This window comes from Panicum virgatum, chromosome 9N (genome assembly GCF_016808335.1).
Source record: "Panicum virgatum strain AP13 chromosome 9N, P.virgatum_v5, whole genome shotgun sequence".
In the NCBI taxonomy this organism is placed as follows: domain Eukaryota; kingdom Viridiplantae; phylum Streptophyta; class Magnoliopsida; order Poales; family Poaceae; genus Panicum; species Panicum virgatum.
In genome coordinates this window covers 2,417,444-2,556,644 of record NC_053153.1, presented here as the reverse complement: position 1 = coordinate 2,556,644, position 139,201 = coordinate 2,417,444, and the positions used below count along the sequence as shown (strand labels likewise).

General features: G+C 46.8%; 12 protein-coding genes, 2 long non-coding RNA genes and 1 other non-coding gene across 21 annotated transcripts in view; 8 read left to right on the top strand and 7 right to left on the bottom strand.

The window, feature by feature from the left end:
- The window catches only part of LOC120690746, a 5,800-nt gene extending 972 nt beyond the window's left edge, over window positions 1–4,828 (bottom strand). The window contains exons 1-5 of one of the 2 annotated variants that reach the window (XR_005681918.1): window positions 4,335–4,828; window positions 3,028–3,107; window positions 2,151–2,948; window positions 1,720–1,870; window positions 815–1,619 (exon numbers count right to left, since the gene is read on the bottom strand). Coding sequence is in view for 1 of the 2 variants with exons in the window: in XM_039973538.1 (XP_039829472.1) it covers window positions 964–1,619; window positions 1,720–1,870; window positions 2,151–2,948; window positions 3,028–3,107; window positions 4,335–4,494 (1,845 nt within the window). In the remaining variant the exon portion in view is untranslated. Of the gene's footprint in view, window positions 1–772; window positions 1,620–1,719; window positions 1,871–2,150; window positions 2,949–3,027; window positions 3,108–4,334 lie in introns of those variants that run through there. The other variant, XM_039973538.1, reaches the window with a different exon arrangement.
- Window positions 4,829–6,802: 1,974 nt separating this feature from the next.
- LOC120691659 (ras-related protein RABE1c-like) lies at window positions 6,803–9,905 on the top strand. Its single transcript, XM_039974798.1, has 9 exons — window positions 6,803–6,989; window positions 7,075–7,167; window positions 8,502–8,574; window positions 8,675–8,775; window positions 8,861–8,926; window positions 9,009–9,106; window positions 9,191–9,253; window positions 9,394–9,486; window positions 9,561–9,905. Exons 2-9 carry the CDS (start codon window positions 7,095–7,097, stop codon window positions 9,636–9,638), a joined length of 645 nt encoding a protein of 214 aa, XP_039830732.1. The 5' UTR covers window positions 6,803–6,989; window positions 7,075–7,094; the 3' UTR covers window positions 9,639–9,905.
- A 90-nt stretch (window positions 9,906–9,995) lies between these two features.
- LOC120691660 (zinc finger protein ZAT8-like) lies at window positions 9,996–10,757 on the bottom strand. The gene has a single exon (XM_039974800.1). The coding sequence runs from the start codon at window positions 10,739–10,741 to the stop codon at window positions 10,310–10,312; it is 432 nt and encodes a 143-aa protein (XP_039830734.1). The 5' UTR covers window positions 10,742–10,757; the 3' UTR covers window positions 9,996–10,309.
- Window positions 10,758–12,400: 1,643 nt separating this feature from the next.
- LOC120690740 (NEDD8-activating enzyme E1 regulatory subunit AXR1-like) lies at window positions 12,401–20,416 on the top strand. Of its 2 annotated transcripts, none has more exons than XM_039973528.1 (14): window positions 12,401–12,612; window positions 14,287–14,459; window positions 14,546–14,709; window positions 15,330–15,440; window positions 15,715–15,794; window positions 15,894–16,044; window positions 16,121–16,214; window positions 17,122–17,210; window positions 18,105–18,178; window positions 18,296–18,458; window positions 18,856–18,941; window positions 19,441–19,524; window positions 19,656–19,812; window positions 20,048–20,416. In XM_039973528.1, the coding sequence occupies exons 1-14, from the start codon at window positions 12,557–12,559 to the stop codon at window positions 20,129–20,131; spliced, it is 1,566 nt and encodes a 521-aa protein (XP_039829462.1). In that variant the 5' UTR covers window positions 12,401–12,556; the 3' UTR covers window positions 20,132–20,416. The 2 variants fall into 2 exon arrangements, with proteins under 2 accessions (XP_039829462.1, XP_039829461.1); XM_039973527.1 differs by having other exon boundaries at window positions 19,632–19,812.
- Window positions 20,417–25,721: 5,305 nt separating this feature from the next.
- On the top strand, window positions 25,722–31,423 carry LOC120693538 (zinc finger protein ZAT1-like). Its single transcript, XM_039976992.1, has 2 exons — window positions 25,722–26,365; window positions 30,635–31,423. The coding sequence occupies exons 1-2, from the start codon at window positions 25,808–25,810 to the stop codon at window positions 31,226–31,228; spliced, it is 1,152 nt and encodes a 383-aa protein (XP_039832926.1). The 5' UTR covers window positions 25,722–25,807; the 3' UTR covers window positions 31,229–31,423.
- Window positions 31,424–45,624: 14,201 nt separating this feature from the next.
- Window positions 45,625–46,551, top strand: LOC120692955 (actin-depolymerizing factor 3-like). The gene has a single exon (XM_039976345.1). It carries the CDS (start codon window positions 45,908–45,910, stop codon window positions 46,337–46,339), a length of 432 nt encoding a protein of 143 aa, XP_039832279.1. The 5' UTR covers window positions 45,625–45,907; the 3' UTR covers window positions 46,340–46,551.
- Window positions 46,552–47,265: 714 nt separating this feature from the next.
- LOC120690678 (actin-depolymerizing factor 3) lies at window positions 47,266–49,527 on the top strand. The gene is made up of 3 exons (XM_039973421.1): window positions 47,266–47,430; window positions 48,759–49,024; window positions 49,117–49,527. Exons 1-3 carry the CDS (start codon window positions 47,428–47,430, stop codon window positions 49,265–49,267), a joined length of 420 nt encoding a protein of 139 aa, XP_039829355.1. The 5' UTR covers window positions 47,266–47,427; the 3' UTR covers window positions 49,268–49,527.
- A 192-nt stretch (window positions 49,528–49,719) lies between these two features.
- Window positions 49,720–49,793, bottom strand: TRNAV-AAC. Its single transcript has one exon. It is a non-coding gene; the product is annotated as a tRNA-Val (tRNA).
- Window positions 49,794–50,251: 458 nt separating this feature from the next.
- Window positions 50,252–53,898, bottom strand: LOC120692487 (zinc finger protein GIS2-like). The gene is made up of 4 exons (XM_039975801.1): window positions 53,717–53,898; window positions 52,825–53,060; window positions 51,202–51,291; window positions 50,252–51,029 (listed from the first exon to the last, which is right to left on the bottom strand). Exons 2-4 carry the CDS (start codon window positions 52,998–53,000, stop codon window positions 50,519–50,521), a joined length of 777 nt encoding a protein of 258 aa, XP_039831735.1. The 5' UTR covers window positions 53,001–53,060; window positions 53,717–53,898; the 3' UTR covers window positions 50,252–50,518.
- A 748-nt stretch (window positions 53,899–54,646) lies between these two features.
- Window positions 54,647–67,171, bottom strand: LOC120692486 (SEC14-like protein 5). 2 transcript variants are annotated; one of them, XM_039975799.1, is made up of 7 exons: window positions 66,781–67,171; window positions 65,835–66,254; window positions 64,358–64,509; window positions 64,073–64,168; window positions 57,291–57,547; window positions 56,386–56,606; window positions 54,647–55,316 (listed from the first exon to the last, which is right to left on the bottom strand). In XM_039975799.1, the coding sequence occupies exons 2-7, from the start codon at window positions 66,168–66,170 to the stop codon at window positions 54,951–54,953; spliced, it is 1,428 nt and encodes a 475-aa protein (XP_039831733.1). In that variant the 5' UTR covers window positions 66,171–66,254; window positions 66,781–67,171; the 3' UTR covers window positions 54,647–54,950. The 2 variants fall into 2 exon arrangements, with proteins under 2 accessions (XP_039831733.1, XP_039831734.1); XM_039975800.1 differs by lacking the exon at window positions 66,781–67,171 and adding an exon at window positions 64,705–64,873 and having other exon boundaries at window positions 65,835–65,978.
- Window positions 67,172–69,386: 2,215 nt separating this feature from the next.
- LOC120689764 (heat shock cognate 70 kDa protein 2-like) lies at window positions 69,387–73,290 on the top strand. Its single transcript, XM_039972162.1, has 2 exons — window positions 69,387–69,726; window positions 71,210–73,290. Exons 1-2 carry the CDS (start codon window positions 69,510–69,512, stop codon window positions 72,937–72,939), a joined length of 1,947 nt encoding a protein of 648 aa, XP_039828096.1. The 5' UTR covers window positions 69,387–69,509; the 3' UTR covers window positions 72,940–73,290.
- A 25,082-nt stretch (window positions 73,291–98,372) lies between these two features.
- Window positions 98,373–100,890, top strand: LOC120692689 (dof zinc finger protein DOF2.4-like). The gene is made up of 2 exons (XM_039976065.1): window positions 98,373–98,989; window positions 99,248–100,890. The coding sequence occupies exons 1-2, from the start codon at window positions 98,927–98,929 to the stop codon at window positions 100,406–100,408; spliced, it is 1,224 nt and encodes a 407-aa protein (XP_039831999.1). The 5' UTR covers window positions 98,373–98,926; the 3' UTR covers window positions 100,409–100,890.
- A 13,621-nt stretch (window positions 100,891–114,511) lies between these two features.
- On the bottom strand, window positions 114,512–115,809 carry LOC120691054. 4 transcript variants are annotated; one of them, XM_039974014.1, is made up of 4 exons: window positions 115,626–115,809; window positions 115,414–115,456; window positions 115,253–115,316; window positions 114,512–114,742 (listed from the first exon to the last, which is right to left on the bottom strand). In XM_039974014.1, exons 1-4 carry the CDS (start codon window positions 115,746–115,748, stop codon window positions 114,577–114,579), a joined length of 396 nt encoding a protein of 131 aa, XP_039829948.1. In that variant the 5' UTR covers window positions 115,749–115,809; the 3' UTR covers window positions 114,512–114,576. The 4 variants fall into 4 exon arrangements, 2 of the variants coding, with proteins under 2 accessions (XP_039829948.1, XP_039829949.1); XR_005682084.1 differs by having other exon boundaries at window positions 114,517–114,742; window positions 115,572–115,809; XR_005682083.1 differs by having other exon boundaries at window positions 114,517–114,742; window positions 115,414–115,462.
- Window positions 115,810–132,092: 16,283 nt separating this feature from the next.
- Window positions 132,093–139,201, bottom strand: part of LOC120687687 — a 10,644-nt gene continuing 3,535 nt past the window's right edge. Inside the window, exon 3 of the long non-coding RNA XR_005680806.1 lies at window positions 132,093–132,499. This is a non-coding gene — a long non-coding RNA (uncharacterized LOC120687687). The remainder of the gene's footprint in view (window positions 132,500–139,201) is intronic.
- LOC120687688 overlaps window positions 137,878–139,201 on the top strand; it is a 1,361-nt gene continuing 37 nt past the window's right edge. The window contains exons 1-2 of the long non-coding RNA XR_005680807.1: window positions 137,878–138,254; window positions 139,103–139,201. The exon at window positions 139,103–139,201 is cut by the window's right edge and continues 37 nt beyond it. This is a non-coding gene — a long non-coding RNA (uncharacterized LOC120687688). The remainder of the gene's footprint in view (window positions 138,255–139,102) is intronic.

Genomic DNA, 139,201 nt, shown 5'->3' with positions numbered 1-139,201 from the left:
CACGAGGCAAGTTGGCGCCGCCCCCGTTACTATTCTGCCGACATCCATCGCCGGACCCATCTCCCGCTGGGGAAGGGGTCCGACGATGTCACGTGTCCTGCCAAGAGGGGCACTCAGCACGCACGGGCGCGACCCCGGACCTCCCCCTCGTGGGGCCCGGGACTTCTACGCGCTCCCGGACCTTCTAATGTGCACACCCGCACTCCGGCCAGGGGGTCCGGGACCGTCCCACGCCATTACTACCACTGGTACACTGCAGGACGGCCGCCGCCATCTCCACGGGACCAAGGACGAAAATCCAGGACGACAGCGACACGCGCCGCCTTCCCACAGTACACTTTCTACAGTGTTCGACCACTGTACCCCGCGATTCAAGGGAGAACGACGACTTCCGCGCCCTACACTCATGTACACCGCCTCTCCTTACAACTATAAAAGGAGAGGATGGGCTTCCTTTTGTAAGGGGGGGGGGACGGATCTCTCCAATCAAAGGGTGGAAGCAGGCTCCCTGAACTTCCCCTTTCAGAACTTTCAGCACGATTGAGTACTCATCTCAACTAACTCCACTTCTAGCAGAGACTTGGAGCTTTCCTCCCACTCTCGCCCCGCTTGTATCCCCTACTGCAAGCACCCCGGGTGCAAGATAATACAGTGCCCTCGCACACCCCCTCTGCTGGACGTACGGCCCCACGGCCGGAACCAGAATAAACTGTGCGTTATTGTGATTGCCTCTTGCACCATCATCTGAGACGAGGAAACACGCAGCATTTACTAGTTGGGATCCAGGCCCCCGGGTCGGGACACCGACACACTGCTTTAGCAAAGAACATTGATCGTAAGGACCAAAAACAATTGCAACTGACCCCTCAAAAAAAAACAATTGCAACTGACTACAAAAACTAACTCGAAGAAACAACGGACCTGTACTGCAACAGTGTGTAAGCCTACTATGGCTGTGGAAACCTAACTGGAAAGTAGCTCAAGAACCAGCTCGTCCAAAAGATCATCCTTTATCATTTTCTCAATATCCCTTCCAGCCCTGTCGATGCAATCTGCTAAATCTAGCCACTTCTGATCAAATCCTTTCTTCTCGGGCTTTGTCTCACTTGGTGCAAGTTCTTCCTGTCTCTGAGCTAAGACCTGCAAGACTTTTTCCAATAGACCCTCTGAACCCCATAGTGGAGCCAAGTTCCTTGCAGTATTCACCCAAGGTTGCATGTTCAAGCATGGCGCTAGCATTTGTGACAATACTGTGTTGACCATATCGAATAAAAGCCTCCTCTCTGATCTTGACCATTTAACAACTTTAGTGTACTTGTTTTCCAGCTTCTCAAACACATCATAGCCAGCAGGGCAGTCGAGTGACTGACACACCTTATAAAGTTGATCCTCCGCAGTTCCATGAATGCCAGAAGCAATCAGTATATCGAGCAAGTAAGAAAAATCCCTTTCCTCTTCATCTTCAAAATCTTCAAGAATATCTTCAACCAGCTGCACGGGAATGTCCTTGCTCGACTCCACTTCAGAGGATAAATAGTCACTAGTTCTGCCAATGCTACTCGCCTCTGCAGCAGTCTCTGATGGTGCAAATGTGCCAAGTTCAAGTCTCAGTTGGAGATCTAAATGAATAGACCAGAAAATTAACAATAATTAACACAAGATAGAAATATAATAAAGCTATAGCAGCCACATAAAACGTATGAAGGCATAAGCACTAACCATAGAGATCTGCAGGCTCTCGCCTGATGTTTTCAGAATCAGAGCAATCTTCAGATGGAGGTTCAAGAACAGATATTGGGCTAGCCTGACCTATTTCTTTGCGGTAGATGACAGATGTAGAGTCTAGGCGTGCAGCATGAGGGCAGTATACCTGTCAAAGGAATGAAGGATAGCATGAGATCAACCTTCCTATCATGCTGAGGGAAAGCAAGACTTAAGGATACACGTCAATCTTTTGTATTTTAGTACATTAATAATGATAATTAAATGTGGTTAGTTAGACTCAACTTTTTTTCGTTGAAAAAAAAAGAAAAGAAACCACGAAAATAAAAATATTGTTAGTGCTTCTTATTCTTCAAACTCAAGAAACCATAGAAGCATCGAAACTGCATATCACGAGTAAATCAGTAATGCTAGATCTCAGTATATACCTTTTTGAAGGTCATCTTCCATTGGTCATTAGCTACAACACCAAGAGATGATAAGTTGGAGCTATCACTAGTGTCACTTGAAGATGATACCTGCAAATCGTCAATGCTGTCACCCGAGGAAAAGCATACTATCTTCTCAGATTCACTGTATGCAGGGCTCCATAATTCTTCAGTTGCTTTTTGATTGAGTAGATCTGAACAGCACAGTTGCTTTTCTCGAACTAATGCATTATTTAACAAAACCTGTGAATGTTTTCCCAATGATGAATCAGGCTGGTCATGGAACTTCTCTGTATTAAGCAGGTCGTTTGTCCCTCTGGAATTCACAACTTTGTGTCTTCGATTCAAAGCACTGATATGTTTTTGGTTCTGATGATTACCACCATACCGTGGTTGACGTAGCAATGACATTTTCTCAGAAAGGGAACTGTTTGCTCTGGTTAAACCCATCTTAGTAGAAGCTGACCTTTCAGCACTTCTGACCAGTTGATAACTGAAATCACTCATATCACTGCAACTCTTTACAGTTGGAGGATTCTTCAAACTGCTGGTGGGATTGTTGAGGCAATATTTATGCCGTATGGGCATATTGCTAGATGTTTTACCCTCTCTTTGACATGGAATAGAAGTCTTCTGCGAATCAACAGGAACTGCACCTGCAGCATCAAAACCATCCAATTCTGCCATCACCAAAGGTTGCACGTGGCTTGTTTCTGTAACATTTATCTCTGACGGAAGACATCTTGTAGAACCTCCATAGGAGCTCTTGTGCTTGAATTCCCCAATGTCGGAAGAAAGCTGAATCAACACAATCTTGTGAGCACGGTGGTCCAAGTTAATTGCTGATAAAATGGTAGTGAGCATTCGAACAGCTTACATGATCTGTGAATCCACTGCTATATCTGAAATCTGCTTGTACACCATGAACACGCCGTTGCTTGTCCACATGAGCAAACCCTGAGCAAAGTCAGAAGGAGAACATGAACGGGTCAACTCTAAATCAGTCAGACTTTAACCTTAAAATTACTCCTACATGGCCCTGTTCGCTGTGCTGGTGCTGGAGGCTGCTGCTGGAGTGGTGTGAGAGAAAAACACTGCTGGCTGGTGGTTGCTGCTGGAGTGGTGTGAGAGGAAAACACTGTTGGCTGGTGCTGGAGCAGAACAGGGTAACATGTTACGTGACAGGCCACGTTGATTTAAATAATAAGCCCTGACAAGAATAAAGTGTTGCAGTTCGTTGTCCCTAAAGGAAAGAACTAAGAGCCCGTTTAGTTCCCAAAAATTTTCACCCAAAAATTTTCACCTCCCATTTGAACACATATATGAAGCACTAAATGTAATTAAATAACAAAACTAATTACACAATTTGGATGTACACGACGAGACGAATCTTTTGAGGCTAATTAGAGCATGATTAGCCATAAGTGCTACAGTAACCCGCATGTGCTAATGATGCGGTCAAAGACCTCAAAAGATTCGTCTTGCGGTTTCCAAGTGAGTTCTGAAATTAGTTTTTTAATTAGTGTTCGAAAAACCCTCCCAACATCTAGTCAAACACTGATGTGACACCCAAAATTTTTTGTTTTTGGGAACTAAACGCCCCCTAAGAAATAGATGAATCACATGGCACGACCAAAATTTCCGGTCAAATTGTGCTGTTTGATTTTTTTCCCTGTGAGTTTATGCTATGCTCTATTTGTGCTCCCCAGGCAAGGACAGAAGTTTCGGGAAAATGGAAAATATATGGTAAGATGTTCCGTTGGACGACTTTTAGCATGATGTTCACCCAATTTTTGTTTGGTCGGAGCAACGCAGAAGCAAGTAACCCAACGGTGCAAGCAAATTAGGCAACCTCCTCGCTTCCGCGCTTAGGACACGGTGGAAGGAGGACAACGGCGGAGGAAGCAAGGAAAGCAAGCACTACCTAGCATGCGAAATCAACAAGAAACGACGATCACATGCGACCCCCAACCGTTCGAAAGCAATTGCAGAAACAAGCCAAAACGCCGCAAAGATTCATATCGGGAGCAGCAGGCGCTCTTACCTTCAGCCACCAAGCACTACCTAGCATGCGAAATCAACAAGAAACGACGATCACATGCGACCCCCAACCGTTCGAAAGCAATTGCAGAAACAAGCCAAAACGCCGCAAAGATTCATATCGGGAGCAGCAGGCTCTCTTACCTTCCGCCACCCGCGGCAGCGCCGTGCTCGCCCCGGCCGCCGGCGCCGCGACCGTCCGCCTGACGACCCCGGCTCCCGCTCCAGTCCGGCACGACCGCCGCGCCCACCTCCGCCGGCCGCCCGCGTCGCTCGGCCCGCCCATCCACGCCCCGGCAGCCATCACCCGAGTCAACCCGACGACACAAGCCCCCCCTTGATCTAGCGCGCGGGGGGACGCGACGCCTATTTGAGGCGCCCGCCGCGAGGAGATAGGGGAGGGAAGGGAAGGGCTGGATTCCCGGGGAGCGTCGCGCCTCCTCGAGCGGGCGGGCCACGCGGGGAGGGCAAGGGGCAAGTCCGGCGGGGCGCGTTCGGTGGCGGCGCCCCCGCCCCCGCCATTTCAGGTAGGTGCCTGCCTAGTGGACTCGCCCCCCGTCCCGCGTGGAGCCTTTGCGCTTGGGCGCTCCCGTTCCCTTGCCTTCTTGGAATCTTCTGCCCCTCCCGCGCCTTGGCGGCAGTGATCGGAATTTTTTTTCCTTTTGAAAGAGTGATCGGAAATTTTTGTCTTGCTTGTTCCGGAGACTGTCTCGTCTAGTCGTCTTGGCTGTTTCGCAGCAGTGGGATGGTCTGGCTGGCGCCGCTGGCCTGAACAGCCGACCCGGCGGTGCTCTGTGGACCGGTACCCGCCGTGGTCACGCGCTGGCTTAATGACTCCCCCTGCGATGACGTGGCGTTTTCCGATTGAGCTCGTGATGCCGGGCACGGATCACTGGATCAGAGCGAGCGTGTGCGATTTGCAAACGTGGGGGGTAATCAATCAAATCGGACCAAAAAAATGCTGGATGGGCCCGGGGCTTGCTAGAGTGAAAGCAGCATGCGAATAAGAAAACCGTGCGGGTCCGTCGTGGAAGGCGGTTGGAAATGGGAAGTAGGAACCCGTTCCCGTCTCCACTCCACCCGTCGTCCTCCAGACCTCGCCGGCTGATTCCCGTAATACCACCGCGCGGTGGACGCCGTGATGTAATTCCCGCGTGTAAATAATTGATGATTGGGTCGAGCTGATCGGATGGGATCTTCTCCTCCGGCGCCATGATTCTAGCGGCCGGGGAGAGGTTACTGGCGCTGCCGCCTGCTGGTGTGACTGTTATCCCGCGTGGTTACGGTCGACGGATTTGTGTGGCCGGTGATGGCGAGGGAATGATTCGCTGGCCGGCAAGGCGGCAGCGCCCGGTTGCTGGTGGGTGGGCACTCGGCTGATTAGTGCGCAACCGCCCTGCCGCTGCCCTGTTGAGCGAGCCTCCTTCAGTCCTTCGATAATCAAACTGCCCTGTGGGACTGCCCTGGTTTTGGTTTGATCAGGGTACTAATTATAGTGGACTTGATACAGTGCTGTCAGTATGACTGGACTTCCTCGGTTTCGTGGTTGGCCCGTGCAATTATACAGGGCCCATGGATTCCAACCAAATCCTCTTCCATGCTCACAGCTCTAATGCTACTCAACTTTTTTTTTGTACGACACAGCCACAGGGATTGTCTATTCGCAACAAAAAAAAACTATGAAATTGCCAGCACGTATGAACATACGATACGATACGAGACTGGATCGTTGGTGGCCTGCACAGGGAGCGGGTTGGTATATACCGCACGTCATCCGATTTTCAAATCACGAATTCGAAATCATCATGCCCGCAGAGCGCGAGAAATTTCTTTGCATCCTCGGGAGATCATGACATATCTTTACTCTCAACTAACTAGTTTAGTGGACGAGGACAGTGATTGCGTAATAAGTGGGGTCTATTAGCTATAAGTATAAGCAGGTGGGCTAAATATGGAGGGTGATTGTGACTTCGCAACTACTCGCGCGCGGCGAGTTTCAAGTTCGAACGGATTTTGCCCGGAACCAGTGGACTTCGTTGACCGTCCGAATTTGTATGTGCAATATATCTACAAGGTGGTCACCGAAAAAAGTTTGGATCTACTTGGATTCCGTGGACGTTACCCGATAATTCAAGGGCGTTTGTTTTTTTAATTAAGCGACTAGCACCGTTAACGTACTTGCCGCAATGCATGAAGCCAATTTGCTTTAGCTAAGTTGAAACCTAATTACTCGGCTTGTTCACTGTGCAGCTCATAGAAAATGCCATAAAAGAATAGAGGCATGTCGCGCATTCATTAGCAAAACTACTTAAACTACATCATAATTTCAGTGGATTTCATAGCATATATCCTTCAGTTCTTTAAACAAGCATCCATGTAGTTCTACAAGTACAACAGTTCGGCAGGGATGGTCCCGCAACAAATGACTCAGCAAGGGATGAGTTCCTTAAAAAAAATAAAAAGAACCGGTGCGTGGGCTTAATTTCCTATGGCTATGAATGAGCCCAACTCAAATTAATAAACGGCCCATTGCACCTGTCAAGTAACTGGGCCGCAGTGGACCGGAACACGACCAACAATACGCCCGCAAAAAAGTCCACAGGCGGACCAATTCTACCACCCCACGCGAAGGCGTGCGTCCCCTTCCTCCTCCGATCGAGCCGGGACCGCCAGGCAACCTGGTGCTCCCCTTCTCCGTCACCGCGACGCCTCGGCCTCCCCGCTCCACCGCCTCCGCTTCTCGTGAGCCGACGCCACGCCTATAGATCGCGTGCCCAAGCGCGGACGCCACCTCGCTCGGTTCGTCTCGCCATTCCGCCCTTCCTGCTCGATTCGGTTGTTGGTTTGTTTGCGTTCCCGATCTGATCTGGTTGCGTGATGCTAGGTGCTGGGAGGTAGAGCGCGATGGCAGCGCCGCCGGCGAGGGCTCGAGCCGACTACGACTACCTCATCAAGCTGCTTCTCATCGGAGACAGCGGTTAGCTCGCCGAACCTCTCGCCCCCCTTCCTTTCTGTCGTCCCTCGATCTGCGCTAGATCTGGTTGCTTCAGGATCGTGTTTTTTGTTCCGTGTGATTCGGTGTTTCGATTGGGATCTGGTACCCAGATCAGCCTCTGCTGCAGATGGTTGCGCAAAATGTGAATGGGCCAATGAAGTTAACCACTGATCAGCACTCGGAGGTGTTACTTGTGTGACGTTCGTATTGTTCGAGTCACTGTGCCCCTGTTTGCATTGTGGGTGGAATTAGATTGATCGCTTCATTTATATTTTAGGAACAAGCTCTCAGCGTTTCGGGGTGTTGATTCCACAAGCACTAGCAAGGCTATAATTCTATTTTATTCTCAACAATTACACAATTAGTAGCATGTGCACACACAGTATGACTCTTAGCATCTTTCTGACTTTCTCTGCTTGTTCTGTCCAGTGGCCAGGATTAGCCCAAATGGCTTGGTAGTTAACATTGCCCTTTGCTTCCATGTCAAACTGACAATTTAATAGCCACACCAAACGTAGAACATTGAAAAAAAAAACAGCAATCCATGATTGAGGGCTCTGCTTGAGGTTATGGAATTGTTGGACTACAAATGCATAGTCTCGGGCGGTGTTTGGATCCAAGTGCTAATATCTAAAAGTGCTAAAGTTTAGCACTAGCTCATCCAAATAGGAGTGCTAATGGGGTGGGCTAAACTTTAGCCAAGACTCTAAAACTTTAGCAAGAATATAAGTGCTCATAGATGCTAAAGTTCACCACTCAACTTTAGCCCATCCAAACATGCCCTCAGTCACAAAACAGTTACCTAGACACGAACTTGGCAATACCTCAAGTTGCAAACTGAATACATATAAGATAATCGAAGTGTCTGTTTTGTTGTGCCTTATTTTACATTTCCAATATATGGGCAAGTTATTGTTCTCCTTGCAAGAAAAATATCCTGCTATTTACAGAAGTATGTAAGAAGGGTCATAAATTTAATTTTTTTTGTTCTTACCTGCATCTTTGGAACCTAAAACAACTAAGCAGTTTGCTTTATATGTATGGCCGGACCGCCTGACCAGTATTTATGCTGAGTGGCTGAGTGCTCTATGCTCCTTTGTGAACAATGGCATGAAGCTATATATAGCTTTGCATATCATTTGTCCCACTCTATGTACCAAAAGAAGCCCCAATCTCATGTTGACTGTTTATTCAGTATCCAATTTTAGAGTTATTATGAATTTCCTGCTGATATGTCTGTGAACAAAAGAGCTAGATTGTTTTAGATTGTTGCTTGCTACATGTATAAGGTTTCTAATTACAAAGTGTATATATAGGTGTTGGAAAAAGTTGTCTTCTCTTACGGTTTTCAGATGGCTCCTTCACCACTAGCTTCATCACTACTATTGGGTATGTAGAGTAAAATCACAAAATCCTCTGGTTGATGAATCATCATGTTACTAAAGCTTGTGTGAACTTATGAATTGTGCTCACTGGATTCACAAAACAGTATTGACTTCAAGATAAGGACCGTCGAGTTGGATGGCAAACGGATTAAGTTGCAGATCTGGGATACTGCAGGCCAAGAACGTTTCCGCACTATTACAACTGGTATGTTTGTTTACTTTGAGCAAAGCTAGTTTATTTCTAAAAATTATATGGCTGAAGATCGTATTTTGCAATTTTTTCTTTGTAGCCTATTACAGGGGAGCTATGGGCATTTTACTTGTGTATGACGTCACAGACGAGTCGTCTTTTAATAGTACTGACCCTTGTACTTGAGTGCTCTTTGATGTGTCCTTTTGGCTTCGAAGTCTGATACCATCACTGTTACTGACTTGCAGACATAAGAAATTGGATCAGAAACATTGAACAACATGCCTCGGATAATGTGAACAAAGTTCTGGTTGGCAATAAAGCTGATATGGATGAAAGCAAACGGGTATGCAGTCCTTTCTTGCTTGTACTCTTATTTGATCTCTTAAACTTTATGTTTTTGAATAACTCTTGAATTTATTTCTTTCAGGCTGTTCCCACTTCTAAGGGGCAAGCTCTTGCTGATGAATATGGGATAAAATTCTTTGAAACGGTTAGTGGAACTCAAAGCTTCTGTTATGACATTCCTTTATTGTAGCTTAACTGATAATTTATGTCGCTTTTCTCCAAGTACATGTGCCTTACATTTGATTTATTTCTGATGCATAATTTATTGTTTATTTTTTGCCGCAGAGTGCAAAGACAAACCTGAATGTCGAGCAGGTTTTCTTTTCTATTGCAAGGGATATCAAACAAAGACTCTCAGAGACTGATTCGAAGCCTGAGGTGCAACCCATTTCATAGATTGGACCTATTCACTTTCTTCTGCATAGCATCTTAGCCCTATTTCCTGTTTGCAGGATCGAACTATCAAGATCAAGGCCGAAGGGGAAGCTGATGCATCAGATGCACAGAAATCAGCTTGCTGCGGCTCCTGAACAGTTGTTACAGCAAGATTTGGTGTTTACTGCTCATGTAATTTTTATCATTTTATTCTTTGCCAGCAACTCTCCTTGTGTGTTTCTCAAGTCATCGCAATTGTTGGGATTTGGACAAACGGGTGTTTAAGTCAGAACATTTACTTGCTATATTGGTGGAAACTGTGGTCTTGATAACGATGAGTGCATGTAGAACTAGGTGGCTTGGTTTGATCTGGTGCAGGCTACGCTCGAGAGAGATAACATTGAATTGTGCTTTCCTTTTCAGTGTTCAGCGGTTACCTTCACTTGCAATACTGGATATGGTCCCTCTGAAACCTGTTAAATTTTACCGAATTCCTGTGGGAACCTGGAAAATTGCAGCCGAGGATTTTCTGGGTTAGAGTTAGCATCTTCAAAGCGGTATGCCTAACCTAGGGATATGGAGTTGCACTAAAACCCACATAAATCATATTGAAAAAGTGAAAATATATGTTTTGCTCCATTTTTTTACAATAGTTGCATGATTTTCTTACAATAATGTACACAAACCAATCTTTTTCCACAAGTCTTTACATGAATCGTTCATGTTGTATGATCTGTACTAAAATTCAAAGAACTCCGAATTACAAACCCATGCCAAAAACGACAGAAACACGAAACCCGAATGCTCGGTCATGAGGGGGCAATGTTCAGGTGATCAGGTCCAAGTCCAGGCCCAGCAGGCCTCTCGCTTGGCCGGTCTTCGTCTCGGCTTCGGCTAGCCCGCGGGAAGTGGCGGCGGTGGCGCTCTCCCTCTCCTCGGCCACGGCGCGGTGGCGCCTCATGTGTCCCCCCAGCGCCTGCCCGAGCGGGAACTCGACGCCGCACACCGCGCACCCGTGCGCGCGGGCCTTCGCCGGCGCGGCCTCGCTCGCCCGCGGGCGCTTGTGGCTCGCGCGGTGCCCGCCCAGCGCCTGGAACGACGGGAACCGACGGCTGCACGTCTTGCACTCGAACACGCGCGGCGAGGCCGATGGCTCGCCGCCGCCGCCGCCGCGCGCGAGCAGCAGCATGACCCCTTCGGCCACGCTGATGATGCCCAGCTCCGCCGGCTCTTCTTGTCCGAACGCCAGCCTCCTCATCGTGACCAAACGCTCGGTTGCTCCTGTTTGTATGTGTGATGTAAACTACAGTGATAGGCTTCTGAAGTATTTATAGGATCCGTGCTGGAGATGGCATTTCTATTTTTCTTTTTTAAAAAGGAGATGGCACTTTCTGTTCAGCTTTCTAAAGGGACGTTTGACTCAGTGCTAACAGTTGACTTGCTGCTTCTTCTTGATATTAAATACCAAACATGATTGAGTTGACATGTGAGATGAAGAACTGGGCATATATTGTTAGACTGTAAGATGAAGGAAATTTTAAATTAAGAGATAAAGAAATTTTCTGATGCAGCTCGCTTTCTTACCCATAGTGCGTAGAGCTGCTCTCAGCTGACTCCTTAACCCACGCGTGGGTTGATAGAGATTTTCAGTGTTGAGTAAGATTTGCATTTCGGCTAACATAGCTTTTGAAGTAAGTTATCCTCACTCTTTGTCTCATTCCTTGTCTGCAAGACACTACAATAATATAATGCCGTTAACTTTATCTAGATCACACTGCATTTCCTTGCATAATTGCTGGACAATAATTGGGTTTGTGCTGTCACTACTGCAGAACAGAGCATTTTTCTAAAAGAACAGAGCGTTAGCTTGTCTCATCCTGATTGGTCGGTCGAGGTAGATGGTAAAATATTATATGTCCTGAACTCCTGATCTTTGACTCGCTAAACCCCCATCCCAATTATTTGCACAATTTAATCTGACTCTGGACGGATCTTATTAACAACAGTGGAAACCAGTATCAACAAGGCATACGCAACCACCCCGTTTCTCCAGATTGAAAAAAGAGAGAGAGCCAAGTGCAATACAGCAAGCTCGTAGCCCTTTTAGTCCATGGTCCCTGGACTAAAGTTTCCATACTAATACAACTTTAGTCCCTAATACTGTTTGAATAGAGGGACTAAAGATCATTATACCAGTTGTACAAAGACCATGTTGCCTCTACTTAATGCATATAATTAGCAGTTGAACCCCTATTTAGAAGGGTTGGGGAGGGGTAAGAGGTGGAAAAGTTGCTCTTTAGTCCCCTTTAGCTACCACTTGAGGACTACTGGACTAAAAGCGTCTAGTCCCTGTTTTAGTCCATGTGCTTGGCTCCTAGAGACTAAAAATGGACTCAAATGGGAGACTAAACTTTAGTTGGATGGATCCAAACAAGCGTGGGTATGTACGATCAATCTCATCACGTCATCGATGACCTTCACAGCTCATTAAATCTACTGAATCTTTGAACAACACTAATAAAGGTGGTTGTATGAGTATCTAGTACAATTAATCAATTATGCATGTTCAATATCTGATTCATGAACAACTAAGCAGCCTTGCTAATGACGTGTGCGTACACCACATTGCTATGTTCTTGACTCTTTTTTTTTTTGACAAAAGACAGCCTTTTTTCCGCTTGTAACCGGTAGACAAGGCGTAAAACAAAGAGTCCCTCGTGATTACGTGGGCCAGCGCCAGTTCCATCAAAAGTAAAAAAAATGGGCCGCTTAGATAGTTCCATTGCATTGTGTCGGGCCGCTAAATCCATCCATTATGTTCACTCTTTTTTTTTCTTGATCCTGGCCCAATGCCGTGATTGGTTGAATGTTAAAGTTGTTGGGCTAGCCGGATTCGAAGCCTGCTTCTACAACACCACAACAACGATAACAAAGCCATCTCTTTGTTCCGCCTCCGCTCCGCCGCTTTATTCCTCGCCGGAGTGGAGGGAGGGGTCGAACTGTCGAAGCGAACAAAAACACCAGACCACACCGCGAGAAGAGAGCGCAGCCTTCTCGCCTCCGCTCCTCAGTCATGGCAGCCGGCGGCGTCGTCGCCGAGCCCAAGACCAAGTACGATCGCCAGCTCAGGTAACTCTTCGGTGCGCATCTGGGTTCGCTCTCCCATTCCCCACTTGATCGATGAGTAGATTCCGATCGCGCGCGTCGATCGATTCTAGGGTTAGGGCTCTCCAGCGGTCGAATTCTAATATTGGGATCCAATTCCGGCGCCGTTTACATGTGTTGTCCCAACTAGGGTTTAGGCTCCTTTTGTTATTCGGCTAGCTAGCGCTCTGATGTAGGTGGAATCTGACGTGGTTATGGAGATGCTCTGGTTTCTAGACTCGAGGGGCGCAGACCTTGCATTGGAGCTGGGGTTGCTTGAAAGTTGTTGGATGCTGATTTAGTTATTGTTAGGCGCCTCTTAGTTCCACTGATTTCATAGCTTTTTAAGTGCTACGTAAGTGCACCTTTTTAGTAATGTGTGACATTCTAATGGGTAGTTGCAATTCTGATTGCTAAGTTTAGCTGATCATCTGGCTTAGTGGAATTGGCTAATTGGGGTTCCGTTGCCTAAGCTGCAAAGTAATCTTAAGTTATAGTTTTGTACCTGTCTAGAAAATACTTAGGTCCATGTGAATCGCAAAACCCTCGTCAGGCTTCCCTGCCAAGTCTAGATGACAAACTAAAAGGGCGTACCCAGTGCCATAGGCTTCCCGCACTGCGCGGGGTCTGGGGAAGGGTTGTTTTAAGCGCCAAGTCTAGATGACAAACTGACCAAAAGTATTGTTTATTAGATGATTTTCGCCTAGGCTGATGTTTTTTGGGCTCTTTGACTGATCTTGGGTTGTGTCATCTCATCCTGGCAATATTATCAAAAGCATGAATAAGAAATCGTATTTACAGCAAAAAATTCAGCATTACTCACCACATGTAATCATTTATTTGGCAATGTTGCAACGAAAAGATACCCTGTTTCTCTATTGCATAATTCTTCTTTATAGAATAGGAAAAGAGCATTTGATGGCACATGCATTGTTTTTTTTTTAAATTGAGAAAATCCTTTTTTGTCATATTATGCGTGGTTTCCAATAGTTTATTTCCGTGTTCCGCTAGGCGGCGCCCAGTCGCGCTTACGCGCTGGGCGGAGGGGGTCCCGCCTCGCCTATGGGGGTAGGCGGACCCCTAGGCGGGCGGAGGTCGCTGGTGAGGGAGGAGCAGCCTCGGGCCGGCGGAGGAGGAAGCAGGGGACGGGCCGGCGGAGGTACGGGCGGCGGCGGAGGAGGAGGAGGAGGCAGGGGCAGGCGCGGAGGAGGAGGCAGGGCGGCAGCAGCGGCGCAGAGGAGGCAGGGCGGCGGCGTCGGGAAGGGAAGGAGGCAGGGGCATCGGGAAGGGGAAGGAGAGGAGGATAGGGGAGGAGATAAGGTGGGAGGTGGGCTGTTGGGCTGCTTTGATGGGCTTATTTTTTGACTCTAAGGCTTAGTGGTCCTCTGTTTTTTTTCTTTTAGAGGTATATATGATGTATATAAGAATGTATATGTACGTATATGATACCGCCTAGCAAGCCGCCTTGAAACGCCTAGGCTCGATTAATCCCGACTAGGCTCTAGGCTGCGGGTCACCGCCTAGAATCCGCCTAGCGCCTAGCGGAACCAGGGTTTATTTGGTACACTTGCATATTCTTTTGTCTGCTTATTTTACTTGCCCACTCAATCAGATAGCATATCTATATATTGAAAGCTACATGTTATTTTCTGAGTACAGGATATGGGGTGATCAAGGGCAAGCGGCACTAGAGAAGGCTAGCATATGCTTGCTTAATTGTGGTCCTACTGGAACTGAAGCACTGAAGAATCTCGTGCTTGGAGGAATAGGAAGTGTCACAGTTGTTGATGGCTCCAAAGTTGAAGCATCTGATCTGGGGAATAACTTTTTATGTAATTTTTGTGCTATGTGATTCTACCTGATTCATCCTCTCGAAATTGATGGAACTCATATTCCTGAATACTAAATTTGAATGCAGTGGATGAAGGATGTTTGGGGCAGCCAAGAGCTAAATCCATATGCTCTTTCCTACAAGAGCTGAATGATGCTGTTAAAGCCAAGTTTGTTGAGGAGACTCCAGCAACTTTGATAGACACTAATCCTTCATTCTTTTCCCAGTTCACTGTTGTCATTGCTACTCAGGTGTGTTCTTCAGCCTCATTCTATGAATTGCAAAAGTACGATTGCTCTGCTGTTATTAACAAATATAGCCAGACATTTGAGTGTATGAATAGATATATGTTTTCTATCGAAGATTGAAAAAAATGTTGGAGAAATGAGGATCAACAAGAGGACTTCTTTGGGCTTTAAATTATTAAAGTTCTACATTTGTGATGGCCTTTCAAATCGACCGAACCTGCAAACCATTGTTAATAATATGTGCAGATTGAATGTTAATGTAGATATTTAACATAGCAAATAGTGGGTTTCTTCATTCCTCAATGATTGATTATTTGACCAGTTTAAGCTAAATAAAGTTTTGTTGCTTTCCCTGCCCACTACTGGGCTCACTGGCCAGAAGGAATATATTTACACTACTATCTTCTAGTTCGCACAGCTGTTTCTTTCAACAATAGTTTTGGCCTGTTAGTAGGACCACAGTTCCATTATTCCCTTAGGATTTTATCATCACTGGTTCTACCGTGCTAGTAGAATTCCTCGCTCTTCAGCTTATAGTATTGCTGGCAAGATATGTGTGCACCGTGCAGTAAACCCTTGAAACTTTTTTAAGAAAATATGATGCATATTCATCTATGTTGCAGCTTCCGGAAAGTTCTTTACTGAAGCTAGATGATATCTGCAGAAAAGCTGATATCGTGTTGGTTGCTGCACGTTCTTATGGTCTAACTGGCCTGGTCAGGGTCAGCGTCAAGGTAATATGATATACTTACATCCCAAACTTTAGCATGTCCACATGATTAATTATCATAACATCACACTCACACACGGCATACACTCACACTCACACACTCATAAATTCAATTGCGTAATTGTGTGCAAGGCCTTGCTAACCTGGGCCTTGTATGGCTAGTTGTACATCACACTTAATTTTGTCTATGCCACCTCTTTCATATGAACTAATCATATTGGGAGGAATAGAATGTGTTTTGGGAAAGCTGACAAATCTATTTATTTATTGTTGGCCAGGAACATAGTGTCATAGAATCAAAACCAGACCATTTCTTGGATGATTTGCGCCTTCACAATCCATGGGCTGAACTCAAGCAGTAAGAATATATACATGCATTTTAAGCAATTGTAAAATAATATATACATTCATTTTAAATAGTTGTCAACTTGTCATTTTACCCATGTTCACTACACAGGTTTGCGAAATCAATTGACATAAGTGATAAAGATCCTGTTGTGCACAAGCATACACCATACATTGTTATCCTCGTGAGGCTTGCAGAAAAATGGGCAGATTCACATGATGGTAATTTACCTTCAACTAGGCAAGAGAAAAGGGAGTTTAAGGTACATTATTTTCATTACTGTTCACCATTAAGTTTGTTTAGGACCGTCACACTGTCTAAACTATTTCATTTGTCAGGACCTGATTAGGGCCCATATGCTTAATGTAGATGAAGAAAATTACAAAGAAGCTGTGGAGTCTTCATATAAAGTATCAGTTACTCCAGGAATCAGTAAGTTGATTTATGAATCCTTATCCCAGCATGGTTTTAACAGGATCCAATTTTGACCTTACTTAAATGATACCAAGGAATATTTACCTGAATTTGCTGATTAAACTTTGCCCGTGTTGTTTCACCCAAATGCTGGATCCTAAGCATTTGGGTCAGTAGTGGTTTCATGCCTTTTTTCTCTCCTGAATTCTGAATTAGTAGTATTGAAAATGTTCTTGACCCTAGCACTTGGCTTCCACTATTTACCTATTCCATCTCCCTGTCTTTCAAATACTCAGCTGAAAAGTTTTTGTATTTACATCCATCCAGACTTGTATATTGTCTTACAATAACATTCCAATCATTTCTAGTGTAAACATATGACACTCTAAATTACAGGCCACCTTTTTCAAATCAAATTGTTTAATGATCATTTGGTGTCTCCGTATCTGTTAGGATTTAGGTATAGGGACTGGGATTGGTATTGGGTTGGGTGTGTTAATCTCTTAATTCCAACCTTCCATATTTTCTGTACACCATATCCCAATCCCTATTCTACCCTTATGACCCTAAATCCAAACTGCCTCTACAAAAAATCAGCAGTAATGATGGGTTTCAGCTATCGTTCGGATGTTGTACAACCCTCTAAGCTGATCTTTGCACTCTAGACAGTATGAACTAAATGTTGGCTACGGGCTACCGGTAACATGTGAAATCTGTAGAGATTATTTCTATTATTTAGACAATAATAATGTATATCTTTCAAAAACGTGCTCTGGATCTAAATAGCCTTGTCCGAAACCTGTTTCTGTTCTTATATTGCTTATTCTGATGCACAAGTTCACTCATTATACTTGTACGAAATGGTGCATGTAACAGTACAAATGTGCAGGTTTCTGTTAGGTAATGATACATTGATTTCTGTTAGGTAATGAGATCCGTCAGATAATTGATGATAACTCCGCAGAAGTCAATTCATCTTCGTCAGATTTCTGGATTTTGGTGGCTGCTTTGAAGGTATATATCTGTCGTGATTATAGTGTATGGGATGTTGACCTCTTTTACTACTATATTAGGACATTCCATAAAAGTTAGCACAATTTTTTAAAAAAATTCTCGCCTCTTTACTGGATGCTTGTCTCATTTGCTAGCGATCTATGACATGGCCTCCTTTTCTGTTGTTAAAACCAGATCTATTTTTTTCCTTGTTATATCCTACTGCCAAGCTTGCTTTGTTCTAACATTTGTGGCCATAATTGTAGCTCAGGTGTTTAAAATACGATGAGATTGCTTGGGTAACTCCTAGCTTCAGTTTGTTGACATGTGAACTTAATCCTAGCTGCACCTGTGTCAAAATCTCAGGCCACTAAAAAACTAAAATAAGCATTGACCAAGGTGCTTTAAACTTAAACCTTAATGCTGTGTGAGGCAGCTTTAGACTTTGAAGGCTTCTAAGCTGAGTCCCAGTTAGAGCATAGAAGCGTATGTGGAAGCTCTTGCGTAATGAACCTAAGTTATACAAAACTCATGAAATAATCTTTCTTACCCTTGTTTCCTTAACTTAGAGTGCTTTCTCTCTTCAACAACAACAACAACAACAACAACAACATAGCCTTTTTTCCCAAGCAAGTTGGGGTAGGCTAGAGATGAAACCCGAAAGAAATAAGTTCAAGGTTCAGGCACATTGATAGCTAGTCTCCAAGCGCTCCTATCCAAAGCTATCTCTTTAGAGATATTCCAATCCTTAAGGTCTCTCTTAACCGACTCATCCCACGTCAGTTTAGGTCTACCTCTACCCCTCTTTACATTATCGACCCGCTCAAGAACCCCATTACGCACCGGCGCCTCAGGAGGCCTTCGTTGGACATGTCCAAACCATCTTCATTGAGTGCTTTCTCTCTTCATTGACAGGAATTTGTTGCAAATGAGGGCAATGGCGAGCTGCCTCTCGAGGGAACAATTCCTGACATGACTTCACTTACGGAGTCAGTGCCTGCATTTGTGATTCAGCTTCTGCCAACTTCATATTCAGATTCTGCTGCTACAACTATATTCTCTTTTCTGTGTGAATAACTTAATGTTTCTCTTTTGTTATCTTACAGGTATTATGTAAGCCTACAAAAGATTTACCAAGCTAAGGCTGAAGCTGACTGTTGTGCCATGGAGCATCGCATAAAGGATATCTTGAAGCGGATTGGTAGACATCCGGATACTATTTCAAGGGCATATATCAAAACATTTTGTAAAAATGCTAGAAAACTCAGGGTAAGCTGCTTTCTTCAGTTAACGTGTGTTGTAGCATCTGTTTATAGTCGCAACTTGACATATTATAGCATGATGCGCTCAACTGTGAAAACTTACTCATTTTAGTAATCTCTGTAATTTATCCATGCCAGAATGATATATTGTATAGAAGGTGACTTTATCAATATGTTGTGCAGATTGCTTCTTGCTTGCTTTCAGAAATCAGAAGTATAGAATAGTGAGTAGTACTGTTGAATGAAAGATGCACGGTTTTTTCATTGAGGGACACATTTTACCATCTGTGTTGCACCTATCAGGGGCATTATGTTGTTTTATAAGATGTAAACAATCAATAATGTGAATAGGTACTAACGAATATCATTTTAATCTGGGTTTTTCATCTATTTCGAATGTCTAGGTTTGTAGATATCGTAGCATCGAGGAGGAGTTTAGCTCTCCCAATGTCTCTGAGGTTCAAAGGTATTTCACCGATGAAGATTACAGGTCAGCATCCATTGCACTGAATGTTCTGGTTCATGCCTTTGCTTTGTAAAGAAAGTGCTGTACATGTTCCATATTTGATGTTAAATACCACTACATTTCTGCAATGTTTTTAAGCTAGCATGGCATGCACTTTCTGGTCTAATGTGCCACTGACTAGGGAATTCTAGGATATTGCAGCGTTTTTATTTCTTTAATGTGCCACCTTAAGACAGTAAGACTTGCCAATTCTAGAATACATTATCATTGCTTCGAAGATAAATGAGAATATTTCTTGGAACTATGCAAAAACACAGTGCATGCAGATGCTATCATGAATATGATTGTGGACATCCAAAAGCAGAGAATTTTCACTTGGAAGTAATATTTCATCATCTCAGAAATGTTGGTTTTGAATATTGTTTATGAACTATTTTCTGTTTAAATAGCTACCCTGTGGTTTAAGTTTCATTTTTTTTCAGTGAACTATCCTCTCTAATGGCAGTCAAATGTGTTACTGCAGTTATGCAATGAACTTCTACATTCTACTACGCGCCGTGGATCGATTGTCTGCCAACTATAATAGATTGCCTGGAATTTTCGACAGGTACTTGAGAAAAAAAATGTTCATTTGCTATTGGTGAACATTATTATGTCACCTGTAGAGAAATGATTCTGTTTTTTATAATACTGATTATACACTGGATTCAATAGTGAAATTGATGAGGATATCCCTAGGCTGAAGACTGTTGCCGCTTCAGTGCTAAGTGAGATGGGCTTGAGCGGAGCATCCTTATCTGAAGATCTGATAACTGAGATGTGCCGGTTTGGGGGCGCAGAGATTCATACAGTGGCTGCTTTTATTGGTGGCGTTGCTTCCCAAGAAGTAATAAAGGTCTGTTATGTGCTTGGCTGAAATTATTAAGGATATACCCATGATCTTACATTGTTGTGACCCTTTATACACACCATTCCCTCTCATCCAAAGTAGATACTGTTCTAGGATCTTAACACAAAAGTTGGAAAAAGTGGTAAAAAGTCATCTTGAATTTATAGGATGATACACACTTGACATGTATTTGGAAAGTGAAGGTATTATCACTGATTATTGTTCTTGTTTCATCTTCCAGTTGGTGACCAAGCAGTTTGTGCCCCTGCGGGGAACATTTATATTCAACGGAATCGACCTCAAATCACAAGTTTTGGAGCTATAACATGACTGTGGAGCGTTCTGTCCTATTCGCCGCATTTGAGTTGCCCCAGATTTTGTGCCGTGGCCTCGCGCTGCAATGAAATCAGTTTGCCCGTGTACTTAGCCAAGATCAGATCTGAACTGCATCATTGTACCAACGAGTAGCTTAATTGGCATGATATTTAGATGAGTGGCATTCCCACCATGTAGCTTCATATAATCTGCTGCTCTATTTCCACCTTTTGAGACACGGAAAATGAATCCGAGAAAAGTGGTCAATATTTATGAATGCATTAGATATCTACTATGTCGCTCTCCCATGTTGATGTATGCAGACTGGTGTAGTCGACCAATACTTGCGTCGTATGATCCATGCGATTGCGTAGCAAATTCCTATCTCACGCGGATGTGCATTGGCGTTGGTAGTAAGAACAGAGGAATAGTCACCTTCCAAGATGGAGGTGTTTAGACTAGTAGACCAAGGAACAGTCACCTTACCAAATCGAGCTGAAAGGGTTGCACGTGTGAGTGGACGAGCAGTAGCACTTGTCGGCCGGGCTGATGCCCCGTTTGGATGACACAGTAGCACAAAAAGGAATCTTGTCTGCATGAAGCACTAAACGAAGTTTATTTGCAAAAAATTTTTACGGATGGGTATAACTTTTCGCGACAAATCTAATGACGGTAATTATTCGATGATTGGCTACAGTGATGCTACAGTAATCAACCTCTAATCGTGCGGTCAAAAGGTCTCATTAAATTCGTCTCGCGAAGTAGCGCATGAATTATGGAGTTAGTTTTGCTAACTGCATTTATTTAGTACCTCTAATTCTTAGTCAAAATTTGTGCTACTCATGCTACTGGTGTAAACCAAACAGTCCTCTGTCATGGGGGGCACGTAGGCACCGACATCACTGTGCGTATGCTCTCAGGTGTCCGCGGCCGGTCCAAAATCTCCAGCCAGCTAGTGGTGGATGGCCGGCCGGCCGCCGTCCCTTCTGCGACGCGCTTGCCGTCGGAGGGAAGCAAAAGACGCGTGACAGCGAAATGCGGTTGCTACACAGGCTATTTCAGTTAGCTTCCAGGCTACAATCATATGTCTCCTTCCGGTAAGGGGGAAAACAGTAGAAGATGATCTATTGATCTTCAGCAGTTCTTGGTATATGTATATATGCAAGAATAGATACACGCAATTTTTTTTATAGCAACAACGCGTCTCCTGTTTTGGTTCATTTCACGCTGGCGCGGCAGTGGTTGTTGATCGGTAACGTAGCAGGCACAAGCTGTCGTCGGCAACTGTCAGGATCGTGTCGTCGGTAACGTATAGCAGGCGATGCTGTTCGCACCTCACAATCGCGTACACACACAGTAGTTGATTGAGGCCCTGTTTGGCAGGCCTCCACGAGCGGCTCCGGCCGGAGTCCTGCCAAACAGGTGGGCGCGCGTCGGCTCCGTCCGTGAAGCAGGGCGAAGGAGATGCGGGCCACCGCTGCAGTCGTGAGGAGCGGAGGAGGCCGGCGGAGCTGGGGAGCAGATGGCCGGCGGCGGCCGCGGGCAGCCACAGGGAGGAGGCTGAGGTGGCCGACCACGGCGGAGATGGCTGGCCGGCGGCCGGTAGGGGACGTAGGGAAGAGGCGGCCGGCCGGCGACCGTGGCCCGCGGGGAGGATGGGGGAGAGGTGGCCGACGGCGCTGGGGATTGGGGAGGAGGAGGAACGAGCGGGATTGGGGAGGAAGTGGAACGAGCAACGGGAGAAAGGAGATGAGGAGGAAAGAGAAAGAGAGAAAGAAAAATAAAAGAAATGGAAAAAAGAAAATGGAAAAGCAAGGGCGTTATGGACATTTCATCTTGCCTATGTATTTTAAACAAACTAGAGAAGCCGTTTTGCCAAATGTTTTCCAAAACGGCTCCAACTCCACCAGAGAAGCCGCTCCACCAAAGGAGCCAGAGCTGGAGCCATTTTTGGAGGAGTCGGAGCCCTGCCAAACACGCCTGAAGGCCCTGTTTGGCAGGGCTCCACGAGCGGCTCCGGCCGGAGCCCTGCCAAACAGGTGGGCGCGCGCCGGCTCCGTCCGTGAAGCAGCACGTGAAGCCGAAAACGGCTTTCACTTGGGAGGCGAAGCCACGGGAACGTGGCTCCGCGCGGCTCCTCCTCGCTCTTCCCACCTCTGCCCCTAGGCGCGGGGGCGCGCGGCCGCGCGGCCGATGGCTGCCGCAGGGGCGCGGCCCAGCCGGGAGGAGCAGGCGCGGGCTGCCGTCACCGCCGGGAGGAGCAGCGCCGGCCGCCTCCGGAAGGAGCAGGCGCGGGCTGCCGCCGCCGCCGGGAGGAGCAGGTGCAGGCCGCCGCTGCAGGGCGAAGGAGATGCGGGCCGCCGCTGCAGTCGTAAGGAGCGGAGGAGGCCGGCGGCGCTGGGGAGCAGATGGCCGGCGGCGGCCGCGGGCAGCCGCAGGGAGGAGGCTGAGGCGGCCGACCACGGCAGAGATGGCTGGCCGGCGACCGGTAGGGGACGTAGGGAGGAGGTGGCCTGCCGGCGACTGCGGCCCGCGGGGAGGATGGGGGCGAGGTGGCCGACGGCGCTGGGGATTGGGGAGGAGGAGGAATGAGCGACGGGAGAAAGGAGATGAGGAGGAAAGAGAAAGAGAGAACGAAAAATAAAAGAAATGAAAAAAAGAAAAAAAGAAAATGGAAAAGCAAGGGCGTTATGGACATTTCATCTTTCCTATGTATTTTAAACAAACTAGAGAAGCCGTTTTGCCAAATATTTTCCAAAACGGCTCCAACTCCACTAGAGAAGCCGCTCAACCAGAGGAGCCAGAGTTGGAGCCGTTTTTGGAGGAGCCGGAGCACGCCCGTGGATAAAGCTGGCTACCTCCTGCCTGGATGCAAACTGTAAGCAATGAACTTCCCAAAGAAGCTACGGCGTAGTAGACGGGAGCAATAATATCTTGGGAGAGGCTACCTACGAGGCTACGATCGAGGTATTTCCGTGTGCCACGTCAAAACACCTTCACGATCTGGACGGAGGTAAGCAACTAACCGTGTAACTAGTAACTATGTGTGGGCCCCGAGCAGCGGAAGACTACTACTAGATCTTCTTACTCTTTGACCATATATGTCGACTTGTCGTCTTGTCGAGGGCATCCATGCTTGTGCAAGCATTACCTTAACCGTGTCGTCAATTCTCGAGACGTGGACAGAGGCGTCTAGTGCCTCCGTTGTCTTGGTCCACGTACGGGCTCGATAGAGATCAGATGCAACTGGTCCGGTAATTAATTAATTACTATACTACTTAGCGTGTTTATCTGAGTTCCCCTCATTTTTTGGAGGGCATGCCGCTTAGCATCTAATTTGCCTGCCCATGGCGCACAAGCAAACCAATCACTACTACTAGTACTATGATCTGAATATCTGATGGGAATGTACGCAATGACGTCATCGCTGCATAATGCCTTGCGGTTGAACCCTCACCACTAGCAAGTTTGCTGGGAGTAGTTAGTGCCGCCGCCGGCTTCTGTTGAATATGAGTACTACCACTAGTGCGTGGAGTAATAATTACTCCTAACTAGCTAATATGCAAGTGCGTTGCTGTTGAAAATCATATAAATATATTAATTAGTATAGTATGTGTTGATTAAGGATTTTAAATTTTTTCATTTTACTCATCAAATGCTAATTCTAAATGGTCTTAAATCCTCAACTCAACAAAGATTCCGATTAGGATTTTTATTGACAATCCTTGCTTTATTTAGAAATAGATAAAGATAAAGATTTGGAGCGGCTGCGCGGCTTCCAGAGCAGAGCAGAGAGCACAATCTATCCCAAACCGCCGGCAGTTTTGGGCTCGCTGTCAATTTGACCCGCACGCGATGTCAAGGCTGACTTGTCGACCACGTACGTGCCGTTGAACTTGAACCGGTTTGTTTTGCGATTGGTGTACTACTCCTACCAGAAAAGGAAATTAGAGTGGGCCGCCGGGGGGTAACTAAAGTCGTGCCCGCCACGTCGTCTGCGATGGAACAAACCTCCGACGGCTACTGGAGTGGCAGACAGTTGCCAAGTGCCAGCCAGTAATGCACTTCAAACCTCCGTCGAATTAGCTAGCGGATCGGAGCAGACTTAACTTTAGTAATGCACTTCAAACTTTAGGACCGGGGAACTTTTGGAACCCCCACTTTACGTTGAGAGGAGCACGATCTGCAAAACTCTCAAGGCCTCGAATTGACGGAGACAGGGCCGCCGTCACATACGTGCAGGATTATACGGACTTACTCCCTCCATCCACCGTAGAAGAATGCAATTTTCGTTTTTTCAAGAAATCAAACAGTTTAAATTTTGACTAAATTTATAAAAAAGTAATAGCATTTATGGTACAAAATAAGTAATGTTAGATTAATTATAGATTTTATTTTTATAATACATTTATTTGAAGATATAAGTACTAATACTATGTAATATAAATTTGAACTAGTTTGACCGACATGGATTTCATAATTGCATTTTTTTACGGAGGAAGTGTACTCCATTGGAGTACAGGTTTTTACAGCCTCTCAACGTGGATTCACCGTGTCGCAGTCTCACAGAGCAGCAGCAGCAGTCATCACCGCGCCAGGCTGTCAACCCGATTGGTATACACGGTCAAGTAAGCGAGACCGACGACCATGAATTCTTCTCTCCGAATAACGGTCGATGCGGTAATCGCGTATGTACTGTGCACCGACGACAATCATGCTTCTGGATTGGAACGAACGAATGAAGAAGGGGAGCAGTTGACCACCCGTGCTTGAAAGAAATATCCGAGTCTCGCAGACACGGAGCAAGAAGCCGGGAATGTTCTAGACCCTTCCACCAGCTCGAACGTGCGCCCACACAGGCAGCACACCGCCCATCTGCATACGCCGCCGTCCCCATCCCCCGTCCGGAATAATTAATTGCTTTCCACTCCCATCTCCAGCAAACAATGCAACCGGGCGGCGGCGTTGTCCCCCCGGCTAAGCAACAGCACCGGCCGCCACGCGCCACCTGCCTGCCGCGCCACCTGACCCGACGCCACCGCGCAGCGCAGCGGAGCGCCGCGCACCACACGTATTCCCTCGTCCCAAAAATAAGTATAATTCTATGATTTAAAATTTATTCTACAAAAAATACAATTTTGATCTAGCAACCACAAAAGATAAAAATCTTCGAAAACTTCTCATATAAATTAAATGACAAGCCAATATCTAAATTTTTCTTACAAAAGACAAAAGATAATTTAGTAATTTGCACTTAGTATTGATTTACATGTCCAATTTTAAAATTACATTTATTTTGAAATCATATTTATTTTGACACGGAGGGAGTATGCCTGCCCGTCGGGCTTGGACCATACATATCCATCCGGCCAGGTGATCGATCCCCATCCGTCCACGTCGCGACGCGGCGCCGCGCGTTCCGGTGCCTTCCCCCGATTGGTCCCCCCACGCCACCTCCACCTCATGTCGGCGGCCCCCACCCAACTTGGCGCACACGTAAGCCATGAACCCCCGAACCGCCTCTCCCTCCGCCACCGCACAGCCAGCACAACCTATATAACCGCTCGCGACACCACCGTTCGCTCCCCCCCACCCACCGCCCAGCACAACCAGATCGAAGCTTTTTTGGTTGCCTCGACTCATCCATCACACGCACACACACCACCTGCGAACAAGAAGCCAGAAGATGAAGCATCCGAGGGACCAGCAGCATCAGGAGGAGGTGTCGCTGGCGCTGTCGCTGAGCACCACGACGACGGACTCGTCCACCACCTCCGACTCGTCCGCCACGGCGCCCCCGGCGGCGGCGGCCAAGCGCGCGCGGAGGCGGAGGGGCCCGGTGGTGGCCACCTCCGGGGAGGGCGACTTCGTCTGCAAGACCTGCAGCCGCGCCTTCACCTCCTTCCAGGCGCTGGGAGGGCACCGGACCAGCCACCTGCGGGGCCGCCACGGGCTCGAGCTCGGCGTCGGCGCCAAGGCGCTCAGGCAGCACAAGGCGGCGGCCGGCGGCGGCGACAAGCGGCGGCAGCAGCAGCAGCAGCACCAGACCCACGATTGCCACATCTGCGGGCTCGGCTTCGAGTTGGGCCAGGCGCTCGGCGGCCACATGAGGAGGCACCGCGAGGAGATGGGCGCCGCCGAGGCCGCCGACGCTTGGGTCTGGCGCAGCGTCGCACGCCTCCCGGAGGAGCTCGAGGTCCAGAGCGCCGCCGCCGACCCGCCCGTCTTGCTCGAGCTGTTCGCCTAGATCATCCTCCGTTCCGTCCATCGGATTAGCCGCCCCTGATTTCGGCCGGGCTGACGCGCGTAGGCCATGTAAATGATATTGTTTATTTGGTCTCCCATTAATTAGATCCTTTTAGGAATTGAGATCGTTCTCTCTTAATTTGTAACTACAGTATGCTAGGAGTTTTGCATTGGTTCGTTGCTGATTAGTGGTTCCATCGATTTCGGATGTCATACAACTGATTTCATATATGCTAGCTATATACAAGACGATTCTTTGGTTCAAATATAGATAGATATTTTCATCTTCTAGAATGCAATCTGCTGCTGTTCGTGTCAGGAATTTCGCTCAATCGTTGAATCTGTACCTGTTCATCATATGCTTGGTTTTGCAGGTCAATTTCTTTTCTTTTTGCGGGTAATTTGGAGGACAATTTCCACTTTCCTCTTTCTGTAAGGCTAGTCTCGGTGGGAGACATTAGCATTTTTTATGACTTGGCATGATCATTATGATCATTATGAGGAGGGATGAGAGAGAGTTTCATGGAATGAGAGGAGAGTCTCGTCCCCATGAAACTCACCAGCACGATTACCTAGTTCTCTGTTTTTAAAAATCGTGCAATGAAATTTGTACTGAGACTGGCCAAAAATGCGGCGTACCAACTTTTGACGTCAAAACAAGCAGCTGCTGACCCATTTATTTCCCATCAAAATTAATTGTCTGGTCGTTCCATACATTCAGGTGGGGAGTCCCCCGCCAAAAAAAAGAAAGAAACAATTGCCACCTGATATATCTATCGGTTAGCATCGATTGGTAACTTTTGGGAGAATAATCATGGGAAGAGAGGAGAGAATCTGCTGAGACCGTGAGAATCACTTTGTGATTGTGCAACCAGCTGCATGCATCTGAGAATATGAGGCTTTGCTTTCCGTCTGGGGGATCCGTCGCTCGTGCTGCCCCGATCAGTCACGGCAGACGTGGAGGGCACGTACGCTCGCAGAAAAAATTCTATATGTTTTTGGTACCTCCTCGTAGCCCTGCTAATGGGTTGGAAACCGCACCATACCCAATCCCACCCAAAATTAACATATTTACATACCCAACCCAACCCAACCCAATTAGTTAATTTCTCAACTCTAACCAACCCGCCCCATTATAACCGGGTAACCCATAAAAACCCATGGGTTCTACTATGCAGAGGAATTTAGTGGTTCTACACTTAATGTGGGGACCACATATATGTCTAGCCACACTACTTTGCACAGAGTATCTGTCAGTCATATTGACTCATCTCTAAAAATTTCAATCAATTTCGATAAAATTTTATAGTGTGAACGCGAGGTTTTAATTCCAGGGTCCGGCTCTTGATGTGGAGCCCACGTATACTTCTAGACACGCTATTTTGCACAGAGTAGCTACCAGTCATACTGAGTCATCTCCAACAAATTTCAGTCAATTTCGATAAAATTTTATAGTGTGAACGCGAGGTTTTAATTCTAGGGTCCGGCTCTTGATGTGGAGCCCACGTGTAGTTCTAGCCACGCTGCTTTGCACAGAGTAACTACCAGTCGTACTGAGTCATCTCCAACAAATTTCAGTCAATTTCGATAAAATTTTATAGTGTGAACGCGAGGTTTTAATTCTAGGGTCCGACTCTTGATGTGGAGCCCACGTGTAGTTCTAGCCACGCTGCTTTGCACAGAGTAGCTGCCAGTCATACTGAGTCATCTCCAACAAATTTCAGTCAATTTCGATAAAATTTTATAGTGTGAACGCGAGGTTTTAATTCCAGGGTCCGGCTCTTGATGTGGAGCCCACGTGTAGTTCTAGCCACGCTGCTTTGCACAGAGTAGCTGCCAGTCGTACTGAGTCATCTCCAACAAATTTCAGTCAATTTCGATAAAATTTTATAGTGTGAACGCGAGGTTTTAATTCCAGGGTCCGGCTCTTCATGTGGAGCCCACGTGTAGTTCTAGCCACGCTGCTTTGCACAGAGTAACTGCCAGTCGTACTGAGTCATCTCCAACAAATTTCAGTCAATTTCGATAAAATTTTATAGTGTGAACGCGAGGTTTTAATTCCAGGGTCCGGCTCTTCATGTGGGGCCCACAGGTAGTTCTAGCCACACTGCTTTGCACAAAATAGCTGCCAGTCGTACTGAGTCATCTCCAACAAAATTCAGTAAATTTCGATAAAATTTTATAGTGTGAACGCGAGGTTTTAATTCCAGGGTCCGGCTCTTCATGTGGGGCCCACAGGTAGTTCTAGCCACACTGCTTTGCACAAAATAGCTGCCAGTCGTACTGAGTCATCTCCAACAAAATTCAGTAAATTTCGATAAAATTTTCTGATATAAACACGTGGTTTTAATTTCAGAGTCCAGCTCTCACGTGGGACTCACATTTATATATAGTTATACTATTTTGTAAAAAATATCCATTTCAACCCACCCCAACCCGCCCCAACCCGCATTTATATAGAACTCACCCCGACCCACCCCATTAACTAATACAACCCATTTTAAATCATCCAAACACACTCCATTTCAAAACCCACCCCATAAAACCCATTTCAACCCAACCCATTATCAGACATACCTCCTTGCTTCGGCAAGTCACGTCTCTTCGTGTTCCTGGGCCCAAGCATACGATGAACCTTATCCGAGGGGCTAAGATGGACGAGAACGACGACGCTACCCCACCCAAAAACGAAGATGCTAATGATCCACAAACTGAACCAAACCCACCCCACCTGTAACGACATTAATTACATACTCAGTTTGCACCAAAACAAACGACCTGTCTATTAACCCCTAATCCTTAAACAGTTCCAAACCAAACCATTCGCAAGCAGCTTCTTCCTAGAAGACCTGGCTGTGGCCGGCCGGCTGCGGCAGTGGTGAGAGCCGCACAGATTGAGATTATTCTAACAGTGACCGTCATAGTGTATTGGATTGATCACAACTATTTCAGACCAATCCAAATTTGACTAAACCATTCTCACCAGTAAACCAAACTGAATCAAACAATTTTCCAGAGCTAGTATGCTAAACCAGCTGAAGTCCGAACCGAAAAAACTGGTTTGGCACTGAACCATTAGTAGCTTGATGCACGACCTAAGCTCAGGGGTTAGCCAGCGGATAATTATTAACACCCTGATACCCATCTCCTAAGCCCGGGATTGATGGAGCGACGACCATGCCCCTTCGACACGTATACGTAGATAGATACTACGTTCTCTTTTATTAGAACCAACATGGAGTAGATATACTATTGTCGGTGAAAAGAAACTCCGAGGAGAGATTCGAGTGACGAAGAGTACAATACAGGAATGATGCAATACAACTACTACTAGTATAATAATAATAATAATGTAGACGAAACGTTTTCTCGTTCACTGGCGTCGTGCGAAAAGATACAACTTCACGGGAAAGTTCATCGCACAGCTCAAGCAGACGCTGGCAGGCAGCACCCATCACCCTTGGCCCTTGCCGCGCAAGACTGGTTTGACCCGACGACCGTCCTGGCCGTCAAAGAAACGGCGGGAGGAGGAGCCCATGGGGGAGCCCGAGCCACCAGGGACGCTGCCTTGCCTGGTTGGTCACTGCGCCCCCTGCCCGCGGTCCCAGGCTACAGGTGCGACCAGTCTAGCAGCCGCCGCAGGTGAAACCGTCCCCTTCCGTCGTGGGCCCCGCGCTTCTTCCAGCACCGTCCGTTCCGTTCCGCCGTGTTTGGTTTGGACACATCTTTAACCAAAAATTTAGAGTAGTAAATGAAGTCTAATTATAAAACCACCTCCACAACCCCGTGCAAATCACGAGTCGAATCTAATGAATCATTTGACTACGTGATTAGAGGATGATTACTGTAGTATCACTGTAGCAAATAAATAATTAATTACCGTCATTAGATTGGTCTCGAAAAGTTACACCCATTTCTGAAAAAGTTTTGCAAATAGACTTCATTTAGTACTCTGTGCATAAAAGATTTTTTTCTCGAAAAACGTGCGTGAAAAAATCCCCTGTAGTAACCAAACACTGCCACGCGCTGCCGTCCGTCCGTCGGGTGCGGCGTGAGGCCAGCAGAGACGGCACGACACGTCACGGCGCGCCAACCGCGTAACCCGGACGGAAGGTTCCTGTCCTTTTCCGCCCCTTTCAAACCGTTTCAGACGGGAAGACTCGCCCCGGCCGCGACGCGCTCTCCCAACGTCTGCCCCGACGTAGACTACACGTGAGCACAACCTGCTGCTCCCGGCCGCTGCCGGCTGCCCTCCCGTGTATAAAAGGCCAGCCATGCACGCGCCAAGCCCAGCAGCGACTCGATCATCCAACCGATTGGCAATTTCTCCATCCGAGATCTTGAGCTCGCGCGCCATCCGCTATCTAGCTCCTCCTTGACGACCGCTTCCGATCCGAGAACCTCGTTCTTCCCGTCCATGACAAAGCACCCGAGAGACGCCGCCGCCGGCGACGTGACCCTCTCCCTGGCGCTCTCCCTCGGCGGCCTGCCCGCCGGCGAACGCGGCGCCAGCAAGAGGCCGCGCCGCGCGGCCGGCGGCGGCGAGGGCGAGTTCGTCTGCAAGACGTGCAGCCGCGCCTTCGCCTCGTTCCAGGCGCTCGGCGGCCACCGCACCAGCCACCTGCGCGGCCGCCACGGCCTCGCGCTCGGGATGCCCGCCGCGGCGCCGGCGGCCAAGCATCAGGCTGCCGCAAAGGACCCGACGACGAAGGCGCCGGCGCCTGCTGCCAGCCACCAGTGCCATGTCTGCGGGCTCGGATTCGAGATGGGGCAGGCGCTCGGCGGGCACATGCGGCGGCACCGCGAGGAGGCCGCCGCCGCGGCACAGGCGCCGCCCGTCCTCCTCCAGCTCTTTGTGTAGATCAGCTGATTCAGTCCATGCATGGACATAGATTTCTTTAGACTAGTTCTTTGCATTTGTGCCGGTCTGTACATCTTGTAGCACATTTCGTAGTCATTTGTTGGCATATTGGCCGACTGATTCATTCATTCATTCATCACATGTAAAGATTACTCATTCGACTCTGGTTTTTTTATGACTTTTAGATTCTTTGAATTTTTGCAAGTGTGCATGGGATCATCTGTCTCGCTCGCTGTCTTTCTAACAGCGATGCTCATGAAGTACCACTACCGGAAACGGGTCATATACCGTGTGCCACAAAATTTGCCGTATGCTCCGAAAAAGTCACATGACAAACTCCTTTTTGCCGGCCGATCTATGCCGTGCGGGGTTTGCCGTGTGCATAGCGGCTTTTGACATGTGCCCCTGGCGGACGGCAAAGCAGTCGAATCCCGTAGTGTACCATGTATTGCCTCTTATTATTAGCAAACAAGAACCTTAATAAGCAGATTTAACGTTACTTACTATATCCCGTATGTTGGTATCGTGAGTTACATAAAAATTCAAATCGCCAATAATTAAAATTTGAACAAATGTTGATAAGACGCATGAAAAATTTGCAGCTAGGTAGAATTGAGCAAACCATTAGCATTCCTCTACCAATAATGGCGGATATCCTTATGTAATTCGTTGTCAAATTTACAGTTGCGGTGAAAAGGGCCATGGGCTGGTCTAGATCGAGCAGGTGACTGGCGTGCAGCACCACACTAGACACTACGTACCACGCCAAACATGACCTTGTTTGGTTACTAGGATCCCTAGAATGCACGTTTCCCAGAAAAAAGAATCTCGTATGTATGGAGTGCTAAACGAAGTCTATTTGCAAAACCTTTTCAGGAATGGGTATAACTTTTCATGATGAATCTAATGACAGTAATTAATCGATGATTGGCTACAGTAACCATCCTCTAATCACGCGGTCAAGTCTCATTAGATTCTTCAGAGTTCCTAGCGCAAGGGTTCTGGAGTTGGTTTTCTAAACTGACTTTATTTGACCCTGTAATTAGTGGTCAAAGTTTCTTAGCATTTCCTAGCGCGGGAAACCAAACAAGGCCTAGTCTCTTTCTTGAAAAATGCAATTAAGCTAGCTAGGCCGTGTAAAGGTTGTCTATTCGATCGGCCAGAACATAGCTAGATTAGTACTCGGTACTGAATAGATATGCTCCCTCTAGCCTCCTCGTTCGAAAAATCTCTAGACTTGGACCATGTAGAATTTGCTGCGACATTTTCAGTGTTAGATTGTGTTGAGGACAAGGCGAGATGAGCGGGAGGGTCTCCCTCTCCCCCCGCCGGTGACCACTCCGGTCCCGGCGGCTGCGACGGCTCCCTCCCACCTCCGTCAGCCTCTCTCTCTTCCTCCTCCACCTGTGCCATTGCCGTGCTCCCTCCCTCCCTCCCCCCCTTCGCTCTACTGTTCGCTTCCGCCCCTGTTCTGCTGTCTGTTGCGCCTGCAGCCTCCCCCCCTTCAGATGACTCCCCTTTCTTCCTCCTGTCCAGCATCATCCCCATCCCAATCCCAACCTCCTGCTCCTTCAGTCCGCCATGGATTCTTTTACAGCTCCGATATTCCCTCCTTCCCTCCCTTGGCTAGCTTTCTTGCTACACCACACCCTGGTGTTCTTTTTCAGGATTTCGTTCTTTCATATTTCCTCTCTGGTGCTTCTCGATTGTTGACTAAGGTCTCTTCGGATCCTGATCACTCATTAGCCTTTTGGATCACTGTTGATCCTTGCCCGTCCGACTGTTCCATAGTCGCTGGTTACCTGAACTTCTGGATGGGGGGGGCGGCGTGGACTCTTTCGAGGCCACTTTGGTTCAGCCCAAGATTTTTCGGGCCTTTGCTTCCTGCTCCTCTGTGCTGGCGTTAATTCTTCATCTGCAGGGGCCTCTCATGGCGGTATCCTCTTCTTCCATGATTCTCTGACGAATGCTTGCTCCTCGCTCGTGAGTTCTCGCTATCCTGTTTCAAATTCAAACTCCTATTCTTCTTCCCCCTCGTCCACCGTGCCAAGTAATGCTCCCATTTCTCTTGTCCAATCAAATGTTTCTCCCTGTCCCCCAACAGCATCTACTGCCATTAACCACGCCGCCTCCGTTAATTGCCCTCCTCCCCCTCCTGATTCCGGGGTCAACTTGGCCTCAAGCTCCGCGCTTCCTTTGATGTCCTGGCGGCGCCCCTACTGCATTTCACTCCTAAACCAGGCCGGCCTTCTTCCCAAACCCCCTTTCCCACCTCCTTTTTGGCGCCCTCCTTCAATTTCCATCCCCCAACCACCTCCTCGATCAACTGCTCCCCCTCCCCCTCTGCCGTCTTCTCCCAGTCCCAAGACATCTGCGGCTTTTAATTCTTATGCCGCTGTTGTCGCCTCCCCTTCCAAGCCACCGCCACTCCCTAGAAAAACCCTTCCGCCTCCCATTGATCTCTCCTTCAGATGCTTCCGTTGCTTTGCTCGCGACCATAAGCAAGCAGCGTGCAGAGATCCCATCCGCTGCCGCAGGTGTTGGTCTTCCGGCCATACTGCTCGTCGGTGTAAGTCGTCTCTTTCCCCTTTCGGCTCCCCTGCGGTCAATCCTTTTTCTCCGTCCCCTGACCTTTCATCGTCTCCTACCCCTTCTGTCTCCTCAGCTGCTCGTCCTTCCCGCGCCATGGAGGACACCTCTGTTCCGGCAGCAGATGCTGTGGCCTCTCCAGTGGCCACTGTCACTGCTGCTTCTACAACGCCGGCCCTCGCCTCCTCCTCCCGCTCCTTCATCGACATTTTGGTGGAGGCGGTGGGCTTAGGCGCTAATGGCTCCGACAACAACTCTGAGCCCGCTCCCATCGCTCCCGCTGATGCTCCGGTCCCTGAATACGACCCCGAGCACCCTTCCATTCTCCCCGACGCTGAAGACCTTGAAGCTCCTATTCGGTCTGACTTCGTTGACATTTTCATGCCGCCCGTCGATATGTCCAAGGTTGGTCACCTTGCTTTTGCCTACACTTACCCGCCTGCTGCTGATCCGGCCAAGATGATCCGCGACTTCTTTCGCAAGTACGCTGGAAATCCTAGAGTCACTCTGATCACCGGCCCTCGTGGTGCGAAGCTGGTGTGCTTTGATGACAAAATGTGCCGTGATGATGCTGTCGATCGGTCGCCCTACTTTGGGATCTACAACACTTACTTGGCTCTTGACAAGATTGATAGAACTGGTAATCGCTTCTAGCTCGAACATGAAGCTCTTGCCTCGCTGGCCATTGATGATTATCCTCTTGAGCACTGGACGCGGGAGCACATAGCAATCTCCACTGTCCCTTTTGCTAACATTCACTTCATTGATCCCATTTGCATTACTGGTTACGATTACTCAAATGTTTTCATCACCGTTAAAGTTGAAGATTTGGTGGATATTCTGGGTGAGATGCGCATCAAGAACTACGATGGCATGGGTTCTATCAGCCCGGTGCATATCCTCGACTCCACTCCCCTCTCCAGCCAGCCCCCCTCCAGTGATGGTGGCTCGGGCGGCTCTGGTGGTGGGGGGGGGGGCTGATGACGGCGATGACTCCTCGGGCGGCGACGGCGGTGCACCTCCTCCTTCGGCGCCCAACCCCGGCAACTTTGGCTCCTCGCCCATGGGTGCTTCTGCTGCGGCTCTGGGCCTGCCGGGGCCGCTGGGCTTGCTGGGCCCAGTACCTCGCCTGCTTCTGGTGGACCTCCGCTTGGCCACTCGGGGCCGACTGCCGGTCCCTCCCTGGCCGACTCGACTCCAACTCTGTCGGCCCAGGATGGTTCGGCCCTTCTGCCTGGCATTGTTGCGCTGTGCCCGGTGCCATACGGGCCACTGGTCGGTCAAATCCTTCCACCTATGGCCCGTGGAAGCCCCATCTCCTCCCGCCCTTCTCGAGTGGAATTCAAGATGCTGCCTGGCTATGTGGAGATCAATGTCCAAGGGGTTGTGGGGGAAGTTGCTTTCTTCAGGGTGCCGCTGCAACCTTGGCGCCACTCCGGCGCTAAAGGGCTGATTGTTGTGGACCTTCTCAAGTGCTCGGTTGGAGTCATTGACAATCGCTTCACTGTTGGGCCGCACAACCTACACGGTTTCTCTGTGGCACTTGCTGCAGCTAGCTCTGCAAGTCCCGTGAATGAGATTTCTTTCTCTGAAGCTGCTAATCTGATTACTTCACCTCCTTTGCCCCTGTGTGATGTGGTGGCTGGGTAGTCTGCTGCTTGTGTGAGTGCCACACTCGCATCGCCCTGCCTGGCTAATATGGATGGCGCCTCTTCCACCTTGCCGGGCCCGCTCAAGATGGTTTCTCATGCTGTGTCGGCCTCTCCTGCTGAGTCCTTTGCACCGCTATCTCTTCATGTTCAGGATATTCTCTTGGCGTCTCTGACTGCGGCTGCTCCGACCCTTCCGGGCCATAGGCAGAGTCCAAGAATTTCTTGCAATGAAGATCCAAATTATGTATCTATGGTAGATAAAGCTACCAACTTGAAGCGTCGTAAACTGGAAGGTGCTGGGAAGAAGGGTGCTGCTTTTGCTGTCCCAGCACGCGCGACAAGCGAGGTCGCCCCTCAGGTACTCTCCCCGCTGAACTCGTTGAACTTGCAAAAGATGCAGCAAATCCCCTTGCTATTGAAGATACTCTAGACTTGACTGCTGCTTGTGGTGTTGATGAGGCGGAACTGCTCCTGGAAGCTCCTGCAAGGGCGTCTGAACCTACTCCATGATTGGCTGCAATCTTCAGAAGCGCCCCTTGTTCTTTACCTTCTGCCTTGCCTGCGTGCAAGCTTACCATTTCTAATCTTTGTATGCTTAAGTACTTTATGGTCGCTGGAATTGCTAGTCCTCTGAACTCGCTTTTATTTCTCTATGATTGTTGGAATTGTTATAGTAATGGCTGTTAACTGTCGATCTCTCAAACTCGCTTCTTGGAATGTTCGGGGTCTTGGTCGGAATAAAAAATGCAGAGATGTTAAATGAGCTCTTAATAGCTGTAATGCTGACTTTTTTGCCCTCCAGGAAACCAAGTTAACCACTGTTTCTCATTTTAAAGCGCTTTCCTACCTCCCACCCACCACACAGAACCACATTTGTAAACCATCCCTGGGTGCATCTGGAGGAATCCTCTCAGCCTGGTCTGACACTACTCTAGAACTACTTTCTTCCACCACTGTGTGACACCCTAGGTGTCTGCACAATTAAATACAGATCACTGTACCCAATTAAACTCCAAAGAAGAATAGGGGAAATTAATTCAAAAGGGGAAAGGTCAAATAAAGTCAAACTACACAAAAGAAATTAAAATAAAAAAATGGTGAAAACTTACTCAAAATACAATTAAAAAATGTGCACAAAAATTAAGTTGGCTCATGAGAAGTACTTTAAATGACATGTGCTCAATTGAACTTTCAGCCAAAAACCATCAAAAATCTAAATAAAGTCAAAGTCCTTTTGTGCAAGTTTGGAAATTTAAAAATAGTTCAAAATGTGAGTTTCAAATGAAAATTTGCATAAAACAAAAGTTGTAGATCTTGAAAAGTTATGGAAAGTTGGTATTAAACACTTTTTCATTTGAGTCCTCTAAGTAGGAGATAATTTTAGTTTACCGGCAGGTCCCTGAACTTTTGAAATTTACAAACGAGTCCCTATTTCCCCTCACCCCTTTGCTGCGCCGCCGCTCGCCAGTACGCCGCCGGTGGACCTCGTCCACGGCGCGTCCGCAACCAAGTGGACCCGAGAGAGCCCTCCAAGGCCACCTGGCATGCCCCTTGGCCCCTTCTCGTGCAGGCACGCGTCCCCGACGCCTCCCCAAGCCACCACGACACCCTCCGCCACTACCAACGCCGCTACCTCGCCGGCCGCCCGGTTCCGACCGCCCCCAGCCCCGCATTTGCCTCCCAGGCGAAGGAAACCAGCCCTCCACTCTCCCTAGTGCCTATATAAACCCAGGACGAGCTCCTCGCGCGCGAAACCGCCGCCGCCCTGCTCCGCAACTCCGGCGAGCTTGAGCTCGTCGTCGACCGCCTTCTCCGCCTGCGCATTGTCCCCATGACCCCCTCTACGACATTCCTCACATCCCACTGAAGCTCATCGACCTCTCGGAGGAGCCCCACCCTCGCCGGAGCGCCACCGCGATGGCCGACCTCCTCCGCTGGCGCTCTGCGCTCGCCGGCGAGCCTCCTCCGACCACCTCGAGCTCCGACCCGACCACCTAGAGGTTCGTCTCGGGCCCCTCATCATTTCCCCTCACTTTTCCCTCGCCGCCGGCGACGGGCCTCGCCGGATTTTGGCCGGCCAACGCCATCCCCTGCTTCTAGGGACCTCTTTGTAAGAGAAAAACTTGATTTTAGGGGTTGAACTGCAAAAGCTACATGAACTCAAGAACATGATTTTCAGTGAACTTTAAAAATGCGTATATAATCATATAAAAATTGAAAAAATGTAAATCCAAATGTTCTGGAATCTAGGAGATGAACTATACCAGTTTTGTTACATGCAAATCTTCAGATTCTGTATACCTTTTAATCTAGGAAAAATATTAGGATAAATGGCACATAAATGTTCTGGTAGTTCGGTTCACTAGATGGCTCTGATTTTTGGGTATGATGAACCTAGTAGAGTTACAAGCTCTTGTTAAAAATATGAGCTCTGTTTGAAATTGTTTGCTTGCTCAAATGATCAAGATTCCTAGATCTACTAGTGAACTTCACATATTAATCTTGGTAGGAGTAGACATGATTTAGTTATGAAACTTTTTCTGTAAGAACAAGGTATTGAATCCTTGCTGTTGTACAAGTTTGGGAAATTTTAGATCTAGTTTACTATATATTCTATTTATTGCTTGTTTTATGAACTTAATCCATGATATATAGTTCCTGTTCTTAGAAAAATCTAGGTTTAATTTTGGAACTTTGATTTAGTCTTTTAATCATGCCTGCAAATTTGAGCACCATTTACTGAATATTCTTACAGTTATAATCCATGCTTGAGATATCATGCTTAATTTTTGCTATTTTTGTTCTGGAAGCAATCTGTCATATCTGGTCTTCATCTTTGGATATGTTACTAGTTAGAATGATAACTAGCTATGGTAAAAGTTTCACATACAGTACTAGTCATATTAAAGTCCAAATGAATATGCATGTTCATATCTAGTTTAATGCATGAGTAATTCATCTTCTAGAAATAATGCCTAAAAATTTTACTGAAGCATGTTTAGTCCATGTTTAGGCTCTGGTCAAATTTTGAGACACATAACGTATGCAGAACTCCCTGTGGAATTTATTCTTAATGCTAGCATGTTACTTTTGTTAATTTTATAACTCCTTTTATATGAGTAGATAAAATCTAGAAAAATGTCAGTACTAAGTATGCTATGTCCAGATGCTTCTTTAAAAATTTTAGCTCCAGAAACCTTGTCTAACAACCTGTACAAATAGGTGAAGTTCTTATATTATTTTGTTTGCATGATTTTTTCATGTTTAAATGCTTTGTTGTTAGATGCTGAAATTTTTACAGTAGAGACTAGAGTATCTGAGCTGTTCTGCAGTAAATTTTCATCACTAAATCTTGAGTAGATTTTTCTGTTATGAAATTATGAAAACCAAACCCCACACTCATTCATGAAGAAACATAGTTGTGATTACTACTTCATAAATGACTGCCCATGGAATGAAATTTTGAGATCATCACTGAATTAACTTTTGTTGAACTACAACTTTATCGTGAAGGAAAGAAAAATCATATCATGTCATATTAACACATCTTTGCATTCACATATAGAATCGGTTGATCTCGTTGACGGCGATTACGAATTGGTTCCTTCGGACTCTCTTGCTACGGCGGGCGTTGATCTTAATTGTACTAACGTAGCTCAAGACCTGGGCCAAGCCCCAGAAGACTCTCGGTTTGACAGTGCCCAAGAAGGCAAGCCCCGGTGCATGATCCCATTATTTTCGCGTTATTTACATCTAACTATTTATATATGTTATAATAATTTTATTTGCGCATTTACGTATTCTTAGGCGTTGTTCGAAACCATAGATGCATGTCTCCTAGGTACCTATGTTTGTTATCCGGATCTTTTTCTCGACTAGTTGCCCCGCTAACTAGGTACGGTAGAAGTCGAGAGGTTTCCTGCCTTTCGCGAGATTATAGGAGTTGACTGACTTTAATTCCTGGTGTAGTCGAAAATGGTTAAGGTCGCGGTGTGTGGCTCATTTCATTAAACATTTGAAAGTACTAGCCACATGTCGAGAAATATGGTAATCGGTAAGCTTAAGTATCTGATTGGACCGGCGAGTGGAACGACCATTCACCCTCTTGGTAGGAGTAGGTTTTATTTTTGTCCGGACGTACGGGTGCAGAGTAGTCGGACTCTGTAGTCGGGGAGGGTGACCCGGATCCATGGACTGGAAAGAAAGGGGAACAATAGCGTGGGCGAAAGCGAAGTCGATCCCCATGCGTGTGCGTTAGGTTCCCCTGGCCAGGTTGAAATTCGATTCAGAATCGTCCGCCTCTCTCGGCATGAGATTGCTTAACGTTTTCGGTCACATAGAGTAACAAGTGCAACTTGATGATGATAATACTGCTGTATGGTTAAATGATTGCTCTACCATATTTGTATAGAGTTAGATGCAAACTTAGAACGGTTAATTCAACTAGAATATGGTAAAGTTAAAATCTGCAAATAAGGATCAACTCTTAGTGGCGTTTTTGGCAAAACAAACCCCACCAACCAAAAAACCTTGCATGTCTAGTTATCGGACTATGTTATATCCGGTGACGGGTAAGTATTGCTGAGTATTAGTATACTCAGCCTTGCTTGTGGCACTATTTTCTGGTACTAACTTTGAAGAGCTGATTGCGAGTCTTACTTGGCCGTGTACCTTGCCTCCGGGCTGGTCTGTTGAGTGGGATGGCCCTTCAGCTGGTGCTGACCACCCTCCCACTAAGTGACGCTTTTCGTACGGGCTTTATCGATGCGTCACACTTTTCGCTAGTAGTCGTTTACTCCTTCCGCTGCAATAATAAGACATGAATAATTGTGTAGTTCGAACTTCTGTAGTGCTTTGCTACTCTGAACATGGTTTGTAATAAATTTCCTTTCCGCTGCAAACTCTGAGATGTATGAGATGATTTGTGTTGTAATCTCTGGGCTCACCTTCGTGTGAGTGTTGTTTGTGCGATCCTGGATTAGCGTGGCTTTTATCGAGGCTTCACTCGAGGAACTACCGGTGAGTGCCAATTTGGGTCAGAGTTGCTTAGCAACAAAGATCAGTGCACCCGGGCCCAGTAGTTTTGGGTGGTTCCGCCACACACTGGACCCTTCTTTGTTCACTCTTCCTTTTCACACCTTATGATGGAAGCTTCATTCAGTGTTACCAACGTTTACCGCCATTGTGATCATGCAAACAAACTGTGCTTCCTTGATTCTCTCAGATCTCTTGCTGACTCCGTACATGGTCCCTGGATTATTCTCAATGATTTTAATCTTATAAGATTTCCTCATGAAAAGTCTAGTGACAATTTTAATAATACGGAAGCTGATTGGTTTAATGATTTCATAAATACTCTATGCCTACAAGATATTCCCCTTCTCGACAGACTTTATACTTGGTCTAATAATCAAGACCATCCCATGCTTTGTCGTCTTGATCGTGCTCTTGTTAATCTTGACTGGAGCAACCTTTTCCCTGATACTACTCTCTCCTCTAATACTCAAACCACCTCTGATCATGTGCCCATTGTTCTGAATGCTTCCACTACTGTACCCAAACCCTCCATATTTAGATTCAATAATCACTGGCTATATGTCCCCTCCTTTCCCCCAATTGTTGCTCAGAACTGGGAAAGTGTTAACCAGCATGGCAATAACTCCGCCGCTTCTATTTGTTTGCGACTCAAGAGAATTCGTAATGCTGCAAAAAAATGGGGAAAAGAAAGAAAAAACCCAAGTGTGCTTGTCACCAATTGTGGTATTATTGTTGACCTTCTGGACAGAATTGAGGAGCTCCGTCCCCTTGTGAGCTTAGAGTGTCGCCTAAGGTTACTGGTCAAGAAATCATTGAGCAATAATACTACTCTCCTGGCTGAATACTGGAAGCAACAGGGAAAAGTTAGGGACTGTGTTCTAGGGGATGACAATACTAAGTACTTCCAAATGTGTGCAACTATCCGGCTCCGCAAAAATCAAATTCGAGTTCTCGACCCTGGGGATACTCTAGTCTTTTCACACTCTGGGAAAGAAAAATTCCTACATGACTTCTACCACAACCTTTTAGGAATACCTTCCCCCACAAAACCACTAAGTAATCTGCCCTCTTTGTTGAACCACACTGCCTTGGATTCCTTCCAAAGCTCCTCCCTGATAGCTCCTTTCTCTCTTACCGAAATAAAAAAAGCGCTCTGGGCTATGAAGAACGATTCAAGTCCAGGACCAGATGGGTTCGGCCCCGCCTTCTTTAAGTTTTTCTGGAACCTTGTTAACCCCTCCCTTGTTACTCTTTTTGAGGAATTTTATGAGAACGTTGCTGACCTGCAAAGAATCAATAAGTCCCATATAGTTTTGCTGCCTAAGAAAGTGGGTGTCACTAAACCTGATCAGTTCCGGCCCATCTCGCTTTAGAGTTGCCCGCTAAAACTCATTGCAAAAGTTCTTACTACTAGGCTGCAACCTTTGGTTCCCCAACTTGTTCACCCTGACCAAACTGGTTTTATTAAAGGCCGGAGCATTTCTGAAAATTTTATTTATACGGCTGAAATTGTTCAAACCTGTTACAAACGGCGCATCCCTACTATTGCTCTGAAATTGGACTTTCGAAAAGCTTTCGACTCAATTGAGTGGTCGGCTCTTGACCTTGTCCTTGACGCAAAGAATTTCCCATCCAAATGGAGGGATTGGATTCGGAATATCTTGACGACTGGCCAGACGGCTGTGCTTCTCAATGGTTCTCCGGGCAAATGGATTAACTGCAAAAAAAGGTCTACGACAAGGCGATCCGCTCTCTCCCTACCTTTTTATCCTGGTCGCCGATGTTCTTCAGCAGCTTCTGTCTAGTGCTGCTGCCGATGGTACGTTCCAGCACCCCATTACCTCAAACTCTCCTTGCCCAGTTCTCCAGTATGCGGATGATACTCTAATTATTCTTAAAGCTGACGAAGCTCAATTGCTCGCCCTTAAAGAAACCTTACAAGACTTCTCCGCTGCCACTGGGTTACATATCAACTTTAAGAAAAGCACTTTCCTCCCCATTTGCGTTGATCCGGATTTAGCCAGACAGCTTGCTGCTATTTTTGACTGCCCCGTGTCCTCTTTTCCCCAGCCATACCTTGGCCTACCCTTGTCAACCACCAAACTTTGCACGAAAGATTTCCAACCCATGATTGCTGCCACAGATAAATACCTTGCTGGTTAGAAGGGACACCTTTTAAACGACATGGGCAGAACCATCCTGGTTACCTCAGTACTCGCCTCCACCCCCGTGCACCATATGAGCTCCCTTTTGCTCTTCAAAGGGACAGTAGAGAGTCTCGTTCAAAAACAGCGTTCCTTCCTTTGGACTGGTGAGTCCAAATGTCGCGGTAACCACTGCAAAGTGGCTTGGGATGATGTTACCTTACCGAAAGAGAAAGGTGGTCTTGGAGTGCCGAATTTGGCCAACAAAAATACTAGCCTACTTAAAAAATTTCTTTTCGAGTTTCACTGCGCTCCTTCTGCCCCTTAGATTGACTGGCTGAGAGATGCTTATGGCTGGAATGAGCACTCTGACTTTGGTGATGATATCTCGTCAATGACTCCAATATGGAAGGATATATACGCCCAGCTCCCATCCTTTAGGGATGAAACCAAAGTTATCCTTGGCAATGGAAGAATGACGGCCTTCTGGTTGGATTTATGGTTTGGAACTCAAACTCTTGCTGTAATGTTTCCGGCATTGTTCTCCCATACCCTCCGCCCGAATGCTTCAGTTGCACATGTCCTCTCGACGCCCGACCTACAACTCTTCCTACAGCCCCGTTTGACCCATGCCGCTGCCTCCGAGTTTCAGGAACTGACCGCACTAATGCTATCCGTTGAGCTCAATGTATCTACTGATGACACTAGACTCTCCCGAAACAGTAATAAACCTCCCACTTCCAAAGATCGTTATCTCGTCGCTTTCCAAACCCACCCGGATGATGTTTTTGCCCCTAATATCTGGTGTAACTACTCCCCACCAAAATGCAAGTTCTTTCTCTGGTTGTTACATAAAGACAGACTGAGAACAAAAGCCAGGCTTTTCCATTGCCATATGCAAAGTGATAAAGTTTGTCCGTTTCGCACCCTGGATGAGGACTGCTTCCATCTCTTCATTGATTGTTCTCGCAGCAAAAGCTTTTGGTCCTTCATCGGCCTCGATCTTTCATCCCTTCAAGATGTCATGTGTGTTGATCAACTGTGGGCAATAGACCCTTTTCAAGAGAATAACCGTAGAATTGGCAGCACGGTTATCACTTGTGTTCTTTGGAACATCTGGAAGTGTAGAATTGCTAAGGTGTTCCGGCATACGGATGAAGAAAATATCATGATATCAAGAAGATGTAGTGAAGATCTTGCTCTTTGGGCAAATAGATGTTCCTCTTCTGTCGATAGATTGAAGCTTGTAGCTTGGAGTAGTTTTTTCCCTGTATAGCATTAGAATCCCTGTGTTTTCGTTCCTGTTCTTTAAGCCCCTGTGGCTCCTTGTAATACCTTCTGTAATTATGTCTTTATAATGCAATAAAAGTTCAGGCATCCCCCGTGCTGGTGCCGTAGTTTTCCTAAAAAAACATTTTCAGTGTTAGTTCTTGCCTGCTACGCTCTTCGTGCATCCTGTGTACAGTGTACACGAACGAACAAATTAAAACAGGGTACCTCCACAGACTCCGTGCGTGGGTCAAATCACTACTTCGGGCCGCCCGCCCGTAGATGATGTACGCAGCATACAGCCCACGTGTATCCCGCCTTACCCTCCCAGTTCTCTTCGTAGTTCGTATTGAACATCTTTAGGTCGAGGGTCTAAAAAAATCGTCATCTTCGGCCTTGTTTGGAACCAAACTTTTTTCAGAAGTCCCTATCACATTAAAAAAAATCTTACTATTTTATAGTATTAAATAAAATCTGTTTATAAATATTTTTTGACAGCTGAGTGCTTTTTCGCGAGACGAATCTAATGAGCATAATTAATTCATAATTGCTACAGTGACCATTCGCTAATCATAGATTAAGATACCTCATTAGATTCGTCTCGCAGTTTAGCCTCAGAATTCTGCATATAGTTTTATAATTAATATTTATTTAACAATTCTAAATACTAAAAAGTTCTAGGGACTTAAAAAAGTCACCGGAACCAAACAACGCCTTCATCTTCCGGGAACAACAGCTCACCACCTCCACCCCCGAAGGTCAGTGACGGTGAGGCGGCACTGCGGGCCCTACGCCTACTCCTCCCGTCCGCGACTGCGACGAACGGGGGCTCGCCGTGCAGCTACGAGAAGATGCCAACGGGGGCGACCCGCATGCCACGGGGTGGGCAGCAGGGGCAGGTCGTCCAGGTCGCCGGCGCTCCGGCTGCCGCGGGAGCTGGGACCTGGGAGGGTAAGGCGGGATACACGTGCTGTGCGGGTTACCCGCACATGACCCGTTTGCCGAAGTGGACTGGGATGTAGGAGGAGTACGTGGGTTCAGGCTATTCACAGCGGATGGAGCAAATGGAGGAGTATTTATACTGTAGATGTACTGTTTGACACTGTAGACGCACTGTAGACAGTAAATATGTGAGGGGGCGTGGGAATCGAGGAAGGAGAGGAGCAAATTTGCTCTTGCCGTTGTGGGTTCACGGCGCTGTTTGCATCTTGAGCGGCGGCAACTGCTGTCTGCTGACACACTCCTCCTCCCACGGAAATAGGCCGCGCAGCGCAGATCACGCGAAACCCGTTCACATCCCAAACACGACGCGGTTCAAGCGGTCGGCGCGCCGAGGCCATTTGCCGTCGTCGGCCCCCGGATCACGCACAGGGCGCGTTCCCCATCCATGATCCATCACCCCCGCCCACCGTCCTACGACCGTCATAATCCACATCCACCGGCCACCGCGACTTGTGCTCAAGTAAATGGGCCGCCTGGTAAAAAAAAAAAGTAAATGGGCCGCGCGTCGCTTCATGATCGGAGGCGGTAGGCACGCGCGGGCCGGTGTTTAATTACTACTAGCTGCAAGCACCACCAGACCAGGGCACCAGGCAAAGAGTCGCGTGGCGCCAAGGCACGCACGCGCTGCGCCGACAGCCCAGGCACAAGCGGAACCCAACATGGCTTCCCGCTGCCACACAACACACGCGTCTAGAACACTCTGATGCCTCCGCGGTGCTCCCACGTGTACGCCTTCTCAGACTCCTCTTCTCCTTCCGCTGCCTAATTTACTTCCTCGATGGGGACATGTGACATCTTGACACGGCCATCCGGCTCGTATTAAAGCAGGAGAACAACAACTAAACTCTGATGCGCACACACTGCAGATCCTTACCCTTACTCCCCTGCGATCGAGCTGCTTGCTGTGATCGTTCAATCCCCACTCCATCTGAATCCAATCCCGTCAGGTCAGTCTGCACTGCAGGCCGCCTCCGCTCCGATCAGCCATGGCGAACGCGGCGTCCGGGGTGGCGGTGGCGGAGGAGTGCACGGCGCGGTTCCAGGAGCTGCGCACGGCGCGCGCGCACCGCTTCGTGGTGTTCAAGATCGACGACTCCCTGGAGCGGGTGGTGGTCGACAAGGTGGGCGCCCGGGACGCCGGCTTCGGCGACCTCACCGCCAGCCTCCCCGCCGACGGCTGCCGCTACGCCGTGTACGACCACGACTTCACCGTCGGCGACGCCACCGCGGGCGAGGGGCCGCGCAGCAAGATCTTCTTCGTGTCGTGGTCCCCGGCGACGGCGGACGTGAAGAGCAAGATGGTGTACGCGAGCTCCTGCGAGGGGTTCAAGAAGGAGCTGGACGGCGTGCAGATCGACCTGCAGGCCACGGAGCCCAGCGAGCTCACCCTCGACGTCCTCAACGACCACGTCTCCTGAACGATTGATGCTACTCCGTAATAATAATGTACACGTACGCCTACCTGTGTACAGCGTACGATACAAGATGTGTACATGTGTGTATCCATGTACGTACGGGTTGTCGTGTTTGGATTCTTTCCTGTGGATTGGATGTGTTCCTGATAACTACATGTTCTGTTACGTGCACGAATAAATTGACGATTGGTGATGGTCCGGCTTGGCTTTTATTACTCGAACAAACGCATTGTCATCTGTAACCTGGTCTCTCTGTGTGGTGTCCGGGCTACGGAACATCAAGGTCGCATCCCATCCGTCCATCCATGCCCTGCTTCCTTGTATCAATGCTCACACACAGAGACGCGCACGGATCATTAGCGTCCATGATTAATGCTCGTCCCACGCTGCCTCAAGACGGCCCGTCTGACAGACATCTCACAAGAGCGTGACACGATCGCAAAGCGGCCGAAAGAAATAATAAAAGAAATGGGATAAGGCCGGCGCCACGGCCCACTGTCGGTGTCCACGCCCTTAATACCGCCAGCCACCACCCCTCCTCTTTTTCTTACCCCCACCGAAATCCCTTTCGCAAAAAAAAAGAGAAAAGGAACAGAGAATCTCGCAAGAATAAAATTGAAAAAGCTCACAGCGAAATCGCGCTGCGCTGCGTTGTGCCATGATGTACGTTCACGTGCTCCGGCAGCAAACAAGAGCTGTCCAAAACATTTCAAGTTCAAATTATTTGTATATAGAAAGAAAGAAAGAAATAAAACATCATTGGTAGTACTCGAATTTTCCTTGGCGACCGCATGCCACGCTGACGTGTCACCGATCCCAGCCGTCGATCCGCCGATCCGACGACCGCGGCAGCCTGCCGCGACCGCGACGCCGTCGCGGGGCAGCCACCCACCGCATCTGACGCACAGGACGCGCGGGCGCGGTGGAAAGCCCGGCGACCTCATCAAAACACGAGGCGCCCCCCGGGACTTGTCACTCGGCCCAGCCCCCCTCGCTTCCTTTCCCCTCCTCGTCGCTCGGCTCGCTCGCTCGTCTGCACAGCGGAATCCCCCCTCCGCCGCCGCTCCTTCCGGCTTCGGAACTCGCCCGAGATGGTAAGCCCCCCTGCTCCCCTCCGCGCTCCTCGTGCTTCGGTTCCCCCAGATCGGTGCTGTGCGCGCTGGTTTCGCGGTCGATTTCGGGGTTCTGTTCTCGCGGCGGTGGTAGCGTAGGGTAGTGGCTAGATGCTTCGGATCTAGTTGGATTCGAGGGGGGTCGTGGTCGTCTCGTTCGTTTCCTGCGTTCCTCGGGAGGGAATTCTGTTCGGATCATGAGGGGCTCCCGGTTTCGTGTGCGGTGGGGAAACGGTTGGGTGTGAACGGGCGGCGCGACGGGAGATTCCGCGATCTTGGATTTGGATGTCAGGAGTTCCGTTTAGTTCTAGCTCCAGGCCCAGGAGTGGTGCGCGGCCATTTGGATCCGTGGTTGTATGGAGTACCGGCTCGCACCGAATTGTTAGATCCAAGTTCTGTTAGGGTGTGTTTGGTTGGCTGCGTGGGCGCCGAACCAGGCTCTCCCGATGCAAGCTCCAGCTGATTGGTTGGCTGCTCCAGCGATGGGGCCTGTCTCGCGGGATGCAAAGAGGTACCTGGAGCCAGGCTCCCGTGATACGCAGAAATTACTCGTTTCTCCAGAGCCTGGCTCTGGTGATGCGAGCACGCATGCTCGGGGTGCGTGCACAGACAGTAAAAGTGGAAGCCTGTGTGTGCAAATCTGCAACCAAACAACATCTCGCTGTGGCCTGGCTGCACTGGCCCAACCAACCAAACACTGACTTGTTGCATGTGCTGGGCTTGGCTCCCAGCGGCCTGGCTCTCTGGTGCGATCCTGGCTCATCAGGGAAGAGAACCAATCAGGCCCTTAGTGCGAGATGGACTGGCAGTGGGATCTTGGTTGATCTGTGTCTGATCGTCCGATTAGCTCGTGTAATTGCGAGCAATCAGTTCAGCTTGCGGATTCGAAGGGCACAGAGCCTTCAGGGTGGGAGCACTGGCTGTTGCGTTATTCCTGTTTGGATCTGTTGACTGTAGGTAGCAGTAGCACACTAGCACTGCCATTGACCATGAGCTGGCCATGCTGGAATCTCTAGCATTAGTAAACTCTACCTGCGAGGTGTCTCCTGAAAAATGCCTTCCGTGCCTGGTACAGATTTAGCACTCCCTATTCTGAGACTATGAACTGAAATATCCATTGTAGTAGTTTATGTACTTGGGCAATTCCAGCCTGGTTTAGGATTCCTGGGGGCAACTGCTCTGGCATGCAAAAATATAATGAGTGGGAGCAACTGGCCAACTGCATCCCTTGAATTACTCAGTTCAGTACTACTCTGAAGTGGCATTCATATTGTATTATATGTTAAACATGATGTCACTTGTGCTCGCAGGCAAACGCAAGATCAGGAGTCGCGGTGAATGATGACTGCATGCTGAAGTTCGGCGAGCTGCAGTCGAAGAGGCTGCACCGTTTCATTGTTTACAAGATGGATGACAAGTTCAAGGAGATTATTGTGGATAAGGTTGGGGATCGCGAGACCAGCTATGAGGATTTCACCAACAGCCTACCTGAAAATGACTGCCGATATGCTATCTATGATTTTGACTTTGTTACTGCAGAAGACGTCCAAAAGAGCAGGATCTTCTATATCCTATGGTATTGCTTGCGCCCTCCTGTTTACATTCCCTATTATTCTTGCTTGCTGTGAAGCTGCTAGCTCATGAGATGTTTTACTTCTGAACTGCAAGGTCCCCGTCCACTGCCAAGGTGAAGAGCAAGATGCTTTACGCTAGCTCAAACCAAAAATTCAAGAGTGGGCTCAATGGCATCCAGGTGGAACTGCAGGCTACTGATGCTAGTGAAATCAGCCTTGATGAGATCAAGGATCGGGCGCGCTAGGCTCCATCGTGCAGCTCATGACCATTCATCGTGGACTTGCCTACTGCTGTGGATTTGTATGCCATTATAGACTTGGTGCTATGAAAGACCGCTTGGTGATTTATGGGTTTGTTGATGTGTAAAAAGATCCTCGTGGCTTTTCCAGAAAGACCATGAAGGTTTGGATCTACCATGTACTTCCTTGTCTGCCAAATGATGTGTTGCGCTGTCCAAGTTACTAAAATAAGTAATCGATATGTTCCCTACTCGTCATTCTGTGAGAGGATTGCCTGGACGATCTTTACCTGAGTTAAGCAAATTTTCTGCTGTTGCTACGCTGTTAATCGATATGTTCCTCCTATTCTTAAGCATAAATATCATCTTGCGGGAAGAGTCATTCTTGCGGGAAGAGGTGGGGGCGCTGGTGGTGTAGCAAAAATTGCGTCGAAAAAAAGGAAAAAAAAATAGGTAATTGGCGTCGCCCGGACTCGAACCGGAGACCTTCAGTGTGTTAGACTGACGTGATAACCAACTACACCACGACACCTTCTGTGTCTTCGTCAAGGCATAGAGTTTTACCATGTTAAACTCATCCTCCAAACTAGAATGGACCTATTATGCTCGATTGCTCGTCACACCTCGTATTTGGGCATCCATTCCAATCTGAAGCGCACCATGGTTTCGCTTCACCTGATTCGCTACCTTGCTCCCTCATTGTGCTTGTGCAGGATTCCATGACGCAAGCCAATGCAGCTTGGAGCATGTCTCAGGTATTCAGCTGGTATACAGATAGCAGTGATCCTCTTTTCCCAGAAAAAAAAACAGCAACGAGATAGCATCGGTTTGAAAGCGCAGGTCGCAAGTGTAACTGTTAAGCAATCTGTTGCCCACATCAAAACACCGACGTCACCATGAGAATTTCACAGCACTGCATGAAACTTCGGCACATGATAAAGGCGAAACCAGACATGCAGAAAACTAGCGGTCAAAAACACACAAAGCACAGATGGAGAATGATTGCATGACTTGGCCTGGCAATTTTTCCCATGAACTGGTACATCGCTGTTTGCCCCACAAAAGGCTATATCCTGATTAAAATGAAAAAAGTTTCACCCAAAATACAGCCTACAGAATCATTACTCAACTCCCCGGGTCAGCACAGAAACACCCAACAAAAACTGTCTCAGTATTTGTCAGGAGCAAACGAAACAACACGAAATTCAATCATGATAACCAGCGGAGCCCTTGATAGCATATCCTGACCAATGACTTTCAGAACCTGCGGAGCCCCCGATCGAATATCCTGGCTGATGGGCACTCATACGACATGTGCCCCCTGCCACCGCATGTGTCGCAGATGATGGTTGCCATGCAGTTGCGGCTGATGTGTCCTGGCTGGCCGCAGATGCGGCAGAGGATATCACGGAACGGGCCTCCCTGTATCTCTGAAGCCAGAGTTGTTTTTGGACAGCTACGGGCTACATGACCAGAGACATTGCACAGGTTGCAAACCGGGTCGTTCTTGCACTCCCGAGCTATGTGCCCAGGTTGACGGCAGTTGTTGCAAGCCCGTTCATTGGTGCAGTCAACAGCGATGTGGCCTGGCTTAAAACAATTGTTGCATAGCTTAGCATTAGACCCTGAAGTAGGACAATCTCGTGCCAAGTGACCCGTCTTATTGCATGTGTGGCACAGGGCCTCATTCTTGCACTCAATGGCGATATGCCCAGATTCCTTGCAGTTCCAGCAAACGGTTGCTGAAGTGCATTCTGCTGCGAAGTGGCTATTGAAAAAAAAAAGGTTACAGTCCAGTTTAAACAAATACTAGTATCTGAAGAATGAAATGACATCTAGCAATTAGAAAAGTAATACTCTTCTACAATTACTCATCCTTATTCCAACCGAAAAAATAGAATGAGTGCAGCTATATGAATAGTGTAGCTGATTTATTTTACCCTGGAAGATTACAGTTATTGCATGTAGCCGCAGATGGGCACTCCCTAGCAAAGTGCCCAGGTCTCCGGCAGTTCTTGCACGTAAGATCCCTGCAAAATGATTCATGTTAAACGTGTTTCATTTTCCCATCTGAGGCTGGAATATATTTCCAATAGGTAAAATAAACACGCCAGCTTAACTATGTAGAAAGGGCAAAACCATGTTTCCTAAAGGCTAAAATAGAGCTTACAGGAACTAAGCCTAGCTCAATTGGTGGGAGATATGGATGTAAACAACCACCACGCAAGTACAAGTCCTCTTCACTTCAAATTTGGCTGCCTATCTCTTCTTATCTACAATGTACCTGGTTCCTCCTAGGTTAATACCCTTTCCCAGTGGAAAACCATGTTGTGTCTGAAGACACACTTTGCACCTTTTGGGCTTATGAGTTATGAGGTGCTAGCATACACTTCAGTAGATTTGTCACCATGGGGACAAAACAACATTTCATCTTTTAAAAACACAGTTCAGTTGAAAAAAATGTGCCAGTAGAATCATTTCAGGCCAGTTGGTGAGGAGACAGCAATGGAATTCCAGGTACACTACGAAGCGTTCATGGTATTTTATTAAGTCCGTAGTTATCAAAAATATATCCTGAAGCGGATTTCAACCCTTTTTTAGTGGAGTGCTGTCCAAGCAAGATAAAATAGAATTCCAGGTTTCCTTATAAAGTACTCCTTTTGTTTCAAATTATAGGTCATTTTGACTTTTTTAGATTCATAGATTTTGCAATGCATCTAGATATACGCTATAATTTGAAACGGAGGGAGTAGTTTCTTTCCTAGGAGTCATGTGTTAGAAATTTACCTAGACCCATTAGTTCAGATCTTACAGCAGCTGGCAAATTCATTAGCTCTGCTGGCAGAAACACTGTTAAGAATTTCTCTACCTAAATCATAATTCATTTTTTCTAGATTCCAGACACCGTGTTCATGAACTATGACATTATAGAAGTGCAACTCACATGCCAAAATAATTTGAGTTTAATGTTTTATAAAACAGCCCCATGAATAGTTCATATTTTCTTCAAACAAATAAACTACTGTGCCTTTTTTAAATGTTTTCTCATGATGAAGCAATCATTTATTTACTGCACCAACAGCACATTTAAGGGGAGAAAAAGGAACAGACATGAAAGCAGGCAATAGCGTTTCCGAAACAAAATTGACCTCCACATATCTGGTGGAAATAAGGAGCAGAAGAAATAGCAAATGATGATGTACATCGACCGTTAATTGTTTCCCCCCTTTCAGAACTGATTCAAAATAACTTCCTGGATATGCAGGCTACTAGCGTGGTTTATTTATGACAGAATTGTCAGCATATTGCAACATAGATTGATCATTATATTTTAAGCAATGGTGCAAGCTTGACATTTCCATAAGAAAAATAGATTGTAAAAGGGTGGGTATTAGATACACTAAAGGAGATACGGGGGAGAAATTTTACACATCAACTCAGTGCTGGTATTGGCATTACAGTGAACCACTCATGTAACATAATTACAAGAAATGTAGATCTATGTCAGCATAAGATCAAGTGCAGGGAAATTATTGAACAAAAGACATCACTCAGGAGCACACCTGTGACCACGTCGTTCTCTGTGACGGCATGGGCTGCGGCTCCTGCTGCGACTGCGACTGCGGCAGGGTGCACGTTCACTGCGCAACCTATCTCTTCGCCGGGGACTGCGGCTCCTGCTTCTGCTGCGACTGCGACTCCGGCTCTTGCTCCTGCTCCTGCTTCTTGATGGACTCATCAAAACTAATCCCAATGTAGGAACTTCAAAAGTAATTTTCAACAGCCAGGCTCAGAGTATCTGCAGAAGAAAAATGGCAAACCATCAGTCCATCACAACCTGTAATTGGTAATGGAAAACGAAATGTGCATCTCCTTTGAGCAAGCACTACCCATAGAAACAAGTGGCTAAAAAATAGCCCTCTGGAGCTTCAAATCTACATGCACTGCGGTGAGGCAGGTGGGTGGGTGGGGTGGGGTGGGGGGAGGGGGGTGGGGATCGACAGCTGTCTAACCCATCCCAGCAAACAAACCATTTCAGCAGTCAGTCAGTAAACGGCATCAAGAACACTAAACATAAAACTTAAAATAGTTATAAGGCAAACCCCTCTTTCCCCCAATTATTGATCGATGGAAGAAAACACCGTAGTCTTACCCATCATGCATTCCATCAACCGCTCCCAATATTATATATCACAAAAACGAGCAAGAAATTCAATCCCACATTCCCACGACTCAGTCTCACAGACAGCATCTTTCGAGAACCCCCATCCCAACCAGTAGCGGACCCAGCATAGGACATGGTGTACACATGTACACCCGATAATTCTTGTAAACAAAATCGAAATTAGTAGGTAATATATTGTAACTGGATTCAGATCCGAATACAAATAGTTTTGTTAGGGTTTGGGGTGCTCCGTCTCGCACAGCAGAAGGAAAGAGAAGTGGCGGGCATACCTGGAGGATGCGCTCGTCGCCGTCAAAGGGCTGGGCGAAGACAGGACAAATGGCGCCGCCGCTCGCCCAGTCGTGCCAGCCAGGGAAGGAAGAGCAAGGGAGGAGAGAGCCCGAGAAGGGAAAGGTTTAAGAAACAGAGGGAGGAGATGAATGAACCTGAGACAGTACCTCAGTACAGCGGGAGGGCTGTTAAATGAGCCGAGCTCGAGCGAGCCTGCCGGCTGCCTGTGCCTCCTAATTCCTAAGTCGATCTAAGTCAGAAATGTTCTTAATTTTTATTGAAGATCACGACAGCGATTTCACGGTAGCACAATTGATGATAGTTGATGATGCACGTATAAGCTTAGTTTTAGTAGGAGTTTCACAAACATTAAATATTACATAATTCTTTTGGCTGTAGTCATTCATTTGAGAATAATCAAGGCCGAATTTTTTTTCATAATCTAAATTTTTTTTTGTTGATATGGTATGATTTAATAAGAAGAGAGAAAGGGGAATTTTATGGGACGTGCGAGTAGTTTTATCCATAACACCCAATACGCGGGCTAGGCCAGAACCTCTATTGAGCCCATCATGACGGGGTTTGGTAATGACATCATGGTCCGATCAAATGATGGACTCTTCCTGTCACATGTGAGCTTTGGTTATTATTCACTCTTTGCTGGTGGCTGGTGCTGAAGTGGTGTGAGGAAAAAATACTGTTGACTGACTGATTACTGGTGCTGTGTAAGAGAAAAATACTGTTGGCTGGCTGGAGGAACCAAACAACGAACGAACAAAGTGATTATCTGCTTGATCATTTTTAAACCCTTAATAGGACCAGTGTTTGGCCTCTAAAAAAAGAGTCCTGGATCTAGCACTTCTCTCAAAAATATGGGGAAAAAAAGCTACAGCCTACATAGTTTAATGGATTAAAAGAAAGAAACACACTGGGCGAGCCATTACCATTAATCTATTAACATCTTCGGACGCAAAGAATTGTCAGTGGACTGTGTTGCCGATGACAACTTGATGCTGTTTTTTTTAAAATAAAAAAAACAACTTGATGCACACTTCGACAGACACAAGTTATTATTCATCTGCACGCACATTGGTGAGATCCAGTGCACAATACGCTGATCTGGAGATAACCGAAGAGAAACTGCCCAAAAGAAGAAAAAAAACAAGACCCTATGAATTCTAACAGCAACACAGCTGATAATCTCTAAGCTCTAAGAGAAGGCATCTCCATAACTCAGGCACTGGGTGGAACCGAAGTTGGATCGTTCATCCCAGCCAGAAACGCGATGAAGATGCACACCATAAGCAGGCCAATTATCGCAGCCCTGACGGTGTTCTCACAGGTGTAAGGTGATAGGATCTCTGCATCATCGAAGTCAAAATCTGTGGCAGGTGATCCATCATCAGCGCTGATTAGGCGAGGCTGGCTCTTGCTCCCTTCCCCTGCCTGTATTACTGACCTATCACGAGGTTTCTTACATTGCGGGCAGCTGCATTTGCCGCCTAGAAATGCGGGCACAACCTGCAAGAACTCTGCCAAAGTCTTCTTGTACGAATCTCCCTCAAAACGCAACTTCTGCTTTGTAGACGGTTTCAATACCTGTATGGAAGTAAGTGATAAGTACCATATCATTTTCCAATCTACCAATGCAAAGTTGTTTGTCATGTTAAACCAGTCCTTGCTACAGAATATTTTAACTTCTATTCAAACTTGGTTAGCCTGTATCCTGAGTAGGTTATCAACTCTGGTTGAAAAAACAAACTGTAGTTACTACAAAACCAGCAAAGGAAGTGTGGGCAGTCGGCTGGAATTTTTTTGGCATGAGCATGAAAGTAGAGTGTAGAGGTGAATAAACCGTATGGGTTTCCAAATTTTAAGCAGTTATGCTCATTAAGGAATCAGGTCCCAGTCCCACTACCCACCACTGACCGAAAAAGGTCATGATAAGCTCATGATCACATATACAAGACGGACATTGTTGATAGCAGGTACTCCTTGAATTTCATGGCTAGAACATAAAAATGCATAGACATCATAGTTCCATCTTTTCAAATGTTTGGCTTGCCCCATTTCACAAGCTGCATCCATCAGGATCCAGTATTAAGGGCAAGTCTGCTCACGAAAGGTACCGAACAAGGCCGTATGTGGTTGTTGGATTAGAAATTCCATATGCCATTGAACATGCATATCTAGAAGGGCGGGCCTGGTGCAGTGGTAGAGCCTACCGTCTGTAACCGGAAGGTCCCGGGTTCGAGCCCCAGCCTCTGCACATTTGTGTGGGTAAGGCTTGGGGCTTAAAAACAACCCTTCCCTAGACCCCACACGGTGCGGGAAGCCTACGGCACTGGGTACGCCCATTGAACATGCATATCTCCATGATCTGGCATGCAAGTTTAGAACAAAGATATTTTGTTTTCAAGAGAAACTGGAGATGTTACAATGGTTACAGTGGCTTGACGGCGCAACATCAATATTTTGCTTATTAGACATAAAAAATAACCCATAGTTGTAGTGAAAACTTTTTGTAACCTTAGCATAATAGGCTTAATTACAGCACGGAATATGAACAATTCATCATTGAAATAAAATAACACATATGGAGCTGAAAACACAATACAAAAGAGAAGTAATGAAATTGAATGACATGCGGGTGAAAATATTGACTTACTTGTAGAAATGTCTGTGCAATAACTCTGACAACTGGAGGTAGGCAGACGACAAACAATACTCCAAGACGATTTGGGTAGTTTTCTTGAACTACAGTGATAAATGACCTCATCATTTGCATTGGAATTCTGAATGGAGAAATCCCATAGCAATCCAGCAAAACAGTAATTCTTGGATCTTCTTCATTGATCAAATTGACAACACCATGGTCAATTTGAGAAACTGAACCAAAATACATCAGTGAGATAGTAGCCAATTTTCTTGCAAGCCAATCAGAGGAAGGTAAAGGTGAAAACAAGTTATACTACCTTCTCAATGGTAAGAGAACCAAAGAAAAAACACATCAAAGATCACATGTTTTCAATAGCAACCACCCAGTTTGGGCTTGTAGTTATGCACTATGTCTAGTTAGTTCCATGGATCTTTAGCGGTTTCAGTTTTGACAGTTCAAGACCATGGCTCCAAAAAAAATGTTTTCAACTAATTTCTATACCCAAAAAAGAAACAAAGAGAAGGATATGCCTTAAAAAAGCACCACAATGACAAACTGAGGCTAACGCTTATGGTTATCAAGTCCTCCAATTAATGACGATTAGTTGTCCTAATCGGTACTGAGGCGACTAGGTAAAACCCCAATTATTCGGACTTATCGCTTGATTAATCGCGACTAATCGTCCGATAAGGACCTTATCGGTGCCATGGCGACTAGGTTCGATTAGACGCTTTAATAACATTGCTAATGCTTCCACTAGTAGAAGATATCTTGCTAGCAGAAAGATACTACCTGTGGATTTGATTACGCAGCTCTAAACTTTGGTGTCATAATGACATTATCAAATAGAAAAAATGACAATCATCAAGAACACACATAAATAAATGTAAAGGTAAAACAGGTTGAAAAATTACCTACTGCTTGGCCAAAACGAGGTCTATCACGAGGTGGTATACTAGAGCATGCAAGTCCAAGACGAATTACTAAACAAGGCCGAAGCACTGTATCAAATCCATGCCAAAAGACTAAGTGAGACCACTTATCAAGCTCTTGCAATGTAAGTATGTGAAATGTTTCCCTCCAACGAATTGTCTTCTTAACCGAAGAGAGTAAACTTGAAAAGTCACCATTTGCTGCGACATAAAATCTGCGTAACTCATCTTCTGTGAACCTGAAATATCCATCTAGGCTCAGTTTCGTGGAAATAGGTTACTCATTTCAGACATGTATTAGCTTACTGGTAAAGAGGCCTATATGGTTTGATTGAAAGACTACAGCCATTTCTTCGAAAGAAGAAGAATAAGAAGACTACAGTGGCAATAGCATTTATCAGAAAAATAATATTGTATCTTCACTACAGTGGCAATAGGATTGATCAGAAAAATGATATGGTATCTTCTTCATTTTTGTCTTGAGATAATAGCATTATAAACAAACTCAAAGAGCTATTCAGGGCCAACTCACACTCCAAAGGATTACCAACACAATATAACAGCTACTTTGTAGAATTCAATAATTTCAGAATTTAGAAGCTGCATCTACCCTGAACATAGATAACATAGGCTGCAACATACTTCTGCATTTTTTTCCTATCACATGTAACTTCTCTTCTTAAGGTTAAACTACTGTTACAATATCCTGAAGCACGGTAAAAAAAGCACTGCAAAATCTACATGGAAATTTCTTGCCAGCAGCACAGAGTGTTTTCATTTTATAGATCATAACTATGTTAGCAGCTCAATTTTCACTCTCATTGAGCTGAGAGGATGACACTCAAGTTGGGGAAGTTTTCTGGGTTTTCTTCATTCACACTCACAATGCCATACTCTCCACGGGAGAGGTGGGTACATATTTATAGGCAGCCAGGTGCAGGCAGCCAAGGCACATGCCAAACTAGTCTAAGATGCTAGTCTAAAAGCTAAAACTAACCAGTCAAATATGCTGTCCTCTAAGATGCTGTCCTATGGGCAGCAAGACCACTACGTGCTGCAGTAAGGAAAGATGCTGCAGCAGCCCCACAAAGACCACCAGTACAGACTGTCCCTCAAGGACCATGTGCTGCAGCAAAGAGATGCTGCAGTGGTACAATGCTGACTAACCAGCAAAGACTTATCCATCATTCTCCCCCTAAGTCTTGCGCGTCGTCTTGTGGGAAGATTGGACCATCCTAGTCCTGGAGCAAAGCTCAAGAAACTTGATCCTCCCAAGGGGCTTGGTGAGCAGGTCTGCAAGCTGATCCTTGGTGTTGATGTAGCTCGCCTTGATGCTTCCTTCCTCCAAGCAGCCTCGGATGAAGTGATACCTCACCCGGATGTGCTTGCTCCGTTCGTGGAAAACGAGGTTCTTCGCCAAGGCCAGAGCGGACTTGCTGTCCACCCTGAGCTCCACTGCTCCAGTGTCTCTGCCGAGTAGATCACCAAGCAGTCGAGCGAGCCAGAGCGCCTGAGTCGACGCGGTGGAGGCCGCTATGTACTCGGCCTCGCAGCTGGACAAGGCCACCACTTGCTGCTTGACCGACTGCCAGCTAACGAGGCACTTGCCGAGGAAGAAGAGGATCCCGCTCGTACTCTTGCTGGTGTCGATGTCGCCGGCGTGGTCGCTGTCGCTGTACCCGACGAAGTGTGCCGCTCCAGGGCACCTCGGGTAGTGGAGACCGTGGTCGAGAGTCCCCGCAACATAGCGGATGATCCTCTTCACGGCCTGCTGGTGCTCCGTCGTCGGTCGCTGCATGAACCGACTAACGTAGCCGACGGAGAACGCCAAGTCCGGCCGTGTGTGGGCGAGGTAGCGGAGGCTCCCCACAAGACGCCGGTACTGAGTAGCGTTCACCTCCTCCGCCGTGCTGTCACGGCTCAGCTTCAGCCTCTCCTCCATCGGAGTGAGAGCTGGGTTGCAGTCGGTGAGCCCAGCGAGCTCGACGACGCGCTTGGCGTAGGCGGTCTGTCGAAGTGTGATCCCGGAGTCGTCCTGGTGCACCTCGATCCCCAGGTAGAAGGAGAGAGGCCCCAGGTCGCTCATCTGGAAGGTGGCCTTCATCTCCTCCTTGAACGCCACCACCTCCGCATCCTTGGTGGCGGTGATCACCAAGTCGTCGACGTAGACACCCACCAGCAGGGCATTTCCGCCATTGCCCCGCCGGTAGATGGCCGCCTCGTGCGGGCTTTGCTCGAAGCCCATCCCCTTGAGCGTGGAGTCCAGCTTGGCGTTCCACGCCCTCGGGGCCTGCCGCAAGCCATAGAGGGCCTTGCGCAGACGTAGCACCTTACCCTCCTTGCCGGGGATCGCAAACCCCGGCGGCTGGTGCACGTAGACCTCCTCCTTCAAGTCGCCGTTGAGAAACGCCGACTTGACGTCCATGTGATGGACACGCCAGCCCTCCTGGGCAGCTAGCGCAAGGAGTCGCACGGACTCCATCCGTGCCACGGGAGCGAAGGCATCGTCGAAGTCGACTCCCTCCTGCTGCACGAAACCTCGTGCCACCAGGCGAGCCTTGTGCTTGACGACGGTGCCGGCCTCATCCCTCTTCAGCTTGAACACCCACTTAAGGGTGATCGCGTGGTGACCGCGAGGGAGATCAGCAAGCTCCCAAGTGCGGTTCTTCTCAACCGCGTCCATCTCCGACTGCATCGCGGCACGCCATGCCGCGTGTCCCTCGGCCTCTGCAAAAGACCGAGGCTCGCCGTCGTCGCATGCGAGGTGCAACTGCGCCTCCAGGTCGTGAGGCACCAGTCCCGGCACCGGCTGATCGCCGAGAAGGTCCTCCATCGTACGGTACCGCAGCGGCTCACCGTCGTGGTACGCGTCGATGCGCTCCTCGTCGTGAGAGAGCGGAGTAGCGAACTCCACCGGGCTGTGAGCAGGTGCTGGAGTAGGCGTGCCCGGAGGAATGGCTGTCGGTGCTGGAGTGCGCGGCGTCGCCGGCTGTGGTGGTACAGCTGAGGAACTCGGCGCAGCCGGAGTCGTAGCTGAAGGGCGTGGTGCCGCCGGAGTGGCGGGCGCCGGAGTCGGTGGAGGCTCGGGGACCGGGGTAGGCACGCTCGGCGAAGAAGAGCTGCCTACTCCCCCAGCTCCCTCGAAGTGGACGTACTCGACGGTGAAGTCGTCGTACGTCGGAGCCGAGCCGTCGTCCACCGCCTTGTCCCACGCCCATCCTCGCCCTTCGTCGAACACAACGTCGCGCGCCGTGCGCACACGCTGTGTCTCCGGGTCGAGAATGCGGTAGGCCTTCGAACCGCCGCGTAGCCGATGAACACTCCCGGAGTGCTCCTGTCGTCGAGCTTGCCGATGTGGCCAAGCTCCTTGGCGAACGCGAGGCAGCCGAAGACCCGCAGGTGGGAGACCGCCGGCTTACGCCCATGCCAAGCCTCATACGGCGTCATGCCGTCGAGTGCCTTGGTGGGCGAGCGGTTGAGGATGTAGACAGCCGTCACCACCGCCTCTCCCCAGAAGACGGCCGGCATGCCCCTCTGCTTGAGGAGGGCCCGGGCCATCCCCACCACCGTCTGGTTGCGCCGCTCGACGACGCCATTCTGCTGCGGGCTGTACGGCGCAGAGTAGTGGCGCTGGATGCCCTCATCTGCGCAGTACGCCGTGAACTCGGCCGCCGTGAACTCGCCGCCGTTGTCGGTGCGCAGCACGCGCAACTTGCGGCCGCTCTCCGCCTCCGCAGCGGCCTGAGCACGCCTGATGGCGTCCGCAGCCTCTCCCTTGCTGCCGAGGATCATCACCCACATGAAGCGGGAGAGGTCGTCGACGAGCAGCAGGAAGTAGCGCCGTCCTCCTGGTGTGACCGGTGTCACCGGGCCACACAAGTCCCCGTGTACGAGCTCGAGCCGCTCCTTGGCTCGGAAGCTCGCCTGCTGGGGGAAGGAGTGCCGCCTCTGCTTCGTCAGCACGCAGACGTCGCAGAGCTGCTCCACGTGGTCGAGGCACGGGAGGCCTCGCACCATCTCCTTGGCGCCGAGCCGCTTCAGGGCCTCAAAGTGGAGGTGCCCAAAGCGCTCGTGCCACTGCCATGCCTCGTCGTCCCTGCGAGCTGCAAGACAAAGAGGCTGGGCCACCCCGACATGGAGAATGTAGAGGCGGTTCTTCCCTCGAACCACCCTGGCGAGAAGCTGGCGACGGTGGTCCCAGATGCGGAGGACCCCGCTGTCGATCACCACGCGGGAGCCGCTCTCATCGAGTTGCCCAAGGCTGATGATGGAGTTCCGCAGCGCCGGGATGTAGTAGACTCCGGTGAGCATCCGGTGCTCTCCGGACTTGGCGGTGAAGATCACGGAGCCCACGCCCTTGATCTCCACGGCGGAGGAGTCCCCGAACCTGACGGAGCCACCTACATCGACGTCCAGGTCGGAGAAGAACTCTCGCCGCCCGGTCATGTGGTGCGTGGCGCCGGAGTCGAGGTACCAGCCATCGACCCTGTCGTCGTCGGAGCCGTTGCCGAGGAGAACTCGGGCACGCGGCTCGTCGAGGTGGAGTAGAGCGGTGACAGGCGGTGCCGCCGGCTGCGGCTCCATGTCCCCGTGGAGTAGGAACAGAGCCGGCTCGTCATCCGGCTGGGCCTCCGCGACGTGGGCTTGGCCCCCACGCCTCCGCTGCGGGCAGTCCCTGGCCCAGTGGCCGGGCCTGCCACAGTTGTGGCAGGCGTCGTCTCGTGCCGCCTTGGGCCTGTCAGCGGCGCCGCCCTGAGCATCTCCGCGGGCGCCACCCTCGGCGCGCCCTCGTGCCCCGGCTTGGGCACCTCCGCGCCCCTTTCGCGGCTTGCCGCGCTTGCGGCCACCAGTCGAGGAAGAGGGCTCCCCCTCCTCCTGTCACCGCGCCGAGCCTCCCACTGCTCCTGAGTGAGGTGGAGCTTCCCACCGATGGAGATGCCTCCCGAGGGAGGCTGTGGCTCGTCGCTGTCGATGACCTTGAGGCGACCTATCGCCTCCTCGATCGTCATGGTGGAGAGGTCCAACAGAGACTCGATCGAGCGAGCGGTCTGCCTGTACCTCTCGGGGACGCAGCGGAAGAGCTTCTCGACGGCTCTCTCCTCGTCGTAGGTGTCGTCGCCGAACTGCACCACCTTCTGCAGCAGAGTGTTGAGACGGAGGGCGAAGTCATCAACATCCTCACCTGGCTTGAAGGCCAGGTTCTCCCACTCCTTGCGAAGTGCCTGGAGAGTGGTCTTGCGGGCGCGATCGCTGCCGATACGTGCCGCAGCGATGGAGTCCCAGGCCTCCTTGGCAGTTCGCTTCTTGGAAAGCGTGAACTGCATCTCGGGCGGGGCTGCTGCGATGAGAGCATCCAGCGCCCGTCGATCCTCATCGTAGTCGACGTCGCCGTACCGGACTGCCTCCCACATATGCCGCACCTGGAGCTTCACCTCCATGACCGCGGCCCACTCGACGTAGTTGGTCTTGGTGAGGGTGGGCCACCCACCGCCGGGACCGACGTCCCTGACCACCGCCTGGAGGCCGTGGTAGCCGGGGGCGCCGCCGAGCGCACCCCAGCCAGGAGCGCCGCCACCGCCCTGCGCGCCGCCGCCAGGGGCGCCGCCTCCGCCCTGCGCGCGGCCTCCGCCGCCGGGTGCGCGGCCCCCTGGACCGTCGCCGGGCGCACCGCCAGGCGCGCCGCCGTCCAGGCAGCCGCCGGGCGCACCACCGGGCGCGCCGCCGTCAAGGCCGCCGCCGGGCGCGCGGGCCCCTGGACCGCCGCCGGGCGCGCCGCCGTCCAGGCCGCCGCCGCCGGGGTGGGCTGCTGCCCACCGCGCGGTCCGCTCTCGCGCTCTCTCCCTCTCCAACTCCTCAAGGTCCTCGTCGGCGGTGGCGTCGCTGGCGATGGAGCCGCTGAGGCTGCCGCGCAAGGTCTCAACCTCGACCTCCGCCGCACGCGCTGCATCCTCCGCCTCCTCTGCTTCCACCTCCGCCCTGGCCGCTGCCAGCTCCGCTGCAGCCAGCCTGGCCGCCCTCGCCGCTGCTACAGCGGCTTGAGCCGTCGCTCGCCTGCGCTCCTCTGCCGCGGCGAGCTCGGCGTCTCGCTGGCGCCGTGCGCTCGAGGCGACCGAGCGCTGAGACGGTGCGTCGGACATGGCGCGCCTCCAAGGGGCTGTTGCGTGGAGAGGGGGAAGGGAACGGGGAAGAAGAGGCAGCCGGAGCTGCAGCGGCTGCTGCTGCTGCTGTAGTTGCTGGTGGTGGTGGCTGGGCTGCTACCGCGGCTTGGGAAGGGGAGGAGCAAGAGATATCCAACCTACAGGAAAGTACGGCTCTGATACCAGATGTTAGCAGCTCAATTTTCACTCTCATTGAGCTGAGAGGATGACACTCAAGTTGGGGAAGTTTTCTGGGTTTTCTTCATTCACACTCACAATGCCATACTCTCCACGGGAGAGGTGGGTACATATTTATAGGCAGCCAGGTGCAGGCAGCCAAGGCACATGCCAAACTAGTCTAAGATGCTAGTCTAAAAGCTAAAACTAACCAGTCAAATATGCTGTCCTCTAAGATGCTGTCCTATGGGCAGCAAGACCACTACGTGCTGCAGTAAGGAAAGATGCTGCAGCAGCCCCACAAAGACCACCAGTACAGACTGTCCCTCAAGGACAATGCTGACTAACCAGCAAAGACTTATCCATCAAACTATACTCTCAACTCAAGGACCAATACTCCAACAGTAGAAAATATGATGCCTATGAGCAAAGAGTAAAGTAGAAAGTCACCTCTCAGGCAAAGTGATGCCTTGCTTCTCAAGTTCTCTGAAAAGTAACACAAGCCAATTCTCTTGCACTATTTCCTTTGTGCCATCAGAAACATCCCTAAAACAAGCCAAACCAATCATGTCATTGAAAAAGGCAGACCTCTGTTCGTACCGCTATCTCGTTGCTGCGGTAGTATACCAAAAGAACTAGAATAGTAGGAATATTATGATTCAACAACAAGAAACCAGCAAAGCATTGTATAAACTAAGAGATATTTATTTATTTATTTCTTAAGTTTTAACCAACCTTGTGCTAGAAGTTGATGCTGATTCATTTGCTTCAGGAGGTGTCTCAGCATGTTCTGTATTGGTATTGCTGTCCGGATCATCATCACGCTTAGAAGACAGCTCACGTAATGTTGTTGTGACTGACAGAAACAACAGCGGCATGGATAGTTTCTGCATTAGAGGAAATATCATCAGTCGTTTGAGGCTCTTTTTATTTGGGAAAATAAAATGTCATTTTGTAATGCAGAAAAAATTATGCAAACAACAAAATGCCGATTTGGAATGCATAGAAACTGATGTGCTATGCAACCCCTTCAAGTATCCAGCAACGTAGTAAAGAAGAAAATGATCCAAATAAGAACTCACAATAGATTTGATTGAGCATCTACAGCGCACTAATCACATACACTCCGTTCGGCTGCTATACTTTAGGCTGCTCTCGGCTGGATGCCTGGACCCATTTCAGCCAAAGGCAGCCTTCCAGCAGCCCGCGTCCAGCAGCCGTCCAGCCAGCCGAACGATGCGATAAATTGACCTGGGATTCTCCACAGTAAGTACAGGTCTTCTCATGAAGTGCTGCAGCGGATATAAATAAGGTGTACCCATTTATGGTCGCTATTCTAAAAGGTAGCTGCCTAGCCCACTTATTGGTGATTATGGGCTAGGTACCACCCTACAATTCGCTCTAGCACTTAGCATATTTTAGGAAACTGTTTTTGGTTTCTTAATCTGACTAGAAGCTTGGATGATTGCTTCGAGGAGCCCGGTGTGCAAGATAACCAATGCTCCAAAACGAACTCCTAGTTTTATGCCAGCTCTAAGTGAAGTAGAATTCTTCATATTTAAGAGAGTGTGGGTCAGAACATTTCATCATGGGACACAGGTTGACTAGCACTTTCATGGAGCTTGACATGGGGCTCAAAAGGCAGGTAAAAAAAACTTTATATAAACTGACACATGAGTGCATTGGAGGGATAAAACCAGGACGTAGCTCAAGCTGTGTTCTGCTGCCAATGTTTGTCAAAGGCTACAAAAATGTAAACGTGCAATCTAGTGAAAGCCTAAAATAGCCTCTCTTATTGCTTTAGTAACAAAAAGAAAAGACTGCTAAAAACAGGTTGCCACAGAAAGAATATTTGAAAATCCTTAGAATATATCGACAAATAATGTTGCTCGATCTATGTTAATTTTTGAGAAAAATTGTTCCAGGTTAGCTGTTTGAACCACAAATAAACTATACATCCCAAACATGTTATGATTGTGAGTAAAGGAGACAAATGTCGAGGTATTATAGTATTATATGATTAACTCAATAGGAAGAATCTAATAAACAAATGCTAACCAATAACAAAATAGCATTCCCTCTCCCTCATGTATTTCATCTAGGTCAAGGGATAATACAATATCTTGGCAAGTGGTATTTGAAAGTACTAACTGATTTCAAAGAAAGAAAAAGAAAGAAACATGGACTTTGAAGACCAGAGAAATGAAATAACCTGAATTCCTTGCACAATAAATTTGAGTGGTGACCATCGTTGAATCCAGCTAAATGGGGGATACACAAGAATTTGCAATGCTTGAACAGAATTCCATATGAAAGGGCATCTTGCTTTTGAAACTCTTCTTACTGCCTCAAGAACAACAATCTTAAGCAGAAATGATGCCACATGTCCCAGTGAATCACCACCCAATATCAGTTGCCTCGATGGCACAATGCGATTCATGCACTTAGGTGAAATGGGTTTTGCTGGAGAAGCAACCAATGTGCCCTGGTACTTCCTGTCGTTTCCTGCTGTGCTTGAAGGTTGCACGTGTTTGCTTACATTGGCCATTGCTTAGAAGCAAAATCAGAGACAGAAGATAGGCCCTGCTATTCACATGTACCACCAGCTTCAGCCTGAACAAACCATGTGCCTCTAACCACAGCATTAAGATTATGATGAGTAAAATAATGTCAATGTAAGAAATGCATAAGCAATAAGCAGCAGCCATAATGCATATCAATAAATGAATCCGTGACCAAGGTAGAACAAACAGGATACACCTAACTATGATGACCAAAATAAACAAGTATTAGATGGCGTGAATTTCAGGCTTCACTTAGCAATTTCAGTATCCTAGTATATGCAGAATGTTTTTTTCCGTTATTTTCCACCATTAGTAAGTGTTAACACAACCGGGAATCCCTCCCCAACTCCCCGAGCACAAGGCACGGGCGGACTTAACGAGGGGAATGGGGTTTCAGTTAGTTGAGCCAAGCAGCCACCATCCATCAATCAAAACCGCAACTAACTGCATGAATGGCGCGGAGTATCCATCCCATGATCTAGATTTGATTGCTGATTGCCTGATTTGTCGCAGCGTGCACTAAGATCCTATAGATAGAAAAAGCTCACTCGGACAACAATCCACCATCCGAGCAATCCAGCAGTGATTCCTTACCAACGAACGAAGAAATCAATCGAAGCACGGGTGGACCTTCGCTTCGCTCCGCGCCGGCCCGCCATCGGACGAGGAGGGAGACGGCCGCGGAGAAGAAGGGGAAAAAAAATCCCCTCGAGGTGGTCCCGTGTTCAGCGGGAGGAGGCCTGCTCGGCGCTCGCCGGCCACCAGGCGCGCGCGCGCGCGCTTAGGGCTCGAGATGCCCTTCGCGCGCGAGGTGCGGGGATCGGAAAACGGCCGCGGATCTGAGTGCGGGGAAAGGAAGCGGGAGGAGTGACGAACACGAGCGCTCTCCACCCAACGGAGGGAGAGGGAGACGGAGAGAGAAGAGGCGGGGAGGAGGAGATCGGAGTGGCAGAAAGTGAGTGCCGCTGTGTGTGTTTTTTTGTTTGTGCTACCCAAACTTGCGCTACTAAACTTTTTTATAAATGGGTACAATTTTTTACGACGAACAGTAATCAATTGATGAGTGGCTACAGTGATGCTACAATAATTATTTTCTAATCATACGATCAAAAACCTCATTAGATTCGTCTCACGAAGTATCGCAAAGGTTGTGGAGTTAATTTCGTAAACTGCTTTTATTTAATATCTTTAATTATTGATCAAAATTTATGTTACTTGTGCTACTCATCAAACGACACGTGTTACGCGTGGTGGTTCGCCGTGGCCGCTGGGGCATGGGCCTCAGAGGACCAGACAAGTCGAGTGGTTTCCGTCCGAGGTGGTGTGCCGTGTTTTTGGATGCCGGCTGTTGGAATCGTCGAGACGTCAAAGCGTGAACACGGTCCAGTTCATCCTCGGTAACGATTACTCCCTCCTCACATTTTTACAAGATGCACATGCATATTCAATTTTTGCTATTTTTGACCAATAATTTAATTATTAACTTTATTGTTATAATAAAAATTGAAAGAGTCCACCGTATCTTTCACGAAGACTTCACTTATCAGGCCTAAAGATTTGACGAAAGAGAGTAAGAGTGAGAGTTACTATCTCATCCTTCAATTGTTAAGTACACAATTATAAAATTAGAGTGGGTAACAGTTCAACTTATTGCCAATTTTCAGTAATAAAAAATTGACATGCTTAATGTTTGTTATTAAAATTCCGTATACAAGATGTTGAGGTATTTGCGACTTCCCACTAGGAAGATATTTTCCCCACAGCATTTTGAATTTCAAATCATATGTTGTAGATTTTCAGTTATCCTTTGTTTGTATAAAATAAAATGTTTTAGGGCATACCAAATGCCAGGTCTCCACTCAAAAGAGGGGAGACACTCTGCAGCTTTTGCAGGGTGATGCATGAGGAGGCAATTGCAGTCTGTTCGGCTCGGCTTAAATGGCTGGGCCGGAGCTGCTGCCCAGCCAGCCAGCGTCAGCAAGGTAAGAAGTCCAAATCCAAATCTAGAGAGAGAAAAAACACTACTTCTTTTATACCCGAAATCAGTATCGGTAGTTTGAAGATGAGATCAAGCTGCTACAGACTGGTGCTGGCTGGTTGCTCCAGCAGCAGCTTTAGCCCAGCCATTTAAGTTCAGCCGAATAGGCTGTTGTCTCAACTGTGAGTTCGTAAATGAAAAATATTCATGTACCTATTGTTCTCGTGTCACCTTACTTCTGCAAATGTAAACCAAGGGGCTGCTCCTCTTAGATCCACTAGGGTTTTATTTTCTCCACTTTTAAATGTATACGAGGATGATGAGCCGGAAGACGAGTTCTTTATGTTTTCCCGCAGGCAAGCTATTTTAGCATCTCAATTTAACACATGTTTTCATACATGCTACTGTTACTCCAAGTTTGGAGGATTGCTGCAATTGCAATATTGCTATCTTTTCCGTTATGGATTGATTGATGACTGCCCTCAAGTTTTTCTTTTGGTTTCAGTTAATGTTTTCTTACTAAAGCCACAAGCATATCAGAGAGGAATTTTGATTAATTCATTCATTCATGAGGTGATTAATTAATTCATTCATGAGGCTAATTCGGCCCACTAGCAAGCGGGGCAAAAAACTTCTAGTGGGCCAAATTAGCAGCCCACGAGCGCGGGCGACAAACCCGATGTTGGCGCCAGTCTAGGGCCAACACACGAACGCGCTTGATCGCGCAACGAGCGACGGCACAATTTGCAGCGCCGATGCTCAGACCGGTCAGACCGGTCGGGGTAACCGGTCAGATTGGTTCGCCGGTGCAGAACGGCGAAATCCGACGAACGCTCGCCCGGAAGGGACTCCGTCAGGGCAAACGAGCGTAGGGTTGTTCTAGGATCGGCAGACCACCTAGAACGCCTTCAGATATCGCGGAGACGAAGGAAGAATAGCAGAAAAGGGTTGGAAGGAGCTAGGGTTTAGAGACAAAAGTAAAGGCAATAAACATAAAGAAAAGTAATGTATTGATGTATTTTGATCGATTGGATTTCTCAATCGACCGTGGTCCTTTATATTTATAGGGTGGGTAGACTTGTCCCGCAAGAAATCATATTACAAAATATAAATCTATGAAAAACTCTAATTGTAATCGAACTCTACCTGGACCGGCCAGACCGGTTACACCGCTCGGTGCCTTTGGCTGTCAACACCCGATATATAGTCTCGCCGTTCGCTTCGTCTCAAAACCTCGTCACCAGCAATCGCCTCTGCTCCAAGCGCAGCCGCGAGAATCCTAACCCTAGCAGCCTCCTCATCCAATCAGCCTTCGCCGCCGCTGCGAGCCATCTAGAGGGCAGCAATGGCGCCGACCAAGGGAGAGGGGCCGGCGATCGGCATCGACCTGGGCACGACGTACTCGTGCGTCGGCGTGTGGCAGCACGACCGCGTTGAGATCATCGCTAACGACCAGGGGAACCGCACCACGCCGTCGTACGTCGCCTTCACCGACTCCGAGCGCCTCATCGGCGATGCCGCGAAGAACCAGGTTGCCATGAACCCCATCAACACCGTCTTTGGTAAGCACGTCCCCTCCACGGCTCTGTCTCTGATGCATTCCGCGTGATCGAGTCTAATCTCGTCGTTATCTACATAATATGGATTTTTCGCGATGGATCCGTTTGTTGTGCTCGATCCATTGTTAGTTAGCTAAAAGCGAATCGTTTGGTCTGTCCGCTACGGGGTGTTTTAAGTCGGCATAGATCTGATCTGGAATGTTGTTCTGTTTTCTAGTCTGTTCACATGACATATGTTGGATTTAGGAGTAGGAATTGTTTTATCCTTTTACTTTAAGAATTGTCGTAAATTTATCTGATGAAAGAAACGATACTGGACTACCGTGGATGATTTGACTATCCTTTATCACTTATTTTTATGTATTTGTTTGTTCACTTGTTGAATACATAAGTTCTTTTTGTTTGGAGATAATCAATCTGTGCTAGATATATATGTATCGCTGACACACCCGCTGAGTTCACCTGTAGGTCATGCTGAAACTGCTTTTGACCCTTAATGAATTGCATTATTGTTGTATACAAAAGTTAGTCGATTGTTATCATGCATTTTACTTTTATACAAAATAGATTTCTTTTATCTGTGCAGGAGTTCCCATAGGACACATTTTTGCCACACTATTGCTCTTTATGACTTATTATGATTTCGCACACATGGTCTTTAAAAAATATCTGTCAAAAAATTTCGCACACATGGATATGATGTATGACGACAATGCCATGCCATATGGTAAAATATCTTTTATATGTCAGTTGCTAAGTCGTTGAATGGTCAATAAGTCAATTTTGTTTTGTTTAAACAGGACAGTGCTTTGCTAGCTCAGTGCTTTCTGAATCAGTTGTAGCCCCTAGGTTGTAGACAAATTTTATTTGGAATTATTTGTTGTGTTGCTGCAAGTTGGAGCTATTATATTTTTGGCAGCTTCTGGACTGTAGTAGATAGTTAATAACAACTATATAATTCAGCCTGCATAGTTGGAACTGTTCTATATTTTATTCACGCATGGAAATGACCTATAGGTTACCTTTTCTATGGCCATGTATAATAGCATGGCGTAATACTTTCATTGTGGCTTCTGTTATGCTTTAAGCTCTTCTGGATCTGGATTATTTGTTAAAGTTTCCAATTAAGTATGATTGACATGCACATCTGGTACTTAAATTATATTGCAATCTTTAATGCTAGTAGAAATTTTGCACATGTAAGTTCTCTAAGCCACAAACTTATGTTGCCACATCACACAAGCTGTTACTGTTCATGAATGTTCTTGTTTGGTTGGTACCTTGCATAGTAGTTCAAACTGTTTTGTGGTGTATTATGATATCTTGCTTCTCCTGGTCCACTACATCTTTAGACATTTGACAAATAAAACAGTAAAATTCTAATATTATTTTTTGAACTGACTTATCACTAGTGAATTTTGGATAAGTATATCTATGTGTTCAAATGATGATTCTGACAATGTCTCTTTTTTATGAATTTCTGCAGATGCTAAGCGTCTTATTGGCAAACGGTTTTCTGATGCCTCTGTCCAGAGTGATATTAAGATGTGGCCATACAAGGTTATTCCGGGCTCAGGGGATAAGCCAATGATTGTAGTGCAGTATAAGGGTGAGGAGAAGCAGTTCTCCGCTGAAGAAATTTCTTCTATGGTTCTTATCAAGATGCGCGAGATCGCTGAAGCTTACCTTGGATCAACTGTGAAGAATGCTGTGGTCACTGTTCCTGCTTACTTCAATGATTCCCAGAGGCAGGCAACTAAAGATGCTGGTGTTATTGCTGGTCTCAATGTCATGCGTATCATCAATGAACCAACTGCTGCTGCGATTGCCTATGGTCTTGACAAGAAAGCTACTAGTGTTGGCGAGAAGAATGTCCTTATTTTTGACCTTGGTGGTGGCACCTTTGATGTCTCTCTACTCACTATTGAGGAGGGTATATTTGAGGTGAAGGCCACAGCTGGTGACACTCACCTTGGTGGGGAGGACTTTGACAACCGCTTGGTGAACCACTTTGTCCAAGAGTTTAAGCGGAAACACAAGAAGGATATCACTGGAAACCCCAGGGCTTTGAGAAGGCTTAGGACTTCATGTGAGAGAGCTAAGAGGACACTTTCTTCTACAGCCCAGACTACGATTGAAATTGATTCTCTCTATGAAGGCATTGATTTCTATTCCACCATCACCAGAGCCAGGTTTGAGGAACTTAACATGGATCTATTCAGGAAGTGTATGGAGCCTGTGGAGAAGTGCCTGAGGGATGCCAAGATGGATAAGAGCACTGTCCATGATGTTGTCCTTGTTGGTGGTTCGACTAGGATCCCCAAAGTTCAGCAGCTGCTGCAGGACTTCTTCAATGGAAAGGAACTATGCAAGAGCATCAATCCTGATGAAGCTGTTGCCTATGGCGCTGCTGTTCAGGCTGCAATCCTTAGTGGTGAGGGCAATGAGAAGGTGCAGGACCTTCTCCTCCTTGATGTGACCCCACTGTCTCTTGGTCTTGAAACTGCCGGAGGAGTCATGACTGTCCTTATTCCAAGGAACACCACCATTCCAACCAAGAAGGAGCAGGTCTTCTCCACCTACTCCGATAACCAGCCTGGTGTGCTGATCCAGGTTTATGAGGGTGAGAGAACCCGGACCAGGGATAACAATCTCCTAGGGAAATTTGAGCTCTCTGGAATCCCCCCTGCTCCTAGGGGTGTCCCTCAGATTACTGTGTGCTTTGACATTGATGCTAATGGTATTCTGAACGTCTCTGCTGAAGACAAGACAACCGGCCAGAAGAACAAGATCACTATCACCAATGACAAGGGAAGGCTGAGCAAGGAGGACATTGAGAAGATGGTCCAGGACGCAGAGAAGTACAAGTCTGAGGATGAGGAGCACAAGAAGAAGGCTGAGGCAAAGAACTCCCTGGAGAACTATGCCTACAACATGAGGAACACCATCCAGGATGAGAAGATCGCCTCCAAGCTGCCTGTGGACGACAAGAAGAAGATTGAAGATGCTGTTGAGCAGGCAATCCAGTGGCTGGACAGCAACCAGCTCGCAGAGGTCGAAGAGTTTGAGGACAAGATGAAGGAGCTCGAAGGTCTCTGCAACCCCATCATTGCCAAGATGTACCAGGGCGCAGGCGCTGACATGGCTGGTGGAATGGAGGATGATGCTCCGGCTGCTGCTGGTGGTGCTGGCCCCAAGATTGAGGAAGTCGACTAAACTATTCAGACCATCATTGGTCGTAATAGTAGTTGAAGATCATAGGTCTTTTGATGTTACCAGACCCAAGTGGCAATCATACCACTTGGCGTATAATTAGGTGCACGCTGGTTATTGTTTTACGGGGTTATGTGCGCGTCATGAACAATGCATGTTTTGGGTTTGCACATTCGCCTGGATGCTGTTTAGCTTGGGCTTGTATTGACGCGCATCAAAATATTCTATTCTGTTTCGGTATTTGGCTCTTCATCAGTGGTTGGTACGTGTGTGTATTAGGATTAATATGACTTGTGGCTGCTGTTGCTTGAATCATTGTAGCTTCAATTTTGCTAATGAGATGATGCATCTAAACCTGGTGGTGATGATTAGCTGCTGCTTGGACGGTTATTTCACTCATACTATGGCGTCTGAAACTGCTATCTATATTAGAAAAATGTTTCGAGTGAGTTGGGGAGAATATCGTAGAGTATGATTCGTTTCGGATTACTAGTGCGCTCCCGAATGATCTCTGTCGGCGATGGCGCTGTTTGCCGGTATGGTGAGCTGTTATTTCACTCATACTTTTAACTGGTGGGTGTGCGTCATCATCGGCTACGGAAACGGCCCAGGTGCTTCGGCTACGGAAATTGCTCTCGATTAATCTTGCAGCTGCTTACGAACATGCAATCCCTTGCTGCTCAACTTTGTTGTCGGCTGCGCTAGCTCTCGATGAAGGCACCATTGCATTGCATGCTCTCTCATGAACAAATTAAAGCGCCCTGGACGAACGCACTGCACATGCATGTGTGGTGTGTCCGGGTAATATAGATTAGATACACAAGCATATATATATATATATATATATATATATATAATTTAGGGCGTGTTTGGGACGGCGTTGGCGCTGCGTTTCCGCGGAATACGCAGAAAAAACCCGCCAAACACCTTGCGTCCGTCGCGCGTTGGGGCATCGCCAGCCACGCAATAATCGAGTGAATGAACGTGGGTGGAAAAAAAACGAGATCTCCGGAACCCGCCAAACACCTTGCGTCCGTCGCGCGTTGGGGCGTCGCTTCCGTCGGCCGCTTACCGCTTAAATGCGGCGTGCGTTTTGAGGACTCGGTCCCAAACAAGACCTTAACCAAGAGATCTCCGGCCGGCGAAGGATCTGGGCGGGTGTCGGGCCAAGGAAGAAGAAGAAAAGGAAAGTCGCATGAGCCGGTGGCGATCTCTGTGCGCGCGCAACGCAACCCCCGGCGCTTTCAAATCCCCAGCTGCCGGACGCGTCATCGTCTTTCGCTTTAATCGATCAGCTCGCGATCGTCAGCCATGATAGTGCAGGGCGAAAGCGGCGTCCCGCCGGCCCCTCCGATCCCTACCTCCCCTCTCCCTCTCCCCTACGCGGCTAAGCAACTAAAGCAGGCGACGTACTAATCATTATCGCCTCCGCCCCGACCCTGATCGCTTTAATCGCCTGCCTGCCCCCTGCAGGTGCTCGCCGTCCGTGTCCCCGCCGGCCAGCAGGCGTACGTCTTCTCCAGCAGCCTCAGCTCTGACCGCGCGACGAGCTGAGCCCGGCGGTGGCCAGTGTGGCTGCTTTGGCTGCCTCGCTCCCCCGGTGGCGGTGGGTCTCGCTTTTCACAGGCAGTTGTTCTGGCGGTTGATGCGCGGCAGGGCCGGGGGGAATTATTGCGTCCATCGTCCATGCCACACTGTGACTGACGACGGCGATTACTACGTACGTACACTACGTAGTGGCGGTAGGCCAGGGCCAGGCGATCGATCATCGAGAGATGGCCATGGGCTATGACTACGTACGTACACTGGCGGAGCTACAGCTCGGCAAACCTCGGCCATGGCCCCCTTCCATAAAGATTTGCAGGCGATTAGAGGCTGATCAATTGGCTGATTAATCAATTGGCTGATTAATCAATTGGCTGATCACCTGTTTAGCACTACGATCCGAGTGGCACTATCCATTTGTAGTTTTCTTTAGCTAGTGCTGACGCGTGCTGTGAGTAGAATTGTGTGCAAAAGAGCAGGTTGTTTAGGTCTTGCTGCAAAATTAATGTAACAAAATTTTGATGTCATCCTGTTTTTTCAACGCCAAATGATAAACTGAAGCGCTTGTAGAGAATAACTTATATAAAAGCAACCAGTACCACACACATTTATGTACACATTGATTGTCGCAAGGCAAATTGGCCCCTCTAGGAATTACTCCCAGCTCCGCCACTGCGTACGTACTAGTGTCTAGTCGCAGATTCATCGATCTACGATCAGTTTACTTGGCACACCGGCCGGCCGGCCACCGTAGAAAAGCTTTCTGCGCCTCGATCTGTCTGTCATACTGCTGTGCTGGCCCAGGCGGTGTTAGGAATTGAATCTAACAAAACTTACTTAATCAGGATCACTAATCCAAAGAAGATCATCTCTAGTACATTAACTGATGCGGAATAAATTAGATTCGGTCTTATACTAGCATTAGTGGTGTCCATGGCGTCCCTGGAAGTTGGTGTAGACGTGACCACGTCGATGTTGTTGACGGTGTCGGGGATGTAGCGCAGCCGCTCCTTGAGGGTCCTGGCGGTGTAGCGGCGACCTTCAGGACGCCACCGGCACTACCCCGGAGGTGGTGCTCGCGCTTTTGAGCCTTCCAGTGCTCTAAATGATTGGTAGATGGTGGAAAATGATTAGGTTGCTAACCTTGGGGTCAACCCCATCTTATTTATAAGCATTGTAGGCCCAGGGCCGAGCCCAATGGGCTTAGGATTGACTCCCGATCAAGGCAATCGCAGATAGGTTGCAGGGAACTGATCCCTAAGGTCACGGGATGAGATATCCCTCCTTTTCTGTTGATTCTGTTGCTGACCAAGGTCAAACAAAAACAAAACCAACATTCTCCCCCTTGACCGAAGGTCAACAACTTATTCCTAACTTAAACTTAATTTATTATGTCACTAACTCATACTTAACTTAAACTAAAATCCATCCTCCGTAAAACAGCAAGTACTAGACCAATGCATCGTCAGCAGCACAATGGCATACTGGGACAACATTACCCATAGTTTTACTGAAAAATTTTGTCAGGATACTTATTCTTATTTGGGGAAATATTAATGGCCCTAAACCAGGACCTGATCAAAAAGTATCAACCAAACCCATACCTAGGACATGTTTATGAAAGAGGGTTGGTGATAAACTTTTTGTGAGCGGATTCACAATATTTACTGTAGTACTTATATGCTCAATCTTAATTGTGCGGTCCCGATTTCTATCTTTAACGACACGATACTTGAGGTCAATGTGCTTGGAAGCACCAGACAACTTATCATTTGCGCAAAAGAATACTGCAGATTGATTATCGCAGTGCATTGTGATAGGTCTCGAGATACTATCCACAACTTTTAATGTCGGAATAAAATTCTTAAGCCACACTGCCTGTCCCGTTGCATCATAACATGCCACAAATTCAGCTTGCATCGTAGATGCAGCAGTTACACCTTGCTTACCACTTCTCCATGAAATTGCTCCCCCTGCCAGAGTGAAGATATATCCAAAAGTGGATTTTCTATCATCTTCATCACCAGCAAGATCAGCATCAGTGTAACATACAATCTCAAGATTGTCTGTCCTCTTATATGTGAGCATGTAATCTTTGGTGCCTTGGCAATATCTTAACGCCTTCTTGACACCTACCCAGTGAGCCCATTCTGGATTTGACTGATATCTACTAAAAACTCCGGTTGCAAATGCCAAGTCTGGACGCGTACAAACTTGTGCATACATCAGACTTCCGACAGCTGATGCATAAGGAATATTGTTCATTCTTTCTCTTTCTAAATCATTCTTAGGGCATTGTGCTTGACTAAATTTATCGCCCTTTTGAATAGGAATAGGTGAAGTGTTGCACTTATCCATCTTACATCTCTTAAGTATTTTCTCAATATAAGCTTTCTGAGATAATCCTAGCACTCCTTGGGCTCTATCTCGATGTATCTCAATGCCAAGGACATATGAGGCATCACCAAGATCCTTCATATCAAAGTTGGATGAGAGGAAATTCTTCTCATGCAACATGTTCTTATCGTTGCACGCTAATAGTATGTCATCCACATATAGTACTAGAATTATTAATTTTCCACCCTTAACTTTGATGTAGATGCAGCTATCCACATCATTCTCCTTAAATCCGAATTTCTTAATGACCTCATCGAATTTAAGGTTCCACTGCCTGGACGTTTGCTTAAGTCCATAAATGGACTTCTTTAATTTGCATCCCATATGTTCTTTACTCTTTATGGCAAAACCTTATGGCTGTGCCATAAAGATTGTTTCATTTAAGTCTCCATTTAGGAATGCAGTCTTAACATCCATCTGATGTAGCTCCATATCAAAATGGGCTACTAATGCCATGACAACTCTAAAAGAATCTTTGGTAGACACAGGAGAAAAGGTCTCATTATAATCAATTCCTTCCTTCTGTATGAACCCTTTTGCTAGGAGCCTAACTTTGAATCGTTCGACCTTCCCTTTGGAATCACGTTTGGTTTTATAGACCCAATTACAAACTACTAGTTTGACTCCATCAGGAATTTCTAGTAAATCCCATACTTTATTAGTACTCATAGACCTTAATTCATCTTCTATGGCTTCAATCCATTTAGTGGAATTCTCACTTGACACTGCCTGTCTGAATGTGGTAGGGTCACTTACATTCTTGATATCATATACATCCTCACTTAAATATGTCTCATAATAATCAGTAATAGCTGATCTCTTTGCCCGTTGCGACCTTCTTACTGGTTCAATCACAACAGGTTGAGGAATTAGTTGAGAATTTTGATCTTGTGGTGCAGGTTGCACTTGGTTCTCAACCATTTGCTCCATATTCTCCTGCTGGGCAGCAGTAGATGACATGGCGTCACTTACCTGAACTGGAGGAATTACTGGTGATATAAACTGATATAAACTGATATACCTCTGTGGGCTCCATATTCTTCGAGACTCACTTCCCTCCTTGGAAAACTCCCACTAACTCCTGAGTCCTCTAGGAACATAGCCTGTCTGGTTTCTACGAACTTAGTGTGACGACCAGGACAATAGAATATGTACCCCTTAGACTTTTCTGGGTACCCAATGAAGTGGCAGCTTATCATCTTAGAATCTAATTTCTTTTGCTGCGGATCAAATAATTTAGCCTCAGCAGGATAGCCCCACACTTTTAAATAATTAAGTGACGCTTTCCTTGCATTCCACAGCTCAAAAAGTGTCTTGGGAACTGACTTAGATGGAACCCGATTAAGTATGTGAGCAGCTGTTTTTAATGCTTCTATCCACAGCTCCACAGGCAAATTAGAATAACTGAGCATGCTCCGTACCATGTCAAGCAGTGTACAGTTGCGTCGCTCAGCAACTCCATTTTGCTGTGGTTCGCCTGGCATAGAGTATTGCGCTCTAATGCCATTTTCTTCTAAGTACTTAGCGAATGGTCCTTTAATCTGACCATATTGAGTGTGTTTCCCATAATATTCACCTCCCCGGTTTGATCTTACAATTTTAATGGAGGTGTTGTGCTGCTTCTCAACTTCCGCTTTATAAATCTTAAATATTTCTAAAGCGTCTAAACGCTTTTGAATGGGGTAAATGTGTCCATAGCGGGAATAATCATTAGTAAATGTTATAAAAGAATCATAACCGTCTACTTATGTGACTGAGAGAGGGCCACAGATATCTGTGTGAATTATTTCTAATACGCCCATACTTCTAGTCGCTCCATTCTTAATAGTCTTAGCATATTTTCCCTTAATGCAGTCGATGCACTGCTCTGAATCTGAAAAGTCTAACTCCTGAAGTATCTCATCTTTAATGAGATGCTCCATTCTCCCCCTCGAAATGTGGCCAAGGCGACAATGCCACAATTTCGAAGAAGTCTCATTATCATGCTTACGCTTATGCATCGCATCACAGACATTCATTACAGAATGATTATCATCAAGAGAGAGCAAATAAAGATCGCCTTGCAAATGACCAAGGCCAACACTAATATTATGAAATTTAATGTTGCAAACAGAGTTGCCAAACTCACACACATGTCCAGATTTATCTAAACGCGAAACTGAAATAATATTTCTCTTTAAAATAGGAACATAAAGGACATCATCTAAATTAAGCTGGAAGCCGCCCGGCAATTCTAAGGTGAAGCTTCCAACGCCTTCGACTTCAACCATGTTCCCATCCGCCACTCTTAGGCTTCGCTCCCCCCTTCTTATAGTTCCACCTTGGGACTGCTTGCCCTTGAACTTGTTGTTGTTCCTTGGACCAAAGTTCTGGTTCTCTTTCTTCTTAAACTTCTTCTGGCCTTGCTTGCTGCTACCTGACTCATGCTGATTCTTAGGAGTGCCTGAAGTGCTGAGGTTGCCAACCATGTTAACAACATCCTTCATCTTCTCAGTCTTAAGCCTCTCTTCTTCTTCAACACAGTAGTTGATCAACTCACTGATAGACCAGAAAGTCTTGTTGGTGTTGTAATTGATCTTAAATGCACCATACTGTGAAGGCAATGATGTCATGATGAAGTGCACAAAAAAACCTGTAATGAACATGGCACCTTTTATGCCATTTTGAGTGATTTTGGTGATCGTATGACAACGCAATCAATGTGACTAATGGTTTTGTTAAGTGAACATTTCTAGATCCTAGGGATGAAGTAAAAAGGCCATACAAAATAAAACACGAAGAAAGAACTCAAAGAAATGCTGAATTGGACGAGTTCTACTGAAATCAGTAGCACCGGAAGAACCGATGCCTATAGCATCGGTGCATCCGATGGTTGTCGAAAGATCCGACGCCCTGGCTTTGGCACATGTCTGTGCGCCTCTGGAGATCAAGTGAAGAAGAAGTGAAGCACCGGATGAACCGACGGTGTCAAGAAAGGCATCGGTGCATTCAATGTACTATGTTCCAGAGATGAAGTCAAGCGCGAGGGAGCTACGCCTTCAGCGCCGGTTGAGAGGCACTGGTTGAACCGACACCATAGCATCGGTTCAACCGATGGGTGCCAACTCAGCTGCAGAAGTGTCAGAGAAGCCAACAGTTAGTTTCAGCTTGCGAGTGACCGGAAGAACCGATGCAGAAGCACCGGAAGTTCCGATGCCTAAACAGAAACTGGCTAACGGCTAGTTCGAGTTGGTGGCCTATATATACACCTCACCCTGGCCATTTGAAGTTTGCTGGAGTTGCTGGACATCCCACTCACACCTCCAAGCCATCCAAGAGCATAAAGATCAAATCCTTAGTCCTTAGCACAAGCTTTTTGAGTGTTAGTGCTAGGTTAGCTCTTGAGGGAGTGATCAAGCAAGGTTTAGATCCTTGTGCTGTGGTTCTAGATTGAACCATCCTTGTATCTTGGTGCGCCGGCCATCCTTGAAGCTTTAGTGGCTCGCCGTCAAGTCAACGACCCTCCGGCTTGGTGTGGAACTGCGTCGACAATTTTGTGCGGGGACGGAGACCCCTCCTTCGTGGGCAATCTCCCTTAGTGAAGATCGGGATCAAGGTGACCGTGATTGTGTTCATGGAAGAGACTTGATTGCCGGAAAGCGATACTCTTCGTGAGCGTTTCAACAACGTGGACATAGGGGCGTCTTTTGGCAATCCGAACCACAGGATAAATCCTCGTGCCGAGAGTTCGCTTCCTCTCATCCCTCTCTTTAAGCTTCCGCATTTCTTATTGCAGCTTGTGTGCCTTTACTTTCTTAGTGTAGTATCTTGCTAGGATTGGCTATAGGTTGTAAAACTCTTTTGGGATGAGGGTTACACACTAAAGTAAACCGTAGTCGCACATCTAGATAGCTTGTTTTAGTTTAAGTTTTGTGCAAACTAGTTGGAGCCATAGGTTAAGGTTTTAATTGTGCCTAATTCACCCCTCCCCCTCTTAGGCTAGAGCACCCAATCGCTTTCAATTGGTATCAGAGCTGGGACTCACTTCTCTCACAAAGAAAGCCAATTCCATTGGCAAATTTGTGTTTACCGGCTCATTAGATCGGTAGGCTTCACCGCCTAGTGAGTTAGCTCTTAGGGGGAAAGGATGGATCCTTTTAGACCCGCTCCACGGTTCGACGGCACAGGCTTCCAACGATGGAAGGTTTTGATGCAAGCCCATCTCCAAGCGACAGGGTTAAATGTTTGGAGAGTTGTGAGTGAAGGTGTAAAAAATAATGGTCAACAAGAGAAGCAATATGATGTTACCGCTAAATGCATAATTTTGTCTTCTCTTAGTGGCAATGTATTCAATCGGGTTTATTCTTGTGAAAATGCTAAAACGCTATGGAAGACTATCATTGAGAACCATGAGGGCACGGAGGATGTTGCCAACGAAAGATATCATGTTCTCATTGATAAGCTTAATAGCTTTAAGCAACTTGATGATGAGAATGCCGAATCTATGTACTCACGTTTGAACACTCTTGTGAATGAGATTAATTCCTTAGGTGTGAAGCAAATTGAAGACTTGGAACTCATTCGCAAGATCCTTCACTCACTCCGAAGGCCGGACTATGATTTAGTGACCACAATTTTATATGAGAAAGAGCTCGACACAATGACACCAAATCAAGTTCTCAACAAGGTGATCGCCCATGAGCTACGCAATGACATCAAGGCAAAAGCGCCATCTTCTTCACCAACACATAGCGTACTTGCTTGCAAACACCTCAAGAAGTTGAAGAAGATGGCCATTAAAGGTAGCTCAAGTGATGAGGAAGAAGAGTATGCAAGATACTCCTCAAGTGATGATAAAGAACCAATGCACCCCAACCTCTACAAGCAAGTAAAGAAGATGAACAAATGCTTAAAGGAAATCAACTCAATGGGGTATATGGTCTTCCTCAAAGATGGGCCTCACCATCAACTTATGAAGGTTGAGAAGAAGTTCAAGAAGAACAAACAAAACAAGGAGAAGAAGCCCAAGCATGAATCATATGCCGTATTTGGTGAATGGGTAAGCGGTGGTGAAGAATCAAGTGCAAGTTCAAGTGATGAATCAAAAAAGAAATTCACCACCCGCATGGGATCATCATCCAACACATGTTTTATGGCCAAAGGTATGGATAGCGATTTAAGTGATGATGACTCTGACTCTCCTTCAATTGATGAACTTCTTGACCTTGTTCATGAGCACCAAGAAGTCATTAAGAAGCAATCAAAAGAAATTAAAAACCTTAATGCTCTCAATGATCTAAATGCTTCTCTTGCTACAAATTTTGAAGATTTGATGTGCAAATTCAATTTGCTTAGCAAGGAGTATGAAGAGCTCAAATTAAAATTTGAGAGCATTAATGATACTAATGACTCTTTGGAAATGAAGCAAACTATCCCTTGTGCAATTCCAATTTCTAGGGTAGATGCTTCAACTTCTTGCGTTGACTTAATTGATGAATCTTGCTCTAATCCTTACAATGAGAAATGCAATGAGAATGTTGTTATAGAATCATGTGATGATCTCATTGCCAAGGAGAATGATGAGCTCAAGCAAGAAGTGGAAAGGCTCATGAAGGACTTATATAGATTGAAGGGCAAAGGCATAGAGAGTAATGTCCAACCTTCTCAAGATAACCGTGAAGACATGGTGAAGAAGCTTGAGAAGGGGTCCACCGTGACTTGCTTAAAGTATCACAAAGAAGGCCACAAGTCCAACAAGTGTCCTCAACCAAGGAAGAAGCTTCCGAATGAGAAGAATAAAAAGAAGCTCACAATCAAGAGTTCTCTCATCTACACCAAGCCCAACCGGAGGAACAAAAGCAATAGCACCTCCTATGTGATAAAAAATACAAATGGCAAGGTGGTTGCTCACAAGGTTGGGAAGAAGGAAAGGAGTTGGAACCACTCCATTTGGGTGCCCAAAGACATCATCACCAATATGAAGGGGCCTCAAATGGTGTGGGTTCCAAAGGAGACTTAAAGCCCAAGAATGGCTTCGGGGGATTTGGAGGCTTAGCTTACAAGTTTTAGGGGGAGGCCAAGCCATCATTGGATGGTGTTAAACATCCAAGTGAGTGTAAGTGGTTCAATTTGTCAATTTTTGCAAATTTTATGCTTGCTTTGATTGTGTTGTCATCAATCACCAAAAAGAAAGAGATTGTAACGAACATGGCACCTTTTATGCCATTTCGAGTGATTTTGGTGATCGTATGACAACGCAATCAATGGGACTAATGGTTTTGTTAAGTGAATATTTCTAGATCCCAGGGATGAAGTAAAAATGCCATACAAAGTAAAACACGAAGAAAGAACTCAAAGAAATGCTGAATTGGACGAGTTCTACTGAAATCAGTAGCACCGGAAGAACCGATGCCTATAGCATCGGTGCATCCGATGGTTGTCAGAAGATCCGACGCCCTGGCTTTGGCACATGTCTGTGCGCCTCTGGAGATCAAGTGAAGAAAGAAGTGAAGCACCGGATGAACCGACGGTGTCAAGAGAGGCATCGGTGCATTCAATGTATTATGTTCCAGAGACGATGTCAAGCGTGAGGGAGCCACACCTTCAGCACCGGTTGAACTGACACCATAGCATCGGTTCAACCGATGGGTGCCAACTCAGCTGCAGAAACGTCAGAGAAGCCAACGACTAGTTTCAGCTTGTGAGTGACCGGAAGAACCGATGCAGAAGCACCGGAAATTCCGATGCCTACGCAGAAACTGGCTAACGGCTAGTAATTGCTAGTTCGAGTTGGTGGCCTATATATATGCACACCCCGGCCATTTGAAGTTTGCTGGAGTTGCTGGACATCCCACTCACACCCAACAACACCTCCAAGCCATCCAAGAGCATAAAGATCAAATCCTTAGTCCTTAGCACAAGCTTTGTGAGTGTTAGTGCTAGGTTATCTCTTGAGGGAGTGATCAAGCAAGGTTTAGATCCTTGTGCTGTGGTTCTAGAGTGAACCATCCTTGTATCTTGGTGCGCCGGTCATCCTTGAAGCTTTGGTGGCTCGCCGGCAAGTCAACGACCCTCCGGCTTGTTGTGGAGCAGCGTCGACAACTTTGTGCGGGGGACGGAGACCCCTCCTTCATGGGCAATCTCCCTTAGTGAAGATCGGGATCAATGTGACTGTGATTGTGTTCACAGAAGAGACTTGATTGCCGGGAAGCGATACTCTTCGTGAGTGCTTCAACAACGTGGACGTAGGGGCGCCTTTGTGGCAATCCGAACCACGGGATAAATCCTCGTGTCGAGAGTTCGCTTCCTCTCATCCCTCTCTTTAAGCTTCCGTATAAGGGTTACACACTAAAGTGAACCGTAGTTGCACATCTAGATAGCTTGTTTTAGTTTAAATTTTGTGCAAACTAGTTGGAGCCATAGATTAAGATTTTAATTGTGCCTAACTCACCCCCTCCCTATCTTAGGCTGGAGCACCCAATCGCTTTCAAAACCTTCAGAGATCTCTATCTACATCTCCTTAAGCTTGTTGGCCATGTCACATATGTTGAAAATGTGCTGCCTAATGCCAGTCTTCCCATCATACTGAGAGGCCACTAACTTCATGATGAGAGTGCTTGCATAAGTCTTGAACGAGCTCTTAAAGTTCTCCTCAATCTTTGCCAGAAAGGCCTTAGCACTCAGATCTGCTCCCTGTGCTTCCTTGGTGGAGATGGCGCCCTTAATGCCAGCACTGATGGTCTGAGACATGACCATAAGCGCCATGCGGTCTGATCTTGCCCACTTTTCCAGAGCAGCTGAAGTCTGTCCTGCAGGAACAGCAGGCTTATCCTCCCTTAATGTCAGATCCAGATCATTCCAAGTCAAGCATGTCATGACCTTGCCCTTCAAGTCAGGAAAATTCGCTCCATTGAGCGGCTCGATGTTGTTCAGGTAGGAGGCCACAACATTGACATTTGTGACTGAAAATCAAGGAAAAAACTTATCTTAGTAATCATATACAATGAAATGCAAATAAAATCATAATAATAACTCTACGGTGGTCTGATTAAAATCACGCAATTAAAATTTCAATTTGCATCACCGGTGGGAAAAACAAACGAAATTTCATCTTAATACTCATGATTTTAATCAGACCACGGTGGTCAGAAATAATTACAAGTTTACTCTAGATAAACTTCTCGGTGGTTCCATTTATTTAGAGGCATATCAAAGTATAGTGGTGGAATAAACATATAAACATGAAATAAACACCAACTACTTAAAATTACTCATGTAATAACTTAACTGAAATTAATGCAGGAATTAAACTGAGCTTAATACTGAAAATGCACTGAAAACTGAGAATAAATGAAAACTGAAATTCAGCCTGAAACATGAAATGGCCCAGTGGCGGCCCGCGGATGCGAGGCGCCCCTTAACCCCTCATGCGCGCCCAGCAGGGCCCTTTTGCGCGCGGGCGCGCGGCCCAGCAAGGGGCGCAGCCCAGCTCGCGCAGGGCGTGCGCGGATCAGCGACGCAAGGTCGGCTCCGCATGCAGCTTTGGTGCGCGGCTCCGCATGCGGCTCAGTGGGTCGGCGGCTCAGGCAGCGGCGGCTTAGGCGCGGAGCGGCTCAGCACAGGTGCAGCTTGGCTTACGCGCGCATGCGGCTCAACGGCTTAGGGGTTGCGCGGCTTAGTTGGGCCCGGCTTGTGACGTAGCTTCGGCTTAGGGGCGGCTTGTCGCAGGCGCGGCTCCGCGCGGCGGCTTAAGGCGGAGGCGTAAATCGTCCCGTTAAGCATTTGGCCCGGCAGCCAACGAGCAAGCCGCCATTTTGGCCCGCTCGGCGCGCGCTCCCCCCCCCCCCCCCCCCCGCGCCCGCAGTCGATCTGAGCCATCGTCTCAGATCCAACGGCCGAAATCGATTCGGCGGAGGCTTAGAAGGCTGAAAAATCTGGGGAACCCTAACCCTAACTTATTTTCCTTCCCCTCCCCGCGAGTTTCACGGGCGCGAGTGGCGGCAGCGGCGTTGCTGGCCGCCGGCCGACGCGCGTGGCTGAGATCTGCTGCACCGAAGCTTTCCCCGGCGCGCTCCACTCTCTGATGGGATCTAAGGGCAGGAGCACCGCGGGCCCTCTCTGCGGCACCACGTGTGTCTCGCGCGCGGGCCGTCGAGGGGCTCCGCCGGGGCTCCATGGCCGACGGCAAGCCGGGGCGAGCTGATGCGCCGGTGAGGGCAAGCTGATGGCTCGGCAAAAGCACGGGCTGAGGGCACGGGCTGATGCGCTAGGAGACGGGCTCTGCCGCGTCGAACCGGTCGGCACGGGGGCTCCGGCTCCCGGAGGGACGCCGGCGACCACGCGCGGCGGCAACTGATGCCACGCGCGACCACCGACCATGGGGTAAGTCCCTCTCATCTTAATCTTACTTAAACTGATCCAGGGTTAGGATTTGGGATGGGAATTTGCTTTGGTTCTGATCTGAGATTTGCATTCCCCTCCTTCTAATCTCACCTCGTGTAGAGTTATGCATGAAATTTGACCCAAAACCGAGAGGTTTAGGCCACTGACTTAATAGAAAAACTTAATTTCGTGAACTAAAACATGAAAACCACCTAGAACCATGACTGGTCTAGGGTTTTAGGCATGAAAACACACCTCTGACTTAAGTAAAATCTACCTATAACATGTGTGCATGACATGAATCTTAACTGAGTAGATTAAAACTTGAAAAAAACATGCACAGATAGATCTACACCATGTAAACCGAACCTAAAGCTTAGGGTTTGTCTAGGAGATCTAACCAGGATTAGGATAGGCGACTAATACCAATTGTTAGGAATTGAATCTAACAAAACTTAGCACTGACTTAACTAGGATCACTAATCCAAAGAAGATCATCTCTAGTACATTAACTGATGCGGAATAGATTAGATTCGGTCTTATACCAGCAGTAGTGGTGTCCATGGCGTCCCTGGAAGTTAGTGTAGACGTGACGACGTTGACGGCGTCAGGGATGTAGCGCAGCCGCTCCTTGAGGGTCCTGGCGGTATAGCGGCGACCTTCAGGACGCCACCGGCATTGCGCCGAAGGTGGTGCTCGCGCTTCTGAGCCTTCCAGTGCTCTAAATGATCAGTAGATGGTGGAAAATGATTAGGTTACTAACCCTGGGGCCAACCCCATCTTATTTATAAGCATTGTAGGCCCAGGCCCGAGTCCAATGGGCTTAGGATTGCCTCCCAATCAAGGCAATTGCGGATAGGTTGCAGGAACCGATCCCTAAGGTCACGGGATAAGATATCCCTCCTTTTCTATTGATTCTGTTGCTGACCAAGTTCAAACAAAAACAAAACCAACAGGCGGCACTCATGAACTGATCGTCGATGCGTATCTGTATCTGTCCATATCTGAATCCATCGCCTGCCCGATCGATGTTGTAGTGTGCCATGAATAGTAGGATGTGCGTGTGCATGGCTCCTGCTTCCTGCTGCTACCAACAGCAGCAGCTAGTAGCTTGTTCATCACTTGTCTGCTTTCCTCCCTCCTCTCTCATGCACCCAGCTTTTCACTGCTGGTGGCTAATGCTGAACTCACTTGCTGCCGCTGGATTATTGCAGTTGCAGCTGGGTAGCAGGGTCGCTAGCTAGAGAGCTTCATTTGTTGATACAGTAGTAGCTTATCCATCCTATAACGGTCATATTGAATTAGGCTAGGACCACCCCGCATTCTGCCCCCGCTGAGGAGCTACAACCTTGTGAACCCGGATATTTGTACCCAAAAAATGCTACCATATTAAAATTGATGGCTCATATCAGCCGCTAGGAGCCTGCAACTCAATCCGACGGCTACGGACGACAGGCTTCAACACGTTGAAGCCTCGCCTTCCGCTGCGCATGCCCGCTACGGCAACCGCCAAGCCGCCGGGGTTCGAATCCAGACGCGGGCGAACAAAAAAAAACCACCCCACTCGACGCCTCCTTTCCCAGCCTCTCCTGCTGCCTCCTCTCCCCGCCTCCGCGCACACATCCACCGTCGCCGCCTCCCCTCAGCAGTGGCGGCGCGGCCGACTGCCAGATGGGTGCAGGCAGAGTCGGAGGGGCCGCTGCTAGGCGTCGCGAGGCCGCGGCGAGGCGAGCCGGAGGCAGCGGCGCGGGGTGCCGCTGTCGCTGCCAACGCGGGGCCGCGGCGGGGGGTGCCGGAGGTCGCAGATCCGTGCTGCCATCCGCAGAATAGCGCCACGGTTTCCTCGAGTAAAAAAAAACCACCGCAGTCTCCTCTCCCCGCGGCTGCTGCCTCCTCTCCCCACCTCCCCCTCGCGCTCTCCGCATCCCTCTGCCGCCACCTGCTACTCCGCGGCATGGCCGACGAGGTCCGTCGGGACCGGCCGGACTTGCGACGCCGAGTAGGCTCCGGGCGCCGGGTAGGCGGCGAGGGGCCCTGGTCGAGGCGACGCCAGATCTGGCGGGGGACGACCAGGTGCCACCCATCCCCCGCAGGTAGAGAAGGGGCTGGGTCCTCGGCGACTAGCGTGGCCACCACCGGAGGGGAGGTTGCCGCAGATCTGTTGCCGGCCGGAGACCGCGTCGCGGAAGGAGGTCGCCGGCGCCACGAGTGCCGAGGAGCCGCGAAGGAGGGGCTGAACGAGGCGCCGGCGAGGGAGGGGCACGGCCGCGAGCCGCCCGGTAGGGTGGACGCGGTGGAACTGGAGGAGGGTGGACGCGACCTCACGCGGACGGCGGCGGCCCGACCACGCGCGGAGGAGCGGCGCCTTGCTTGGGCAGAGGTGCCAGTGGCAGAGGCCGGCGGAGCATGGTGGAGACCGCCGAAGGCGGTGCCGGCACCGGCACCTCTCCTGGCGCGGCGGCGTGGCTTGGCTTGGAGGCACCCGACTCCTCGGGTGGCGCGACTCTGCAGATCCCTGGTGGAGGAGGCTGAGGCTGGCAGCCGCGGCAGCAGCTGATGGGTAGTACAGCCCTGGGCTGCTCGACTTCCACTCCCTCGACACCGAGCTCCTCACCAATGTGAGCGCGATTTCCTTGTCTTCTCCGTCGTATGAATTCACGATTGGTTAACCCCCCCCCCCCCCAAAGCTATCCTGATTGCTTAGGAGCTTGCCTGATCTTCCGTCCATTCTCTAAACCTCTTAATACTTCGACAATTTTAAACAAATTAAAATGGAAGAAAATATCAGCTGGCCTCAGCTCAAGCTCCTTTGCAAGAAAGAATCAGTGGCTCCAGATTCCACAACTTTACCCTATTTATTCAACTAAAACATAACTACTTATTAAGTTTGCCTTTCAATTTTGCATGTTGAAGACTTGCAGTGAGATCAGTAGCTCAACACCTTTCCAGCGTTTGGTATTTTAGTCATAGGCAAAGCACCAAGTCAGTAGAAACTTGGGATAAGAAAGGTGGGAAGGAGATGGCCAGATGGGTGTAGTTAGGAACATGTAGAAATGCAGATGCAATATATCACTATGACATTTTTGAATTATTAGACTAAACTTTTCTTACTATGACATTTTCTAATTAACAGACTTTAAACTTTTCTTACAGAAAATTATAGAAACTTTACCGTGTTTGCAAATAATGGGAATGAACTTTGTTTTAGGAATTTATGTCTGTAAGACTTTAAGTTCTTCATGATAAGGTTCTTCATGGTGTAAATATATTTACTTTACCTTATTATTTATATGCATGTATGAGCCAACAAGTGCTCAGATTTGATCCAACTGTAGACCGAGTTATGCATCTGGTTCTCTCATTTTGGAAGTATTTTAGATTCAACTAAATCCAGTGTGAAATAAGGAAAGTACTGGTTTAAAACTTTAAACTGAGTCCTAAATACAATGTCATTGGATAGGTTAATTGAAATGGCTCATTATTCTCTGCCTTAATTCTTCTTACTTCCTACGAAAAGGGCACTTGCTCAGCGCATCTTGGAATAGTAGTCACAAATTCAGTTTACATCTTTATTTTTAAGTTCTTAATTAGGACTCATGGTCTGTTTGGTCCTGTCTTGCTTCATGTTTGTTCTTATTGTTGTGAGGTAGACCCACTCTTACCCATCCCTAACATTTAGTGATGCATTCATATTGATTTCTCCTCTGCATGATCAGTGTGAGAACCAATATATTTTGAGTCAATAGCGAAGTTTTGGATATATTAGAAATTATGTTGTAGCTAAACATATTGAAACTGGTTAGCTGATTTGTTTGTTTGGGTGGCCTAAAAATGGATGATTTTGAGACAGTAGCAATGTTTTGGATTTGAAAGGAAAAACATTATGTCCTTGAATAATTTAGTACCTCAAGAACATTTTGTGTACTTTAGTTTAGTTTGGAAACATTATGTCTTGGAGGAGTGGGGTCACCTGATGGAATGCTTGGACTTGCCGAGCTAATTGGGGGTCACATGTTTCGAATTGTTTGTCGCTAACCTAGAATACCCAAAGAACAAGTCATAGAGTTTTGCTTCATAATTTTCTTGGTTCTTTTTTGGGAACCATATTAACTGATGATGTTTTGCTTCTTTCAATTTCCCCATCAAAGGTTATTAGTTGATTTACTTACAGCATGTTATGCACCACCATCGCAATTTACTTACTGCATGTTATGCACCACTACTGGTAGCATTGGTGTAAAACGTGTTGAACAGTGTATCTTTTCATGAAGAGAGGTACATGTTTTTAATAAAGTTTGTTCCTTTTCAGTGTATCTGAAGCTAAGCTTCCAGAGTATCCACAGAAGACTGAAGCATTGCATGTACATTTGCAGGTAACATGTAGATATCATGCAAAGTTTTATCTATAGATGATTTCCTTGCATCAGTGGGGTTTTATATTTGACGAAAAGGAGTTCTATTGGAATCAAAATGAATCACTGTTGACCAGGTTGGAATCTGAGAGGTCCCCATCCCAGATGGTGAGCAAAGCGCTTCCTTCTCCTCTGATTTCTGTGATGCTCAGTCTGATCCTGTTCTCACTCTTGCTTTGTTCGTGCTCCAATTCGTAGAGGAAAGAGGATTTCCTGCCCATTGGGGGAGAAGATCTCAATGAGGATCCATCATTTATTTGGAATAATCTTTCTTTGCTGATTGATTGTTTTTTTAAGCTTTACATTTTAATTTTGGAGGACTCATATTCTTTTCTTTGCACACATTTGAGCAGAAGGCCGGAAAAAGTATCCAGGATTTCAATGGACAATGGGGTTGGATCAGATGTTTTTTTTCTTGATGCCACCTATTTAAATATATGTCTATGATATGATTTAATAACTCAGACATGTCCTAATCATTGATGCTCATGTAACTCCAATGCTCTTTTGTAGGACATGAGTTTGCTTGCAACAGCTGGACATGACTGATAGATTCCATTTTGCAAACAGTGACAGCCCTCCCATTTAGTATTGGTCATCCATCTGCTTTCGATGCAATTTTCGGACATGGTAACAACATTTTCCACTTCAAAGGTCTTTGGTTTGCAGTGCAATAATGCTTAATTCAAGTTTATAGGTTGAGTTGAAAATAATCTGGAAACTCACATAAATAACACTTGATTCACCTGTCTCTTCTATCATGATGTTTGTACCTTTTCCCATCAGTATGCAGTATTTATTTGAGTTATTGTCTATCTTGCTGAATGATTGAATATAAATCTGTTCCTTCGTCACTTTTATTGTACCTTTTATTGTCTCTTCTATCATGATGTTTGTACCTTTTATTGTCTATCTTGCTGAGTTATTTTCACAATTCATTCTAAAGCCAGTAATCTATTTGCACATGCATGTGCTACACAAAAATGACTATGAAATTAAAAAAGGTTTAGAATTTGCTTCTTATCCTTCGGTACTAATCTATAAGCGTATCAAAAGAAATACAATAAGAAAGTTTAGAGAATTGTTTAGCTGTTGTGGCATATAATTGACTGCTAAATTTTACCCATTAAGCTTCCAGAACTCTATATTTGTATATTTGCAGACTATTCTGTACTGATATATCCACTGCTTTAGCTAACTTTGGTTGTTTTCGATTCTTACTGCATCTTAAACATGTGATGCTGCACTTAAATATGCTTGTTTTTTTACCCGTAGCGTTAGCACGGGCCAACTTCAACTTACTAGTAATTACTAGTGCCGGGTGGATTCGCAAGCTAATTAATTGCTGATCGATAGGTTAAACGAGCATCCTCTCACTACTAGAAAAGAGGCCATCGGTCCACCTCAAAGGTACCAAAACCAAAATGACCCGGTACCAAAGCTTCTTTTGAGGTGTATGGAAAGATCCAGTGATCCTTTAGTACCGGGTGGTAACACCACCCGGTACCAAAGGCTAGACATTGGTATCGGGTGGTGTTACCACCCGGTACTAATGGATCCTTTCACATTAGTACCGGGTGAAAACATCACCCGGTACCTATGTCTAGCTTTTGGTACCGGGTGGTGGCTGCCACCCGGTACTAAAAGTGCTTCACAGGTTACTTCAAAAGGAAAATATCTTCGCCTGAGTCACAACTGTGTCGTAGATGAGGTGGTAAAGAAGATACACTTGAGACAAGAGGTCATGGACTCATGGGTTCGAATCCTAGCCACTGCAATGTGCTCCTATTTTCTTACCGGGTCATTCACCTGGTACCAATGGCTAGAGCCATTGGTCCCGAATGCCTAGTACCGGTTGTAAGAACCGGTACCAAAGGCCATCCATGACCGGTGCCAAAGACACTTTTTCCAGTAGTGTCTACCAACCTCTTACTGCTCCATTAGTTTGTAGTACGGCGATGCTATATATGCGATGGATCGATCTCTTCGTCCCAAAGGAAACGCACTGGCGAGCTGGGGATTCATCAGTGCGCAAGCTTCAGGCTGGTTGAAATGACTACTAGTAGTAGTGGTAGTGCACACAATCTTCAGTGAACAAAAGGCGGGGCAGAATCTTGACTGCTAAAGCTACGCGCCACAAAGCTGAATCATGAAACATCATGTGTAGCAGTTCGACTAGTCATATGTTCTTCTCTCGTATATAAACAAACAAATCTGGTGATTAGTCAGGCATCGCATCGTCGGCCGGCCGTTCAACGTTCTTAGCTAGAGCCATCTCATTTGGACAATGATTAATGGAGTGCTAATGCACATGATGATTAGGCAGTAGTAATTCAGGTGAACTGAACTCTGAAGGTTGTCAGATAGCAATGCTACATGCAGACGTGCAGGCATGGTTCTGTCTTCTCTGCACGAGCCTGATGCCTCGTGCATAATGCATGGTAGCTAGTAGCAGCACTAGCTGCATGCATCTGTCGTTATTCTGTTCCAATCTGCATTGTTCTGCCACTGTGACCAGTTGACCACTGCCTGATTGCTTGGGCACTATTTGGTTTCTCTATCAAAACTATCACATACAATTTTCGAGAAAAGAATCTCACATGTATGGAGTACTAAACGAAGTTTATTTGCAAAACCTTTTCACAGATGGGTGTAATTTTTCACGACGAATCTAATGACAGTATATATATATGAAAGGAAAAATTATGCCGATTTTGATTATTAAATCATGCCATGCATGAGAGTCGATCATCACTTGATTTCTAGTTATCGAAGGGAGGACGACCCGGCCTCCCGAATAGAATAAGAACCTCGTGATCTGTCCAGATCTTGCACAACTCGATCGAATGTGTAAAGCTCTATCATAGTTTTAGTAGTATACAAATGGCATGTGTTGACGCAAATCTCGGTCAACACATGAACGCACTAGATCGTGCGGCGGAGAAAGAGCTCGATGCAGCTCTCCCTGCGTGGAGCGGTCAGACCGGTCTAATGAACCGGTCAGACCGGTCGCCGGTGAGAATCGGCGACGGCCGACGAACGCGAGCCCGGGAGGGACCCCGTCAGTGTAGGCGCACGTAGGGTTGTTCTAGAATCGGCAGGCCACCTAGAACGCCTTCAAACGTCGCGGAGACGAAGGAAGAACAGCAGATGGGGTTGGAAAAGCTAAGGTTTGGAGAAGAGGATAAAAAATAGAGTTTGTATTGATTTTGTTCGATTGGATTCCCTAATCGGCCGTGACCCTTTATATTTATAGGGTGGGGTGGACTTATCCCGCAAGAAATCCTGTTTACAGATCTAAATCTATAAAAAACCCTAGTTGTACTCGGACTCTACCTGGACCGGTCAGACCGGTCAGAACGGTTGGTGCCAATTTTGGCTGTCAACATATGCCTCCCTATTTTTTGGTAAAGCTTGCTTGCCAAAAAACATTCTTCTGAGCCAAAATTGTCTAAGGGCGATGATTAACACTACATCGGCTATTTTTTTGTACTAAAGGCGATAAACAATTATCGGCCATATTTTTCTCAAGTCGATGTAGAAACAACTTGTTTAGGCTGCCACACCTTCTTCATTGTCGCTGACGTCTTTGGCACGGCCTCCACTTGTTGTTCCATTACCTCCTTCTTGCGCATACGTTGCAGCCTTTGCTTCTGAGCATGAGACAAGCCTGAGGGACACCACCTCGGCTGTAAATACTCTGAATCTTGCTCCTTGCTATTCTCATTCTCTTTGCTGCAATCAACATCTTACTTGACCGGATTATTGCTAGCAACAATCGGTCTTTGTAGTAATGCATGATTTGGATACATAGGAGGATATTGAATATAATATGATTGCATATACATCCTACTATAATCCATAGGTGTATAAAAGTAAGGATACCAGCAATACCATGGAGCAATCGGTCCACTAGATGAAGTATAATTACGTTGACTCGATTGCTCTTGATGTCTTGACGATGATCCCGTATCCTTGACTTCGCTTGGTCGCCCCTTCTGTCTCTGAGCACTCCCTTCCTTCTCATATTTGGCCAATAGTTCCTTAAAACTCGGTCTTGTCTTGATTTTGGAGGAGTTCCCAGATTTACTGGGCGTACCGGTTAGACCGGTCCCATGACCGGTCAGATCGGTCGAACCAGTCAGACCGCCGCTGTGGCCGGTCAGACCAGTCGACTTGTTGTCGGCCTTCTTCTTCTTGTCTTGCCTCCCGAGTATTTTTGCGCCTTGAGAGGTCTGTAATGTCAGCTTCTTTTCAGGTCTTTCATCACCAATAACTATATTTTTCCCTTTTGTCGATTCGGCTTGACTTGGCCGAACTAACACTTTGGTATTATTCAATTCCAACATATGCACCGGGAAAGGATTATGATCAATTTGCATATTAGGAATAACCAATCGTCCTTCATTAATGGCCGATTGAATTTTTCTACGTAACACATTGCAATCATTAGTAGCATATGAAAAAGTATTATGAAATTTGCAATATGCTCGCCGCTTCAACTCTTCAAGCGGCGGTGGAGTATGTGACATTTTGACATATCCAATCCTATATAACTCATCAAATATCCTCTCGCACTTGGATACATCAAAAGTAAATCGTTCATCTTGCCGATTTTTCTGAATCGGCTTAAGAGCAGAACAAGTAAATGGTTTAGCTTGAGATGGCCAAGCAAACTCAGAAGCATACACATCATTAGACTCATCGTCCGAACAATTTGAATTGCATTCTAAAGCATGCACACTAGAACGATGATGCCTATGAGATTCTTGAGACTCTTTGCTTCGGCTTTCTACAGCCAAAGCTCTTTGATGTCCCTGATTAACAGTAAAGAAATCATAGCCCTCTAATTTTTCTTTAATATGAGAGCGCAAGCCATTAAAAGCCAAATCATCTAAATCCTTTTCTGCAATATTCACACTAAAGCATTGGTTTTTTGTATCGCGGAATTGTCTTATATAATCATTGACAGATTCATCACGTGATTGTCTAACCGATGTCAAGTGAGACAATTTAAGCTCATCATGCCCACAGAAAAAGTGCTCATGGAACTTCTACTCTAATTGTTCCCATGAGCCAATAGAATTAGGTGCCAAAGATGAAAACCATGAGAAAGCGGTTCCACTTAGAGATAAAGAAAATAAACGCACTTTTAACTCGTTTATTGAACCAGCTTCTCCTAATTGGGCAAGATACTGACTAATATGCTCAAAAGTACTCCTAGTATCTTCCCCACTGAATTTAACAAATTCAGGCAACCTAAAACCAGCAGGGTATGCAACCGAATCAAACGAAGTAGGATACGACTTTTGGTATGTGCGGGTTTTACTTCTAACATCCACTCCAAAACTTTCTCTAAGCAGATTAGCCAAATCATTCTTATAATCAGTAAGTATTTTATCGAAATTACTCAAAGAATTTGGCTGTGTGAATGTAGATACCTCACGCTGGTTTGGAACAAACTGAGCGGATGGACCGGTCGGACCGGTCGGTATGACCGGTCGAACCAGTTGGGGGGAACCGGTCTGACCGGACTGATATACCGGTCTGACCGGTCTCTGCCGGTTTTTCTAACGCTGCACATATCGGTCGAACATCTCGTCGGAGATAGGACCGGTGTGTGGCACTGAATTCCTGGAGATTTCTGGTGGTGTGTACTGAACAATCTCGTTTGTTCGGCTAATGTTGGCCGAACCAGGAATACTCATAATAGGATCAGTGTACGTGGGTGTAACAGTTTGACCACTGAAATAATTCATCGGCATCCCATATTGAGGTTGACTCGTAGGAGATGCTGCCAATGGTTGAGGAACATAAAATTCAGAAGTAGAAACAGATGGAGGTTCATCGGCTGATTCTGGTTTCTTACCGGCTGATTCCCTTTCCTTAGAGCTAAGCCAATTAACCCAATAAACATCACGCTCAGCTAGCAATTTCTGAATTTGTTCCATAGTAACACCAGAAGGTGGAGCAGTTGCAGCGGGTATTACCTCGGTAGATGCATCCGAGGAGATAGAAGTGAAGTCGATCTCCTTGATCTTGGTGACATTGCCGCGTCGATCGACCTTGATGCTCGCAAGCGCCGCTTGTAGATCTTCTTCATCACGATTCTTCTTGCGCTCCTCCAGCAGCAGACGAACGTCCTCCGAAAGATGCTCATATGTCAAAGGGATGATGTTCTCCTTGTCGATTTCTGTGTTGTAGCCCATCTTCTTTGGAGTAGATTAGATCGGTTTTATTAATCAAGATCTTTCTTCCCCAGCGGAGTCGCCAAAAAGTATGTTGACGCAAATCTCGGTCAACACACGAACGCACTAGATCGTGCGGCGCGAGAAAGAGCTCGATGCAGCTCTCCCTGCGTGGAGCGGTCAGACCGGTCTAATGAACCGGTCAGACCGGTCGCCGGTGAGAATCGGCGACGGCCGACGAACGCGAACTTGGGATGGACCCCGCCAGGGTAGGCGCACGTAGGGTTGTTCTAGGATCGGCAGGCCACCTAGAACGCCTTTAAACATCGCGGAGACGAAGGAAGAACAGCAGATGGGGTTGGAAAAGCTAATGTTTGGAGAAGAGGATAAAAAGTAGAGTTTGTATTGATTTTGTTCGATTGGATTCCCTAATCGGCCGTGACCCTTTATATTTATAGGGTGGGGTGGACTTATCCCGTAAGAAATCCTGTTTACAGATCTAAATCTATGAAAAACCCTAGTTGTACTCGGACTCTACCTGGACCGGTCAGGCCGGACGGACCTACCGGTCAGACCGGTCGGTCCCTGCCGGACAGGCCACAGTGTCTCGACCGGTCAGACCGCTCGGTCAGACTGGTTGGTGCCAATTTTGGCTGTCAACAGCAACAGCATGCATGTTTGCTTAACTACTAGCTCGTTCAACAAGAGAAACGCTGCTGCCTATCTTTCCTAGCTTCCTAGCTAGATCTACCGGAGCTAGCCTGCTCTTACAAGCATGTTGCGCAGGAGGCAGGGCAGATGTGTTCATGCACCTACAGGAGATAGAAAGGACTAGTGGCTGAAAACTTGAAATCAATAACCATGTACTCTCAAACACTATTCCATGTTCTGCAAGCAAACAAAAAAAAAGGAAAAGAAAAGAAAAGAAATCGAGCTCTGCATCGCTCTCGACCTCTTCTTTCCACCTCTATTGCTGATCTGTACACATTGCACAAAGACCAGTGTAGACGTACTTTATTGCTTTCTCTATCCCTACGTACTTTAAGTTGCCTGCTCACATACATGGGTACTGTCTAGCTATACTTGTTAACTTTGGTTGGACAGAGAGGAGAGAGTAGAAGAGAAGAGAAGAGAGAGAGAGAGAGGTAGAACAGGAATTCTGAACCACCACTAGCCAAGAGTCCAAGAGAGACTAGCAAAACTAACTTTACTATTGATTGATCTCTTTCATCAATATGGACATAAAGTTGCACCTGCACATACACTAGAATGGCCCCCCTAGACAACTAGTATTGCATTGCTAGTACTAGCTAGCTCATGTTGCTAACCTCTTGCTAGCTCCACATGTATACTTTTCAACACCCCGGCCGGCCCTCTATGTGCTAGCTTATCAACCAGGGGAAAATGCAGAGAACACAAGACAACAAGCCAGCCTTAGCTTCCAAATAGCTAGCTAGCTAGGGTTTCCAACTTTCCTCGTGCATAAAAACCGCCCCCCCCCCCCCCCCCCCCCCCCGCCCCTGTTAGTTCTCTCTTCCGTTCAATTCTGTCATTCTAGCTAATACGTACTCTCTTGCTGGCTACATCCATCCATCTCACATCCTTACGAGCTAAGAAACTAGATCTCTCTTCTCCTTTGCCCTCCCATATGTTTCACATCCAATATATATAATGCAAGCCCTCCACTAAGACCCAAAAAACAAAGGAGAACAAACCCCATTCTCCTTTAATTTTATTCCACTCGCTTTCGCTCTCCCGGCGATCCCATCTCTTTCTTCATTCCCTCTGGCTAGCTTTCTCCTCGCTCCTCCTCTTCCACCCTCTCCTGGCCCTTCTCTCTTCTTCGTCCCCGCTTCGCCGTCATTCCAGTCCGGCCAGCTGCGTGGAGAGAGCTCATATCCTTCTGGGTAGTGGTAGTGGATGTTATTCTCCGATCCACCTTTATTATCTCCCCATCCTTGCATGATCCCCTAAAGCGCCTATATACCCTTATCTCGCAAAGAAGCGAGGAGGAACAAACAAACCCAGAAAAAGCAAGAGAAGCTCTCTCCCAAGTAGCAAAAGATCAAAAGAAATCAATTCTATACCATGGTCTTTTCTTCGGTTCCTGTCTATCTTGATCCACCCAATTGGAACCAGCACCAGCAGCAGGTAAAAATTTCGCCCCGAATCGCTCCCTTCTTTTGTTCGCGGCGCCTTTCGTTTCTCTCTTCGTAGCTTCTTCATCAAAAAAGCAAAGGGGAAATGGGGAGGAAATATTCCTAGTCTCTTTTGAGAAATCTCTGGTTGAATATACCAGGCCATGTCTTTTGGTTTCGGTGATCTCGCGTCTATCAATTTCGCCTCACCTTTCTTTCTCTTTAATTGGTGTGTGTTTGCATTGATGATGTGGAATGATGCTGCTTCCAGCAACAGCAAGCCCACCATGGCCAGCTTCCAAGTGGCGGCGGCGGCGGCGGCGTCGAGGGGCATGCTCATCATCACCAGCAACACCATCAGCTGCCGCCTGTGCCACCTTCAGGAGCTCTCATGGCTCCTCGCCCTGACATGGCGACGATTGTGGCCGCTGCGAGTGGCGGCGGCGGCGGTGGCGCGGGCGGTGGTGGCCCGACTGGCGGTTCCTCGGTGCGCCCGGGCTCCATGACGGAGCGGGCCAGGCTCGCCAAGATCCCGCAGCCGGAGCCAGGGCTCAAGTGCCCGCGCTGCGAGTCCACCAACACCAAGTTCTGCTACTTCAACAACTACTCGCTCTCGCAGCCGCGCCACTTCTGCAAGACGTGCCGCCGGTACTGGACGCGCGGCGGCGCGCTCCGGAACGTCCCCGTCGGCGGCGGCTGCCGCCGCAACAAGCGCACCAAGTCATCCAAGTCCAACTCGTCATCGGCCGCCTCTGCTTCCTCCACGGGCGGGACGTCGTCGTCGACCTCCTCCACTAACACTGGTGGCAGCAGCGCCGCCGCGGCCGCGGCCGCCATCATGCCGCCTCCTCAAGGGCAGCTGCCTTTCCTGGCCTCGTTGCACCACCCTCTCGGCGGAGATCACTACAGCACCGGTGCATCAAGGTTAGGGTTCCCCGGGCTGAGCTCACTGGATCCCGTGGACTACCAGCTCGGCGCCACCGCCGGCCCCGGCACTGCCATCGGCGGGCTGGAGCAGTGGCGCCTGCCGCAGATACAGCAGTTCCCCTTCCTAAGCCGCCCCGACGCCGTGCCACCGCCAATGTCCGGCATTTACCCGTTCGACGTTGAGGGCCACGGGGACGCTGCCGGGTTCGCCGGACAGATGCTGGGCGGCTCCAAGGTTCCCGGCTCAGCGGGGCCGATCACGCAGCTGGCGTCAGTGAAGATGGAGGACAACCCACCGTCCACTGCGATGACAAGCTCGCCGAGGGAGTTCCTTGGCCTCCCTGGGAACCTCCAATTCTGGGATGGCGGCAACGGTGCAAGTGGCAACAATGGAGGCACTGCCAACGCCGGTGGTGGAGGCGGCGGTGGCGCTGCCGCTCCGGGCAGCAGCTGGGTGGACCTGTCAGCATTCAACAACTCGCCGTCGTCGGGGAACATACTGTGATGCGCCCTGCATGCTGATTGCTGCACAAAAGGTAGCCCTATTTATGCAAGCCCTGAAGCTTAATTTTTAGTCATGGCTTCTTAGAAAGTTCACAAAGGAGTTGTGGTGCAAGATTATAGGGGCTCTCCGGCCGATAGTTATCGGTGATCGATGGATTGGAGCTGGTGAATTGGGTAGCAGGCAATCAAAATTAGTTCTGGTTCTGGTAATTGAGTTTTATTTCCATGTGTGGTTCTACTTCTATGATCCATGTTGTCCCTGCTGCTGCTGTTCTTGTGGGGTGCATTTCTATATTGTTGTCCATTTCAAGTGTATGCTGTAAACTTGTAATGCATACATATGTTGCTAGCTAGGTTTGCTAGCTTGGTGCAATGCATGGTGCAAGGTCATAAATATATATACCTATGAGAGTACTTGATCGAAGAGATTGAGCAGTTCAACCCGTATATATATCGTCTATAGCGACATATGGTGGTGACTTATTGTTCATCTATTATTTGAGTAAATTTGCAATAATTATATTGTATACTTGTGACTTAATGACCATTCTATGTGCTTATTATTATACTGTGCTGCAGCAATGCATTGGCCTAGTGCGTGTGTGTGTGTGTGTGTGTGTGTGTGTGTGTGTGTGTGTGTGTGTGTGTGTGTGTGTGTGTGTGTGTGTGTGTGTGTGTGTGTGTGTGTGTGTGTGTGTGTGTGTGTGTGTGTGTGTGTGTGTGTGTGTGATGTCTAACGTCATGAAAGTGTGTCATGCATGCGAGGGAACACATAGCTATCGACCTATCATGGCGCATTCAATTGCACCTATCATTTGGGAATGAATCCGTCGCAAAATGAACCATAGATAAGTGCAAATTTCGCCATTACTAGGCCTTATAAGTTCTAATATATAATATAAGCAATGTATTCTTTTTTGTTATGCGTAGGTTCCTTCTAATAAGTGCATGGAGGGACAGCATGCAGGTACTTCTTGAGAAATTATATACACTCCCATTAGTAGTAGAAGTTAGCTCCATTCCTAGCTAGACACACAATTATTGCAAGTTATTTTAAAATATACTATTCACTTGACTAATAAATAAATTAAAGGCAAACAATGAAACATGATCCATGGAAGCTCTAAACTACACCCAGTTCTCCTCTTTTGAGAGATCACATTTCTGATGACACACTCACATATATAGGCCAGGCAGTGCAAGTGACCCAGTTCTCCATGCATGGTCCTAGCTCCTCTCACTCTCAGAACGAAACGGTGTTGGTTTCTAGGTTTCCAAGCACCAATCTCCATTCAAAGCCTTTTCCCCTGCCATTGTAATCATGGCATGTCCCCACAGCACAGGCACAGAGGCATTTATTCATGTGCATGCAATCCAAGGAATGAATGCATGCAGCTGCAATCTCCTTAGTTGTGCTCAAAGAATTTGTTCTCATGTTTCTTTTGGTCCTTTCGCGCCATCTTTACCTTTAGCCAGCATCTTCGTCGGTTTCGAGGAGTCACTGCACCAGAAACTTTGCATTTCTAGAGGTTTGAAGCCAACCATTGACTGACACCATCAAAGTGTGCATCATCCCTTCTGACAATTAAAGCCGCAGCTTGCCCACACAGCCTGAGCCTGCCGCATTCTCCTGAAACCATTATGTGTACGTGTATATCTAAAGTCCATCAACCTGCATGCGCCTCACGGTCTAGCAATATATTTTCTTAGAAAAAATACGTGAATTAGACGTAACTCATATGCAAAATTGAACATGTTTCCCTCAAAGAAAAAAATGATTAGGTGGCTAATGAACATTGGTTCTTCTAGAATCCCCCCCCCCCGGCAATGTTTCCTTCCCATATATAACTTCTTTACAGAAAATTAGAGACTTGCATAATGTTGTCATTTAATTTTCTTGGGTTTTCTATTGCATTTGTGATATTTGTTATATATGTGTGTCGAAAGGAAGAGAGACCTAAACTAATACTTTTATGAAATGCACAATCGATGCAAGACATTGGACTCTGCTTTAGTTTTTTTCCCTTAATGGCAGTTGTGGATAATTCAAAATTGAACCACTATAGGAGTAATTTGGGTTAAACGCAAGAGATTGGCAAGTTATTGGCCAATCTTAGTGCATGGTTTCATTGCACAGTTAACTAGACTGGAATCTAGGTAACCGCACTGGCAGGGTTTCATGGGAATGGACTCTTCTCACATATGATGAAACTCCTCTTTCTCTCTTATCGTAATAATCATGACATGTCAGGAAAAATTGATGATGTGGCATTGAATTTAATGCCATGAAACTACCACTGAGACCGGTCTTAGAAATGATTATCATGCAAACTTTGAGTTATTTGTGCAATGAAAATTGTGGATAATGTAGAAATAAGTTAGATCTAATAACTATGTTGTCAATGATGATTAGAATTCACCAAAACCACCATGCCCTGCCCTTTTTGTAATATTTTTTACTATCACATCTTTTGTTAGGATTAATATGGAGCCTCAAAAAGATAAAGATTGTTGAACTTATTTCTTATCTCTGCATTCCTTCAATGATAAGTAATAATACATGGTGTCTCTACATATATTCATCACGTCAATTGTCCAAATATATAAAACTTCAAACTTGCCACATCATGGATGGTTAGACATGCATCTCAATTGTACGAGAGTACCGAAACATTCTTACTGGTCAAATATCAGAAGTGCAAATGCCTGCTTTAATTTAAGTATGTAACAACTGGAAAATACTTATAGTCAAATATAAGTGGCACTATGGTCAACCATTCCAAATTTTAGTTGCAGAAACCTACTATGTATTACCTTTAGACATTTGCAAATGAGGCACGAGTAGTTTTTTCTGGAGATATAATTTTATAGAAGTATACTTTTGCTATATTTTATAATTACTTTTTAAAAAACTAATTAAAGTCGTATTTGGAGACCAGAGCACCCTTTGTTTCCTTTTTTCTAAAAAAAGAGCACCCTTTGTTTATGACCGAAGGGACTGAGTAGCGTTGAATGGATATAGCAAGCGGCGACATGCTAGTACAGTACTAGTCCTGTTCAGATGAACCGTACGTACCAGATCAGTATTAACCGTACGTAACTGCTAAAGCTACATTTACCACCTACATACACATACTTCAGTAATGACCTGACGAAGTTTACGGGAGGATTTATGCGAGTATAGTATCATCTTCGAGGTTAATTTTGCCTCCAATCCATAACATTTTTTTACAGAGCTAGGTAGTAGCTCGTTTACATTTAATGTAACAGAGTTTGGAAAAACACTACACATATCATGGACCAGCAAAGGTTTTTTTTTGTCATTCTTTGTGAGATCGAGTAGAAAAGCATGCAGACTTTGCATTAGACACGTATCAACTTCGCTGTGATCGCCCATTGCTGTCAATAAATCCGGCTGATTATGATGGCCGCTGTGCACAAAACAGCATGAAATCTGGAAAGCTAAAGTGTTTTTCTGTTTGCACATAGAAGTAGGAGAAACACTTCTGATTAAAAAGTAGCAAGTGAAACACCAGCATGTTGAAAAAATATATTTATAGCAAAAAGGTTTATATATAACAAGTAGCTAGCTATATATAAGAAGATCGAACTGCGCAGAGTGATAAAATAAAGCAAAACTTAGTGCATGAATGCATCCATCGTTGGCGCTAGTAGTGCATGACGATGGTGTGAAAAATACTGCCCTAGCAAGGGATCAGACAATGACACTGCCTTCTACAGCAACTGCTACAGCTCCTTGCTAATAAGGGTATCAGTAGTGCTCAATGTAACAAATAGCGGGCTAAGATATTTAGCGGAAGCCCTTCCAAAAAGCTAAAAGAGTTATAGCGAAAGCTATAGCGGAAGCTAAATCAATTAGCGGAATAATAACATAATCAATAATTACATACAAATTTAGAAGAATCATTGGTCTAACACTCTAAAAATAGACTCAAAAATCTTGACTGTCCAACTGTGCCTCTACTGCTTTGTCTATGATCCACTCTAGTTATATTGATTCTTTATTTTTTTTGAATAAATCTTTAGCGGACCTAACCGACATTTATTACCGCTAAATCCTATAAAACCTCCTTTAGCAGACATAGCGGACAAATGTTGTATAACGTAGCGGTTGGTCTCCTAAAAAGCTAATAGCGGGCAATAGCGGGCTATTTTGTACATTGGTAGTGCTTACAGCCTTACCCGACCTTAAGCTGGGCCCCACAAACTCTAAGGACACCTTCTCTTATGTTAAAGACCACAGCCGGTCTTTAGGTAGGGTCCACCTTCCAAATAAAAAAATATAGAATTGATGGGAGTTTCGCTTCTTTCTTACTCAATGTCTGTCGCGACCTGCTACTGCCACTCTGCTCCGATTTTTTTATTCGTTGTGATCGAGCCTTAAGCTTGAGGTCGGGCCTCAAGCTTTTTCGCTTATGACCTCCGCTTAGAACCTGCTGTGTAATGTATACGGTCGACCCTAAGAGGCTTAAGACCCCCTTATTCCCAACACTACTGATGCCCTAAGCATCTCTCCATCTCTCTCCCTTGTTTGTTTACCTGTCGCTGTCGGAGGGAATCTAAGTTTTTGTCCGCGCTTTTGCGCAGTCCAATGCAGTCTCCCCCTCTTGGAGAGGGAATAAAGGCCGCAGGTCTCACCATGACCCCATCTCTTCCATTTCTATGGATCTCGATTGTTCTTCAAATCAATTGTCACTTAATGAGAAGTCAAATAATTTCAAGTTTGACAAAAATTATAAAAAATTAGTAATAAAGTATTTATACCAATTTCATGTTGCATTATCCATGACGAGTTGACGGCTACTAAAAAAATTAAGTGGTGGAGGTGGAAAACCAAACTTAAAAGAAATATAAAGAATATATGGATAGGTCGATACAATATATATAACGAATATCACAACATGAGAAGAAATAACCATTTTCTCATAAGACTCTATTCAGTAAAGATTAGCAAGGGAACGAAACCTATGTACAAACATCATTCACCTTAAATCCTAAACCATATATAGTCATTTTTATGTTCTATATATACGGAGAGAGTGGGAGCAAACTAATTTCATCGCTAAATGAACACTAGCTTACTCATACTCGGTAAACATCGTCACTTCATTGCACAACGTAGAGTTAGTCTTTTGTGCATCATTTTTTTTGGGAATCACATTTATTTTCAAAAAAATTGTTCCTTTTGCGTCTGCGGACATTAATGACGTTCGTTACCTTTAATGTTTTTGGTAACGGGCCACATAAATACATTACCAATGTTGTGTTACCTATTTGAGATTTTTCATGTAATGGTATTTTGTTTCATATGCAGTAAACTATATATAGTTTAAGGATATACGATCTCGCTTTCTCATAGATCCGTGTTTTGAGAATTGGGATGGCGGATCGGATCACCCTTAAAAAAAGGGAATTGGGATGGATGGATGTATGGAATGACCTTAGCTAGCTAGCTTTCCACCCCTGTCGCGCATCAGCATCGCATGTGCAATAATGCTGACATTTCTTGAGAGCGAATCGAAATTCGATCCCACCGGCAGAGGATCGGAGGACCCCAGCAGCCAACGGGCGTGCAGTGGGCCTTTCATTACTCAAGTTGATACAGTAACAGCCGTCGTCGGACGAGCTTGCTTGCATTGGCATTTGGCATTGGCAAGAGCAGCAGCGGCCACCATGCCATGCTTCGTGCTGCCTGCCAACATGAGAGAGAGAGAGAGAGAGAGAGAGAGAGAGAGAGAGAGAGATGACAGCCCTGCAGGAGGACAGCAGATGGTCGGGGTATCAGATTCCTGTCAGATCGACTACTGTACTGCAAATCACACGCATAGAGGGGGATCACAAAAAATGGCAGCTTTAGCTTTATACACGTACACACCAGCTGCAGGCCCTCGCCTCTCTCTCTCTCTCTGTGAGTGTGTGTGGTAGGCTGGTAGCTAGCTGCTGGCTCTGTCTCCCTTGCCTTCCTTCCTGGGTGTCTCGTGTTCTCATGCAGGCATTGCAAGCAGCATGCATGGCTCGTCGTCTACCTAGCAGAGCCGTATGGTGCTGAGGCGGCAGGTAGCTTTGTTGCTCATTTGGATCCTAGCTAGCTAGCTCCTTCGTTCTCTTTTCCCTGCAAAAGTTTACCATGGTAAAAAGCAGCAACAGTAGTTTTCATAGTTACAGTTGTACGTATATGTATTGTCCGGCACTAGCTAGTCTCTTTGTTGCACAGAGAAAGAGTGAGAGTGAGAGAAAGAGGGAGATCAGGACAGAGATTCTGCGGTTGGCCTCACGTTGCGTCACATGAAAACAATCATGGATTGCGTTGCATGGACCAGGTGAGGCGGCCTCTGCTTACCCATGCATGCATGCCCGCACGATACATGCGACATTCCCTTATTAGCTTGTGTATATTTTTCATTATCTAGGTAGCTAATAATAATGTGTACATACTGCTCTAAGATAATACTTTATACTATATGTATTTGTATTGATCGATGATCTGGCCGGACAAGCAAGACGCCAAGGAAGGTGTGTTCCAAATGGTATGTTAATGAGCTAGGTAGCTTTATTTGTGGCATCAGAATACTAAGTACGCAGAGATCCCTAACCCTGGGCATAAAAAACCGAGAACCGAGGACCGAACCGAACCGAAACCGAGAATTTCGGTTCCTATTCGGTTCCTGATTCTCAGGAACCGAAGTACTCGGTTCGGTTTCGGTTCTTTACTCGGTTAACCGAAGAACCGAACTTGTTAAACATTTAGCCCATGTAGACATTTGGCCCACTAAAACCCAACAGTCAAACCCTAGCAAAAACACCCCACCCCCGCCCGCGGCATCCCCAGCCCGGCCCACCCAGCCCCGTTGCCGCCGCCCCCCACCAGACCACCCAGCCCCCACGCCGCCGCCCCCGCCCCCCAATCCGTAGCGCCGCCCCAGCGAGCGCCTGGTCCCGAGCCCCGGCCGCCGCCCCCACCCCTGGCCAGCGCGCCGGACAAGCTCCCCGGCAGGTCAAGCGGCGGCGCCGCGGTGGTCCCCTGCCCCAGTCTTCCTCCCTCCCTCTCGGAGTCTCGGCGCGGCAGCGCCCTGCCCCGCCCCCGTCCCCCTCCCTCCCTCCCGGCGCGGTGGCGCCCCTGCCCCGGCCCCGTCTCCCTCCCTCGCGGCGCGGCAGCCGGCGGCGCCCCGCCCCGCCCCAGTCTTCCTCCCTCCCTCTCGGAGTCTCGGCGCGGCGGTGCCCTGCCCCGCCCCCGTCCCCCTCCCTCCCTACCAGTGCGGCGGCACCATGCACGGCCGCCGTCGCCTCCCTCGGTCCCACCCACACGGCCACGCCGGCTCCGCCCCTCGTCCCTCGCAAGCTTACGCCGCCTCGAGGCTTCCCCGCTACAGCATGCATGCCGGGGTCGTCCCTTCCTCAAATCCGCGGCGGCTCCTCCTCCTCCACCAATTCCATCGGGATCCAGTGGCAGCGGCTCCTCCACTCCAATCCCTGGCGAGGGAGACGACGGCGGCTCCAGCCGTCCCTGGTTCCCTGCAGAGGAGGATGCACTGCAGGAGGGGATGCGCGGTGACGGCGGACTCCGCGGCGGCCGGTGGGCGAGGATGCGCGACGACGGCGGACTCCGCCTAAGCTACAGCGGCGTGGCACCCTCCTGCCTCGGCCCGGGTGAGCAGTGACAGCGGGTGTGGAGCAGGGACGGCGGAGCAGCGACGAGCGTTGAACACGCTCGGTTCTTTCGGTAGGAACCGGAACCGAAACCGAAAAAAACCGAAACCGAATTGCTCGGTTCTCAGATTTTCTAGGAACCGAACGGTTCTCATTTCTGGAGAACCGAAGTTTGCTAAAAAACCGAAGAACCAATCGGTTCGGTTCGGTTAAACCGAATGCCCAGGCCGAGAGATCCCAACGCAATGCGTGCCCAAGAATCTGATGCTGGGTGTGTTTAGATACCCCAAACTCCTCCCAATTTTTCAAACTTTCCATCACATCAAAATCACATCGAAACATTAAATATAGCAAATGACTTATGCATGGAGTACTAAATATAGGTAAATAAAAAGACTAATTGCATAGTTTTGATGTACGTTGCGAGATGAATCTTTTGAGTCTAGTTAGGTCATGGTAGGACAATATTTACAACAAACAAACGAAAATACTACAGTGTGCTACAGTGTCCGGTGTGACCTTTTCATCCACCTTTTCGTGGATCTAAACACACCCGCTGTCTTTATTTTTTTTGGACACACACTGTACATGTGTAACGGTTGCGACGATCGAGTGTGAGATCGACCGTACCTGCTGTCCTCGGGAGTTGGGAGCACGAGCTGGGCAGTTGCTCCTGCTACCTCTACTACCACGTACTACCTGTTGCACACAACGGAAAGTGATCGAGATACCATCAGTTAAAAAACAGAAGAAGAAGAGCTCGCGTCGAGTCGGCCGCACCAAATAATCATGCAACTAATCAATGCAAAGCTAGCTCTTGATCGAACGACCAGCTGAATATCAGGGCAAGGCCAATGATTTTAACTTGCTGCTGGTTGTAAGAATTTTTGCAGATTATTTCTCAACCCACTTGTATACTGGTTTAGCTCTATCATTAATACATGGTCAACTTGTTTATCTCACAAAATTTCTTAATTCTTGTGTCGAAGCTGGCTATAAGCTAACAACCCGCTTCTCCTCTCTCTCTTCTCTTCTCTCTCCTCCACCTTAGTATTCAGCATGTTTATAGCCCACCATAATACTTGCTCTGATGCACGTACCAAAGCAAACAATACGCTACCCGGGGTCGATCGTTGTGCAGTGCTCACGCACGCACGCTAATGAATTCACGTATGATGCCATGCACGAGCAGGTACAGTAACCTGATTGGACGTACGTACAATACCACCTGTCCTGTCCAGTACTGTGGGGTCCAGTACTGGTGGTGTATACAATACATGCGCGCACCTGTAGCTAGCTGTAGGTCGTCGTCGTCGTCGTCGTCTTCTCACACGGCCAGCTCGACCATCGATCTTGTACATGCATGCATGCGGTCAAAGAGAGTGGACGTGCCATCTATCTCACTACTACTGTCCGTGTCCGATGGAGCGAGAGGACGAAAGAGAGAGGCTCGTCAAGCAGAGGCAGGCGAGGCCAACACAGACTGAAAAAGTGTAGTGTCCGTCGTCCGTTCACGGTTCATCCACACGTCTCCATCACCCAACCGCTCGACGTGTGCAGGCATGCATGCATGGACACAGCTGCGTGCGCGCACGAACGCAGGCCCCGGCCTGCAGGGACGACGTACGTACTACGTGCACGGGCCGGGGACACAACAGCAGGTCTCGCTCAGAGCTCGGAAGAGTATCGTCTCGCTCGCGACGTCAGATCAGAGTTCAGAGGCCGCCGGGGCATCCAAACGAAGTACCGGCGGCAGGGGCCCGGCACGGCCGCCGGGGCGCGCGTGGCCGTTTGTCCGGGCTCTCCGGGACTCTTGCTGCCCAGCGACTAGCTACAAGAGTGAGGCACGATTCTTATTCGCTAGCTCCCATGCATGCATACATCCCACATCCCAGCATTGCACGGCACCAACATGGCCATGCGTACGTCTGACGGAGCCTCCAAATTAAAACTCTAATTAAGTGTAATGATCGTCATTTGAACACATCGGGCGCATTAGGTTAACGGCTTAATTTGGTGATCATTTCTCAACCCACGCCCGATCGAAACAACACCGGTAGTCTCACGCGAAGGTGGGCGCAGATGGTACAAGCACAACCCATATTTGAAAATATACAAGAGTGACATACGATAACAACAAAGAGTTTTACAAACCAAGCTCGAAATACATAATATTATACAAGTGTAGTTGCCTTTTATACAAAGTTTGATAAACATAAAATCTGCCCACTACAATGTATAAGAACGACAAAGAATTACACACTCAGCCCACGAGTGTGCAATTCCAACACTCCAAAGCTACGCGCCTGGGTCCTCGACGTTCCACCCATCCGCATCCAGTCGAACGAACTTGGCGCAACACGGACAGAAGTCCACGTGTGCGGGTCCTGAAATTATTTTTCCAACAAAGCCCTGAGCAACTAATACTCAGCAAGACTTACCCGACCAGTGGGTATAACTTAGCCCACATATCTAGATATGCAAAGCTTTTGGCTGGTGGTTTATTTTGCAGAAAAGCGACTAAAGAAATTCCTTACTTTCAGTATTTTAGCTCCAGATTCTATACAAATTAACTCTATTCTAATATTTGCATGGATCAACTATAGCAGACATGGTGGTGCAATCAACAATAATTCAAGGTGTTCATCATCATATGTATATAAATATACTCATCATCTCATTATAACACTACGCTGCAACGCAGTGACCAAGGTGCTCATATCCGAGAGCGACTGACGGCGAATCGATTCGATTTAACCTTGCAAGGTGGACCTAACCAACACGGCACGCGTATGCCCCGTCGGACCACACGCACCAACCATTCCCCTCCCCGCCTCGAACTACAGGACCGTCCCACCATCATATGGTCAGCCGAGCTCAACGTGAGACCACCAAAAATAAATACATGCAACACATTTCTCCGCGACTACTCGACCACCCCAGGAGGTGAGATGGAGTCCTGTACTTTCGAAGAGAGGCAGTACTAGGCTTACCGGTTTCGACTACCTCCTACTTCCGGCATGCGGTTAGTACAGTTCAAACATGATCAGCAGGGCCAACAACGGCTCGGTCCTTAACTGACACAGGCGGAACTACACCTCTCCCGCCCGGTCTCAGATTCTATTCTTTCTTTCTTTCCAAGACTTTCATTCCAAGGTGAGTAACTTCTATATGGAAACATAAAAATATCCTATATCTCGCGAGTAATTGGAAATTACTCGACTTTTACCGAACCCTATCTAGCATAGCATATCTATCGTCCTATACATACTAGTATAACTCAAGGAAACCTAGGGTTTATGCAACTAGGGTTTCATACAACTCCTAAACGTAATGCACAAGTAATAAATACATATATATGTGTCATAATTTAAATTACTAGGATGTGCACCGGGGCTTGCCTTCGGGCTGCTGCTCGACACTGGGCTCAGCTGGGCCTTGGGCCGGGTGCTCACGCCGCTCTTCCTGCTGAACTTGCCCCAGCTGCTCCTGTGGCTCGGCGATCACCTTGTACACGGCTCCCTCGGCGGTGGCGTCTACACGTATGCAAATGATATGAGAATGCATGCATGGGTTGCAATCTTAAAATAGCCAATGACTAGATACAACTACTAGTAATTTACACAAAAATTGCACTCCCAGGCCCAAAACATTCCCCAAAAATCCGGAGTATCCGGACGAATACCCGGAGTATGGAGTCCGGAGTTTCCGGGCCTATACCCAGAGTTTCCCCCGGAGTGTCCCAAACCCGGAGTATCCGGGCTTATACCCGGAGTTTCGCCCGGAGTGTTCCAAAACCCGGAGTATCCAGGCTTATACCCGGAGTCTCCGGACCCGACAGCATTTTCGCCCCAAAAACTGAAATATTGATTTTGGCAAAAACCAACCCACCAAAATCAAAACCCTTTTTAGATCCTAGTTGAGGGATGCATATAGAGTTGATTGACCAAAAGAAATCACTTAGAACCTCCTAGAAACATAGATCGGGGCGGCACAAGTTGAATACCTAGGATGAGCTTTTCTTGAATGAAGAACTTGAAATTCAAAGCCTCCCCGAGGAGGAGCACATGGGGGAAAGGGTTATCCACGCCGATTGAAGCTTCCTTAGCCTTGGAATCAAGTTGAGAGGGAGGATTTGCACTCTAGGGCACTAGAGAGAGAGGGAGCTCATGAGGGAGAGGGAGAGCTCATGAGGGAGAGGGAGAGAGTGCACGTGAAGGGGAGAGGGAGAGTGAGCTGTGAGGGAGAGAGAGGGTGAGATCCCTGTTTTAATGATTGTGGGGCCCAGAAGACAAAAATTACTTGAACTAGTAACTCCATGTCCAGAGTATCCGGGCCTAGGGGCCGGAGTATCCGGCCAGGGTGTTGTAGGTGCGTGCATGGCATGGGGAAGCAAGTCCGAGCCCCAACGCGGCTAGCTAGGATAGGTGTTGCAGAATCGTCTCTGGGCGCCGGCGCGACGCGGGCAGTGACGTGCGTGCGCAGAGCGAGGGAAGTACGCGCGCGCTCGTATCGGCTATCTCCAGTATTTAGAGAAAGTACGTCTGAAAATTTGCGATACTTTTAAAAGTAATATAGGGTGCTTACATTTCCTGGTTTTTGTCTTGTCTTTCCCCAATTTTGAGACAAACTGCTCCAAATTAAAATACCCCAATGGCCCCACATGATCTCTGCTCGAATGAACCTGCATGCTCAAATAGTACGTATGAGCGAAATAATAAGAAGGGAAATGAGAAGGAAACCCTTTGTTATGCATGGTTTCTGAAGAAAACCCAAGATGCCGCATACCTGCTGTGCAAGAATCAATTAGTACTAAATATAGATAATAAATAGGAGCAAATATGATTATATTACCTTCTTATTAATTTGTTCAAGAAGTTCTAGGAAGATTTTTTTTTGGAACGGAGGCAGTAGGTGCCTAGCTGTGGGATAAGGTCCGCTTTGCTGCCGTCCTGTCCCTGCCGCGGCCCCTGCACGCTGCTGTCCGCCCGCCGTAGATTTGACCGTGGAATCCCTCGGCCGCCCGCTCCATCACATGCGTGCGTGTCCTCAAGGGGTGGGGCCGCCCCGCCCCAGGAGGCGTCAAGGAGAAGCCTCCGCTGCGCTGCCTTTGAGGCTGTCCGCAGTGGTCTCTGTAACCCATCCGCAACTACAGATACAGAGTGAATATGGAGAGAAAAATGCCGCAGCGGTGAACTCTAAAACGGTATCGAGCTCCACGCGCCAAATCCAGCGAGCTTGGAGAAGGAACTGCAAGCACCGACGTGGCGCGGGGCCCGCGATCTGCGTGCCATCTCAACCACCGTCGACGAGGAGGGGGCAGAGGGAGAGGGAGGGGCCTCGGCTGAGGAAGGAGCTCGCCGCCCCCGCCGCAGAGCTTGGCTGGCGGAAGGGGCAGATCTCGGAGGAGGGGCGCCGGCGGAGGGAGCAGCGAGGAGGAGGAGCTCCTGGATCCGGCTGGGGCGGCGGCGTCGGCGGAGAAGCAGTAGGAGGGGGAGGGGAAGAGTCCTCGGGGAATCCGCGGCAGCAGTTCGGGCAGACGCGGTGCGGCGAGGAGGGCGGGGCGAGCAGCGGCCCGTGCAGGTCGGCCGTCCTCCCGCACTCGAAGCAGTAGAACAGCACGGGCACCGGTGGCGGGGACGGCGGCTCGCCGGCGGGCGGGGAAGGCGCGGACGCGGACATGGTCGGGGCCGGTCCTCCCGCTTGGGGCCCTCCGCCTTCGGGTCCTCCTCCGGGTCGCCGCCTCCTCGGCATCCCCTTTCATCTGCTCGGCTCGGGCCTGGGGATTTGTTGCGCGAGCGCCGCGCAGTCCTCCCCGCACTCCCCCACCCTTTCCGCGGCCGGCGCGAGGAGGAGGAGCTCCTGGATCCGGCCGGCGCCGGAGCTTGAGGGCCGCCGAGCTCGAGCCGGGCCATGACAGCGAGCATGGCGACCTCCCACTACAAGAAATCTCTTGATCTATGACAATCGAATTTCGTCATAAATCACCAAAAAATCGTCATAAAATAGTATTCGTGACAATTTCAAATTCCGTCATGTATTGAGCGTCATAGATTACACCTCGTGACGTTTTAACGAAAATCGTCACAAATTAACTCAATCCATGACGTTTTAGGAATGTCATAAAATAGCCTTAGGCCCATCCAACCCAGCCCAGGCCCATTATTTATGATGAAAATAAACGTCACGAATTCAATTGCCAAGTCACATGACTTCCACATGGCTGATGATGTGGCACAGACATGGAAAATGATGTGGCGCTGACATGGCCGATGACATGAAATATTGTGATGACATGGCTGATGACATCACACCACAGCCCATTTATGAATTGGCCCAATTCAGAGTGGGCTACTAAGATTGGCCAAAATTAGCAGCCCATACGAAAAATTAGCCCACCAATTCTCCATCCCCATAGACCAATCCAGCCCATAAATCACAACAAACAAAAAATAAAGACCATTTCCAAGAAATTGCATCAATTGTTAATTAGTACAACAACTAATTATAACAGTGCACAATAATTATATTTACATATTGCACAATTAGGCAGGCACGGAACAACACTTTTGTAGCACTTAGTAGGCTAGCAGCAAATTTCCTCCACTCCAAGTGATCTTGTGGATAGAGTAAATATGAATGTTGAAGGGCACAAAGCTCGACCAAGCTGTGACACAGGAAAATAAAAATAATAATAAGCAATTAAGAAAAGCAGATGCTGACAAGATTTTAGAAATTGACAAGGAAAAGTTCAAAATTAACAAAGCCATGGAGCTCAATGATCTACCTTTAGCATGTAGTAGTAATCAACTAAAAATAATCCCAGAAGAAGATAGCAGTTCTTAATACACATCTAATGCAAGATGCGGAAAAAGTGAAATGGACTATGTGGTCATAAAAGGTAGCATCTTCAATTAAAAAACCACCAGTTATCTAGGATAGAGACTAAATAACAAAATCATGGAATATTCAAAGAGCTACAATGAAGTGACTTTGCAGATTTCCGCATGAAAAAAAACTATGAATCCAGAACATTTGATTTTTATGAAAAAAAGTGACAACCTATATGCAATCCCGTTCATGTAACAAAATGAATATCTACTGTCATTCGAACCACACACTAAAGCAGGATTCAGCAACTACTTCGTCTTCTGAGACATTTAATCAAACAGATTACCTGCATGGGCATGGCAGGCTGGAGAATCGCACCACGCAGAGTCTGGAGTTCCTACCAACTCGATCTGCAAAAGGAAAAATAAAATCCAGCAAACAGTGAATCCATGGCACAAAGTTTATTCGCAAAGCTAGATAATCACATGAAAAAGAAAATTCCCTCACCATGTGATTTAAACGAGCACATGCAGCCACCATTGTTTGCGTTCTACTCCTATGCAGATAACCCAACCGGAGTCAAACAGCAACAAGAGGATGAGAAAAAAACAAACACATTCAGCATCTAGTCCGAGCTTGACTACCAAGCAAGCAACATTACGAACCTAAACAGACTGATGCAGATCTGAACAACAAGAAAGAATGAAAGCAACACCCACATCCAGGAACCGCCAGGAAGGGGGTGAGGGAGGTGAGGAGGGGGCGCTGCCGCAGTTGGAGGCGGAGGCCAGGCGCTCCGGCGTCGGCAGAGGCGGGCAGTCCCCTGAGAGCGAATCGAGCATCACCTACAGCTTCCTCCGCTCCGCGCAGCCGTGGTCACCATTCAGTCACCGAGCAGCCGTGGCCGCCGTCCGCTCGCCTAGCAGCCGTGGTCGCCGTTCGCTCGCCCAGTAGCCGTGGTCGCCATCTCCTCACAGCGGCGGGCAGATCTGAGGAGCAGCGTCAGCCGCCTGGGGCCAATGGATAGCACGAGGCACGCCGCTGCCTTACTTTGGGGAGCTGCACGCAGATCTGAGGGGGGAGGGTGTAGGGTCGAGATGGCGGACTAGAGGGGGGGTGAATAGTCCTTTCTAAAATTAATTACGCCGGCTAACCGAAACTTATGCGGAATTGAAACTATTCGCTTAGCCAAGACTTCACCCCTCTAACTATGACTCTAAGGCACCTCCAAAAAGGGATCCTACACAAAGCAAATGGAGTGCCAAGCTAGTAAGAGCTCTCCTAACAATTCTAATGCCAAGTCACACAAGCCTAAGCACTAGTACTTCACAAACCGGGGGAGCTCCTAAACAATTCTAATGAACAAAAGCACAAAGCCAAACCTAAGCTCACTAGATGCTCAAGGACAAGGATACACAATCCAAATCCAAGTGCTCAACTTGCTTAGCTACACAATCTAAGCAAGAGCAACTAATTAAGCTACACAAGCTAACTAGTTACACTAGGATCTCTACTTCTAGCTACACAAGCAAGAAGTTGATTAGCAAGCTACACAAGCTAACTAATCACTAGAGTGCAACTACACAAGCACAAGATATAGAAGAAAGTAAATACAATGCTTGTGATTTGGAGAATGCAAACCACCGAGAAGAGTAGACAAAGTTGACACGGTGATTTTTATCCCGAGGTTCACTTGGTTGCCACCAAGCTAATCCCCGTTGAGACAAGCTCCAAGGTTGCCGCCGATCCTCTTGCTAGTGGTGACTCTCAAGTCACACTCTCCCACGTGGAGTGCTCACACCGAGCTCTAGCACATGATCCGGCCGAACCACTTGTTGCTCTTCACGTCTCGCTCAACTAGAGTTGCTCTTCGCGGCTCCCGCGGGGTGAGCACAATACCCCTCACAATCTCTTCTCCGGAGCACCGCACAATCTTCTTGCGGGCTTCAACGGAGCCTCTTGCCACCAAGCCGTCTAGGAGGTGGCAACCTCCAAGAGTAACAAGCACACCGGCTTGCAACACGATCACCTAGTGCCACTCGATGCAATCTCTCAAAGCAATCGCACTAGAATTGCTCTCTCACTCAATCGGATGATTACTATCAAGTTAGAGTGAGTAGAGGGCTCTCAAGCACTCTCACACATGGACACTAAGTCCCCAAGGTGCTAAGCCATCTCAAATGGCCGGCCACACCCTCTATTTATAGAGGGAGGCCCCAAACTAGCCGTTACACTCAAAACCCACGAAAACAGAGTTTTCGCGGACTGTCCGCCTCACAAAAACCGGACTGTCCGCCATTCAAAACCAACGGCTAGAACTGCAATTATTATGTGTCAGAGTCGACCGTTAGAGCCCTTCGCGGACTGTCCGCGCCCATGGGGCGGACTGTCCGCGGTTCAAAACTTCGAACCAACCGATTTGCAAACGTCTCTGACTAAATCTGGAAGTTACCGGCGGACTGTCCGCTCCCTAGGGGCGGACTGTCCGCAGTTCAAAAAATGAACACACACAGAACCCGCAGTGTCTCTGTCCCAGAAATTTCAGTAGGAGGCGGACCGTCCGCCCCCAAGGACCGGACGGTCCGCAGGTCATTTTGGACACCCAAGACAGAACAACCAAGTTTCTGCGCCCGTTTCAGCTTTTAAAGGCGGACCGTCCGCCCCCATGGACCGGACGGTCCGCAGGTCATTTTGGACCACCCACAGAGTCAAAAACGGTTCTGTTCGAGCTCAACCGAGATAACGGCGGACCGTCCGCCCCTCAAGGGCGGACCGTCCGCAGGTCTAGGGCGGACCGTCCGCAGGTCTATTTCCAGCAGAAATGTACCTCGGTAAAACGGCCATAACTCTTAGCTCCGATGTCCAAATTAGGTGATCTTGGACTCTATGGAAAGCTAATTCAGAGGGCTACACAACCCAACTGAATTCTTGATCCAAAACACAATGGATCAAAGCAGTATTCCATTCCAAGAGACAACCTAATTTCCGGAGAAAACCAAAAGACCTTTCTTGCTTCCCAAAGTTGATCAACATCAACTCCAACTCTTTCTCCTTTGCAAATGTGCCAACACCACCATGTGCATGTGTGTTAGCATTTCACAATCATTTTCAAAGGATTTTCACTTGATCTCACCACGCCACTCGATCCTAGCAACATCGCAATGTTAGATCGCTCAAGTGGCACTAGATGACCGATATGCAAACAAGTTTGCCCCTCTTGATAGTACGGCCATCTATCCTAAATCCGGTCATGCACTTCTCTACACAACCTTTGACCGGTGAAATGAAATGCCCTACAAGTCATACCTTTGCCTTGCGCATTCCATTTCATCTTCCCAAATGTTGATGCCACACAAGCACCAAACTCCATCAAGCCTTTTGATCATCATTATGAGTCAATACTTGGCTTGATCTTTCTTAAATGATATGATCCACTCCATATCATCACATGACCTCTTTGGTCCATCGATCTTGACCTTGCTCGCTCTTCACCGTTGCCTCGGTCCATCGGCGCCAAATCTTGCCCAAGCTTCACCGCCTTGCGGTCCCTTGCTTCAAAGCCTTGACTTGCCCTTCTCCATTGCAACCGGTCCATCAAGCCAAGCCTTGTCTTGATCTTCTCCACTTTGGTCACATGACTCCATGTCATGTCTCATATGCAATGAGCTCCTCGATCATACTATATGAGCATAGCATCAACCCTTAGCCATTTCTCCTCCATGGCACATGTTGCTCATACTAGTGTCTTTGTGTGGACTAATCTCCTGTGTATCTCAACATAAACACTTATTAGTCCACCTAAGTTGTCACTCAATTACCAAAACCAAACAAGGGCTTTCAATCTCCCCCTTTTTGGTAATTGACGACAACTCTACAAAGATATGGAAATTAAGCATATTCCAAGCTAGCACTTCACACATGTGTAAATAGCTAACTTGGTTTGGATTTTATGTTTCTTATCCACCAATAAGACTACTTGTGAAAGATTGGATAAGCACCATAAAAATCCGACTTGGTAGTAATAACTCCCCCTACATGTGTGCTCAAGAGATTTGGTTTTAAACTCACACACATGCATAAATATGAAATTTGTGGGATTGTTATCACTACTAAGTGATGCTAAGGTATATAGGATAAACCTTTGAAGCGTGATACCAATTTGAGTTGCTTCCTTGAAGTTCATTCCTTAGCATCAATGAGTAACTAGACATTCATCAAAAACTCAAGATACCTCATGAGATCAACAATATTAGCAAGGCTCTTGATTCACTTGTAAAAAAAATGTCTAGCTACAATCTATGCATGCTAGTTGTCAAATCATCAATCAAGTTCTATGACTAGCATACATCACACACAAGCAATGCATATATAAATTTTAAAACTTATGCAAATGCAAGCAAGCGCATGAATATGCACATATCAAATGCAAACAACCAAGTTCATGAGCTTGCTCCCCCTACTTGTGTGCTTCTCTTGTCCAAGAATATTGATCCTCCTCTTGATCCATGTCCATGATTGCACTCTCATCTCATCTCCCCCTTTGTCATCCAAGGATAATTCATATCTTTGTTCATTTCTCTCCCCCTTTGTCATCAATGACCATAAAAAGGGCCGAAACCATATGAAATTGGCCATGTGAAGATCAATGGCTACCACTTGAATACCCCTTGTAGGCAATCATATGAAGCATTTGTGGTTTGATACAAAGAGTTGGACTTGGGTAGATGGTTGAGTCTTGAATCTTCATTTTTGATGGACACTTTCAATTTGATTGGAATTGACACTACTTGTAACAACAACATGTGGAAGCATGAAGATCACCTTGAAATGCCACATGTAGGATACTAGTAGGATCCTTGACCTTGATACTTTGTAGTGGGGCTCCTCCCCCTATGTCAAAGTGTTTTGTCAATCTACTTGAATCTTGAGCTCTTCTTGATAAGGATAGCTTTCTTGATTTGAATTGATCACTTAACGTTGAGGATCACTTGTTGAACCACCATTGTTGTACTAGATCTACTTGAATGAATACCACTTGTATGACCATGTATATCACTTGTAGAGATACAATGATATACCTTTTGTTGAATCTAGTATCGCTTGTAAAATCATGATGGACCACTTTATTGAATTTGACATTGATAACCAATTCTTGAACTAGATTGTTTCCATGAGCTTCTTTCTCTTTGACTTGATCTAGACTACTTGCCCAAATAATTCAACTCGGTTTGAACCAATGACAAGCTTCTTCACGCCTCATTCAAAGGGTTATCTTGACAATGTTGAGTTAAACACTTGAAAACTCATTTTCTAGATCAACTACTTGGGTTTACTAGCTCATGAACATGTCATGTGTTACCACTAGATCATATCAACCATAGAAGCAATAGTGGCATCATAAAACATTTAAAAATATTTTATTTTTCATGAATGATCACTATATATGACTATATGCACTAATCATGTCCTTAGCATATAATGAATGCATATGTCAAGCAATTTCACCTTGCTATATTGGAGTAGAGGATAGTCATTAGATTCCAATTTAGTTCTCCAACTAGCATCATGAAGTCCAATTATAATAGCTTGGTGAAGACAATGAATACCATCCTTCACCCATATGAAATGAATATCACTTATCATCAAATGCATTATCTTGTTGTGGTTGGCTTGCTTCATCTCTTTGATCCTTGCTTGCATGAGAGAATACCATTTGAGTATACTTGAATTATCATGAATCTCTCTATATTGGGTATTGGTTGCTTTTCTTGATCTTCCAATTTTAGTACCAAAAATGTGATAAGTACACTCTACAATCAAATGGCCTTGTACCTAATACTTGTCATGCTTCTTGTCATGCTTCTAGCTTCTCTCAAAACCAAACCTAAGTTCCTCAACCACTTGTAACGATGATTCCAACTTGAGGACCTTTCAATTTAAGTGACTCAAGATCAATCCAACATTTGTCACTTTTCTGCCAGATTTTGTACTTCTCAAAGAATACATCAAATCTCTCAAAGTACATATTGAATTGCCACAAAAATTGGTGGAGATGTGTGGCACTAAGTCATCTAGTAGCCATAAAAAATTGAGCTTCAATGCTTTTCTAGATTGCTACCAGATTTCACATCTTCACTCATGGGTGCATGCTGAAAACTGCTGCACATGCATTGACAAGATCCACTCCAAAACTAAAGTATTTCTCATCATATTCTCATGAAATTTGTACAGCAACTAGTACCATAAGTGTAGGGCATGCATACCAAATTTCAAGCCAATCCAAATAGATTTGATCATCCAACTATGGCTATCTTCTCAGCTTACTCAGATTTTCAATAAAGGATAGATTTTGAGCAATTGAGCTATACTTCATCTAATTGAATCAAACTTGATGTCAACTTGTTTGAATACTCTCACAAGATATATATTCAATTATATCGCATACTAAATGTCATCTCATGATCATATCCATTCAAATTATCTCAATTTTGAATACTAAGCATTTAATCCATTCAAACATCTTATAGCAAGCAACACGAGCATATATATCCAATTCAAACATCTCATATGCATCCAAATGAATGTGATCAACTAGGGATATACCTTTGTAGCTCATGATAAGTTCAGCTGTCAGGATCCTCCTTTTTGTTCATTCGCGGACTGTCCGCGATATCCTAGCGGACCGTCCGCCTTTGAATTTTCACACCGCCGCCCGACTGAAACTGCCTCTGGCAAATACTGCCCAACACAGGCGGACCGTCCGCGGTCCTTTGGCGGACCGTCCGCAGTGTATTTTTGCGGTTGAGAATTTCTCTGCAGTGCCTCTGGTGAACAAGTCCCATGAACGGCGGACTGTCCGCCCCTTACCCGCGGACTGTCCGCAGTACCAAATTTCAGACTGTCCAGAATTGTGCCAACTTTCTCAATTCCAACCTCAATTTGGGATCATTGCTCATATAAAAATCCAAAAATCTCAAATATTGCATGAAAACCTTCAAAAGACTCATATGAGCAAGTTTCAACAAGAATTCAAAAATAAATCGAGTAGAATCATGAAAACTCATAAATGGCTCAAAAATTCAGAAAAATGAAACAAAAAATGCATATAAGAACCAAATGCCATAAGTATTAGTTTTCAAGTCATATTTGAGAAGTCAATGACAAGTAGCTCATTTCTCAACTTGCAAAATGATTTTCATCCAAAAACGAGATTCAACTCAAATAAATTTGCAAGCCATCAAATATTTCCAATAAATCTTCACAACTAGAATAAGACACTTGTATGTTTGTAGCACTTAGACTTCATTGTTTTGATTTGGCATTGGGTTGTATATATGCAAAAAGCTTCAATTCCTTGATTCAATCATAAGATCAAAAATATGAATTTTATTTGAATCAAGCCTCCAATGCCTTTGGTACCTAAACACATTCATCCACGTTTTGATGGTACCCAAACTAGGTTGGGTCCTCTCAAGTTAGGAGCAACATACTTTGGCAATGCCTTAGTATGAATAGCGGGATGTTTTGCAATAGTAACAAATGAGGTACCATTACCATCCTTTCTAAGCATAATATTTGCATCAATTGAAATAGGCTTAGAATTGTTACCTAAGGGACATGAATAGGCCATGTGTCCCCTTTCCCGGCATAAGTAGCATCTTCTCTTTTGTTGAGCCTTTTCTTCCTTACTCATTTGATGCTTCTCATTGCCTTGCTTCTTATAGTTTGCTTGAGCCTTCTTCTCAAGCTTATTTGGGCAACCCGAAGCTAGGTGACCCAATATTGCACAATTATGGCACTTGATGTGAGCATGTGGATTCTTCTCTTGGATCTTGTTCTTGCTCAACATCTTGGCATCTTGAATGTGAGTTGGATGCCTTGTTCTTGCCTTACCACCCCTTCTTGTTCTCTTTTTCATCATATTCAAGTCATCAACTTGATCATCATGGTTGATCTTGACTTGAGGTTGGGGTACCTTTTCTTGTTCAACTTGTGGCTTTAGTTGAGGTTCTTGTTGCTTCACCAATTGCTTGGTTGGGCACATTGAGGTGAGGTGACCCCAAGTGCGGCACTTGAAGCATTTGACATGTTTAAGCTTCTCTTCTTCCTTCTTTAACTTGAGCTTTTCTTTGTTGGGGCAACCATTTGCAAAGTGTCCCATCTCATGGCATTGAAAGCACATGAAATGAGATAGCTTCATTTCTTCTTGCTTCTTCATCTTCCTATTATATTTATTCTTGCCCCATTTCTTGCCTTTGGCTTTGCTTTTGTTGGAACCAATGCCACTCATGTCACCGAAACTTCTTTGATTTTTGATTATGCTTTCAAGGGTGACTTTTGATTTTGTCCATCTCTCTATCTTGTTGCTCAAATACTTCACTTGACTTTGGAGCTCTTTGTTTTCTTCTACAAGGTTAGTCTCATATTGCATAGTAGAAGAAGAACAAACATCCATATGTGAAGTACATGGCATAGACAATAAATCATCACATGAGGTGGATACATGTTTCTTGTCTACATCACAAGAGTTAGCAATATTTTGCAATTGATCATTTGACCCATGTGATGAGCTCTCACTAGTTTTAATTCCTTTATTACAAAGCTTGCTAGTGAGTAAAGCATGGTTTAGTACCAAGTTCTCATGAGCAACACTAAGCTCCTCATGAGTCAATTTTAACTCCTCATGTGAACAACTCATGACATAAAGTAGATGCTTTTGTTGTTCACATGTGTTTTTGAGAAAAGAGTTTTCTTTTTCAAATTTGATTGTTTTGGCTAACACTTCCTCAAATAATTTGGTCATGCTAGCATATCTATTCAAGAGCTCATCATATGAATTAGGATCAATCACATTGCAATTTGATACCTTTGTGTCACCTTGTGACATGAAGCAATGTGATGATGGAAATGAGCTTGATGTAGCAATATCATCCGTGCATGAGCCAACTTGATCATCAAGTATGCTTGGAGTAGAATCATAATTTGCAAAACTTGAATCATCATCAATCATGTCAAGTGAACTTGTTGTAGATTGATTATCATCGTCATCACTTGACCATGAGGTGGAGCAATCTTCCACAACCACCATGTCATGGATGTGCTCATTATCCTCATGCACTTCCTCCTTGGTCTTATAATCATCATGATCATCGGAGGCCGCCCCATATTTCTCATTTAGATAACTCCAAATATCATGGGCGGTTTTCATATCCATGATCTCACCAAGTATACAATTATGCAAAGATCTAAATAAAATGTTAGTAGCTTGGATGTCTAGATCTAGGCATTTCTCTTGTGTTGGAGTTAGATTTCCTTCATCTAACACATGAGAAAAACCTACATCCACCATCCACCACATTTGAGGGCAAATAAATTTAAAATTGCATATCATCCAATTTTTCCACAGTGCAAAGTGTGTGCCATCAAAAATGTGTGGACACTCAACATCTAGCCCATAAGTCGCCATCCTCTCGGGTCGGTAAGGACCACAAATGAGAGACCTCGGCTCTGATACCACTTGTAGGGTCGAGATGGCGGACTAGAGGGGGGGTGAATAGTCCTTTCTAAAATTAATTACGCCGGCTAACCGAAACTTATGCGGAATTGAAACTATTCGCTTAGCCAAGACTTCACCCCTCTAACTATGACTCTAAGGCACCTCCAAAAAGGGATCCTACACAAAGCAAATGGAGTGCCAAGCTAGTAAGAGCTCTCCTAACAATTCTAATGCCAAGTCACACAAGCCTAAGCACTAGTACTTCACAAACCGGGGGAGCTCCTAAACAATTCTAATGAACAAAAGCACAAAGCCAAACCTAAGCTCACTAGATGCTCAAGGACAAGGATACACAATCCAAATCCAAGTGCTCAACTTGCTTAGCTACACAATCTAAGCAAGAGCAACTAATTAAGCTACACAAGCTAACTAGTTACACTAGGATCTCTACTTCTAGCTACACAAGCAAGAAGTTGATTAGCAAGCTACACAAGCTAACTAATCACTAGAGTGCAACTACACAAGCACAAGATATAGAAGAAAGTAAATACAATGCTTGTGATTTGGAGAATGCAAACCACCGAGAAGAGTAGACAAAGTTGACACGGTGATTTTTATCCCGAGGTTCACTTGGTTGCCACCAAGCTAATCCCCGTTGAGACAAGCTCCAAGGTTGCCGCCGATCCTCTTGCTAGTGGTGACTCTCAAGTCACACTCTCCCACGTGGAGTGCTCACACCGAGCTCTAGCACATGATCCGGCCGAACCACTTGTTGCTCTTCACGTCTCGCTCAACTAGAGTTGCTCTTCGCGGCTCCCGCGGGGTGAGCACAATACCCCTCACAATCTCTTCTCCGGAGCACCGCACAATCTTCTTGCGGGCTTCAACGGAGCCTCTTGCCACCAAGCCGTCTAGGAGGTGGCAACCTCCAAGAGTAACAAGCACACCGGCTTGCAACACGATCACCTAGTGCCACTCGATGCAATCTCTCAAAGCAATCGCACTAGAATTGCTCTCTCACTCAATCGGATGATTACTATCAAGTTAGAGTGAGTAGAGGGCTCTCAAGCACTCTCACACATGGACACTAAGTCCCCAAGGTGCTAAGCCATCTCAAATGGCCGGCCACACCCTCTATTTATAGAGGGAGGCCCCAAACTAGCCGTTACACTCAAAACCCACGAAAACAGAGTTTTCGCGGACTGTCCGCCTCACAAAAACCGGACTGTCCGCCATTCAAAACCAACGGCTAGAACTGCAATTATTATGTGTCAGAGTCGACCGTTAGAGCCCTTCGCGGACTGTCCGCGCCCATGGGGCGGACTGTCCGCGGTTCAAAACTTCGAACCAACCGATTTGCAAACGTCTCTGACTAAATCTGGAAGTTACCGGCGGACTGTCCGCTCCCTAGGGGCGGACTGTCCGCAGTTCAAAAAATGAACACACACAGAACCCGCAGTGTCTCTGTCCCAGAAATTTCAGTAGGAGGCGGACCGTCCGCCCCCAAGGACCGGACGGTCCGCAGGTCATTTTGGACACCCAAGACAGAACAACCAAGTTTCTGCGCCCGTTTCAGCTTTTAAAGGCGGACCGTCCGCCCCCATGGACCGGACGGTCCGCAGGTCATTTTGGACCACCCACAGAGTCAAAAACGGTTCTGTTCGAGCTCAACCGAGATAACGGCGGACCGTCCGCCCCTCAAGGGCGGACCGTCCGCAGGTCTAGGGCGGACCGTCCGCAGGTCTATTTCCAGCAGAAATGTACCTCGGTAAAACGGCCATAACTCTTAGCTCCGATGTCCAAATTAGGTGATCTTGGACTCTATGGAAAGCTAATTCAGAGGGCTACACAACCCAACTGAATTCTTGATCCAAAACACAATGGATCAAAGCAGTATTCCATTCCAAGAGACAACCTAATTTCCGGAGAAAACCAAAAGACCTTTCTTGCTTCCCAAAGTTGATCAACATCAACTCCAACTCTTTCTCCTTTGCAAATGTGCCAACACCACCATGTGCATGTGTGTTAGCATTTCACAATCATTTTCAAAGGATTTTCACTTGATCTCACCACGCCACTCGATCCTAGCAACATCGCAATGTTAGATCGCTCAAGTGGCACTAGATGACCGATATGCAAACAAGTTTGCCCCTCTTGATAGTACGGCCATCTATCCTAAATCCGGTCATGCACTTCTCTACACAACCTTTGACCGGTGAAATGAAATGCCCTACAAGTCATACCTTTGCCTTGCGCATTCCATTTCATCTTCCCAAATGTTGATGCCACACAAGCACCAAACTCCATCAAGCCTTTTGATCATCATTATGAGTCAATACTTGGCTTGATCTTTCTTAAATGATATGATCCACTCCATATCATCACATGACCTCTTTGGTCCATCGATCTTGACCTTGCTCGCTCTTCACCGTTGCCTCGGTCCATCGGCGCCAAATCTTGCCCAAGCTTCACCGCCTTGCGGTCCCTTGCTTCAAAGCCTTGACTTGCCCTTCTCCATTGCAACCGGTCCATCAAGCCAAGCCTTGTCTTGATCTTCTCCACTTTGGTCACATGACTCCATGTCATGTCTCATATGCAATGAGCTCCTCGATCATACTATATGAGCATAGCATCAACCCTTAGCCATTTCTCCTCCATGGCACATGTTGCTCATACTAGTGTCTTTGTGTGGACTAATCTCCTGTGTATCTCAACATAAACACTTATTAGTCCACCTAAGTTGTCACTCAATTACCAAAACCAAACAAGGGCTTTCAGAGGGAGAGAGGAGGGAGCTTGACGCGGGGGAAGGGGGCGGGCGGGCGCCGGGGTGAGGGATTGGAGTTGCTAGGGTTTCTGAGAGAGGTTTTATAGAACGGGGATGCGATGAGATCCGTTCGATCAGCGATGGATGGTTATAAATTGTTGGGCCAAAATGGGCCTAGTTCATTTCTTCCTTGCTTAATATTTTTCTTTTTCTTTTTATTTTATTGCACCATTGTGAAGTAACACAAACATAATTATCTTATGCACACCAATATATTTTTTATATATAGTAGATTCTATATATAAGTTTTCTCGTACAAGTTTCAATAATTTTAAAACTCATTTGCTATTTTTAATAGTTTAAATGAATTTCTGCGAGTTTATCAAAAGTAATTATGGATTGAACTATATGTATTGCAAATAATATCTAAAAAATCCCTCAAAAATATATTTTAAGTACCTCTGTTCTATTATAGCTCATATCGCAAAAATAGATGAAAATTTCAAATGTTTACAAGGAATAAATCAAACTTATCCATGCAACCTCATTATAAAATAATGATAATAATATCTAAAACCTCTCTGAAAAATCTATAATTTCTCATAGAATCATTTTGTGAATGTATAATTCTGACATAAAAATTTCATAATATTTTATGATATTTTAAGTATACATAGTTCATAATAGATACATCTCTCACATAGTATCTTGTAATTCAAGTCAAAACTTTGAGTTTTGTGATACTCGTTATACTTTCGAACTCGTATGCATCTCCGATTTGGACAAAACCTTATTTTCACCATAATATCAGAAAATATGATGTTACATTACCAATTATTATGCTAAAAACATTTTTGATTTTCAATTTTGGTGGAAGAAAACAAGCGTATAAAAAAGATCCAAGAAATAGTAATTAACATACAAACAAATGCCACTAACTTAAAGATCATAATTTTAGAAAAAAGAAACATCAAATTTGGATTTCTTGTGAGTAAGAAATACCAATTATAAAATTTAATTCCAGATCAAAAAGAAAAATAGGAATCACACATCTGTTCTTCATTACAGGACCACGTTAACAAAAATAAGATAGCAGTTTTGTTACCCTTTGGTGCCACAAATGAAGTCCTGGCGCATTGGTGGGGTGCCCCTATCTTATCTCCACGACCCGAGGTCGATTCCTGGTTACGCATCTCTTTTTTTCTCCAAATTATATAAATAAAGTGATACTAATAAATGTTAAAGCTGCAGCTGTAGCGCAGTTGGTAAAGGCGTGCGATTCTTTTGCTCAACACCAGGGTTCGATTCCCACTAGCCTCAAGTTTTTTTTTTCCAACTGGATGCAACGACGTGGAGCCACGAGATTGGCCCAAAAGGTTGTGCGTGTCCTCCTTGACGCAGTCTGATCTAGAAGTTCTATATGACATTTAAATTTTGTAGTGTAATGCAACCACACTAGGACCTCAGTGGAGGGGCATTTTCTTGTGGTTCCGCAGACCCAGGTTCGAAGCCCCATTTTGCACCTTTTTTGGCATTAAATGATAAATAAAGAAACTATAAAATGGGTTTCGTTACCCATTACTACAACACCCGGTTTCGAATCCCTTGTCTACCAGAATTGTTTTTCCTATTTAGCACAACCGTCACTTTAATAATATAACTAAGATAAATGCTTCAAAAACAAACAGTGCTGTTGTAGTGCAGCGGTTCAACGCTCACCCTCTTTGAGTAAAGGTTCAACGCTCACCCTCTTTGAGGAAAGGGTCCCAGGTTCGATACACATTCCTTCCTTGTGCCCCTAACTTTTCTTTTTAATTTTTGATCGCTATTCCTTTTGTTCTTTTGCATAAATGTTTTTTTCTTAATGGCATCCGAGCACATGTTACATGGAGTGGTGGCAGCGGGCCCAAAAGTATTTTTTTCTATGCAATAAAAATTTAGAAAACTAAGAAAAATTAAATTTAAACATGAATCAATCGAGAAGGATTCATATAATAATATTCTCATACAAACAAAATATTATGTAGCAGCATGGATGCATATGTGAGCTCAGTATCTTACACCGATAGGTGGGCTATGTTAATTATAACACATTTTTATTTATCACCATTGTGAGTTGAGCATAGTATCAAATCCATGACGATTTCTATTTTCATTCTATGATGTTTTCAGAGATTTGTCATAGAACCTGGGCCCAATTTAGAGCCCGTATGGGCTATCTACAAATCTGTGACGAAAATTAATAAATCGTCATAGCTCCTGTCTATCTATGACGGTTTTCGTAAATGTCACCAAAAATTCGTCATGGATTAAAGGATTTCTTGTAGTGTCCATGGGCGGCGAGCAGGGAGAAGGGGGGAGCATGGCGAGGCCGCCCTGCCATGGACCCGCCTCACCATGGCTGCATTGACCCACCGAGGCCGTCCCGCCATCGTGGTTGAATCGAGGGCCCGCGCGGAACCGCTCCGCCATGGGCACGCGCCGGGCTCCCTCACGGCCGAGCTGCAGCGGCGTGGCCGGGCAGCGGCGGACCCTTCCCTGCGAGCTGCTCTGCTGCTCGAGCTTGCGGCGTGAGGGAGCTGCCGCCGCCCGCGAGGAGGACCAGACGCCCCTGCTCCACTGCCCCTTGTTCCGCCTCGCCATGGACCCCGTGGGGGCGACGGCGTCGCCGCCTCCGCCTCCGAGCCCCGCCGCGCGTCGTCATGGCCACCTCGCCATGCGCCGCCGCGATGGGAGAGCGAGGAGGGAGGAGGAGGGCAGGGGCGGGCGCCATGGCCATCTCACCTCGCCTCTACCGGGAGATGGGGGAGATGGGGGAGGGAAGGAGATGGGGAAGGGAGGGCGCTGGGAGGAAGAGGATGCGCCGAGCACCGCCCCCGCCGCGCGGGCCGCGGCGCAGGGGAGGCCGGAGGCCACCGCCCCGCCCGCCGTGGGATCTGGCCGGCGCGGGCTCCTGCCGCGCGGAGAGGGTCGTGCAGTCGAGTGGAAGGAGGGAGGAGAAGGGAGTAGGAGGGGGCGGCGCGCCGGCGGGAGGGCGCAGGAGAAGGGGTAGCGTGAAGGCGGGGGGAGCAGGGGAGGAGAATGAGAGAGAGAGAGAGCGGGGAGGGAGAGAGGACGCCGACGGGGGTAAAAAATATCTGACCTGTGGGCCCGTCTGCTGGTAGTTGGTATAGAGTGGAGATATAGAGAGTGAACGGGTGCAGCAAAACTGAATATAGAGAAGAGAATCTCGATGACCAGGCAGAAATATTTCTTTTAGAGAGCGAATTTGGGGAGTGACGAGTGCGGAGAGCCTGACGACAGATTCGGATCGTCCCGGCCTGTCTGCCCGCCGGCCGGCCGCCCAGCCTCGATCCCCGCCCACGCCCTGCCCCGGCCCCTGGCATTGGCCCCCCCCCCGCAGATGACGGGACGGAGGCCCGGCCCGGCCGTCGACGCGGCTACCTACCTGCTGGCTGCTAGCCCCTGTCCGCCTCACCTTTGCGAGTGCCGCTCCTTTTGGTGGCGCCATCATGCATGCATCATCCGCTCATCGTCGCCGTCCCGGTGGTGGGGTCACCGGCCGCGCCCGGAACGGCCTGCAAGTGTGCGTGCCCCGTCGCGGCGCCCATCCTCGTCTACCGATCTGCAGGTAGGCCGCGCCCAGCCCCGATCGGGTCGGCCGGCGCGCTCCGACACGCGAACAACATGGCGACCAAAGCCGCCGCCGCCGCCGCCGCCACGCGCGCGCACGTAGCTACCTTAGCTAGCGTAGGCTGGTCCGACGCCAGCGGACGTGACGCCGCCGCCGCCGCGCCGCGCGGGAGTCGCCGTAGCCTTCCTTCCTCCTGTGCCCATCATGCCGCTGCGCGTGCCGTGCCGTGCCGTGTCGCGCCACCCCGCCGCGCGCGCGCGCAATCATTGCCGTCATCTGCAGGGCTGGTGGTAAAAAGCAACAGCAACGTGCACTATACGCGCCCCGGCCGCCGGCGTACGTGCATGCGGACGTCAACAGCAACGTGCACTACACACGCCTACCTACCGGCCAAGTCGCCGGCCCCGGCCGGCGGCGTGCGTGCCCGCGCCGTCGCGCCGAGTTCTTCCGCGGCGGATCGCACCACCGCTACCGATAGATTCTTATCACCGATAGATCCAGCTCGTTCCCCTGCCGGGGCACGGCCGCCGCGTGTACCGCGCCGTGTCCAGGCGACCGCCGGAGCGCCGCGCGGCGCGGGCGCGTACGCTCGGGCAAGGCTGCGACGTGCGGCGAGCGAAACGGCCCGTCGCGCTCGGGCGGTACGGTGCCCGGCCGGGTCTGGCCGGCTAGCCATGGTCGCCAGCAGCTTGCTGGCCGGGTCTTGGTCCGCGGATCGTCGGAGGATGCCTGATTGATTGGACGGCGGCGCGCGCGGCCAAGCGCGCCGCGACGACGGCGCCGCGGCAGAGGTTCTGTCCGGCCGGTTTGCTGCAGGCACTGGCAGGAGGGCAGAATGGACGTGGCCAGTGTACCGTGCGCCTATCGCTGGGCCGCTGGCTCACTGGCCATGGCCGGTCGGAGGATGCCTGCTGCTGGGAAAACTGGGAAAGCACCAAATACATGTAAGGCGAGCTGGTTCGTTTGGAACTATTTAGGGAAGGCAGGAATCTCACGTCCTGCCATCGCGTCGTGCAACGAACAAAAAGTGGCGAGCTCGCTACAGAACAAGAGGTCTGGTTCAGTGTGAGCGTACCATGAATGTACGAAGATACTGGCAGAAAATTGATCCGGTCTGCACACTGTGATTTCTGAAGTTAGGCTTCAAATTTTGAAGGGCATGTACCAATTGCCAGCAGTTACTTCAGAAAAACTAATTATTACAGCTGAAAGCAGACCAAATCCATTCTGGTTTAGCAAAATAAATAGAAGTCACAATATCAGTTTTTCTCAGAATATACAGAATCCTATGATGCCTTCAGAGCAGTGGAAACATATATTTCTCTGTAAAAGCAACTGATGGAACAAGACACAACTCATATTAGATACTACATCACCAAGATATAGGTTGCTCTAGCTGCTTAGTCCCTCACAAAACACAAAACTTGATCCAACAGTGTAACGGCAAACCCAGACTATCAGCATATTCAAGTGTTTCATAAAACTGAGAAAATATACAGCCAGAACACTGACAGAACCTCATAAGAAGGAATCAAGACCTTCTATTATCTACTTTCAGTCAAATGAGTATCCATGTGTAAGCTCGGTTTCCTTCACTAGATACGTCCTGCAAAATTCTGTCTATCAGAACTGAGTAGTCAATTCTCAACACAACGGCAGCACTTCTTAGCAAGTTGCGCCGCTTCACTTCGCAGATCTGCAGACAAGATCAGAAGTAGTTAGCTGCACTGTTAAGATTATAAACAGGATCAGTCAAAATTGAAAGAGTGCCTGATTATGAACACAAAGAACACCGTATCGAGCAAAATGATGAATCAAGTAACTGCACTACTAGTTCAGTGATTTAAATTTAAGTTGCTAACAACTTTATGAAACTCAATCAAGAGTGGAACTACTGCTACCAGATTTGGACTGGAATAATTCAGCTGAACATCGGCTCCAAAGTAGCTCCGCCTTTCAGTTCATCCATATCCTCCAGTTTGCAACTATGCAATCCAGTATGAAACTATGCAAGCATCTCTCCAGATAGTTGTGATAGCCCCCCATCAGCATCTGGTGCAACAGTGGTTCCTGTGATGGATTGCCAGATCGAGTAGATAACGACAGAGATTGTGTGGATTATGTGATGTCATGAACCAATACGTACACAACTCATGACCGAAGCCTCCATTTGTGGTGAAACGTATAACAGTTGATGGTAGCTGGTTAGGTAACCCTTTTATACTTTAATTATTTGTTCTCAGACTCACTTTTCTTTGTACACAATGATGCATTCAACTGAATGAAAGGCATTTGGTGCCTAGTCGATCCTTTTTTGTTCTGTGTTTGATAATTGCTTCCACAATGACATATGATCTACTCTGTTATGGACTGCCGTTCGATACTTGACATTGTTCTACTATTTTCGCAGCTTAAATGCATAATATTATCAATCTGATACAACCATAATTAATACAGATTTACTCTTTTTAAGATGACTTATTTCTTGTATTTGTGTAAGTCGATCGTGAGAGCCGTTCGATCTATGGCCAACCGGGCCTGGCTTTCTCTGTCCTGCGCTGTACGCCGAGTGGGCTGGTGGTAAGTAGTTATCTGTTTGCTTGGTGTCCATTCAACTAGTGTGCCGATCCACTCTCTCCTCTCTCGTTCTTATCCATTCCCGTTCGCCTCCATGCGCCTTGCCGCTGAGCCTCGCCTCGCCGAGACTCCACCCGGCGCCCCCTGTGATGCCCCCGCGGTCCCTCCACTCGCAGCTCCTCATGTCTGCCTCCGCCTGTTCTGTCGCCGCCCCGGCCGGCGGGAACTCGGGCCTCCTCCTCGCCGCGGCCGGAGATAAATGGCCACGGCTGCAAAGCCGCCCGCGCCGGTGGGTGTACCACCTCGGTCTCAACTCCATCGGCCATGCGTACCTTCCTCATCAACTTCTTCCTCTCTCCTGTTCTCTTGTTCCTATCTCGTGAGGAGCAGTTAGACTGATGATTTGGGATTTGTTAGGGTTCGAATCGAGATTGTAGGTGTTCGATGTTGAATTGAGATGTATGTGGCTTGGATTTGAGGATTATATATTGATTAGGGTTCCAAGTTCAGGGTCTTTGTAGTTGTTGAACTCAGATCGACGAGTGGGGTGTGAATCAGAGGCCTACGCTGTTGTGTCATCGACCTCGATTGCAATTAATCTCCAGCAGTCAGGTTTCAGATGTTGGGGATTCTCTTCCCCTGTGTCTGTCCATTACCCCCCATATTATTTGACGAGTATAAGTCCTATTGTTCTATCAGCCGCCAGCCCGCCACCCCCCCTGTTTTTGGAAATTTGATCTTTGCTTTTGGACGTTTACTTCAGAGTTGTTTTTTCACTATTAATTCACACCTTCGTGTGCTGTTTGTCTTGTTTTCCATGCCTTTAAAATGGCATCACCGTGAGCATAAACATATTTCCATGTGCATTTAAATACTATTTTATTTATGTTCAGGATGTGTATGGATCGTTTGCAAGATGTGCACACCTCTCATTGCGGTTTTGGTTAGGGTTACATGTGGTTTTGAATCCTGAACACCAGTAAACCCTAAACCAGTGCTTGTGATGCGCTAACTGATCTTAAATGTTGTATTTAATTTATCCAGTTTCAATTTATATTTTGGCCACCTGATCACCTGTGCTTGTAATGAACCAACATTGGCCTCAAATATCTGCAGTTTGATAGATGTTGTCAAGGTTGTAGTTCTATTTGCCTTTTGTTTTCATCAGACTAGAAGTTATCAAGGTCAGAGTTTTTATCTGCAGTTTTACAGTTTTGGCTTAGAGGAAGTACCAGGTGAAGTATGTTTGCCATCTATTTATCTCCTACCCCTACTTGCATTGGCTTGAAATATCTGAAGTATTGTATTTAATCTGTCTAGTAGAATTTGATATTTTGCCAAGCTGCAAGCTGTGTGTAAGCTGTCTATTCTTACTCAACTGTTATCTGTGAGAAATGTTGTCAAATAAACCATGGAATTTGATGTTTTCTTTTGTTCAGCTGTCAAGCTTCTTAAAAATACACTTGGTGTCTCTTGTTTTCTGATTGTATCTCACGATTTATTAAGTTAAGTAAAAGAGATGTTTTTTTGCAAAACTTCTTGCATAGCTATTACTGTCGCTATTTTGCCACCGGAGAGTGTTCCTTTCTGCAGCTAGTTTTTTCTTGTATATGCTAATTAGCAAGCTATATCTCTTAGATTGGGCCCCTCTGGATGACTTCAGGGTCTGTCACTTATCTATACTAAACATTGTTTTATCCACCAGGCTACAAAGCTAACATGTATTTGATTGTTGGTCTAGTAGTTTATAAGCTGAGGAACTACCAGGTCCAGTTTTTTTTTCATTTGGCATCTATGATTGTGATGCTCCATCTTTTACTTGGATTATCTGCACTCTGGTCTGAAATGTTTCATTTAATCTGGTCAGTTGCAATCTATATATTTTTGCCATCCTTTTGCTTTCCGACTCTGAGTGGGGCTTCGTTAAATGTTGACAAATACCACAATGTTTACCTAGACTTGAATTGTTGTGATATATATAGATTCCTTGCAACTTCACTTCCTTCTCAAATTGTCATTACATCCAGTGGATCGTTTACTCTATTTTGCAATATATAGTTTGTACATACAATTAACACTATAGTTTGCCATGTCTGATTTCCTGAGTCATGTAGTACTACTGCAATTAGAAGTAGAGCATTTTGGTCCATGTGAACTTTTTCAAATATGCTACTCTATGACTGAATGTTTTTCCTTTCTTGCCTGTCCTATCCCTTTCATTGGTTTACTCATTCCAGGTTGAAAACGTCATTCATTGAAACTTTGAATTATAAATAGCTTATACTAGAATTACAACCTGACTCATTACTGTAATTTTCTTGGTTGTTACTGTAAAATGTTAGAGCTGCTTGTATTTTGGTTACTGTAATTTTCTCACATCAGTTCTTCATATAGCTGTATTTGGGATAGGTTGTGAAAACATGATTGTTGATATATCCAAATCACATTATGGGAGAATATTTGAAGTAGGGCCAATTACATTGCTAAATGTTCTTTCATATTAGCTTATTCAAATTGACTTTTTGCAACACCTGTTTTCTATTTAGAAATCTGACCGTTCTCTGTGTTCCATAACCTAACAGATTGGTTCCTCTTCCTATGTCCATTATATTTTTATGACAGTAACCCATGTTTCGTGTTAAGTATGTAGTGTCGAGTCTTTGTGTATCTTTCTATTTTAATTCAGTTAGCAGTCGATGAGCTAATTAGCTAAACATGTCAGTGTTGTTAGCAGCTCCTAGTCTTTAGGGAGTGGAGTCAGGAGAGCCACTTGTTCTCCTCAGGATGTATTCTCAGTTTTTAGAGGCCATCATGGCCATTAGCATCTTCCACTAAGGCCTTCTTTTACCGTTCTATATGTAAGAGAACAAGATAATACCAAAGCTGTGGTTGCAACAAAAATACTAGCGTGTCTTACTCTTTTAGTTTGGTGAGTTGAGAGCTTAAGATTTATTGTGGACTCAATATGCAAATACACCCTCCTTAATGTTTTAATTCTGTAGTTTGTTACTATAAAACATAATAGTGAGCAATACTTCACTAGGATTTTAGATGCCAAATATACCCAAGTATTTTAGTTTCTCCATGACCAATTACTTTCTAGGATTGCAGGAATGGAGTTGATGAGTTGAGGAGAACTCAGGTGAAGAACTTCTCTTTCGCTGCAAATATTCATCTTAGAATTTAGTATGCTTTTTAATGTTATATGAACATACTTTAAGTTTAAAGTTTTCTCTGCACATACTTTAGTTTCAGAGTTTTGCATTTCTATTTTGGTTACCATAGAAGCATTTTTTAGAGGCTAGGGGATTATTAGTTTGATATATTAACTCTTACTTTTGTTAATGAGTAGTACGGTCTTACATACAGTATTTGTTCATTGTGGTTGCTGATTGGTCAGTTTTGTTTTTGGTTAATTAGCACTCCTGATCAATGTCTAGAAAACTACAAGTAACTTATACTATAATTACACTCACATTTAATAATATAATTTTCTAGTTTAATTATCAAAATTGTGAATTAATCAGGGAGCTTTTCTGTCTTATGAAAGTACAAGTTAACCTTTATTGTACACTGATTTTCACACTATATTATATTTGTGAGATATAATGGCCAACCTGTATAGTAGATTCATTATTTTTTAAGTGTTGCAACGCTCTTGTGTCTTTGGTTTGGGAGCTAGCAGCTGTGCTTGCCAGGTGTTTGACGAAATTCCACATTTCCAAAGGGTAGGATAAAGGTAGTCTACCATTGGTATGCCCATCATGCACGACTTGCTCTGTATGCTCTCATGATCTTATTCTTGTCTTCTTTGTGAAAATAAAAACTAATAGCAGAACTGGCTGTCCATTTGTATTGAGAGGCATTGGTCTCTAGTATTCATAGGAATTTTTCCAGACAATGTTTATCCCCTTTATAATTCTTCAAAGTTGTCTGTGTCCATGTTTTACTTCGAAGGTACTCACTAAGTCTGTATATGTCTTGCCTAGCAATAATCTTTGTATTACTACACAAAGAATCTTCTCAAGTCGTAGCATTAATAATTATAGCCCAACTGAGAAAAAAATTACTATAGTATGTTGTGCTGTAATTTCATAAATGATTTTGTGTAACTACAATAATTTTCTTTTCTTCATCAGTTTGATTGTTATTTTTGGTGCTTTATTTTTTCTAAATAAATTACTCATATTGCTTGTGCACTCTTTCCATGGTTATCAGTCCTTGCAATCATATAGGATAACTAACATATTATTCAACCAGGGATCTCAAGTTTTACCGTTGCCACTGCAGAGCCTTATTAGTGAGGTGAATTCTGATTTCTTAAATAATAGACAATTTTTTATGGTCGCTATAACTTCTTTTTTGAGTAACATTTGCTATTATATTGCTTGCAGGGCTTTGCTGTGGAAATACATCTAGGTATTCCATGAATTCAGAAGACTAAATTAGTTCTGTCATGTAAAAATCATATATGATTTTTAGTATAATTTTCTCATTTGTTACTGTAAATATGAAAGTCCAGGTATTTTGATAGGCATGTGAGATCTATATTTTTCTCATTTATTACTGTAAATATGAAAATCTAGGTAAAAATGATGTGCATGCGTGTGTGTTACTTATGTGCACTCATCAATGTAAATATGCTAGGTTTTTTGTGCACAAGTTAGTGGGTGAGGTTTCTCATGTCTAGTTTTTTTATATCCAGAAACTAATCATTAAATGTTGAATTTTGTTACTTGTTATTTTCATAGGTGCTCGTACGGATATAGTCTAATATGACTGCTCCATTTCTCAGTGCTACCATGGCCGATGGTGTTGTCATTCTTGGCCATGGCCTTCCTGTGTTGTGCTGCTAGTGTTGCGGTGACAGTAAGGTGAGTGGTCACTTCATTTCTGTCCCAACTACTTTTGCCCTAGACTTCTAGAGCTGGACAAGCTAGTATGGTAGTGTCTATGTATTGTATAATTTTACTTGGTGTTCCTTTTTATTTCATTTTATCTTTGAATGCACAGACATAACTTTAGGCTTGTTTTTTATTCAAAAATACTATGTGTCAATAGTACCTAGTACTGACTGATTGGGCCACAATTGGCCAGCCTATTATTTTTCAAATTTTCATTCAAAAGATATCATTTAAAAGATATGAACTGCATTGCCCTTACACTATTATTGGGTTTGTTACCAACAGATGCTTCATAGCAGCCCGAATAAATCTAACGGGTGCAACACATTATATAGCGGACCTGTTAGGGATAGGCACACACTATAGGAACATTAAGACTTGTATGCGGAGGCAAGCACTCTACAGGAAAGATGGGTAACTTACGGGAAAATAATATATAAGTCATTTTATGCAAAAAAGACAGTGACTTATACATAAGCAAAAGTAAGTCACTTGACAATGTTTTTGTCGATACTACTACTCTCATCTTCCTATCCTTCGCTCCATATTTATTGTTCTAGCGTTATTGCGGGTGATCTCGAGTTTTGTCTGTGATCGGCCGAGGATTCTTGTTGATATAGAGTTTTAGATTTTGATCTCTCACACATACATCACTTTGAAATCCAGATGGGCCGCCGTTATTCATTTAACTGTAGATTTGGTTTTGCTTTATTGATTATTGGCTCTCTAGTGAGGATGATAAACTTTTTGGAGTTTTTGTTGTAGCTTACTATTTTTGTTTCATATGACCAGATCTGATTACTTTCTGGGATTTGTAGGATTGGAGTTGATCAGTTGAGGGAAGGAGAACTCAGGTGATGAATTTTGTCTTTTCATGGAAATGTTCATTTTACAATTTAGTATGCTTATTTGTAGTT

What these genes read in the sequence shown, in the direction of transcription:
- LOC120691659 (XM_039974798.1), top strand. Translation starts at nt 7,095, where the DNA reads ATGGCAGCGCCGCCGGCGAGGGCTCGAGCCGACTACGACTACCTCATC. An exon ending in GCTTCTCATCGGAGACAGCG is followed by an intron (nt 7,168 to 8,501) that starts GTTAGCTCGCCG and finishes GTGTATATATAG; the next exon opens with GTGTTGGAAAAAGTTGTCTT. An exon ending in AGACTGATTCGAAGCCTGAG is followed by an intron (nt 9,487 to 9,560) that starts GTGCAACCCATT and finishes TCCTGTTTGCAG; the next exon opens with GATCGAACTATCAAGATCAA.
- LOC120691660 (XM_039974800.1), bottom strand. Translation starts at nt 10,741, where the DNA reads ATGAGGAGGCTGGCGTTCGGACAAGAAGAGCCGGCGGAGCTGGGCATC.
- LOC120690740 (XM_039973527.1), top strand. Translation starts at nt 12,557, where the DNA reads ATGGCAGCCGGCGGCGTCGTCGCCGAGCCCAAGACCAAGTACGATCGC. An exon ending in CTGTTGTCATTGCTACTCAG is followed by an intron (nt 14,710 to 15,329) that starts GTGTGTTCTTCA and finishes TCTATGTTGCAG; the next exon opens with CTTCCGGAAAGTTCTTTACT. An exon ending in AAGAGAAAAGGGAGTTTAAG is followed by an intron (nt 16,045 to 16,120) that starts GTACATTATTTT and finishes TTCATTTGTCAG; the next exon opens with GACCTGATTAGGGCCCATAT.
- LOC120693538 (XM_039976992.1), top strand. Translation starts at nt 25,808, where the DNA reads ATGAAGCATCCGAGGGACCAGCAGCATCAGGAGGAGGTGTCGCTGGCG. An exon ending in TCTTGCTCGAGCTGTTCGCC is followed by an intron (nt 26,366 to 30,634) that starts TAGATCATCCTC and finishes CGTGTATAAAAG; the next exon opens with GCCAGCCATGCACGCGCCAA.
- LOC120692955 (XM_039976345.1), top strand. Translation starts at nt 45,908, where the DNA reads ATGGCGAACGCGGCGTCCGGGGTGGCGGTGGCGGAGGAGTGCACGGCG.
- LOC120690678 (XM_039973421.1), top strand. An exon ending in AGGATCTTCTATATCCTATG is followed by an intron (nt 49,025 to 49,116) that starts GTATTGCTTGCG and finishes CTGAACTGCAAG; the next exon opens with GTCCCCGTCCACTGCCAAGG.
- LOC120692487 (XM_039975801.1), bottom strand. Translation starts at nt 53,000, where the DNA reads ATGAGTCCATCAAGAAGCAGGAGCAGGAGCAAGAGCCGGAGTCGCAGT. An exon ending in AGAGAACGACGTGGTCACAG is followed by an intron (nt 51,292 to 52,824) that starts GTGTGCTCCTGA and finishes ATCATTTTGCAG; the next exon opens with GGATCTTACGTGCAAGAACT. An exon ending in AATAACTGTAATCTTCCAGG is followed by an intron (nt 51,030 to 51,201) that starts GTAAAATAAATC and finishes TTTTTTCAATAG; the next exon opens with CCACTTCGCAGCAGAATGCA.
- LOC120692486 (XM_039975799.1), bottom strand. Translation starts at nt 66,170, where the DNA reads ATGGCCAATGTAAGCAAACACGTGCAACCTTCAAGCACAGCAGGAAAC. An exon ending in GCATCAACTTCTAGCACAAG is followed by an intron (nt 64,169 to 64,357) that starts GTTGGTTAAAAC and finishes GGCTTGTTTTAG; the next exon opens with GGATGTTTCTGATGGCACAA. An exon ending in TCGTTTTGGCCAAGCAGTAG is followed by an intron (nt 56,607 to 57,290) that starts GTAATTTTTCAA and finishes ATTTTGGTTCAG; the next exon opens with TTTCTCAAATTGACCATGGT.
- LOC120689764 (XM_039972162.1), top strand. Translation starts at nt 69,510, where the DNA reads ATGGCGCCGACCAAGGGAGAGGGGCCGGCGATCGGCATCGACCTGGGC. An exon ending in CCCCATCAACACCGTCTTTG is followed by an intron (nt 69,727 to 71,209) that starts GTAAGCACGTCC and finishes GAATTTCTGCAG; the next exon opens with ATGCTAAGCGTCTTATTGGC.
- LOC120692689 (XM_039976065.1), top strand. Translation starts at nt 98,927, where the DNA reads ATGGTCTTTTCTTCGGTTCCTGTCTATCTTGATCCACCCAATTGGAAC. An exon ending in GGAACCAGCACCAGCAGCAG is followed by an intron (nt 98,990 to 99,247) that starts GTAAAAATTTCG and finishes TGCTGCTTCCAG; the next exon opens with CAACAGCAAGCCCACCATGG.
- LOC120691054 (XM_039974014.1), bottom strand. Translation starts at nt 115,748, where the DNA reads ATGCTCGATTCGCTCTCAGGGGACTGCCCGCCTCTGCCGACGCCGGAG. An exon ending in GTGCTCGTTTAAATCACATG is followed by an intron (nt 115,317 to 115,413) that starts GTGAGGGAATTT and finishes TTCCTTTTGCAG; the next exon opens with ATCGAGTTGGTAGGAACTCC. An exon ending in AGCCTGCCATGCCCATGCAG is followed by an intron (nt 114,743 to 115,252) that starts GTAATCTGTTTG and finishes CCTGTGTCACAG; the next exon opens with CTTGGTCGAGCTTTGTGCCC.